Source organism: Rhipicephalus microplus, chromosome 1 (genome assembly GCF_043290135.1).
Source record: "Rhipicephalus microplus isolate Deutch F79 chromosome 1, USDA_Rmic, whole genome shotgun sequence".
NCBI classification, from domain to species: domain Eukaryota; kingdom Metazoa; phylum Arthropoda; class Arachnida; order Ixodida; family Ixodidae; genus Rhipicephalus; species Rhipicephalus microplus.
In genome coordinates this window covers 34,876,460-35,020,638 of record NC_134700.1, presented here as the reverse complement: position 1 = coordinate 35,020,638, position 144,179 = coordinate 34,876,460, and the positions used below count along the sequence as shown (strand labels likewise).

The window sequence follows — 144,179 nt, the reverse complement described above, 5'->3', positions numbered from 1 at the left end:
CTCCTTCTTTGTCACTAAAGACAAAACCTTCACCGACTGACGCGGCGGGATACCCTACGCACTCCGGCGCGAAATTCCTTCTTCTCCTGATCTCCCATCTCGGCTGCTCGATTAAATACCTTCCGCGCGAGATTCCAGAAAGTTCTCATCATTTCGTCGGCGCGATGCGCAGCGAAGGCTGGGGGAAAGGGCGAGACGATACGGGGGCCGTCTGCGACAGATGACGCAACCCGGCATCACCACGCCCCTTTCCATCAAAAAATTTCCAGGGCTTGCTCGGCCGCCGACGCGAGGGGGTTTCGTCGGCGATTCTACGCTTCCGAGGGAAAGAGACGCACGCCCGGGGAGTCTTTGGATGTTTGTTTTGTTTTTTTATCGTTGACCTCGCGGCGTCACTCCGGCGTTTCGTCGCGAGAATTTGGCGGTGCGCCCTTTTTCAAGCGCTCGTTTTGTGACAACCGAAATAAGATTGATTGATTGATGTGTAAGGTTTAACGTCCCAAAACTATCATATGAATGTGAGAGCTGTCGCAGTGGAGGGCTTCTGAAATTTCGACCACCTGAGATTCTTTAACTAGCAGCCAAATCTGAGCACATGGGCCGACAACATTCCCGCCTCCATCGGAAATGCAGCCGCCGCAGTCGGGATTCCATCGCGCGACCTGCGGGTACCGAAAGAAGATTATTTTAGTAAATTGTTGCTTCCATTGTTTAAGCAAAGGTAGAGTTGTCGATTTAGAGATACATAGAATGTTTTGGCCAGTTTTAAAGTTCGTTCGCGTCAGGAAGGTGTGTTTTTATCATGATGTGGCTGTCTCACACCGGAATTCATCGGATGTGCTTCTTGATATTGAATACTGATCCTGTCTTTGTGTTTGTTTGTTTGTGTGTGTGTGTGTGTGTGTGTGCGTGTATGTTTGTGTGTGCGTGTGTGTGTGTTTGTGTGTGTGTGGTCAGTTTTAGAATTTAGAAGTTGCTTTTCTCAAAGAATCACAGACTGTATTGTACCTGTGACTTGAGTGTTCTAAGTATTTGTGCCTCTCGCATGATTTGCAGTTCTCATGTATAATTATTTTTTTCTAAATTATGCAGGTAGCAATCAGTTCAACTCTTGCGTCATCAATGAATCTGATCGATGGTCCTTCGGGAATGGTGAAGAGTTGTTCTCGGTAGCCACGCTTTCTTCCATTGTCATCAATCGTTTTGACACATTATTACGTTTATTTTGAAGCGCTGCGCTTCAAACTTGATTGCTTTTCCTTTTATCTGATCTGTATTAGTGTGTTTTATTTTTGGTGGCTTTTTTCATGTTTATTTATTATTGTTTCTCGTTTATAAATGCTGGGTAATCATCCAGAATCGGCAGCTTATTTTGAATAAATCAAAGAATGAGTACCCAAGTGTTTCCTTGAGCTTCATCTGCTAGAGCTCTGTGGAAAAGAACACACAGTACCTCTGCAGTACTTGCATGAGAATAGGGACTTCCTTCATCTAACCAATGCGTGAAACAATCACCATCATCATCATCATCAGCCTGACTACGTTCACTGCAGGACAAAGGCCTCTCCCATTTTGCGCCAGTGAACCCGGCCCTGTGGTTGCTGCTGCCAATTTATGCCCGCCAACTTCATAATCTCATCTGCCCAATTAACCTTCTGTATCCTCCTAACCCACTTGCTTTCTCTGGGAATCCAGTTAGTTACCCTTAATAACCAGCGGTTATCCTATCTACGTGCTACATGCCCGGCCCATGTCCATTTCCTCTTCTTGATTTCAGCTATGATATCCTTAATCCCCGTTTGTTCCCTAACCCAATTGCTCTCTTCTTGTCTCTTAAGGTTACACCTACCATTTTTCTTGCCATTGCTCACCGCGTAGTCCTCAACTTGAACTGAACCCTATTTGTAAGTCTCCAGGTTTCTGCTCCGTAGCTAAAAACCCACAAGATATAGTTTTTATATACCTTCCTCTTGAGGGATAGTGGCAATCTACCTGTCATAATTTGAGAGTGCTTGCCAAATGTGCTCCACCCCATTCGTATTCTACTAGTTACTTCAATCCCGTGGTTTGGCTCCGCGGTTATTACCTGCCCTAAGTAGACATAGTCTTTTACAACTAGAAGTGCACTATTACCTATCTCGAAGCACTGTTTTCTTCTGAGGTTGTTGTACAGATTAATTTTAAGACCCACCTTTCTGCTCTCCTTGTCTAACTCAATAATCACGAGTTGCAATTTGTCCCCTGAGTTACTCCGCAATGCTATGTCATCGGCAAAGCGCGGGTTAATACGGTACTCTCCATTAACTCTTATCCCTAACTGTTCCCATTCTAGGCTTCTGAAAACCTTCTGTAAGCACGCGGTAAATTGCTTTGGGGAGATTGTGTCCCCCTGCCTTACACACTTCTTGATTGGTATTCTGTTGATTTGTTTATGAAGCACTATGGTAGCAGTTGATCCCCCGTAGATTTCTTCCAGGATGTTTATATATACTTCATCGACGCCCTGATTCCGCAGTGTCTGCATGACGGCTCATATTTCTACTGAATCAAACGCCTTCTCGTAATCTATGAAGGCTATGTATAGTGGTTGGTTATATTCTGAGCATTTCTCTATTACCTAATTGATAGTATGAATGTGGTCGATTGTTGAGTAGCCTGTTCGAAATCCTGCTTGTTACTTTGGTTGGTTGAATTATAAAGTTTTCTTTACTCTGTTAGCAATAAACTTTGTAAATAGGTTGTATAATACAGAGAGCAAGCTGATCAGACTGTAATTCTTCAAGTCCTTGTCATCTCCTTTCTTATGTATTAAGATGATGTTAGCGCTCTTCCAAGACTTTGGTACTCTTTCCGTCAGGAGACACCTTGTAAACAGGGTGGCTAGTTTTTATAACACAATCTTTCCTCCATTTTTAAGCAGATCTGATGTTACCTGATCCTCATCAGCAGGTGAAACGATCACCATACAATAAATGAACAGCGGAGAAAACACTTTAAAATTACTGGTCCACCTTACTGAAATTCTTTCCGGACAAGGTAAGTACATTCGTAAGTACCACTCCAGAGGTACCACACAAAAGGTCCCGATAGCCGAAGAGAGAAACCCGCGAAAAATTCTCCGGAGGCGCCACGTAATCAGGCCGGCTAGCCGAAGAAAAATGCCAGTAAAAAGTACTCCGGGTGCGCAACGCAGGTCTTACGGCGAGCCGGAGCAAAAATTGGCTCCAGATGTCCGAGGCAAAAATTCCTCCGAATAGGGGGGACGCTAGAGAACAAGCGTTTTACTCCGACCTCAGAGTAAATTTTTCACAGTGTACTTGTGTTTTTAAGGTATAGCAACGTACCTGCTTCTTTTCGTTGCAACAATATGATTGCGTACTACATTATCACGGTTTAATATATTAAACCGCGGAGCTACCACATCAGTATGAGATGGTTCATTAAGAAAGGGTATTAGGGCTGTGATCACAGATAAATAAAGAATTATTTTGCATAAGGCAAATAACTAAACCATGACATTGATGTACTACATAATATATATTTCAAGTACTATCTGAATTGGGCTGCAATTCAAATGAATTTTGGAGGTAGCCATACCAAATTACGTATATATTTACAGATTTCGCTGACTTCATTCTGCCCCATGTGTGCTGTGTGTAGGTGTTACTGTGTTCCGTGAATAGTGCTGAAGCCTAAATCAGGATGCTGACGGCATAGCGCCAACAGTGAACTGAGCCTAGCTGTTTTAATTAAGCACCTCACATTCCTATATGATGTCACAGATATGCGATGCAGCAATTTCCTCCAAAATTGGCCTAATGCAGTTCAACCATCAAATCCTTTCAAAAGACTTGTAGATTTCAAATAACATACTGATAGCGACACTGTTCATTGTGTCTGATCTTCTACATATGCCATGCGGCATGAGACAGATTCCAGACAGACATTTCAGCATTTTCCCCAGCCTTGAATTTTGTCACGCTTGCCTTCACAACCTACTAATCACAAGTTCATCAGGTGAGCACAGTTCACATCTGAGCTCTGTTCTCCCACACCTGAACAAGGCACATTTGTCAGCATAAGCATGTGTGCATTTGATGTCCAAAATTTCACCTATAAACTCTCATCCCTGTCATCTCAGCATCCAGTATACAGCTCTACCCAGGCAGATTTATAGGTGTTGAGAGCTTCCCATCTCAGAATACTAGATACTGATAAGCTCTAGACACTCCTTCGTCTTATTTTTGCAAACTACGTACTATACTAACATTTCGTTCTATGGTTACAGGTCATTCTACATATTCCTTTCACTTTGTGCTATTGATATACAGAAATGCTACTATACTGAGCTCCCTTAGACCACGAACTCCCATACAGACTTTTAGGGATGAAGCGATGGTTGCGCGACAGTATTTGCGTTTCCCTGAACATAAAACGAAAGTTCCATTATTCATCATCGCACGACATCTTGAATGCAACTTGTGCTAGATCACCGACTCGTCAAAGTTGCACATATAGTGTCAGTTCTCTAACATGTCCTGAAAACATATGCCCACTATCTCAGCAGCATTTCAGCATTTTTGCGTGGACACTGAAGCCAATAGATTCTAAAAAATGTCACCGAATCATGTGGTTCGGCCTGCAAACATGTCCAGCAATGTCACAGTGCAACTAAATCTTGAAGTACCGCAAAGCAATCGACTTAGGTGGTAGGTGCACCCACGTGATGCTATACTACACCTTATATTATTCGCCTGGGGAAGTCCTTGGATTTCTCGTGTGCTTGAGTGTACGTGAAAAACTCTCTATTATTGATTTATTTAATTGCGCTTACAATTGGGCATAAATAGTTAGTGCTTATGTCATTACACTATTACAAAAAAAGATTAGGTGATTTATCTGTCATGGAATATGTGAGTAAATCTCTTATCAGTCATGTTACACTCCCTCAGTTACAATCGTTGCATCCATATTGGCATGAACTGCAACAGATGTTAAAAATCTGAGACATATCATATGAGCTTTCAACATTGTCATTGATGCCATGTCACATAGCCCAAAAAACATGTGCATCTGTGCCAAAGAAATATAGACCTTAAAAAAGTGGCAACTGGTTGACATGACAACAAACTCTGCAATGGGCAAGAATTCTAAGGCTTGACGCCGCTAGACTTTCAGTGATGCAGAGTTGGTTGCCAGTAACAGGAGATATATTTGCTTGAACACATACTGTGACCCAAGAACTGGCTATTTATGCCCACTTGCAAGCACAATTAGACGTATGGCACAACTAAACTCTCTTTCACGCCCAAATACACGGCAAATTGAACCCCAGCAAAAATGCCAATAGAGAAATCTATTGATCGTATGGAGAAATCTTATTGGATCTAGACAAGCTGTATAGGGACCTTACAGGGCTTACTCAAATTCTCTTGGCGCCAATAAAACGAATTGATTTCATCTATTTGTCACCATTGAGACCTATAGGCTGTACCTATTTGTCACCTATAGAACCCACTAGGTTTTATAGGTGACAGTATTGGTGACAGTATGAAAGTATTGGAGTGATTAGTGTTCAATAGTTGACACCGTTTTGTCTCCTATAGGACCAATAAATATGTATTAGTACCTATAGGCGAAAGCTATTTGTGAGTATTGGTACCAATAGCCTGTAATAGGTGAGACATTTTTTTGCCTATAGAACCAATAAATAGCAGGTATTTGCCATCTATAAGGCCAGCAGCTATGAATTGCCACAAGAATCAACTGTGGGGTTACATGCACGGTTTTAAATGATCATCCATATGTATATCACTTAGCGAATCCAGTGGAAAGGGAGTTTTCGATTTGCTTAATATGTGAGCAAAGTGACAGCTGTTATTTTCATAAGTAAATGTTCAAAAATATTGCACCTTCAATTTCTTCATAAGTGTTCCCAAAACTATTTCACATCTGTGAGTTTGAGTAACTTCATTGTGTAACCAACAATATGATTATTACACTTGTGACATAAGACTGCAAAAATTAAGGTTTAACTTATCATAAGAGTTGAAAAAAGAGCGTTGCTGCAGCTAATATTTTTCAGCAGGGAAACTCGATGTTCGTGTAAAGGCAGCAGCATACTGCTTACTTTCGAAGAGCATGCAAATGGGGGGACGGGAGAGAATAAGCTAATAATAAATTAAGCAAAGCCAAAGTGTATAGTATAAATTGTAACAGCCTGCATAAATGTATCGTCCTTTTCAGCCGGTGGGTGGGCAAATACGGTTCTCCCGATAATAATAAAAAAACGTGAACAGTGGGTCCCCCCAGTCCGCTGGTTGCATTATTCTTATTTCCTTGTAGCCTTGGTGGTGAAACGGGGTTTATTGGCGTAAGTAGTCCTTGCACAGCAGGCCCCGCCGCGGTGGTCTGGTGGCTAAGGCACTCAGCTCCTGACCCGCAGGGCGCGGGTTCGAATCCCAGCTGCGGCGGCTGCATTTCCGATGGAGGCGGAAATGTCGTAGGCCCGTGTGCTCAGATTTGGGTGCACGTTAAACAACCCCAGGTGGTCAAAATTTCCGGAGTCCTCCACTACGGCGTCTCTCATAATCATATGCTGGCTTTGGGACGTTAAACCCCACAAATCAATCAATCCTTGCACAGCAGGTCTATTGATGCGGAAAGCGGGCGGCAGCAACCGACACAGGAATCATCACGCTCGGGTGAACAGCTCGCGCTCGGCTCCCCTCGCGAAAGGCGTGACCCACTGTGGCACATAATCTTCCTCCTCTCTACAATACCCCGGCGACGAAGACGAGCCATTCTGGCAAGTCAAGGTGACGAGATTAGGAGTGGGTCGTGATAGGGCTTGAGACGACTCACGTGGACAGTCTCACGATCAAGGCATTGCCTGTCTGTAGGTGGCGTGACCGGCTCGATCACGTATGTGACAGGAGATCGACGTTCGACGACGCGATAAGGACCGTGAAACTTGGGGCAAGCTTAGAGGACAGACCTGGGGAGTGGAACGGCAGTCGGAGCCAGACGAGCGAGCCTACGGCAAAAGTCTCGACTTGCTGTTCGTGGTCGTGGTGGGCTTTTGCGAGAGCTTGCTTGTCCAAGGTGAATGATCGGGCCAACTGACGACACTCTTCAGCGTGGTTCATAATTTCAGAAAGAGGGTTGAACTCTGAGACGTCGGAATGATACGGCAAAATGGTGTCAAGGGTAGAGCATGGCTCACGCCCATACAGAGGAAAGAAAGGCGAGAAGCCTGTGGTTGACTGTGGTTTTTTGCGCATAGGTCAGAAATGGGAGAATGACATCCCAGTTTGATTGGTCGGAATTGACATACATGGCGAGCATGTCTCCTAGCGTTCGGTTGAAGCACTCAGTTAGACTGTTGGTCTGCGCGTGGTAGGCTGTAGAGGTGCGGTGCACCGTGCGGCATGCCTGAAGGAGTTGTTGTACAACTACGAATAAAAAGACACGCCCTTGATCACTTAGTAGCTCACGTGGTGCCCCGTGATGCAGTACGAAGCGTCGCAAAACGAAATTGGCTACGTCACGTGCACCAGCCGTAGGTAATGGAGCTGTTTCAGCATACCTCGTCAGATGGTCGACGGCGACAATGATCCATCGATTTCCGGCGGCAGTGTAAGGAAGGGGACCATATAGATTGATACCAACGTGGTCGAAAGGGCGCGCCGGACACAGTAGAGGCTGTAATAATCCGGGTGAATGGACCGCTGTCTTTCGTCGTTGGCATAATGAGCAGGACCGAATGTATTTTTGTACAAAAGTGTACATACCGCGCCAGTAGCAACGCTGGCGGATCCGCTGATACGTTTTAAACACACCAGCTTGAGCATGTTGAGGGTCGGCATGAAAATACGCACAGGCATCAGATCCTATGTGGCATGGTATAACCAAGAGCCATTTACGACCATCCACGTGGTAGTTTCTGCTGTATAGTTGCACGTCCCGTACCGCGAAATGTGCGGCTTGCCGGCGAAGAACGCGTGCGTACGCAGACGTTGAAGAGTCGGAAAGAATGTTAAAGAGAGATGTTATCCATGGGTCTTTCCGCTGTTCAGACGACATGCTTGAGACGGAAATGAGAGCGATGAACAAGTTGGCGTCCGAATGCAGGTCTGCGCGGGATCTCACTGGTGATCGTGAGAGGGCGTCTGCATCAGAGTGTTTTCGTCCTGAGCGGTAGACGACACGAATGTCGAATTCTTGTAGGAGAAGAGCCCAACGTCCAAGGCTTCTTGAAGGATATTTTAGTGACGCCAACCAACAAAGTACGTGGTGATCGATCACAACGTCGAAACTCTGTCCGTACAAGTAAGGATGAAACTTTCTTAACGCCCAAACAATTGCGACGCATTCTTTTTCAGTTACTACGTAGTTCATCTCCGCTTTCGTGAGTGCAGGGCTTGCGTAGGCGATGACGTACTCTGGAATACTGGGCTTTCGTTGCACGAGTACTGCTCCCAGACCAACGCCACTGGCATCTGTGTGCACTTCAGTGCGGGCACTTGGGTCATGATGGTGTAGAAAGGGTGGGGACGTAAGCAGGCGGTGCAGTGTAAGGAAAGCTTCGTCACATGCCGGGGTCCAGTTAGAAAGATTAGCTGGACCGTTCAGTAGTTGTGTAAGTGGGGCTAATATTGATGCAAAGTTGTGGACGAAACGGCGAAAATACGAGCACAAACCAATGAAGCTCCTAAGCTCTTTGACTGAAGTCGGCTTCGGAAAGTCGGCTACGGCTCGAAGTTTGTCTGAGTCGGGGCAAATTCCATCCTTTTACACAACGTGACCAAGTATAGTAAGTTGGCGAGCCCCAGAGCGGCACTTCTTTAGGTTAAGCTGGACGTTTGCCTTAGTAAGACACTGAAGAATGGTGCGCAGATGGTCGACGTGGGTAGGGAAATCAGGAGAGAATACGACAACATCATCAAGGTAACATAAGCAAATCCGCCATTTAAGGCCGCATAAAAGGCTGCTCATCATTCGTTCAAACGTTGCAGGTGCGCTGCACAGACCGAATGGCATAACCATGAATTCGTATACGCCATCCGGCGTAACGAACGCTGTTTTGGGACGGTCACACTCTGCCATTGGAACCTGCCAGTAACCTGAGCGTAATTCCAGCGAAGAAAAGAATTCGGCACCTTGTAGGCAATCGATAGCGTCGTCGATGCGGGGAAAAGGGTATCTTTCCGCATAATTTCGTTCAGTCGCCGAGATTCGACACAAAATCTAATCGAACCGTCTTATTTATTCACTAGCACAACAGGTGAAGACCAGGGGCTAGAAGATGGTTTGATGACACCGCTCTGAAGCATATCATCCAACTGCTCTGCAATTACACTTCGTTCCTTGGGTGATACGCGGTAGGGGTGTTGCCGCAAAGAAGGGTGCATTCCAGTGTAGATTGCGTGAGCGATGGTGTTAGTTTGGCTCAGTGCCTTTTGAGGAAGGTCAAATGAATCTCGGAATTCATGCAGGAAGGTTATTAGCTGGTCCCGTTGATCCGGAGGAAGCTTGCTGTTGATAGAACGATTAAAGGTATCCGAGGAGTAGTCATCCCGCGTAAAAAGAAGAGAAAGAGCATTCAGTTAAAGTTGCTGGCCAGGGTCGTGGGACTAAATAGGCACAATAACGTTGTCATCAACACGATGAACATAGCCCAGTGTTTCGTGAGCTCTTAAGGTGAGAGGGCATGATCTAGGATTGCAAACGACAATTCCGGAAGTATCTTGGTGACATGGCAGAACGGCGTACCACAGAGACGTACCATGGCGGCGACTGAAAATGTCAGATGGGAAGAACACAACGGTAGAGCCGGACAATTCAGTACGTTTGACAGGGACAACTATGGTACTAAGAGGAGAAACATCAACGTCAGAAGCAACAAGAAGCTTGCAAAGGTGAGTGCGCTCATTGTCGGTAGTTGGTGCATCTGAAAACACAGAAAATTCCACCTGCGCGCGAGCACAGTCAACTACGGCGTGGTGGTGCGACAAAAAATCCCACCCAAGTATCACGTCGTGGGAACAAGTGACCAACACGAGAAACTCGATGTGGTACAGGATGTCCTGAATGTTTACTCTCGCCGTACATGCTCCTACTGGTCGAATTGGTTGCGCACTCGCGGTATTCAGCAAAACGTTGGAAGGCGGCGTCGTTACTTTTCGTATCGAACGGCAGAATTTCTGACTCATCACAGATACGGCGGCACCCGTATCAACAAGCGCAAGAGTTCGTAGACCTTTAACAAACACTTCCAGAACGTTTGTGGAGGATGAACGAGGACTTGTACAATGCGATGATTTCGCAGCTCGTGCTTCCGGAGCTGCGGCAGTCAGTTTTCCGTCTCTGCGAGGTTCGGTCAGCGACGCAGAGGGGACGGAAAACGGTAGCGGCATGGTGAGAATGAGCGACGGGGACCGAATAGTCGGCAGTCGGCAGCAGGGCGGTGGTCTAGTTCGGTTGGTGATGGGTCGCGTTCCACTGATTGTCGGCCGCATTGACGTGGCAGTTCTCGTTGCGCGTTGTACGGGGCCGGTAAAGAGTATTCAGGGTACCTCAGAGCTGCAGCCGGGCCCGTTACAAAGCACCGGCGACAGAAGCGCGCCACGAGACCTGGATATCCGCATGCGTAACAGATCGGGCGATTGTCAACTGTGTGCCAAGGGTTTCCGTTATAGCGCTGGAAATGGCGTAGTTGATACTCGTACAGGATGGGGAGTCGGCCCAAACGGAGGTCGTGGCGGAGTAGCCGCAACAGCAGCGTAAGTCAATGGCGCAGTGACGGGTGCTGTCTGAGAGACGGATGGCAGTGCCTCAGAGACCTGCGCCTGCATTACCTGTCTGGTGGCGGGCGTGAGACGCTCAGAAGAGGGTTCCGTTGCCGGTAGATGCGACAGGCACGAAAGTTGTCGGGCCAGCTCCTCGCGCACATATCGTTTGAATTCCGAGATGATTGTGCTGTGGTCTCCACCGAGGGTCAATGCCGCGAGAGTTCCATCGGTAGCCGCTGGCCGCCGTGTCAGAACACGTTGTTTGCGCAACTCCTCGAAGCTCTAGCAAATAGTGGCGAGTTCGGACACGGTACGTGGGCCCTTAGCCAGCAGCATCTGGAAGGCGTCGTCGTCTATTCCCTTCAAAATAAGTTTGATCTTGTCTGCCTCGATCATTGAAGGGTCAAGGCGCTTGCACAAGTCGAGCACATCCTCGATGTAGCTTGTGAAGCTTTCCCCCTGAAGCTGTGCGCGTCCCCGTAGGCGCTGTTCGGCACGAAGCTTGCCTATCTCGGGGTGACCGAACACATCGGTAATGCGTAGAATAAAGGCACTCCAAGTGGCGAATTCCGAGTGGTGGTTGTTAAACCAGAGACTCGCTACCTTATTCAGGTAGAAGGGTACATATTGCAGCTTCGAAGGATCGTCCCACTTGTTGCTTGCGCCTACCTTTTCAAATGTCGACAGCCAATCTTCTACGTCTTGCTCATCAGTACCGTCGAAAAAAGGTGGATCGCGCACGCGTAGCGCAGTGGGCACGATGATCATTGGAGGCTGGGTCCTACCTTGCTGGGTGTTTCCTTCAGCCATGTCTGGGATGGCAGGTAGTTTCCTGTTGCGGAGTTCCAGGTTGAGTTACCCCGTACCTCCACCATTCTGAAACGGGGTTTATTGGCGTTAGTAGTCCTTGCACAGCAGGTCTATTAATTTGGAAAGCGGGCGGCAGCTACCGACGCAGGAATCACCACGCTCGGGGGAACAGCTTGCACTCGGCTCCCCTCGCTAAAGGCGTGACCCACTGCGGCGCATAATCTTCTTCCTCTCTACAGTGGTAATAAAAAGACGAGCCATTCATAATGCCTAATGAATAGACTTGCGTGACCAAGCTAAGGCGCACTGAGACAAATGCGAACAGCGCGGTTCGTGTTTCTTTCTCTCGCCCCTGTACGTAGTAACGTGGACGAGCTCGCTCGAGCGCTTGGAAGGTGAACATCGATGCTTGCGTTTGCTGGCGCGGGTTCGTGTACCGCAGGAGTGCCCTATTGGGTACCACTTGCACAAATTAAACGAGAAAAAAACAACATTCAAAATACGCAGCAGTACAATACAGATAGGGTAAAGACTTGAAAAACTAATTAAAAAAGGCTATGACGACGCGTGGTGGCGCTGTATGCCTTACAATTATTTTTAGTCAAGTCGTTGAAATTTAGTATTTCTGTGTTTTTTTAATCTTCTCATGTGCGTACAGCTGTGCAAATTTGAGGAAAGCAAATATAATGCAGTAAAATTGCAAAAAAACAAAATCTTGTTTTTGTAGTTAATGCGACATGGCTATGGCAGGACTTGACGCGAGTGCTCAAGCCAACCAGCGTGCATGCAGGCCGACCACAGCCAGCCGCAGCGACAGCTCGTGTTGACCGAGTGTGTAATGCGGGCATGAGGTCGTGGGTTTGGCTTAGTCGTGTTCGAGAGCTTAGGAGTGTAATTAGAGCAAGAACGTACATGGGAATCACTACGACGATGCGACATTAGTCATGAGTGTCAAAAGAGTTAAGGGTTACAATGATAAAAGCATCTCGGACTTCAAAAGAAATGGTGCTCTGTGTGCCGACAGGATGCGCACCAGGGTGCTTTCTTCCGAGCGAATACCCTGCCGCTGTTAAGTAAGTGAACTGTTCTTGCTAGCGAGTAAAAGTTATTACCACTATGTGAGGTTTTACGTGCCAAAACCATGATATTGCCACCATTGATGAACGAGCCACTGTGGCTCATACCCGTTTTGGGCTACGAAGAAAAGGAGAACATTTTCGTTGCTCGGGTTCAGGTGAACTCCTGGCTGCAGGTCTTGTTTTTGCTCGCAACATTACTGGTGGAGACGCTGGGTACGTGTACTTCGGCTTTGTTGGCCATCGTGGAGACAGCTACATCTCCCAGAGCGAGAAGCAGCCGCTGCCTGCGTGGGTTACCCCCTGAATTTGGTCACTTGACATCGAAACCCAGAAAGATGGCAACTCCGATGACAAGCCAGGTGGTCCAAACCAGCGATGCCCATGGTTCTCTTCTCGCCCATGTTTTTCATGCGCCACAGACACCAAAGTCGTTTCATGGAGACATCTTCGAGGATGTTGATGACTGCCTCGACAACTTTGATCGCGTGGCCAGTATGAACGAATGGGACGATGTTCGCAAGCTGTGCCGAGTTTACTTTTACTTGGAGGATTCTGCGAAGACGTGGTACGAGAACCACGAGGACTCCTTTGCAACCTGGCAAGAATTTAGTCGTCAGCTCCGTGACGCCTATCGGAACACCGAGAGGAAGGAGAGGGCTGAACAAGCCATATCCCGCAGAAACCAGCGGCCGAACGAACGAGTATCCATGTTCTTCGAGGATATGCTTCGGTTCTTCAGGCGCGCGGACTCTGCCATGCCCGAAGAAAAGAAGGTGCGGCAATTGATGCGCGGAGTAAAAGAACAGCCTTTCGCTGGGCTCGTGCGCAATCCGCCGACGACAGTCGCCCAGTTCATCAGTGAGGCGACCACTATGGAACGTACGCTGCAGCAGCGGTCGTCACAATACGAACACCAGATCCCGGCCACCGCATGCTCTATCGGCTCTGACAGCGAGAGACAGGCCCTCGCAGACTTCATTTGAAGTATTGTTCGGGGCGAACTGCGACAGCTTCAGGCAGTGCGATCCCATCAACCTGTGTCAGCCCTCGCCGATGTAATCAGACAAGAAGTCCGGCAGGCCGTCACACCCCTCACCCCTATCGCACCACCGATTCCCGAGACCCCAGTCCTGACATACGCAGCGGCATTGCGATCCCCTGCGCCACCGGCTACAGATCCTGCTATACGGCCCAGGTACCAGGCTATGCAGTCATTATACGCCACTGCTTCGAGCACGCCTCTCGGCTCAAGGTTCCCGAGCACACCCACCTATCAGCCGTCTACCTCAAGACAAAGTGGTAGCAAGGCAAGCACGTGGCGCACCTCGGATAACCGTCCGCTCTGCTATCACTGCAGCGAAGCGGGTCATGTATACAGGAACTGTCAATACCGGCAACTAGGTCTCCGCGGCTTCAATCCTGGTGCTCGATGCCCGCGCTACGGTGAGCGCCCCCGCGAAATCGATGCCTATCTCACGGGCCAGCGAACACCTTCGACTGTTCAGCACCACAAGTCGAGATCACCGTCGCCTCGCCGGTCTACAACACCCAGTTTGCCTTCATCGTCTTCCGCTCCTTTCAGGAGCCGGTCACCACGTCCCCGCAGGGGAAACTAGAAACGGCGACTTCTGGGGGTGAAGTCGCGGCCCGGCGAACTGTAAAAGACCCTCATTCGACGCAACGGCCAGACGAGGACCATTCCAGTTTTGCAGTGTTCTCTGACAGCAGAAAGATCGTTTCTGCCGAAATCGCCGTCTTCGCCGACAATCATGCTGTCAACGCCCTCGTCGACACCGGTCGTATATTCTGTAATGAGCGCCACACTGGCATCTGAACTGAGGAAGGTTACCACACCATGGCAAGGACCCCAGTTGCACACGGCAGGGGGCCATCTGGTGAGGCCTACCGGTATGTGCACGGCACGCATTCGTATACGTACGTCGACATTTGCGGGCTCTTTCCTCGTAGTGCGCGTGTGCTCTCGGCCAGTCATTCTAGGAATGGACTTCCTTCGTGAATACGGCGCCGCCATCGACCTCTGTGAATTACTTGTGTCTTTCGAGGATCCTTTTTGCGCTGCAACTGACAGTACACAATTTCGCAAAAGAGCACTTCGTGTTACCGACGATTCTCTTACTCTCCCACCTCGAAGCAGCCTCTTTGTCGAAGTAGAATAGGGACAGCACGTGTCTGACGCGGTAATTGCCGAGGCCAATTTGTCTCTTCTTATTTCACGACAAATCTGTGTTGCCCGAGGAATCATTCAGCCTAGCAATAGGCATGTTCACCAGCTGGTCACGAACTTCAGCGACGAATATCGCCACCTAACCAGACACACTGCCTTTGCATAATGTGAAGAACTTGCCGATACCGATGGTTCGCCCACGTTAGCTTTATTTTCATCGAATGTCCACCTTGACGAGGCCTTCGCGCGAACTCTCGACGTAAACGAGAGACTACCTTCGGCTCAACGAGAAAGCCTTTAGCGTTTACTCGGCTCATTTCAAGACTGCTTTGCCACTACGTCAAAGGTTAAACAGACACCACTTGCTCAGCACCGTATCATCACGGAACCCACCGAGAGACCCATCCGACAACACGCCTATAGGGTGTCGCAAAAAGAGCAAGACGCTACACGTGACCAAGTCCAGCAGATGCTTCAGGACGACGTCATCCAGACATCAACCAGTACCTAGGCTTCACCAGTTGTGCTAGTAAAGAAGAAGGACGGTACGCTGCGTTTTTGCGTTGATTACCATAAACTGAACAAGGTCACCAAAAAGGACGTTTATTCTCTACCCCGGATAGATGACTCATTGGGCCGTATACGCAATGCTAAGTATTTTTCTTCCATAGATTTACGTAGCGGCTTCTGGCGAATCTCAGTGGATGAGCGCGACCACGAAAAGACGGCATTTATTACTCCCGACGGCCTGTACGAGTTTAAAGTGTTGCCTTTCGGTCTATGCTCTGCACCAGCTACTTTCTAAAGAATGATAGATACGGTGCTCACAGTGCTCAAATTCCGATCATGTCTTGTTTACCTTGATGACGTCGTGGTCTTTTCAGACAGGTTTGCACAACACGTCCAACGCCTTCATGCAGTACTTCAGGCAATCATAACAGCGGGGCTTTTTCTCAAACCCGAGAAATGTCATTTTAGATATGAAGAATTGAAGTTCCTTGGTCACGTTGTGAGCCATGCCGGCATCCGCCCAGATCCGGAGAAAACCCGTGCTGTTGCTGCCTTTCTCGTGCCCACAAATAGGCGCGACCTACGCCGATTTCTGGGGCTCTGTGCGTATTACAGGCGCTTTGTCAAAAACATTTCAGAGATTGCTGAACCGCTTAAAAAGCTTACAAAAGACGGTGTCTCGTTTGTGTGGGGTCCTGATCAGTGTCATGCATTTGACACCTTCCGAAACCTCCTCCAGGCTCCGCCTGTACTGGGTCATTTTGACGAAAGCGCTGAGACGGAATCATACACTGACGCCAGCAACGTTGGACTAGGAGCGGTATTAGTTCAGTGTGTAGAGCGCGTGATCGCTTATGCGAGCAGAACGTTATCCCCAGCGGAGAAAAACTATTCTGCAACCGAGAAGAAATGCCTCGCTGTGTTCTGGGCCATAACAAAGTTCCGCCCATGCTTGTATGGCCGCCCATTCAGGGTAGTTAGCGACCACCATTCCCTTTGTTGGCTCGAAAATCTCAAAGATCCCTCAGGTCGTCTAGCACGATGGAGCCTTCGGCTACAAGATTTCGATGTCACCATCGTCCACAAATCTGGGCGGAAACACACCGACGCCGAGTGTCTCTCACGTGCACCGGTCGAAAATTCCAACACTGACCTTGAAGACGACGACACTTTTCTTTCTGCCGTATCAGCAACCTGCTTGGCTCAGCAACAGCGTCACGACTCGGAGCTCATTCCGCTCATTGACTACCTGGAAGGACGCAATTCCCACCCTCCTCGAAGCTTTGCATGCTCGCTATTCTCCTTTTGTTTCCGCGATGGAGTGCTTTACAAAAAGAACTTTCATCCAACACAAGCTATGTATCTGCTTGTTGCGCCAAGTACGCTTCGTGGTGACATTTTACGTGCGTGTCATGATGAGCCATCGTCCAGACACCTCGGCTATACGTGCACGCTGCAACGGATTCAACGCTCCTACTAGTGGCCACGTCTCGCAAAGACTGTGAAGCACTACGTTCGCACATGTCGCGACTGTCAGTGACGTAAGGTTCCACCTTTACGACCAGCGGGACTACTGCAACCAATAGGCCCACCAAAGGCGCCCTTTCATCAGATTGGCATGGACTTGCTGGGGTCATTCCCCACGTCTTCGTCTGGAAACCGGTGGATTGTGGTCGCTACCGACTACTTAACACGCTACTGTGAAACGAAGGCGCTTCCAAAAGGAACCGCAGCAGATTTCGCCCAATTTTTCGTGAACAGCATCGTCTTCCGTCACGGTGCTCCAGCTGTCGTCATAACTGATCGTGGGACAGCTTTCACCGCAGAGATGCTGCAGGAAGTCTTGCAATTAAGTGGCACGGAACATCGTAAAACAACGGCTTACCACCCGCAAGCAAATGGGCTGACTTAATGACTCAATAAGACAATTGCAGACATGCTGTCAATGTATGTGGACATCAATCACAAGAACTGGGACGCCATACTTCCCTACGTAACTTTTGCGTATAACACTGCTGTTCAAGAAAGTACCAGTTTCACACCTTTTCGCTTAGTCCACGGTCGCGAGGTCACGATGATGCTCGACGCCGTCCTCCTGCCCGACAACTTAGGAATATATCGCACCGATGTCGCCAAATTCACACAGTGTGCAGAAGAGGCCCGTCAAATTGCTCGTCACCGTATTCAACATCACCAAACCGCAGACGCATGCCGCTACAATCCTCGTCACCGTGAAGTTATTTTCAAGCCCGGTGATGAAGTCTGGGTGTGGACCACTATCCGACAACTTGGCCATTCAGAAAAGCTTCTTCACCGCTACTTCGGCCCTAACAGGTCGTACGACGTCTCAGCGACGTCACATACGAGGTTCTCCCAGAAGGAACTTCGAGACGTTCCCGTTTCACCCCGCGAACTGAAGTCGTTAATGTTTCACGGCTCAAACTATACTTTTCGCGCTGTGAATCGCCAGTGAGTGACTGACTTTATTCGTCTCTTCCTTACATTCTTTCCTATTTTTCTTATTTTTGTTATTTCTCATTTAACTCTTCGCTCCACAACCAACTATGTTATTCCGCCTTACGCCATTCATTTTGCTTGCATGGTAATTTTCATCTCATTTTCTTTTTTTTTTGCCTTCATGTAAAGCATCGAGACGATGCTCCTTGGGAGGGGGGTAATGCCACCATTGATGAACGAGCCGCTGTGGCTCATACCCGTTTTGGGCTACGAATAAAAGGAGAACATTTTCGTTGCTCGGGTTCAGGTGAACTCCCGGCTGCTGGTCTTGTTTTTGCTCGCGACAATATGATTATAAAAACTCCATAGCGGAGGGCTCCGGTGTTGTTTATTGTGCTCTGATGAAAATGTTTGGCAGCCTCGTTTTTTCCCGGCATTTTTCCCCTCTACAGTTTAACACTCTTGAACAGAGTGTGGGCGGTTCGCATGTACAGACGCTGGCATAGATGCACATTACTGACTTGCGCATTGAAATACTAAACTATGTAATGGTCTTTGTTGAATCATAATAATACACTTCTGGCAGAGCCAATGACTTTATTGCGAACAAAAAATTTTGTGCTGCTGTCGAACCTATAATACTGAACCCCATTCAGTAGCTTACATGTTTGCAGTAGAGAGGCTCTAATTTAAGTTTTCTGTGTGACTCCTGAATTTGAGACCTTGGGATCAGTTCGTCTAGTGTCCTTTAGCCTTTCCCACAGGTGGTCACACAAGTGGCCAAGGTTTTGTTTCTGGGACACAACCATAATCGAATCTGCTGTAAAGATGTGACAAAATGTCCGTCCTTACCGTGTGAAAGCTGTTACCTACTGCCAGCCCACCGGAATCTCTTTTATGCTGATTCTACAATATGTTGTATCTGCACATTTTTAATGCGAATGCTCAATTTTTTCAATAGCACTTCCAAAAGATTTTTTTTACTTCCTGGTATTTCATATTTGCTTTTCTTTTCAGGCACTACCTTGAGAAGTGGTGCAGGTGCATACATTTAACTAGGAGGAACAGCTTGATTAGAAAGCTTGTTGCAGGGAACATTGCCACTTCGATTAAGTGATGTTTTAGTATTCATAATTATAACACATGCCTGAATTCAAATGGATGTTTTTGTTTTATAGAGGCGCTGCTATGTTGCAGTCCTCAAATGCCCAATGTTTTATTTCCAAAACCTGAAGTTCTCAGCGGAGAAATGGGCCAATAGAGTTGAAATTCACAAGTACAGTACTAATAGGCAAATAGATACCAATAGGCACGTACAAGAATAATACACCAATAGACCAATACGCAGTAGACATATATAGCACCAATAGACCAATACACTTATATATCAAAAGAGGTCCGATAGACCACATGCCCCCTATAGACCCATAGTATACCAGTAGACCAATATGTTTGATGATCCGATATGCTATTGGCATTTCTATAGGCAATTTTCGCTAGGGAAATACGTTCCCAGCCAGATAACGTAAGGTGTATCGCATCCTGTGGGCGTACGTACCACCTGTGTCGAATGCATTGCAGCCCTTCTAGAGTCAGTCACACTGTGACATTGCCGGATATGTTTGCAGGCCCAACCACTTGATTCAGCGACGTTTCTGAGGATCTTATTGTGCCATTGACTATACTGCTGCTTTGCAAAAGACAAACTTGTAGGATTGTGTTAATTGTATGATTCAGCGTTGGGTGGACTATATACTTATTCCAGACAATACTAGGTTACGCACTGTTGCTCCTGCTTTTGTAGCTTCTGGCTGCATCACTCATGTCATCCTTGGTCCCAACAGATAAAGCCAACATGGACCGACATTATTCCACGAAGCTCTACTTCTCAATGAGCCATGGAATTAATGCAACATATATGCATGACATTTAAGGCAGATATTGGTTGCAACACTGTAAAACTTGCTTTAAGCGTGACTGTTGGTATACCCAGTGACCATGATCTTTTATTCTGATCGACACGAAGCTCATCTTTTTGCCAGTTCTTACACATCTCGTCTATGTTACATATCATAACGAAGCTTCTAACTATAGCTGTGTGACAGCGCATTGAAAGGCACATATAGTAGCAGTGAACTAGAGTCCTGTACACGCATGCACAATGAAATTATAAGGGCTAACTATTCCTCGGTGTCATGCTGCCAACTTAAAAAAAACCTTTCTCTCAAACAAATTTTAATGAAGTTTTGTGAAAACAAAACAGATGATTCAATGCATGTTAACTGGTTTTCAAGTAAATCTTGATAATATAGTCTTTACCAGCATCATCTCTTCAGGTAAAATGAAAGTATTTTTTCTGTGTTTCATTCATTTGTTATATCAGAAAAAAAATTCTCTATTGAACTTGTGGCTCCTGAGTTGTGATGGCGACAAAATTATTGAAGAAAAGCTGTAATGTTTCCATTTATTTTAGTGAATCAATGCTTTGCATTTGTTAGCAACTGTGCTAGTTCTCAAGTGCCACAAATAAAAATAGAGAAAGTAATTTCAATTTTCTATTTGGCTGGTAGTTATGCTCAAGTGCTATGAAAAATGAAGTGTAACTTCATGTTTGCTGTGAGCTTGACCCCTGCAACCAGACCTCACTAAAAGAAGGTTCAGGCACAGTTTTAACTATCTGAGTTTTCAATCAGTTGGAATAAAAGCCGATGTGATCTTGCATCTTGAGCTTTGTTTTATTTGTACATCAACAAGCTTGTGGCCGTAAGTCCTGCTTATTGTCTTTCCCAACTTATTCACGTGATAAAAGCACTGAAGGTAAAGCTACATTTGCGAAAATCAAAGAATAAAATGGTGCATGTGCCCCTGAACAGCAAAAGGCTATGTTCACGTAACCAATGTGATGAATGCTGTGAACCCTGCCGTACATGAAACGGTCCTCCAAACATTTTGAGAGGTACGCTTGGTCATAACTCTTAAATATTAATAATATTATTATTACAACTATTTGAGCCAGAAAGCTTGAATAGAACTGACAGATTACGTTGGTATGAATTCATGATATTGGAACAGTACAACAAAGAAGATTAAAAACAATTGAGCCACAGAAGCACAAGCGCCGATTCATGGCTGAAGTTTATTAAAGTTACAGAACAGATATATGCATCCACATGGCCACACGCAAAATTGGCCAGCAATACCAAAAACAAAAAAACAAGTTGTACACAAGAATGAAGGATTTGTTTACCCTGCAGCGTAATTGAAAGGAAGCTGATGCATGATTGTTTTTCATTTTGACTGTACCTTCCCACTTAGCTCCCTTTTCTTTTCAAAACATCATCGCAGGGACAACTCGGGAAGCTTGTGCTCGCGCATGTGACTCAACTGTCTTTTTTTCCTTATTTATCGTGCCAGTCTAAAACCCAGAAAGCTTGCTGGATCACAAGATTACATATAGTAGTTTTTTCCCTACTTGTTTATGTGAATATCCACTAGTATGAACTCTTTTCGACTCCACTGTTGCCATAATTGTTCAGCATCTGCTACCTGATTAGTTATTTTTTGGGTTAACTCTAGGACACTGTAATATTGCTATTCAGACTCCCGGCAGCTTTAGTGCAATGAACTGAATTTGTCTCTGACAGTATGTCAATGTAGCAAATATTCCTGCAGTTGACTGATTCAAACACACATTCAAGGCAAATCAAGTCAGAAACAGCTAGTGATAGTATTTTTCATATCGAAAAAGTTGTCTGTAGCAAGGCACAGCAATATATTTTAGAAAGGCCATATAAATTGAAGAACATGTGATTCCTAACTATATACATAATTGATGAAAAAATAAACACATGAGCTGAGTCTGACAGGGGCTATGCAAGAAAGCATGTTGATCGTCATTTTCTGGTCAGCTTCAAAAACTCACTTTAGCTGAAGCAAGCCAAGCTTTGACCTCTCATTGCATGCAGAAAGATAGCAGAAACACAGTACAAATATTTCCCTATATTATACACAGTGTCATCAGAGCCACAATCTGGTTTTCTATTTCTAGCACAGTTCAATTGTTCCAGTTTAAAAGACATCTCAAGATTTTCATGCCTATCCTACTGATATTTATGTCTTTCATGCCTTTTATTATGCGCAACTACTATACTAACATGTGAACGAGAATATAACAAATGGCTCAGAAGTAAAAGGCGGCGAAATATGACCATGCAAGCTTTTGCTTATTTCTTCGAAGTACAGCTCGCATACAGCGCCTTAAGTGCCCTCTGTCTCCTTTTTTTGAATACACTCTCAGGAACAATGAAGGTGGTGAGCCTATTAAAAAGAAATTTGGGGAGACAGTTTCTATAAACCTGAAAGCAAGAGTATTTTAACCACGTAAAGATGAGTTGAGTGTGTGTATATGCGGCTCTTTCACAACAAGGCGATGGGCAGCAGGTCATCAGAACAGTTTTATCTTGTATGGGAGGTCGAGATTTCGGTTGAAGGCATTGAGTGAAGGCATTGAGCCGGTGTTCAAGTTTTCTTGCAGAATTCACTCTAGCATAAGTTCATGGTTGGTGGTTGACGTGTTCATTGTGTCGCATTGTATTCTGCCTTTATGTCTCATCGACTTCCAGTCAGCACTTTTTAGGGTATGTTCAAAAGATGTACTGAAGCCATTCTTAGGAATCCAGGTCCAAGTATCCTAAATCGGTGCATAAGAGCCGGATTGGAGTAATGGCTTTCTTCTCCATCAGTGTCTATTCCCTTTAACGTTCTTCTGCAAGAAAGGCATTGAAAGTAGGTTTTCATGGTTTTTTAGTTCTAAGCATGGACTACTGACAATACTGAAAGGCTTTTCTTTTAAAGACGATAGCCTTTCTTGGAGACCTTTGACGCAAAAGTTTTGGTTGATCTCTGTCTGTCTGTCTGTCTGTCTGTCTGTCTGTCTGTCTGTCTGTCTGTCTGTTCACTTGTATATTTATCCAGCCTAACAGTACCAGGTCCTCTAAACGACACCAGCTGATATTCGAAACGGCCGACCCCATCCGCAGTGCCCACCAGTGTTGCTCAAGTTCAGCGTTCATTCGTGTGCGATTGTCAAATGAAAAGCAATTATTGTGCATATTTGCGGCAACATAAGAACACGTATATACTCTGAATGTGCGTCTTTTACTAGAAAAGGCATAGATAAGTAACTCTAAGGACCGTAGCGTTTATCACGCTGCGCTGACCATGCAACGCTTGCACGATAAGGCGAGTATTTCCAATGCTTTGCTATGACGACACGGTTTTAACACCTACCCGTCGCCTTGCTTTCTACACCGTATCACCCCTGAGACAGGCGCGCACGCCCGTATGAGTGCCGCGCGTTTCGTTCTCCAATAAAACTGCCAAATTGCGCTCGTGTCTCACGTGTGACGTGACTTGATGCGCTCGTTCGCCTCCGCTGCACGCTCGAGGCACTCTAACACGGCGCCTCCATAATACCACTCACTGATTTTCTTGCGCAGATAATCAAATAAATGTTTTGTTCACTTTCTCTCCACACGCAAGGCTACCGTCTTTCGACGAAATTTGCATGTCAACATGCAGATATGGGGCCAATTTTTTTGTTGTGGTGTTGTCTCAGTCAGGGCCACACATCCTTCTGTTGCTTAATACTATTTCGCTTTGCAGGCTTGCTATTTGCGCGCTTCTTCAGTACTTTGTACTATTATGAAAGCAGGTACTAGCAAATGTTCATTGTGGTGCTTTTATTTGGTGTTCCACATACTTTTCGCTAGATTCATTTGCACACAAAGCAAGAGTTCAACGTATAGTGATAACGTTTGCTTTGAGTGTTCCATTGTTCTTATTGTATGATTGCCCGGGTTGGTGCCAGGATTGTTCTATACCGGCGGTGCACCCTCAATAAGCGAGGTCCTTCAGGGGGGCAGAGAGGCGGGCAACCTGGCCATTGTGTTACGACTATGTTCCCTCTTGAGAACATAGCCATAACACAACATGAAGGTCAGGCAAAAAAGGGGGGGGGGAGCCTCCAGCCTCTCTGTGCCTACCCCTGACACCACTCCCGAGTTTAGCCTGTGTCATGTGACTGCTGACAACCTCGTGTGACAGCTCTCCCTCGTGCACTTGTTTGTCAGTTACTTGCCTTATCAGTTGAAGACTGTTGATCTGATGAAGATAAACCTCTGTAGGTTTTGTTTTGTTATTCTCTGCTGACGTATTCTCAATACCTTTTCTCAGTGTACCCTTATCTTACTTGGCTGGAAGATCAGCAACATTACAACTTTTACCTCTTAACATGTGTTATGCACTGTAAAAGTAATCGCTGCTACTTTCTCCGGCATTCTGTTTTGGATGGTTGGCATTTCAGTACTTCTCTTACTGGTGAGTGTTGTGTAAGTAGGACTTGGTCTTTGCAGCCTCCTGGAACTCGATGCAGTGCTCACTCGGCCAGCCTTTTTGGCACAGCAGAAAACATAAAAAGTGTGGACTAATCACTACAGGTGTACCCTTTCCTGGTTACGGCTGGTCTATCTTTGCAGTGGTGATGTGCTGAGTATGTATTACTCGCTCGAGAAGCAAGGCATCTTTTTTTTAGTGAGCTGCAAATCAGGTGTGAGGAGTACTACTAACACATTTAGGATTATTGCCCCTTCAGGTGTGAATTATGATGCACCGTCAATTAATGTGTCAAAATCGGATAGGACAATCACAAGGTACTCAATATTACATTCCAAGGAAGAAAATGATGTGTTATTTTGTGTGAGATTCAGCAAGCCATTCCAATTTATATGAAATTGAATACTTCATCATTCTGCTGCAAGTTTTATTTAGTTTTGGTGTAAAAAGAATGAAATCATAAGCTCCTGATGTGTGTACAATTCGGGTTAATTGCATTATTTTGAGAGAAGAAAAGCAACACTTGCCGGCGATTTTGGAAAACGACATGACCGACCCACCAAAGATAACAGTTCTTCACTAGAGTTATCAGCTACGGTTGTGTGCAGCAGACTGAGGTCAAGCCAGGACATACTGATTAGGGAGAAAGATGAGTTCATTTAACAAACTATGTATTTTGGTCTATTCTGGCCACAGGTTGACACAGTTAGCATAAAGAAATTGCGTACGCAAATGTCGCCACTGCTACTAAAAGGTTCTATTTGTTTCTTTTCGTAAAACGTTCTCATTTGCAAACATAAGGTCACATAAACTTTGACAAAATGCTTGAACATCGGCACCTATAACCCGTGATCTAAGAGGAACTTTGTGGGGCGAAGAGATAGGGGGAGAAGTCATTGGTCTTGTGTGCAGGCAAGTTGAGTATGTTTTATTTGGTGCTCGGTACCCCATTGCTGAACATTTCAGGGGTGGGCCATTTACCCAGTGTTTCAATCCTCGGCTACACCACTGCATTAACTATAAAGCACCCATCCTGTACTTCTGTGCCTTCAATGGCTCTTCAATTAACCTGCCACTCAGGAGGACGTGACCATTTTAGCCATTACTAATGCAGATAACCCTTATATCTTTATCTGCATGTCAAACTAAACGTGAAAAGGGTCATTTCAGTTTGGGCACGGTGGACCAGTTTCCAGCATGTTGCCTTACAAGGCTTTCGCCCACCTTGTGCAGGTTTTTCTGTTTGGTCTCGCCCATTCATCGGAACAAACTACTGCTTTATGTGCTACTGACACGTACCTCTACTACCCGGATGCACCAACGTTATCCAGTTTGGCTTCCCCTCTCCCATCGGCCCTGCACAACACCCCAGCTGATGGACACGTGACATCGACAAGCCAGTCTTTAAAAGAACGGTTTCAGGCGTTCTTCTTCAGTAGGCACGGTGGACCAGTTTCCAGCATGTTGCCTTACAAGCCTTTCGCCTACCTTGTGCAGGTTAGTGATTACTATTGCTCTATCAAAAGTGACTATCGTGGTCTTCTGGTTTTGTCGTGCCCATGGAAGTGTCTTCACATTGCCTACGATGCATATTGGTTCTGCAAGCTACTTGTGTGCGGTGACGTTGAGATGAATCCCGGACCCTCTTCGAAGGTATCTGACAGTCTGTCCGTGAAAGATAGTACTTATGAAATGTTAAAGCAAATTTTGGAGGGCCAGAAGTTGTTGACTGCCGAAGTGGCTGCTTTACAAACTCAGCAGGATGACATGCAGAGATTATTTACGGGCTTGTCTGTGCGAATCAATCAACTAGAAAAAATGGTAGTCATGGTGGATAGTGTTGAACGAAAGGTTGACTTTCTTCAAGAAAAAATTACTGACTTGGAAGATAGAAGTAGGCGTTCAAATCTTATTGTTTTTGGCATCAAAGAAAATCCCTCGGAAACCACCGAAACTTTAGGGAAGGAGGTTTGAAATAATCATTTTGTCAATAAACTTCAAGTACCATGTCGTTCTGTCGGTCGAATTCATAATTTGGAAAGCCAGGCAGCCAACGTTTAGTTATCGTGTTCTTTCAGGAGTACAACGAGAAAGAAAAATCTTTAAAAGCGCGCACAAACTTCAAGGTTCTGACGTATCAATACAAAACGACTATTCCAAAAAGATTCTCAGAAAAAGAAAGCTTTTGTGGGAGCGCGCAAAGTCTAAAAAAAGTCAGGGCAAGAAAGTAACCCTCAATTACGACAAAACTCAATTACACCAAGATACGTACAAATGGGACGATGAAAAGAACGCTAGCGTTAAAATCACCAGCCAAAAAAGCCGCCCACCCAGTCCCTGACTCGTGACTCCTGCTGATAAAGAACAAAGAATTTTGAACTTGAACGCTCGTAGTGTTGTCAACAAGGCGCAGAAATTAAAAGCGTTAACTTTAGGCTAGAATTCACATGTGGTTGTTCTAACCGAGACTTGGTTGCGGCCTGAAATTTGCGATGAGGACGTATTTCTGCCGTCATATCGGGCATACCGACGAGATAGGGATTCTAGAGGAGGCGGTGTTGCTATCTTTGTCAGACACGACATATAATCTTTTCTATTACATCAGATTCAAGACCACAAAAGTGTCAATAAAAGTATTTCTTTTTGGGGACGATCATTCGCCGTTCTTACAGTTTATTGCGCACCCGATTCACCACCCGATTTCTTTCGGTCACTTTACGATTACATAAACACATGCAGACATGATAAGGCAATACTAACAGGCGATTTCAACTTGCCAGGAATATATTGGAGCTCTCCTTTTCTGAACACAAAAAAAAACTATAAGCATGCGTCGTACCTTTTTGATATTATGATAAGCCAAACATGCATCAAATTGTTACCCAACCAACACGGGTGCATGGAGCAAGTGCATCCTTGCTTGACTTGGTTTTTGTAACAAGATCGATTGAACATTTTTCTGTATCGGTCAACCCTGGCCTTTCGGATCACTACACGGTTTATTTTTCTTGTCACATGCAGGCTGTTTGCACTACTCACCATGCCAAATCAATCACACCGAAAGACTTTTCCCGTGCAAATGACGAAAGTGTTCTAGACCACCTCGATCTTTCCCTCAGCAGCTTTCAAGGAACTGACCCTGAAGTATTGTGGAACAAATTCAAAGAAATATGCCTACATTGTCAAGATAATTTTATTCCTAGCAAATGAAAAAAAACAAGCAAATCAAATCCTTGAACCCGCGAAATGTCTTGCACATGAAAAGGAAACTAAAGCGGCTTAAACGCAAGGGTGCTCCACGCAATATTACTCTTTCTGCCCAGGACACACTGAACGAGGCTGTGAGTATAGCTAAGTTTAGATACTTTCAGGATACTCTACCCAACTTTAATACGTCTGCCCACAAAAATTTAGCAACTTTTCGAGCAAAAAGACCAATTGTGTTGAGCAAATAACACCTGAAGGAGAAACTATTGTCGACAAGCAAACTATTGCCAATCGTATAAATATGTACTTCCCCAACGTTTTTTCAGCCTATAACGAGCCACTGCACCAATTTTCTCGAAGTAATGACGACGTTCCATATATTTTATGTTTACCCGGTATTTTGTTGCTCCTGAATTTGAAAACTAAAACTTCAACCAGACCTGATCAAATTCTCAACACTTTTTTACGACGATATGCCGAGATGCTATCAGAATTTCTTATAATCATTTTCCGCGCTTCCATCCGTTTCGGCCGCTTGCCTCGTGTATGGAAAGTGGGACGCATTGCTCCAGTGCACAAAAAGGGTGACAAAGATTTGGTGCCAAACTATCGTCCAATTTCTATAACGTCTTCGTCTTGCAAAGTGCTTGAACATATCATAGCTAAGTTTATTATAACATTTCTTAATAAAAATAACATACTTTCGGATGTTCAGCATGGTTTCAGGAAAATGTTTTCACAAAAACGCAGTTAATCTCTGATGTGCACAGTTTTTCGCAAATTTTAGATAAGGCAGGTCAAGTTGATGTCATCTTTTTGGATTTCATGAAGGCATTCGATCTTGTTCCTCATGATAAGCTTATTCAAAAACTGGAATGGATTGGCCTTCCAGAATTTGTAATTTCCTAGATTTCATCCTATTTGTCTGACCGCATTGAGTTTGTGAGCATTGCCGGTAATTGCTCTGGCCCACTCCCTGTAACTTCTGGCGTTCCCCAAGGGAGTGTACTTGTGCCTTTATTATTTTCATTTATACTAATGACATTGTTGATACTGTTTCCTCACCGGTTCAGATCAGACTGTTTGCTGATGATTGTGTGCTGTTTAATGAAATAACTTCCTACGACGACCAGGTCTTGCTAAACACTAACCTCCAAAATATCTTTGCATGGTGCGAGCAATGGAAGATGTGGTTAAACACAGACAAAACCGTCTTTGTGCGAGTAACCAACAAAAAATATTTTGCCATTTACATATCAATCCGGTACCCAGACACTATCTCAGGTTGTTGAGTATATGTACCTTGGTGCCACTCTAACCAACGACCTCAGCTGGAATAAGCACATCTCTATGATTGGCGCGTCGTCTTTCCGTAAACTTGGTGTTTTGAGACACAAACTCAAGCATGCTCCTTCTACTGTAAAAACTAACTTATTTGACTGTTATACGCCCCTAATTGAAATATGCCTCACTCGTATGGGACCCATACACACAAAAAAAAACATTGAGGCTTTCGAACTAATCCGACGTAAAGCGGTCCGTTTTATTTACTCCAAGTACCGAAGAACTGATCCCCCACAAACCTTATGAAAGTAAACAGAATACCCACACTTGAAAAACGTCGTCAAACTCACAGGCTCAAATACCTTTTTCTTTTGAATAACAACAAGTTGTCAGTAAACCGTTATTTGTATCTGAAACCGCTCACGACAAGACAAACCCGGCATCGACAAACTCATTCATTAACACCATATTTCGCCCGAACAAACATTTTCAAAAACTCGTTGTTTCCTCAAACCATAAACGACTAGAATGGCCTACCTCAATCGTTAACTGGCTCTGTAGAGGCACTTGAGCATATTTAACCATGACCTACGATATATCTTTTTGTATCTTTTGTATATAACGTATCTTTTTATTGTTCTTGCTGTTTACACCTGTGTGCGATGCTATGATATTGCCCCTCCTGCTGGGGCCCTTAAATGGGCCGGCAGTATTCTGTAAATAAATAAATAAATAAATAAATAAACAAATAGACAGTCTTGGTGAAACGCATTCATATACCACATGAATAAGAAAACCTTCATGAACTTCATGTGTGTAGAGCAGTACAAGTCACAAAGGTATAAAATACGGGAAGAGTGATATGCACGAGCTACTTCGGCCAACTGAGCTGTTCAATTACGCTTGCATTTAGTTCTGTTTGACTGTACCACAGATTAGAGGACGTGCTGAAAACACATACACCATAAAATTGCATGCAGAGTATGTGATAAATAACACAAACGAGCTAGTTATTCGCTGATCACAACAATCTTGTTTGCCCTTCTTCACTGTGTATGGAGAAAGGAAACTATATAAATATGACTGAGGTAGATTGAGAAACACCGTAGGAAAGAAATTTAAAGATTTCACATGCCAAAAAATAAAATGCACAGCTGCTGACAGCACAGGCAACAGTCTTAAGTACTACAAATTGTCAATCACTCGTAGCTTAAGATTTCCTCATAGATATTGCTTTTCGGTTTCGAAAACCAGTCCTGACACCAGCTGTCAAATGATTTATTTATTTACAGGTACCTTACAGGCCCTTGGTTAGGGCATTGAGTAAGGGGGGCTAACAAAGACATGTACAACAAGTAAAAGGGCGAAAGGTGCCAAAACGTAAGCTTGAGACATAAGTAACAAATAAACAAGAAATAAGTAAGTATAAATTGACATCATACAACGTTACCAAAAAACTAGAAAGATGCAGTTCGTGGCACGCAGCAGTTAGGAAGTGTACAATACGTGTAAGTTAAATTGGCACAGATTGTGGTATAATACACTGGGAAAATCATGAAAGCACTTGCAGGAAGTGTGAACAGTTCGTCCTAAGCAAACAAAAATAAAGCACAAAAAATAAGGGGGCAATAAGCGCATTAGAAAGAAACTTTTTGCACAGCATTATGAATGTCATATACATGCAAGAACGAAGCTGTGAACATGAAATTATCAACCAAAATGTAAGACCAATTTGTTGCGGAAAGAAACAGGGTTAGTGTCAGATACCAAGTTATCGGGAAGATCATTCCACAACGTGATGGCACGAGGCAAAGCGGATGCGTTAAAAGAGATCGTTTTGCCGTACATGCGCGAGAAACTAAGCCGGTTGTGTAGTCTAGTTGATAAATAGGAGGGTCGTTCAATTGGAAGTCTGGTCATTTTGGTGCTATTGACGTATTTATGAAAGAGGCATTAAAGAGAAATGTTGCGGCGAGTGGATAATAATTGAAGTGAATAATCCATTTTAGGTTGTGTTACGCTGCAGCAGAAATTATAATTACCAGAAATGAATCGGACTGCCCTATTTTGAACTGCCTCGATCATGTTGGTTAAGTAATTTTGGTGGGGGGACCAGATTGGTGAGGCAAATTCAAGTTGAGGTCGAACAAAAGTTTCGTAAGCTAGTTTTCGGACGTTAGCGGGGGAGGAATGTAAGTTACGGCGTAGGTATCCCAGTGATCTCGAGGCATTTGCGCAGATGTTAGTGATGTGAGAGGACCATGAAAGATTTTGTGTGAAGTGTAGGCCCAAATATTTGTATGTGGAAACATGCGAGAGCGGGTCATTATTTATACGGTATGAAAAAATGGAGGGGTCATGCTTACGGCTAAATGAGATGGTTTTGCATTTTGATGCGTTTAGAATCATTTGCCACGTCTCACACCATTTCATAATTACATCAAGGTTTTTCTGGTGTGCGTAATGATCGTTAACATTTTTGATAGGGTGGTAGATTATGCAGTCATCGGCAAATATTCGTATGAATGATGTGACGCCATCAGGCAAGTCGTTTATAAATACAAGAAATAGCAGCGGGGCGAGCACGCTGCCCTGTGGCACCCCGGAAGTTACATCGCATATTGACGACGAATCGTTATTGATGACAGTGAACTGTTTCCGGAGAGAAAGAAAATTTCGAAGCCATGATAAGGTTAGTGAGTCTAATTGAAGAGCAGATAGCTTTGAGATTAGGCGGCAGTGGGGCACACGGTCAAACGCTTTCGAAAAGTCAAGAAAAATGCAGTCTATTTGGAGGTTATTATTCATGTTCGAGTGAAGGTCAGTCGTGAATTCTAGCACTTGTGTCTCGCATGACCAACCTTTTCTAAACCCATGTTGGTTGCGGAAAAAGAACTGGTTAGACTCAAGATGGTTGTAAATGTGCGAAGCGATAATGTGTTCTAATATCTTGCAGCAAATGGATGTAAGTGAGATTGGACGGTAATTTTGGGGTAGGTGTTGGTCTGCAGACTTGAACAATGGGGTAACTTTTGCAACTTTCCAGTCGTCAGGTATCTGCCCAGACTCTAAAGATTGTTGAAAAATATAGCACAGAATGTTACTGGTAATGGAAATTGTGTTTTTTAGTACTTTTGAGTTAATATTATCAGCCCCAGCAAAGCTAGACAGCTTCAGCTTAGTTATCAGACATTCTATACCTTTAGCTGTAATTTCGATAGGTTTCATGTACTGGTAATCATAATCGGGCACGTTAGGTAATGTGGATTGGTCTTTCCGAGTAAACATTGAGGCCAAAAAAGTGTTAAAAGCAGAACAACACTGGCTGTTAGAAAGAGGTTCGTGATTCTCATCATGTAAGGTAATGTGGTTAGCATCCCGATTGCGAGATATTTCACGCCAGAATTTTTTTGGGTTAGTTTTTAGGAGGGAGCCCAGGTCTGTTGAAAAATATTTAAGTTTAGCAGAACGTATAGCTGCGCAGTAGGTGTTTAAACACTGCTTATACTTATCCCACGCACTGGCTGTGCGCAGGCATTTAGCATTTCGGTAGAGACGTTTCTTTTTATTTCTTAGTTGGTTGAGTGACTTAGCAAACCAGGCATTACACTTGTGATTAGATATCGAAATCATGGGAATGTATTTATCAATCAAGACGGTCTTTTTGTCACGGAAAAGTACCCAGTTGTCGTGGACCGAGCGATTGCTAAACAAGGTCAAGAATACCTGGTTAAAGAATATTTCAAGTTCATTGTTGATTTCGGCATAGTTAGCTTTATTATAGTCGCGAATTTTTTTGGTAGTTTTGCCGGAAAACGTTACAGGAAGATCAAGGGTTACTTCAAGAAGTCTGTGATCGCTAAGACCTTCTCGGTAGAGGACTTCCATGACTGTATCAGGGGCTGAGGTCAGTATTAAATCTAAAATATTATTTCCACGGGTGGGTTTATTGACCACCTGTACAAGATTAAAGTCAAGCGTTAGGCTGATAAACTGGGATGATGTGTTACAAGGGGAGAATAGTAGGTTCCAATCAATCTGGGGAAGGTTGAAGTCTCCAAAAAGAAAGACAGTTTTAGTATGGCACAAGTTAATGGCATCAGTAATACTTTCCCTCAATTCAGCTATGAAACAACTATTGGAATCAGGAGGGCGGTAACAGTTTCCTATCAGAACAAAATTAGTACGGCTTGTTTTGCAAGCAACCCAAATTATTTCAAGGGCCGATTTTGTGTCGACAACGTAAGAACAAATTGTTTTTCTGATGCCCAAAAGAACACCACCACCTCTTTTATCAGCGCGGTCTTTACGATAGATATTAAAGGTGTTATAATTTGGTAAAATCTCGTCATCGTTAATATCAGGTTGAAACCACGTCTCAGTAAGCACGAGGACGTCAGATTCGTTGTCGTCTAGCAGCGAACCTATTTCTTCTTTTTTAGGCAGTAAGCTACGTATGTTTGTACACGTAAAAGATAATGAAGTTTTGTTAGTAAGGGGGTTATCTTGGAGACACTCTTCCGCGCACGTGTAGCTGCGGTTTTTGATATAGCGCTTTGTAAGAGGCGGAGGATATAAGAGCTATCTTGTTGACAGTACCACTTTGTTCGTAATACTATCAACCACATACGTTTTTTTGTCCATGTGTAAAGTGTCGACGGCTAAGTAGAATCTGGTGTTCTGAGCTTTGGCAAAGTCGTACAATTTTTTCCTTATTTGCCTGGTTGTAAAAGAGAAATCTTCACTGATAGACAATCGCGTTCCTTTAAGTTTTCGCGCTGATGACAGTACTTCCTGTTTGTCCTTGAAAAATGCAAATTTTGCTATTGTGGGTCTATTTTTACCTTGTGTGTATTTCCCTAATCTATGTACGCGTTCAAAATGCGTGCTGGTTTTTCTTAACTCTAATTTGTTCGAGCACAAATTAATTATTTTTTCTTCTGATTTGGCCCAATCTTCCTCGGGATCATCATCGAGTCCAAAAAACAGCAAGTTTGACCTTCGCTGTCTATTTTCTGCGTCATTGCAACGAGACGCGATTGTCGTAACTTGATTGGAAAGTTCAAGAATTGCTTTTTCGGCTGTATCAGTATCAGCTGTACTGAGGGAGGCATAGTTTTATTCTAGTGTTACAAATTTAGCTTTCAGCGCAGAGATTTCATTAACATAAACTTCCTGTCTCTCTTTGATGCATTTAAGTTCTGCGGTGAGTGTTTCGTTTCTCTCCTCAAGCTTGTGGATAGTCTGGAGAGCTACAGAAAAAGCCTCTGCCTTGGATTTGCTCATCGGCCCGGGGTTTGACTCGACATCACCCGAGAGCATCAGTAGAAGGCCAAACAAGCAAGAGCACATATCACGCCAGAATGACACTGTTCGCTTCAGCGGATCAAACCACTCTGATGGGCACGACACCGAAATTATGCAGTAATCTCGACAAGTCACAGTTGCAGCACTTCTCAAGTAACTAACCTGCAATAACAGGGGACGTAAGCCGTGCATTGTGGCTGCGATGCCGTGCCCTTAGTGGACCGGCGCTGAGGGCCTTTTCAATCCTGCTGTTTCCGTGCGGGGCGTTGTCAATGACGTTCCGGGTTGCCAGATTGGTGGGCTCGCCGATTCCAAATTCGACGATAGGAGCAGCGAAACAGGCCAGTTGGAATGCTTGTCACATCGGATCTGCTCGCACGTGCCGGGGATTGAAGCGCAAATGATCCAGGTCACTGTAGCCTGCAATAACAGGGGACGTAAGCCGTGCATTGTGGCTGCGATGCTGTGCCCGTAGTGAACCGGCGCTGAGGGCCTTTTGAATCCTGCTGTTTCCGTGCGGGGCGTTGTCAATGACGTTCCGGGTTGCCAGATTGGTGGGCTCGCCGATTCCTAATTCGACGATAGGAGCAGCGAAACAGGCCAGTTGGAATGCTTGTCACATCGGATCTGCTCGCACGTGCCGGGGATTGAAGCGCAAGTGATCCAGGTCACTGTAGCCTGCAATAACAGGGGACGTAAGCCGTGCATTGTGGCTGCGGTGCCGTCAAATTCTCCTCATGTTCTGAAGATTACCGCGATTTCTGTCACATTTGCGGTTTGTAACGTGTACGTCCACTGATTTTTCGAAAGACAGCCAGCTGGCCTTAGCCACCCCACTAAACGGGAATTAATAGAAAAACAGGGGGTGTGAAATAAAACTGAATGCAGGAACAGCGCAACCTAGAAGTAGTTACTTCGTAACTATGGAAGCGAAAAAAAAACAAGGACAGAAAAGAGCGCTGACTTCGCTTTTTCTGTCCTTGTTTCTTTTTCGCTTCCGTGGTTACGAAGTAACTACTTCTAGGTTGCACTGTTCCTGCATTCAGTTATGTCCTACCAACTTGCCCAAGCTTCCACGCTTCATAACTTCGTGAAATAAAACTGTTTACTTGACACTTTACTTACTTTACTTGACACTTCTTACTTTCCACAGGCATAAAAAAGCAGGAGGGAGGAGGGGGAGGGGTCTGTGGTTCTGTATTTATAAAACAACACGATGCCGTAAGTGTGCGTATTTTTTTGTTTATAAACGATTTAGCCTACGCGTTATGTGGTCTATACATCAGCACATATGAACTCACGGAAATGTTTTGTTGTGCGTCCTACTGCAGGCCCGATCGAGTCGACGTACTGCTTAAGCTTGCTGATGTTTTGGATACATATTGCACTATATATATATATATAAAAGAATAACTTCGGTTGCCACAAGGTTATAAATATGAAAGTAGAGGCGCGTTCACATAACAACTGTTTATTGTGCCGACGTTTCGACGTGAACCCCGTCTTTTTCAAGGCATATGTCTTGATTGAAAAAGACGGGGTTCCCGTCGAAACGTCGGCACAATAAACAGTTGTTATGTGAAAGGGCATCTACTTTCATATATATATATATATATATATATATATATATATATCAAAATAATTACCAGAAAAACGTTCCACAACCAAATTCCATCTCACGACGACCCACGGAGGCAATTCTGCCCGACGCCCACGCACTCCACCACACTTTAGCAACCGTTCGCTGCAATGTTGTAGACAATTCGTACGGTCGTTGCGATACTGGATGCGTGCGTCAGTGCGTGTGTCAGATTACGGCAAATGCGTGTGTTGTACGATTCAATCACCGTAACGCAACTCATAACCTCCAGTTCCCACACGTCAACACTTGTTTGCCATTAACTGGTACAGCGTTGTGGACGCGAAAAAACCAAATCGGTAGTGGCAATACCATAGCAGGACACACGACATGATCCGTGAAGTCGAAAGCGATTGGCGGGGCATCGCCGGCGTGATGAGACAAAACTAACGCTGGCGCGCGCGCGCTCCGGGTCACGTCGAACTCGCGTCGCGTACGGCAGTGGCATCCGTGGTTGCTTTGTAGTGCCATCATCACCATCATCATTTCTCAATCACCGCGCCGCGCCTCTCGCGCAGCTGGTGCTAGCTCGAGCTGCGCGAGGATAAGAACGAGCTCACGCACCTGGCGCGTCGGACGGGGACAGCTACCGCGGCTCGGCTTCGGGCGTGGAATAAAGTGGCGCGATCGGCACGGCCCCGTCGGCTGCCTACGACGCCGTCTCACGTCTCTCTTCTCTCGCCGCTACATTGGTGACCCCGAGAACACGCCCTTCGCCGAGCGGCCCGCTGCCATGTTCCCGCAACTCTGCCCGTCAGTGCCGCCGTTCCAATCGACCTACCTTAAGGTATGGTTCATGCAGCTCGATGCCGTTCTGGCGTTGAATGGCGTCACGGACCAGCCGCTGATGCACGCCATTCTTCAAGACGCCCTTCCGGTAGAGTTGCGTCATCTCTCTGGCACTTCAACCTCCAGCCAGCAGCCTTACGATGACCTCTGCTCTGCGGTGCTTGCCAGCTATGGCCTCACCGACCACCCGCTGCCGTTCACCCGTGACTTACAGGTTTCGTCTGCGTCGCAGCGTGCGGTACCCTCCGGCCCGAAAGTCTTCACTGACCGGGACCTAACTTCCCCGACTACGTCTCCTACAACATCTCGTCCGGCCGCTATCAACGCGAGTTCCGCGTACGAATGCCCATCCAACGAGGTTCAGCACATTCGTGCTGCACGCGACCAGTCAGCCCCGAAATCCGACGAGCTTCTTCAATACGTTCCTGTAGCCAACGACCGGGTCGCCACGAGGTGCATTTTTTCGAAGTCCTCCGCCGATTGTCCCTCGGGCACTCTCGCCACCCGCATGTCTTCTCCGGCCTACACAGACCACGATTTCTCAGACATGTAAGACTCCACGACGGCTTCATCGCCGCATGCCCCGGAGCCTGCCAAGACTACGGATATCCTCACGCTCACTATTCGCCCCTTGGTCGCGGAGACTTCAGCGTCGACGATGTCCGAAGGCGCCTCCCCACCCACCTCGACGCTCTCTGCGTCCTGCCAGCAGCGACCATCTTCAGCCCCGCAGTCTCCCGCAGCCGAAGTTAGTCATAAGCCGTCAACCACAGCCAAACTTCCGAGAGGCTGTGACTATAACTGACGCAGCTGAGGACGACGTACCTGGCGCGCCTATGGCAGTGCAGACTACATATGCCACACATGCTGTAGAGGTTGTCATCGATCATGCAGACCTGCACACCAACCCTCATGCGCGGAGAACCGATGGTCTTTCAGGTGTGCCACCCGATCCTCCATCAAAGCTCACGTCTTCTGAGCTTCACAACTATTCCCCAGAGCATTTGGCGCCGGATGCAGTCCGCCACACAGGCTCGTTGGTAACAACAGCGACGACGTGCGGTCCAACTGCATATCTGCCGCCCTTGATAGTATGCCAACGAAATCGTCACGTTCGGCATAGTACAGAGAGGCCCTTTTTCAAGCCTCTTGCTAAACAGTCATGTGTTGCAGCCTTGGCCTTCAAGACGGCGCAAACACCTACGAGGTTTTCCCGACGCAAGGGCCAACCACTTGCCGTGCACATAACTAGCCGCAATGCACGGCGTTTCCGCATCCGTCGACTCGGCCACACGCCTCGGCATGCCGGTCGCAGTGCTACGCGGAGGCCGCTGTTTCATCGACAGAGACGTCCGCACCAGCACGACCGCGACGCTGCTCCTTGTCGACAGCATGCTCGGCACCCTGTGCGCTGTCCGAGACCCCGCTGTGGCTGTGAAACTTCAGTGCTCGGTCATCATGGGTGCGTTCTGATCCTTCACGCTATTTCGCCCACATTGCCGGCGCGAGCTCTTCAGCGCCTGTCCACAGTTCCAGCTGTGGGCACGTTTGTCAGCCGCGTCTACTCGAAACGGCGGGTGCGCATTCGAATGGTCCCGCCGCGTAATTGTGGGATGGACGTGTCTATGAACACAGCGACCCGGCACTTCCTTCTTCGTCCCTTGCGCTTCTCCCAGAGTCGCCCACCGGAGACACACTGCCTACTGATGGCCCATAAACGTTGACAACCTGGACTTGCCAAATGAACACTTTATGGATTGCCGTTCATGTATATAGCATTTGTTGCTCTCTTTCTTTTTTCATATGCCTTCAAATCGCGCAAAGCGCTAGGGGGGGAGCCCGGTAGTGCCATCATCACCATCATCATTTCTCAAGCACCGCGCCGCGCCTCTCGCGCAGCTGGTGCTAGCTCGAGCTGCGCGAGGATAAGAACGAGCTCACGCACCTGGCGCGTCGGACGGGGACAGCTACCGCGGCTCGGCTTCGGGCGTGGAATAAAGTGGCGCGATCGGCATGGCCCCGTCGGCTGCCTACGACGCCATCTCACGTCTCTCTTCTCTCGCCGCTACAGCTTCATCGCACAGATTTGCACAAATTTCATCTGGGAAAGCACCGCATCTGACGTCTGACAGGTGACAAACTCGATAAATGTTTCTAAGTAAAATAGTTTACCTTGCGCAACTTCAATCAACAATGATGCATATCAACTAGTTGTGCATGATTTATACACAAAAATATATTTCTCATATGCCCGGGCATATTACTTTCTCAAACTTTAAATTCCACGCAAGAAGAGGGACCAGAACATCACCAAAAACAGCAGACGCAAAAAGTAGCTCATAATGGTCCATTGCTATGCCAACGAAGTTGACTTTTTAGCCGACGCCGGCAATAACGTTCGAACGACGGGCCAATATTGCCAGCCTAATTGCATGACTTCGTACATATTGGCTGCTGCTTGTACAACTCGGTTCAATGTGGCCGTTCTAATACGCTTGCACGACCAATATTGGCGGAAAGTTCTGAATGCTGGTACAACATCACCGTTTCATAAGACTGGCAACGCCATTATTGGCGGAACGTTGTCAATGCTGGACCACGGCCGCTTGATGAAACAGCGCACGGCTATGGCCCGTCGCGTGCTCCAAAACAGGCGTGACAGGTCTAGTTCCCGAACCACCGCTGCGGTGCCACCAAGGGGGGGGGGGGCAGTTTCCACGAACGCCCATTGAATCGCATGCGCGGCGCGCTTGCGGTAGTTACGATTCAGCGCGTGCATCTTTGTGTCACCTGCGAAATCTTCTTTCAATATCCGTAAAGCGTGTGCTCACCAGGTAATTACCAACCTTGCTTTTAGATTCCTGCAGCCTTTCCAAATTTTTGGTATTGCCTTATTCGAGATGGAACCTTCAACACTGATAAGTTTTCGCGGAAGTAAGAAATGTGAGCACATTTTACTCGGATCCTTTAAGATCACAACTAACAGATCTGGAAGAGCTACACCTTTCTAAGGCACCTAAATTGATTATAGTAACTGTGAGGATGTCGCGTCAGAAAACGTTCCTCACTTAATTATTTTATTTAGAATCAGAAACCTCAGCAATCGTTATTGCCACTGTTCCTTAAGCACAAAATAAGATAGACTTTTCACTTCCTCCAAACACGTCTATAGTATTCATACAACACAGTATCAGATGCAACAGCCACGAAATATACAAAGCATGTTTGTGATTTTATAACGGTGGAGTCAAGGCTCTTTGAAATTTCAGTGACTGTGTATTCAATGTTGGCAATTGAGCAAGCAGTTATGAATTGAATAATATGAAAACTATTAGACGAAAAGAGTGACGAAATACTGCAAAACGCGAACACAACTGCTTGCGTTCCTGCGCTTTTGATGTTCTCTCGTTTTTTTCGCTCCCGAAGTTCTTATGATAATGCAACTAATAAACAAGTGAACACATAACCGGAACAAGATGCGTGAAAATATTTTATTTATTCTCAATTTAAGGCCGATCCTAGCATTTTTGTGTTTTGTTTACTTCTTTACATCTCTGCATAATAAAACAACTTGACGATTGCTCCAGCTTGTGCGCCCACGTTTTAGCTTTTGTGCCTATCGAGAATGAAACCATCCGTTTGGTCTTTTCACGTTACCCTCTCCACGGGCACGGGCGAATCCCAATAGCATTCCAATGCGCTTGTCTTCTAGCAGTCTACGTCATGAGGTTCTGTCATTCAGTACTGTTTATTTGTTCTACTTTCTTTGTATCGTTGACAAATTGGCACCTGTGCTCACTCAAACGTAGGCAGGTCACGTGCACTCGACTGCCCTACAGCAGCCGTAGTTTTGCGATGTGTAAACGTTATAAAAACGTGGTTGTCACTTGACCCAGCTACACACACACACACACACACACACACACACACACACACACACACACACACACACACACACACACACACACACACACACACACACACACACACACACACACACACACACACACACACACACACACACACACACACACACACACACACACACACACACACACACACACACACACACACACACACACACACACACACACACACACACACACACACACACACACACACACACACACACACACACACACACACACACACACACACACACACACACACACACACACACACACACACACACACACACACACACACACACACACACACACACACACACACACACACACACACACACACACACACACACACACACATATATATATATATATATATATATATATATATATATATATATATATATATATATATATATATGGGAAAGAAGTGTATACTGAAGGGCACGTTTTTCCGTGTTTGGACATATATATAATAAGATCTAACAGACAATAATGCCAAGGAATGTATAGCGAAAGTTATTACAACCAATATATTGTAAATAAGAAGAAATAAAAGTGGGTAAAAAAATAACTCGCCGTGAGCAGGAATCGAACCTGCGACCTTCAAAGGTCGTAGGTTTGATTTCTGCTCGCGGAAAGGTATTTGTTCAGCCACGTTTCTTCCTTTTTAATTGCACTACGTTGGTTCTAATAACTTCCTCTATACATTCCTTGGCATTATTGTCTGTTAGTTCTTTATATATATATATATATATATATATATATATATATATATATAGGTTAAATATGCCTGCCTAGTAGGCGTTATAGTATCAAGAAATTTGAATGCCACTCCAATTCTAATGATGTATAATTTCACAGCCTCTTCAATAAAAAAGTTACGAGGAGTGCGTCTCCATGCTTGTATAAACCACTTTCATCCTGCGTTTGAAGCCTAATTACTTTTCAGCACACTACCGTGTACCGGATAACATAAAAACTATTCAAGTTATGTTTCTTTGATACGCTTTTAGCATACAAAAACTATTAACGTCTATTGACAAGTGTCCAAAAAATTTTCGAGAATTCCGGCTGAGGAAACGCGAAAGTGCTGAATAAACGCCACAAAAATCGAAAGATATAAGTTTAAGACATCTTCATAAAGAAAACAACGACTTTGTCACGCATTCAGTGCCATATGATTCAGCTACATGCACTGTGGGTTTTTCTTTCAGCCTCAAAGCAAGAAGCTAACTCTGTAAAAAAAAAAAAAAACCTTCATGTGCTCGGCACGCGGAGGTGAAATCAAATGGCCTTTTAACTAGATAGCGTCTCAGAGTTTACTAAATATGTGATGTGTCTTCGCTGCGATAAATGAGATTAAAAAAACTCTGAGTAAAACAACTTAGTGGGTCACTGTTGTGACAAACACCAGCTAGTTTGCTGCAGCTGCTACCCCGAGAGAGCCGCCGCCACTTGTTTCCCTGTTCCTCTTGTCCCCGCCCCGTCGCGCTGCAACGGCCGCAACTGACCATACGGCTGACACGCACTCTACCATAGAAAGTCGCTCTACGCGGCAGGCCGTACCGTGCGCTCTTTCATCCAGCGGCCGTGGATGGACCAACATCGGCATTCTATTCAGCCATTATTGGCGGTACGTTGTCAATGCTGGACTATTCTTATGCCACGAATTGCCAATCTATCCCCACATTGGGCCAACGTTCTGTGCTGCCTGGGCAGAGAATGTTGGCATTTGACTTGACATGAGCCAGAAAATGGATGCTTCCAAAGCTGCTCACAACATGCATTTTATTAATACTATAATATATAATTTAGCGGTTGCCACTCGTGGTTTAGGCCGGAATTTCCCCAATGTATTGGCACTCACTGTATTTTCTGCCTGGCATGTGTTGAATAGGAAAATGTACTTTTATTGTAATTCGGTTTTATATTTTGTTTCTATCTCAGCGGAGTTATTTGTTCTCTCTTACCTTTTGTTTTTCAATTATTACACAATAATGCAATAAAGACAAGTAAGTTCTTATAAAGAGGCGTATGCTTAGTAAACTGATGTAGGCTAACAGTAAAAAAAGATGTGCTACAAACTGATCCTTCTTGCCAATGGACGACCAAACTCGGAACAAGTTTTGCCAAATACACCCGTTTTTACTTGAATTTCATGTCCCGAATTGGCATCACTTGTAGCCAGGTACATTTTCGTTTTTCCATTGACGTGCCTTGAGGCATCTGCGAGGGTGTGTTCAATGAGAGTGAAGTACAGCACAAAAACAAAACAAAGAGCACTCGTGATGTTTACAGATGCCAAATCACATTCACGCAAAAAGATGGTGGGTAATTGGTAGCGACAACTATACTAGGGGTGTGCAAATATTTGAATAACGAATCAAATAGCATTCGCTAGTCGAGTTAAACGGTACATATATGAAATGCCTAATATTTTAAAAATGTTCGACCCCTAAGGGACAAACCTCAAGCAGCAAAACATGGGATCAGCTGAAGGTTTCCTTTCTTGTAATCCGATAAATACCACAATAAATGCAGGCCAAGTATTGACAGTACTATTAATGCTATACCATTAACAGACAAAGCATTTTTGCTGCTAACTGCACTTTCACTCTTGCTTCTACTGTGGTGTAGCTGCATCGCAATGTTTCTTTCATGTTTTGATTGATTTGGGGGGTTTAACGCCCCAAAACCACGATATTATTATGAGAGATACCATAGTGGAGGGCTCCAGAGATTTCGACCACCTTGGGTTCTTTATCATGCACTCAAATTCAATGAGACGGGCCTACAACATTTCTGCCTCCATTGGAAACGCAGCCGCCACAGCAGGGATTTGATCCCACAACCTGCGGGTCAGCAGCCGAGTACCTTAACCACTAGACCACAGTGGCGAGGCTGCTTTCATGTTTTCATAATTGAAGTTATAGGGGCTATGATTGCATTCAGCTTTACGAACAAAAACACATGCAAGTCTTTTGTTCAGGTAAATTTTTATTACAGATACAGCTTTCACCACTTGATTAATACATGTTCTCTATGGCAGGGTATATGTTGGTAAAATTTTGCCTCTTCCAATAAATATTTAGCTGAATGCATGGTGTTTTGCTCAAAATTGTTTACATTTTATGCCACAATTTTGACTAAAAGCTGGCAACAGAGTTTTAACTTGGATAATGAAGTTGCGTACAGTTGAAAAGTATTTAGAAGGCTCTGGTCACTGCTGCATACAAGCTTGTTACAGTTTTCATAATTGTAGTAATATATGGTGACAATTCATGAACATTTATTTCAAATAAACTGTTGTGGAGTTAAGAATTCGATTCAGTTATACCGCTATTGGATTTGTATTGAATCCGCTTTGAAATTCACTACTCTCAAACCGCTTGCTTGCGCATGTCTTGTAAAATGACAGTGCTCGTGCTGTCAACGCTTCACCGCTCTATACGCATGGATCGCGGTGAAGTGAGCAAAAAAAAAAAAACACCTGCGGGGGGCGGGCTTTTAGTATGCACAACATACAGTAGATTTCAAAGTGTACTTGGCCTAGAAGGAATACGCTGTCATTCGCGTCCTTCTCTTCTTAATAATAGCGTGGCCTCCCGCTTCTTATGTCAACGAAATTGCTTCGCGTGTTTATACTGTGAGACTACGAAGCTATTCATTTGCAAGTCAATTGAGGAGCTGCTACACATATTAGCGCTTCTCATTTCGCATCACTATCATAATCAGTAGCGGTGGCATTCACTTCGAGTAGCCTAAGATATACCAGAGTGAGTGCAAGCTGAGCCGATCGAGTGACGTACGCGACGTATGCACTCGTGCTCCGAAACTGGCTCATTGAGCTGCAACAAAGGCTTACCGAGTGCAACAAAGGCTTAGCACACATGAACTCTTTACATCGTTATCTTCCATTTTTCACTGCATATCTCCACCGACTTGGATGCTTTCGGTGATCGTTGCAAACTGAGCGACGAGTCTTTCGGCAGGGTCGACACAGGCGTCCGCGTAGCATTTCTGTAGCACTTTGGTAGCACCAACTGCTTGATAGCGCTGTCTTCCCATTCATCGTAGGCGGTTTGCCAGTACACGTGCGAGCGCCAACTTTGTTCTCGCCTTTGCCGCGGCGTCTGCTTCAGCTGTGCCCGCGTCCGACACGAACCGTAATGCATCGCCATGGGCGCAGCCATGTTTTCTGGCAAAATTCCGCACGAACTAATGATCGCGCAGCTTCCGAGAGCCTCGTGAGGCCACCTGACGCATAGCATTTTGTGTGTATGGGGGGCGGCCTATCCACTCGGCTTTGTAAACTCGCACCCCGTATATATAAACACTGACTTGCAAGGTAGTAATTGATATGGGGTTTTCAACGTCCCAAAACCACTACATGTATATGAGAGACGCCGTAGTGAAGGGCTCCGGAAATTTCGACCACCTGCACCCAAATCTGAGCACACGGGCCTACAATATTTCCACCTCCATCAGAAATGCAGCAGCCGCAGCCGGGATTTGATGCCGTGACCTGTGGGTCAGCAACCAACTTGCAAGGTAGTGCCGGTGGGAGTTTTCTCCGGTGCGTCGTTGAACGACAAAAAAATGCAGCATGCTAGGTTAACTAACAGCGAAATGTGGGTCTATGTGTTCGATTGGAGTCGTCTGTCTCTCATTTCTCAATAGCAGCGATAGGCGTGTTTACTAGAAAACATCAATGCGTTCTGTGTGCCGTCCCAAGTTCCTCTCTTGCGCAACGCCGCGATGAGTGCCAGCGCCAACGCAGCCGCCAGTGTAAGTTTTAGCGCCAGCTGCTTCGCATCTACACATGGTTAAACTTAGTGGGAAATGGTGCAATTCAGTTTTCCTACAGAAGGCTGCCCAATGTACTGTTGCCAATTTTTAATTGTTTGAATTTTCTTTTTGTTTGGTGCTTTTACGCTTTGCTGGTTGCTCGTGCTATTTATAGTTGCCTGAAGTTATGCGGTATAGATTCGTACTTTCTTCCATTTTACTTTTTTAGTTGCTGCAGTCACCATTCACATTATCATATACATTATTTATTATTAGTTTTCCCCTTTGATATTGATTTACTTGATACTGTAAAAATTACATAACTCACTCTTTGCCAAGATTCTTGTAATCCCCATTTATTTTCTTAAAAGGTCCCCCCAACAGTTCTCACTTCGGGAAATCGAAATTTGTATTTATATGTCTACTTTGTATTTTTATTTAAGAACTACAGTTGACGTTGCTCCCACCTTGAAAAAAGAAGATTGTCGGGACATTCATAGGTGCATTCAGCCGTCACATTCATCCTACTGATAAAAAAGTCTTCAAATATCCCAAGTACAGTTGCTTGGATCTGAAGAGCAGGTTCATGTGAAGGACGACCTTGCGAAGCGGTCACAATGTTCTTGGTTGATGCCTGAGGCGACCGCGGACAGAACGCCATCACCACCCAGGAACCACCTGCGCCACAGTTTCACGTAAAAGTATGTTTTTCAATTATCTTGTAGGTAACGCCATATATTTTACGAACATTTTCTACTCCTAGAAACCCACATAAGCGTCAATTGCTAGAGATGGCTACAAACGCTGAGTCTTCCCCAGAAACGGCCAGAAGATAACGCTAATTTCTTATAGAAGAAACACATCATGCAAATACCGATGCAATAGAGGTGAAGTACGTGAGATAGTGTGTAAGAATGGGTGCATAATGCGTGGAATCACAACACATAAAACACACCGTCGCTGTGGTTTGGTGTCTGAGGTACTCGGCTGCTGACCACAGTGATGGTGCGTGGTCAGTAGAGTTCACTGGATCGAATTCTGGCTGCGGTGGCTGCATTTTTGATGGAGGCGATAATTCTGCAGGCCCGTTTGCTCAAATTTGGGCGCAACTTAAAGAACACCAGGTGCTGAAAATTTTCGAGGCCCTCCACTATGGCGTCTCGATTATTGATATAGTAGTTTGGGGACGTTAAAGCGCGCATATCAACACTCAAAATGAGTGGTCAGATCCACAGAACAATCTATAAAATATGCAGTTTTTTGGTCAATATGCACTAATGTTTTGAAAAAAAAAAGGGGGGGCATACCTGCTGGCCGGAAGCATGAGGTTGAGCAACGGCATGCGCACGATGGCATGCCGGAACCAGAGGCAAAGGCGGTACTTCACACAGCCTGCTTGTCGTGCATAGGGGTGTCCATTGTGCTGGCTCGCAGCCACGGTCATCATAATATCCCTAGCCGCGTGCATACCTGCGACGTCGTGAATAAAATTGCCATGTGGTGTGATGCCTAACCACAAAAAATCAAATACTGCCTGTCAAAAATGTGCCTCAAAATGAAGTAACATTCGCTGAGCAACAAAGGCGGCGGTTATATGGGCGTCGTCGGTAATGTTATTGTTGGCGAAACACGTCCCTTTACAACTTATTCATCAATATTGCAGCGTGCCCAGTGACCATGCATGCTTGCAAGTTGTGAAAGTTGAGTGAGTTGGTGTAGAACATTTTCAGAAAAACTGTGCAGCAAGACAAGGCCGTGAAAAACATAATGAAAACAGTGCTCGTTTTCGTCATTTTTATGTCGCGTTCTGCTGCGCAGTTTTTTTAAGACGCATGCCTCTATTTGTTAGAGAATCGTGAAACGTCGCGCACCGCTGCCACGAGCCCTACAGAGACAGAAATATGAAGATATTAGTAGGCACAAGCGAATGCTTGGAAGAGGCTAGAAGTGGGAGGAGTGTGTACCACAGGTTGAAAGAATAAAGATGACGACGAGGCGCAAACAATGTTTAAAACAGCGCGAGTGCACACACCATAACGCGGAGAGGCCCCTGCGCAGGTAGATCGAGCTGTGATAAACACGCAAGCTGGCACCGTCGACATGGGCTTGCCAAAGGAAGGCTGACAGGAGCGGTGGGACTTCATCTTAGAAGACTGTGACGCAGGCGTCGCGAGAGGTGGCTGGAGACCTCAACGCCGTTCAACTGGGGCTGCTGGGTATGAAGTTGTAGCCGTTCATTATCGATATTACCAGCGCGCAGTCCCTTCGAAGCGACGACGTCATCCGAGGACGACGATACAGCAGGAGCGACGACGGCGACGTTCGTCGAAAGAGCCGAAAGCACAGACAAAGACGACTTTGGACAGAAACATATCAGCTCTACCAAGTAACGTTCACCCGCACTGTCAGAATAATAATCAGCAATAAGAATAGCGTTGCTTGATTTTATTCAGGACGGGCTGTAGTACATGTACTTGTAGCGTAGTGTTGGTAGTATATTATTGGTATTTATTTTCTAAGTTTTACCATATTTTACAGAACCATGTGTGTGTGTGTGTGTGTGTGTGTGTGTGTGTGTGTGTGTGTGTGTGTGTGTGTGTGTGTGTGTGTGTGTGTGTGTGTGTGTGTGTGTGTGTGTTTAACAAATATGTTGCGCTTTTAGCCGAGTAGGGAAGGAAACCATCATCACATTTATAAACATTTTAGGACACTAAATGGAGCATATATAAGGGGGGGGCAGAGGCTACAAAGTTGAAATGAGGCATATTTGAGTATAGTTGTTTATATAAGAGAACCAATCAGCGTGACATACCATACTGAGCACGTAGGAAAAGACAATATTTCACGAGCAGTGTTCACTGATACGAAAAGTCATAGAACATAATGATCCGGAGAGCTAAAATTGTATTTAAAAGGAGCACAAAAACAAAAAAAAGACGCCCCGCCATGGTGGTCTAGTGGCTAAGGTACTCGGCTACTGACCCGCAGGGCGCGGGTTCGATTCCCGGCTGCGGCGGCTGCATTTCCGATGGAAGCGGAAATGTTGTAGGCCCGTGTACTCAGATTTGGGTGCACGTTAAAGAGCCCCAGGTGGTCAAAATTTCCGGAGCCTTCCACTACGGCCTCTCTCATAATCAAATGGTGGTTTTGGGACGTTAAACCCCACAAATCAATCAATCAAAAAAGACGTAAATAGGCAAGTTATAGTGGTGCAAAAAAAGTTTATCGCTTTTTTTTTTCTATACAATGACTTGATAATGAGAAGAAAAGAGATGGCAAGGAAAAAAAATCACTACTAAAGCAAAGAGCGCAGTTAAATACTCCTTAAAACTTACGGCATATTCACGGGGTGAATGATGATGAATGGGCGAAGCTCCGGAGGGATTCATCGGTAAACTGTGAATCTTCCGTGTAATTCGCCCAGTCGATCATCATGTAAAGACGTGAGAAACGCTGTGTGTGTATATACACAAATCAACTTTTATTTGTTCTTAGACGATGGATGGCTTGCGATGTCCCTTCATTATGACGGCTTTATGGTCTGTGAAATGAAGGGAGAGCGGTTCCTGTATGGGTTGCAGTGGGCAATTTGCAAATACTAGGTCTATGCTTGTTCCTCGGATCGTGGTAGGTTTCATATGGTCAAACTATATACGTCTGAGTGCATATCTAGAAGCCATATGTTGGATAAGCCAATTATTGTCTATGATAGCCACGTTAAAGTTTCCAAGTAGTACAAATGGTCCATTCTTGTATTTGTTGTCATAATTTCTTAACGCAGTGTCTATGAATGTCTTGATGTTCCCGGTCGATATGTGACATCATTCCTATTTTATAAGATCTCGCGTCTTTCATCAACTACAAGTACCGCTTTCTAGTTTATAACATCTTGCATCTTTTCATCATCAGCTACAAGTACCACCATCTAGTAAACACTACAAGAACTAAACGAGAGGTGGCTACATACAGGAGACGGTACCGCCATCTAGTGAACACTGCAAGAACTAAACTAGAGGTGGCTACATACAGGGGATGGTACCGCCATCTAGTGAACACTGCAAGAACTAAACTAGAGGTGGCTACATACAGGCTACAGGGGACGCACAGCCCACGCCCTAAGGAGCTTCGCCCCTAAAATTTCAGAATTTCTTTCGAGGAAAATAGCTTCTCGATGGCAATTCTAGTTCTCGATGACAGCTAGGAGAAAAGCAAAGGTTAAAAGCAAGAGTGGAATCGTGATGGCGTTGAACGCTGTTGGTATTGAACAGGCGGCGAGAAGTTCGAATGGGTGGAAGCAGCAGTGTATCATGCAGTTGGGTAAAGTTTTAATTTAGGGAATGGGATGAGTCTAGAGATTTTCAACCTTACAAATACAGAGTAAATTTCTATAAATAATGCAAAAGTGGCAACGCTGGTGCGTGAATCATAGTTTGATGCAAAAAGTTGGGCAGCACGACTCTGAACTGACTCCAGAGTCCTGATTAGCTTTTCTCAGTAGGGGCTCCAAATGAAGGAGAATATTCCTGTTTGCTTCTATTAAGGACTTTGTAGGCCGTTTTTCTAGTTCCCAGAGCGTGACAGACGTAAAGTTCTTTTCAAATAACCTAGAGTCTTGGATCAGTTACATCGTTCGAGCTGTGCTGCAACCAGGACAATTTGTTGGCAGGGAGAACGCCTAAGTATCGGTAGGAAGATGTATGTGATAAAGCAATAGAGTTCATGAAATGTATAAAAATAATTTATCACGTTAGACATTAAGATTAGCGAGACATTAAGATTACGAGTAAAGTTTTCCGGATAAAGCAATAGAGTTCATGCAATGTATAATAATTTATCACGTTAGACGTTAAGATTAGCCTTTTTTGTGAGACAACCAAGCATACGCATTTTGAGACGTTAGCCTTTATGAGCCAACGCGAGCACCGCAATTATTAGGTTTGAATCATGTTGTCAACAAGATTAGTCATTTTTGTTAGAAATTCGATGGTAGGAAACGCAATTATCCACCAAGAGGCGAATCGAGGACGTTATTCCGGATGACAAATTGTTCATGAATATACAATAAAGAGAAGCGAGTCAAGGACATGTCCCTGAGGAACGCCGGGTAATAATTGCGCGACTTTTAGAACCTTAGCGCTGATGACTCTGAACCAGAATTGGGGGGTTGAAAATTATCCATGACAAAGTAAGTGGGTCAAGGTTTTGACGAGCGAGTTTAGCCATCAGACGAAAATGTGCCACACGATCCACGCCTTTGAAAAATCAATATAAACGACGTCAGTTTGAACAGAACAATGCCAGTTGAAGTCAAGGTCTGTGGTGAATTCCAACAATTTCGTTTCACATGATAGCTCATGGCGAAAGCCATGTTGGCTGCTGAAAAAGCAAAAATAGTTATCGAAATGACTGGTGACGTCAGAGAAGACTATGTGTTGCGTTAGTTTGCATTCAAGGTAAGTCAGTGATATAAACCGACAGTTTGATGGGTCAGAGCGGTTTTCTTTTTTGCAAACTAGGGTAACTGTGGCACTCTTGCAACGCTCAGAAATGGCACCTTCTAAGAAACTGTGCGAATAATATATGCGAGATTCGACTCGTGACGTCGCTGGAAATTAAAAAAAAAGTTGCAGGAATACTGCCTGGTACCGGAGCACTAAACGTTTCCAGTTTTTGACAACACATGAGATACCTTGAGCCATGACAGCGCTTGGCGGCATCACACTAAAGTTTAGATCAAGCAGCGCTAAAACAACATCAACTGAATCAGAGGTAAAAACAGACGGTGTTCAATATTTTATTCCAAAAAGTTGACAAGGAAGTGTGGACACGAAAGGAGAGCTCGTGCCTGGGGTTCGGCGAACGAACGTTTGCCAGACGCTGGACGCGTTTGTAATCTCTCGGAGTAATTAAACCTTTCTTTTCGCTTCACTCTACCCGTGACGACACCTTTCTTCTACGTCTATGGTGCCGAGAAGCCCGGGACTCTGCTGTCCAAGTGACTCGGCGAAAGGACTTCGCAGGACGCGAAGATGGAGCGCATGAAAGGCAAGCGAATGACGCAGCAAGCTCTGCATTCGCGTTTACAAAACGAAACATGGCAACTGATTCATTCAAACCATTTAGCCTCATCGAATCTTCTTGTGGTGCCTGACAGGCTGAAGGCACGCAACGAAGGTCCCCGGGCGCTAAACTTGGAGCTGGAAGCACACCTAACCGATGACCAAGCCGCAGAATATTATGCATTCATAGCAGACTATGAGGACAACGTTGCTGCTACACAGTCGTTGCTGAGTCACTACATAGAGGAGTTCAAGGCGTCGACGTCCAGGATTTCCGACAGGCTGGCAACCAATATCGAAAACGAAGGTAATGCCGCTGCAGGGAGCCGTGTCCTTGGTGATCAGATGAGACACGGGCTCGTCGGTTCTCGTCCACCTAAACTTGAGCTGCTTCACTTCAACGGAAGCCCAACGGAGTGGCCACCTGTCTGGGGTATGTTCAGGCACGTGCTTCATGAAAACCCCAGCCTATCGAACATCAAACGGTACTACTATATGAAGAGCCTAGTGACAGCACATGCATCGAGGGCCATCGACGGCATTCAAGCCCCGGAGCAGTCGTACGAAGACGCCATCACCCTTCGGAAAGGCTGCTTCGGAAACAAGATCATTGAGCAACAATACTTGGCAAGACTGCGAACGCTCAAGTCAGTAAAGTTTTCCGGCAATGTGGCTTCGTTGCGAAACCTATTCGACACCGTCCACATCAATATCAGAGGACTTAAGGCACTCGGATGCTCGGAGCTCTCCTATAGCACCATTTTCATCGAGTTCCTCACCAAAGTGATTTCCGCAGATATCGTAATCGAGTATCTCTAGCAACAGAGTCACTAGACGATCGTCGAGGCGCTTGCAAACTCGGAGACGGAACTTCGGGAGCTAGTCGATTACGTGCGTGGTGAGGTGGAAGTTCGTGAGAGAACCGCCTTTGTGCACGCATGTGGTATTGGTGCCCGAGATCACCGACAAGACACATTTCATGAGGCTGAAATGTATGTACTATGCATTAGTGAACTGCGAACTGATTTTCAATATGACTGAGTATAGTCCACTGTTCTAGGAGTGCTCTCAGTCCGGAGGGCGGTAACATGGTATAAGTATGTTCGTACACGTTTTAACGGACAACACAGACAATTTGTAGGTGACGCAGCATGAAACTGTATTTGCACGAACAAAAACCAATACACCACCGCCTCTACCTTTAGTCCTATCGTACCTATAAATAACAAATGGGGTGGTATGCTGCAGCACTTCTTGGATCTCAATGTCCAATCTACGCCATGATTCAGTAAACATAGCAACATCATTTTCACATTTCTGAAGAGCCTCCACAATATTTTTTTTAAATAAGCGTGATTGACATGTAGGGTTTAACGTCCCAAAACGACTATATGATTATGAAAGACGCAGTAATGGAAGGCTTCGGAAAGTTCGACCACTTGGGGTCATGTGCGTGCTGGTAAATAACTATGAACATTCGAAAGCAAGACATGCATGTGTGATAATAAGTGGTTTCAAAGACAGGGGAGGCACATGCAAAGGTCGCGCATGCAAACCGTCACTCGTATTCACCCGGATTAACGGCAGCCGTCTTATTGAAGTTCTTCAAACAATTGACAGATCCAACCTTCCGGGAGAATCTATGATATTTGAAGCACGAATGAGGAAGTGTTATCATAAATCGCTTAGAAATCGGCACAACGTTACGAGGTGAACGGACGTAGTACACAGTAAACACAAGTAAAAAAGTTATGTGCATTCACGTGTGTTGATAAGATGCAAGTTTGTTGTTTATAGCCGCGTAACGACGGCACTACTAACGTTGCATGTCGTGATTCGCATGTTGGGACCTGTAGTTGATGTTCGCAATACAGTGACGTCTCTCTACATCTACAAAGGTGTATATCAACTCGCGAACTGGCAGCGAAGGCAGTACAAGCGTGGCAAGCAAATTATGTCGTACATGACTTCAATACCACGATTATCTTGTTTACGCCTGGTACTTGTGTTCGTCGTTCATACACATCACGTAATACAAAAAGTTAGTATATGTGAAGCTAGCAAAACAGCCGTGAGCGCATCATGAGCGTACCATGTAGTCTTGTTTTACATGACGCGCATGTCGTGATTATCATGTTTTGACGTGTCATTTCTCTTCGTCTTTCATTCACGTCACGTAATACCAAAGTTGGTGCATGTGAAGCTATCGAAACGACCACGAACGCAGCATGAGCGTGGCGTGTAGTCATGACTTACTCCTGTATTCACAATCCTAACTTAGCCTTATCCATATTACTTAAGCCAACCATAGCCATAAGTCCACTCTTAATGCATTTCAAGAACTTACCTTGTACTGCACACGGAACTTTGCGCGTACTTAAGTAATGCTCGGTTAAGGTAGTATGACCTACATTACACAACTTGAAGGAGGACAACAACTTTGCGAATTCTGTATATTATGTGGACCGCAAAGAAGAAATAATGAATGGCACAGCGTGCGCGTGCACGTCACCGCTGTCACGAGCCGTCAACAATAGACGAAACCTGGTTGAGACCTACGACAAGCAGTAATTTCGTGCCACCCCGATTCGCAAAAAGTGCCGTATAGAATCTGCTCGCCGTGCTGTTTCTGCAGAAAAAATCCATGGTCATGGGTTTGTTGTCCACCCTGTCATGCAGCCGCTCATCTCATCGCGCTCGCATGGAGTTGGCCTGTTTCAACTTGGAAGCGACAACCTTGTAAATGTCTCGTAGCCGACCGTGTTGAGAGTATACAAGCGAGCGGATGCCTGTTATGGTTGCAAAAAAAGTTTTTCAAATACAGGTAAAACATCTCGAAGTGTCGCAAACACTTTTCCAGTGTTTCACTCAGCCATTCAAGGCTTCACAGTGTGTCGATTGTTCAATTGTATTGCGAGCTGCTTAAACGTTTTTCGTTTAATCTGAAGGCGCACGGCGTTCCTCTCGGTACTCGTTCACAAAATTAGTCGAAACGTAGCCCTTTCGCCAGTAAATTTCACTTCAATGCATCGTTCCACGATAAAATTAACTTCTAAAAATGCTGTAAAACTGCTCCAACTATCAACAAAATGTAGTTATATTTGAAAAAAAGTAAAACAAAAACAAACAGAAAACGCTGAAGTGACCACAATAACACCACCGATGCCACCGAACACAACAAAAACATACAAGATGTCGAAATACTAAAAAAAAAACCTGCGTCGACGAGATTTACAGAAAAGTGGCCCGATGAAAAAACTTGTACTTCACGTAAAGCCTCAAACAAACACTGCTACTGTTTACGTTTAGCTGCTTCTGTGCATACTGTTGTTGGTTTCTTGCAAAAAAGCTAATTTATTGTTGCTCGAAGTAATGATTCTGTAGCAAAAACTAACCTAATCTCGCACCAAGGACCTATATTTGACGAGTGAATGACGCCTTTCATAAGGCACCCTCATAACAGGATGAGGGAGGTTCCTGAAATGCACCTTGTACTTTGCCTATACTTTTCTCGTCCTTTCATCGGTAGGCTTATCACTATAAGTTACGGTCAGTTAATTAATACCGCTGTTACATGATATTCGTGTCATGATTTCCACGTTAGGACCTGTCACATATGTTCCACATGCAGTCTTATCATTCTATACCAATGATGCATTATGTCACGTGAACAAAACCAGCGCAATGGCAGCAAGACCATGACATGTATATCAGGACATTCATGACAATCGTCTCATCATTTTTATGGTATGACTAGTCACTTATGATCGTCATAAGTCGAGTTAAGCTATACTTCTATTGGTATAGATCCTGTTATCGAAGCAGCCAGGAGAGCCAAAAGTCGTAGGCGGATAGTTAGATCGATAGATAGATGGATAGGTAGATAGATAGATAAAAGAATAGATAGATAGATAGATAGATAGATAGTTAGATAGATAGATTTCAGCCTTCAAGTCTATTTTATTCAATTTATGTGTTTCCCCCTTCTGTAAAAACTCCACCTTGGGGTTGACACTATTAATAAATAGACAAACAACCAAACAAACAAACAAACAAACAAACCAAACGGTCAATGTCACTGTTAATGAAATTTGATGTTTTGCGGTGCAAGGGCCATTTTATGGCCAAAGAGCGCCAGTTCATCTTACTAGGGATATGAACAGTGATTGCGACAAGCGGCTGTAAAAGGTCCATAAAATTCTTCGCGCTAAGGTGGGTAAAACATAGAAGCAATAAAATCATGACCATGCCGTGAAAGGTGTGTGATGTTAATGGATGACAAAAGTTTACGATAATAATAAAATTGGCCCCGTCTCAACATTTATTCTGCAAATGTCATCGAAAGACGATAGTCTTGCGTATGGAGAGAGTGAACAAAACATTTATTTGATGTTCTGCTCAAGAGAATCGGTGATTGGTATTCTAAAGGCGCTGCGTTAGAGTGCCTCGAGCGTGCAGTGGAGGCGAACGAGCGCATCAAACACGTCGCACGTGAGACATGAGCGCCATCTGGCAGTTTCTTTCAAAAACAAAGTGCGTGGCTCTGAGATGGGTGTGCGCGCCCGCCTATGAGATGATAAGGTATAGACCGCTAGGCGATGAGTAGGTGCCAACACCGCCTCGTTTTAGCAAAGCGTCGGAAACACTCGCCTTTCCGTGCAAGCGTTGGATGGTCAGCGCAGCATGATAAGAGCTACGGTCCCTAAAATTACTTATGTATGCCTTTTCTATGAAGGCGCACAAGCAGAACATATACGTGTTGTTATGGTGCCCCAGACACGCGCAATAATTGCTTTTATTCGACAATTGCAGAAGTATGAACGCTAAATATTGAGCAACATAGGTAGGCATTGCGGATTGAGTCGGCCGTTTCAAATACCCGATGCTGTTAAGAGTGCACAAACAGACAAATGTACAGACAGACAGACAGACAGACAGACAGACAGACAGACAGACCATAAGTTTTGCGTCGAAGGTCTCCAAGAAAAACTATCGTATTTAAAACGATGGTGGACACGTATGGCGTTAGCACAAGTGCCTCACTCGTTCACACCCTTGCGTCCAAGGGCCGTGAGGCAAGTGCTTTGTAGAGTATAGCCACCGCAGCGGAAGCCTCTCTGGAGAAGTCGTGCTACGGAATTCACGGGTATATAATATGAAAAAGTACGAACTTTTCTTACAAAAGCTAACAATTATTTATGTGTAAAAAGTGCTTCCATACGGACGAACATTGCAGTATGAAGTGGTATCTGTTGTCTGTAGGGTAACGGAAAGTTTTGCCTATTCAGCATGTCTGATTCTTTATAGTGGATTAGAATGTGAAGTACGGTGAATGCTTCTACACATCTATTACACAAAAGTGGATCACCATCATACAAAAGAAACGAATGTGTAGTGTATGCATGTCCTGTTCTTAACCTTGTAAGGATTACTTCTGTGTGGCGTGATTTTGATATTGGCGGCCAATGACCAAGCTGCGGCTTGATGACATGCAATTTATTACCTGTGTGTGTGTCCCATGTTCTCTGCCAATAGCCCCTGAGCCTTCGTTTTAGAAAAATTTCAAGTAGAGTGCAGGAACTGGTTTCGATGTATTGAAAGAGATTTTGTTGGCGGATCCATCTAGCTGGTCCACCAGAACGTTGCCTTGACTTTCGTGGTGTCCTGGCACCCAGCAGACTACAACATGCTTTTTAGATGAGTAGACTGTGCATAATAGCAAATAATGCGAGGCAAGGGCAGGGTTTTTGTGCTTTTTAGAAGTTTTCAGAGCTTTTACTACGCTTAGGGAATCTGTATATAGTACTGCCTTCTGTATATTTATTTCTTTAATGTGTTTGACGGCCGCAGGTATCGCATAAGCTTCGCCCGTGAAAATGCTCGAATCAGAGTGCAGAACGCACCGGCTTCTGAAAACGATGGGCTGACGCTCCGACCCTTGGCCCCTGCCAGGTACTCGGGACAAAACCACAATCGTGACCCTGGCGAACCGTCTTCCTCGCTGCCGCCCAAACCAACACCACGTTCTGTCGCCGCCCCTCGTCGTCTTCGTCTTCGTGCTAAATTTTTCACCACGCTTCTGCCCGACAAACTCGTGGGCTATATCCATGTCAGCTTTTTTACATCACACGACATACGCGCACATCTATCACACAAGTCCCACTTTTAAATGTTTAATTTTCTATAAACTAACTTCAGGTAAGTGCGCGATAAGTGTCATTACCACATGCGCAATTCAAAGGGCCAACAAAACAGACAACTAAAAAGGTTCACAGGTCAGCACCTCTTACTCGCTGTATTTCAAAACACTTTTGAGTAACCACAAAAACAAAACTATGCACACAGTCAGGAAAGTGAGTCGTGTGACCCATGTCTAGTTTTTCTCCAAGTTTAGGTGAAGCAACTTGGTAATGTTCCCTAGAAAAAGCATAAATCTGCTCATGGTAATGGTGCCAGCATTTCAATGTGCTGCCACGTTCTCTGGGGACAAAAGCTGGGTGTCTTCGATGCACTCGCACAAGTTCGAACAATTCTGAGAAGTCGCTCGTAACCCGTGGCTAATTTCAGGTCGAGTTCGCAGTTCTTTTATCAATGAAATTGGTCCACCTACGTGGTTTTTTGTTTTTTTTGGAAGCTGTTTCCTGGCAGACATTACAAGATTAAACAAACCACTTCGTTCCTGCGTACATTCCTGGCCAATAGAAAAGCTCCTGAACGCGTTTCCATGTGGCCTTTATTTTTTAATCGTCGAAAAAGGGACAGTCATGTGCAACCCTTACGACGTATCTTTGCAAGCGTTGTGGCAAATCAACTAGGGTGATATTTTAACCGTTGCGAAGCTGGCATTCTTAGTGAAGTAGTCTACTCATCACTGTCAACTCTTTTCGAGTGCCCCACTTAGTGAAGCAAATCCTATAAAATCGCTCAAAACATGAACTTAGCGATGGGCAATTTTACTGAGCTGCTCTAACGTCATCCTTTGAGCTATTAAAGTTTCTCTTCGGATCCTCACATGGGTAGCCAAATTTTCCTCGTTTCTTCATTGCAGCGCACAGAGTACTCAACACCTCACAAATAATGGGATTTTCAGCATATCTGTCTTCATCTTCTTTATACGACCAATTCAGGTCAGGTTCATTAGGTGCTCGTGCCTCCAGTACACTTCCTAAGATAACCTGGTATAGGGTCTGTGACATACTTTTCACCAACAGACGACCTGTTTAATATGCCGATGACAGCGTTACCCACGCCTCTGGAAGCTCTTGGGATCTTCCGTTCACAAAGAGTACGATGCCCCTCCTTACTGTCGGCGCGGTGTCACGGACGAGGTTTCGCAGCACAATTGCAGCGTTACTTCCATAGTCACGCAGTAGTGTTACCTTTTCCATAAACCCTTCCGAGAGATATCAGCATTAACCCATGATGAGCAGTTCCGCATTCTTTCTCTCTCTCGTCCTCCTTACACACACTGACGACCTCCTTTACGGCGCAGCTGTAAACTTTTCCTGTGTCTTCCGTTTGTTCCCGTCCGTTTGCGACCACTGCGCACTTTTGCGCACTGCGTCCGTTTGCGACCACTGCGACCACTGCGCACGAACAGTGGCTGTTTCTACAGCCACTGTTCGTTTGATGTCAGACTTCTTGACAAACATCACAAAAGGGCTTGTAGGTTTTTACTCGGCATGAAGAAACCTCGCGTGAAAAATATTTGAGAAAACTTTGACCATTCCTTTCTTGCTGGGATACCTCCTGTGACACAAGGTGTTCAGGCAACTTGCTGAAACAGTTCGAAGTATTGTTGTCGTTGGGCCTCTATAAAGTGGTTGCATGACTCGGACATCTGTCCTTGGTTCTTACAATTCCTTTCCTTTAAAAATACTGCAAGTTTGCTGCGGCATATCTTCAGAAACTGCTCTGAGACGAGGAGGTCTGGCTAGCTTTCGTACGCTTTCGGTGTTTCGCACATTTCTATCCACCGGTCAAAATAACCCAGCAGCCGGACGGCAAACTACTCGGCAGTCTTAAGATCTTCCGGCTTGCTGGAATGTAATTATCTCCTTGCACTCTTCGGCCGTAAGTCGAAACCTCTGAAATAAGCCCCATTTGCCTTTTCATTGTCAAGAGAATCTTCCAGAGACTGCCGAACAAACACTTTAAAGGCATCTGACATTAAAAGCATGCTTACAGCAGTGGCTGACTTGTCTTCTGGCCAATCTTGATTTTTCGAAACCACTTCAAATTGCCAAAAATACGCATCTAAGTCATCTCTTTTCTCGTGAAAGAGTGGTAGAAAGTTACAAAAACACATTGGCAGCTGAGGCGCGACTGGATTCATAACACTGACACTTTCACTTTTGACAGGTGCGCGCTCCTGCACAGCGTTTTGAGCTTCCAGCAGACGTATGCGAAACTGCAGATTTTTTTGCTCTCAGGAGATGCTTTTTCGCAAGCTAGCGTCAACTCAGCCTTATGCCCACGTTGCTCTAAAGTCCCTGAAAAATAAACTAAAGTAGCACCAACCGCACCCCTTCGCCTCTACCTCCTCTCCCAGCAGCCACCGCAGCGCCTCTAGAGTGTCCACCAGGAAACTACGAATGCGAAAGCACGCGGGCGAACTGGATGTGCCAGACACTTGGGCAGCTCGGGCTCTGCTGCATATAATGCTAAGTACACAGGCCCCAACATTTCCGCCTCAATCGAAAATGCAGCCGCCGCGGTCGGCATGGATCAAGCCAGAGACGCAACGTTTACACAACACTAAACGCGGCACGTGTTTCAACTGGCATGCACGTTTACCATCGATGCGGTTACTCTCTTTTTGTGATGCTCGAGCTTGACAGTACCGCAACACTGTAAACACGAATACAAGCGAAACGATAGAGTTTAGCTCGCGACAATACAGGGTCCAAGTCAGTCCTTCCGATACGCTGGAGCCACACTTCTTGCCGAGTGGCATTGTCTTTTCCTCGCGGAAGCGAAAATAGCTTCTTTCCTCTGCTGTACCTGCTTTTGCAACCGCTGGCACAGCAGGTCGGCATCCCGAAACGTGCAGGATTACCGTGCACACGCTCATGCGCGGTCGAACTCCGGCTACACAACAATACCAAGCGCACACGCCTAGCCACCAACAAACACCGCGAAAGTGGACAAACAAATAGGCGTTTGCGATACCTTCACAAAGGCTAGTGCGTCATGCTGCAGATTCTTAGCACCGCCGAGTTTATCACACAGACAGCAGTGGCGCTGCCATCGAGAGCGACACCACTGAGCGCGTCTGCATGCAAACGGTGGGCTATCGCGTTGAGTATTGCCTGCTTGCGGTGATGTCTTTTGCCACTGCATGCCACTTGCTCATATACACGTCACATCTTCGTATTTAACATTACTTTTTATATTATTTTTCCTTCTCAATCACTCTTTCGGTGCATCGCCTAGAACCGCAGTGCCCAGATGCGCTTTAACGGAAACATGAGCACAAGCTCATCTTTGCGGCCAGGAGCCATACAGCCCCTCAACTAGCGTCGTTTACTATCTGCAATGCACGCGAGGGGAGAGGAGTCTGCACATTGACACGAATGGCGCTACTTTAGTTTATTTTTCAGGGACTTTACGTTGCTCGCGCTCATGCTGCTCTCGTCGGGCTTTCTCCTCACGCTCGTGCTGTTCTAGCCGGGCTTTCCACTCGCGCTCGGGCTGCTCGCACCCTGCTCTTTCCTCACGCTCGTCCTGCTCGCGCAGCGCATCATGTTCTTCAGCACGAATAGCCCTTTCGCGTGCCTTCTGCTTTTATATCCTCGTTAGAAGCGCGTCTCCCGACAAACCAGGCTTCTCTTCACGACTAACTTGCTCCGCTAGATTCTTATTGTGGTCGTTATGTCCGTTTGGCAAGAACAGACATCAGCCTCTCCCCACGTATGGTGCCATTTTAAGGAGGTTCTTTAAAATAATAAAGATATTAGAACAGGTTGCGTTGGGGAAAGCAACATTCTAAATAAACTGGTAAGGCTGTTTTCTGATTCTTTACACTTTATGAAGACATATACAACAAAGGTTGCACCACAAAGACTTTGCTAGAAAACACAACGCGCTATAACACGGAAACAAAACTCCAGAAGCAACACGCAAGCTCAAGCGGAGTCTGAACACGAGAACGTCTCACCGGTGAGCACTTGAAACGTGTGCGGGGCACGTCTGAATAAGCGCGATGTAACTCTGCAATGCCGGCGCCGCTGGAGTTCGGTGAAGAACAGGGGAACACTACAGTATATGCGCCGATGGAACATGTGGGTGCCGAAGACCGAGGTTCACGAAGCCACGCAGAATTCTCCTCGGACGCGTGGACCCGGAACCACCAATGCTTAAGGCAAAACGAAGCAAGCCGCTCTAACCTTTGGGCCCAGCCCTGAACAAAACGACGATCGTGACACTGGTGAACCGTCTTCTTCGCTGCCACCCGAACAAACGCCACCTTGTTTCGCTGACCCTCGTCGTCTTCGTCTTCGTGCTAGTTTTACCACCTCGCTTCTGCCCGACAAATTCGTCTGCTATATCCATGTTGGCCTTTTCACGACATCACAGCGCACACGCGCGCTTTTTACATCACACACGTACAATATAAATCGATGATTTGCGAAGCAGAAATGAGGGAAGTTGAATTGTCACATTTTAATTAGCACGACGCGACGTTATGAGGGGGACACAAAGTGTGCCGTACATTGCTTCCATGTCATAGTTTTCTTGTTTGCTCCATGCATTATCACTCCTCTTGCATCCACGTTACGTAATACCAAATTTGATATATGGGAAGTTAGCAAAACGGCCGAGAGTGCGCTATGAGCGTAGCATCTAGCCATGTTTTACGTACCCGCATATGATTATTGTAATGTTTGGACGTGTAATTTATGTTCGTCGTCTTTATGCCACTGGATACCAAGTTTGGGACATTTGAAGCTAGCGAAATGGCCGCGAGCGCTTCATGAGTGTGGTATTTAGTTATTTCTTACACGACACGCATATCACGACTATCATATTTGTACCAGTCATATCTCTTCGCCATTCACTCACATCACATAATGCGAATTTTGTACATGTGAGGCTAGCGAAATCACCGCGAGCGCACATCGAGCGTAGCATGTAGTCCTGATTTACATGACACGCATGTCATGATTATCATAGTATAAGCTATCATTTACTTTCCTAATCTATTCGCGTCACATAACACCAAACTTCGTGTATGTGAAGCTAGCGAAATGGCCGCCAGCGCGCTATGTGCATGGCATGTAATCATGTTTTTAGAATACATAGATGTCATGACTATCATGTTTGCACTAGTCATACACCTTCTTCACCCATGCATGTCACGTAATACCCAATTTGGTTATATTGTTGCGGTAAGCAAAACGAGGAAGCTCGCTCAGATTGGAGAAAGGTGACAGGACTTATCATCGCCTGGCAGTATCTGCGATTACTCTCAATACTTATAATCAACAATCGCGGGTCATGGGTCTGTTTTCCCCTCGCAATAATTGGTGGAAGTGCCGGGTTACCAGGATGAAATTTCGCAGTGGACGTCATCTGCTTGCCGCCGCAGTGGCAAATCAATAGCTAATGTCTTAGCCAGCAACGATGGCAAACCAAGCGTGAACGGCCATTCCAGTGGTCTTCCTGACTCATCCACGGGACCCTGGGTCCTTTTGTGGCAGTGGTAGAACTGACGTCGATTAGTAGCTCAAACTGTATGACAAAGTGAGCGACAGCTACAGGTAGGGCCAGACCTTCATTCTAGTTACCTGCTCTACTATGTTAAGTGAACTGTTCGGCAATGGTACGAGACACGTGACGCTGGTCTCACGAGCTTGGACGCCTGTAAGCAGAAATGCGATATCTGTTTGGCAGACTGGTCAGTCGTCAGCTGGTCGCAAAAAAAAACTTACGGACCACGCTCAACCGTCAACAGAGTCGTATGTCGTCTACATACAAGATAAACTATTTCTCTGTCGTCAAGAGAACGACCGCATGGAGGAGGCTGACAAGATTGAGTACATCTGAAAAGGTATTGCCGATGATGCCTTCAACATCCTTATATGCAGAGATTGTACTACGATGGATGAAATCATAGAAGAGGGTCGGCGCTTCGAACCTACAAAAAGCTGTCGAGTCGCATAAGCGTACGAAAGATTGTCAAATACCGCCGCGACCTCATCTTTTGAAGAACAACCATGGCTTATCCAACCCATGCCAACTGAAGAAATTACGCGCCTTTTCCGCCCTGATCTTGAGGCCGTGTCTCCAGCTCCACCTGTTTTTTTTCAGACATCAGGGATAACATGCCATCCATCTCCCTCATTCAAGCGGTTGTTCGGGAAGAAATCACAAGTTCGGGCATGCCATCACTCCGCTCGTTCCGGCAAACAAACACTCACCAGGCCCCTTCAGCCCCTCGTAGCCAGACGCAGAATTACCTACTGCCCCGCCACAATCCAGCCGAGTGACGCACCATAGACGATCGTTCAATCTACTTCAATTGTTCTCGTATTGCACACACGGCCCGTCACTGCCGCAGTCACTTCACGCTGCCTCCCCGGTAGTCGTCTCCTAGTAACAACCAGCAGCTGCCGGATAGTCCTTGCTTCTCACCCTATACACCGAACTAAAGCGTCATCGCCGACAATGGACCTTTCTAGAAATCGCAGTGGTGCACCTTCTCAGGGCGGATCAGGGCTGAAGCGTTATGAGAAAGCGGCGTGCCGGGCTGGCAGAGAAGACGACGCTTTCCCGCTTTCGCCTGCTTCCATCGCTTGCCGTGAGTGATTTTGGCTGGCGTAAGGTGCTGCCCTTGTGAATAAACGGCTGCTTTTAGGTGCTCCGACTTTCATGCACGCCAACTAGGTTGTAGTGCTCGCCACATATAGCCAGAATTATCATAAAACATGCCGAAAAATAAGAAAAGCGGTAGACAAACCTGCTCTTTTCTTGGATGTCAGAAGACGCGGAAAACATCGTACGTTTCATTTCATTGCTAAGTGCTACTTTGGGACTTGATTTTTTGTGATGCTGCAGCTAAGTTTGAGATTTGTTAAGATATTTGAGTTCTCATTCACTTTGATTGTGGGGCTGGAGTTTTACAGTAGAAGTATATTCTCCTCTTCTATACATTTCCCACGTAATACGCTAATTTATAGAGGTGACACCTTTAGATGTATCCTAAAGAAATCACAGGGGCTATTGCGCATTCACCTAAACCGACAAGAAGGTGCACACCATCTTGTTTTTATTGTCAGTCGATGTTCAGATTCTACCCCACCAGTCCACGAGTGCTAGCAGGATGATGCCTTGGGTGCAAACCCGTCTTGCATCGCTGCTGGGGGAGAGCACTGGTATAGTTTGGGCGGGGCAAGTGCTGGTACGTGTACCATGAGTGGGGTAAGTGCCCCTTTTTCACCCCTTGCCGAGGCCCATGCCCATCACCATCCACACCACCTTTCGAAAAAATTGCTGCACGTAATGAGGTTTTGCATTGTCTCCATGATCAGACCACCTTGACCAATCTCAGATATCACGCAATGACGTGCCACGTGAAGTCACATGACGTTTTAATGATGTCACTATTTTTGGTGGTGTCTAACGTCATATATGTTGTCGCCACCTTGTGATGATTTTTCGGGTCACTGGACGTCGCATACGTGGGACGCAAACGGTCAAGTTTAACGTTTAATGAGACACCTATAGTTTTCGCCCAAAAAAAAAGTTTGCCGTCGGTGGCTGTGACATACTGTGGCGGTGGTGTCAACAAGAGCATCGTGAAATTGTCGCGTGATCGCGTCACCATAGGACGTCATCGTGACATCTTGGATCATAGAGTGTGTAAGGCTACACCGTTACACTCTCTGCAAATTCTAGACCTTACACATAACGTGTAAACTTACACATAACGTGTAAAGTTATCATGACGATCTAATGAGCATATAATCACACGACATCGTCGCTACGTATTGCCTGTAAGATCAGCCCATCAATCGCGGAGGCCGAGAAAAATCAGGTGAAGTACTAAATGTTTGGAATGCCTCCGCTCATAGAACGTGCGCGAAACCTCTTTTGGTGCAGGAAACCTTCGGATGGGTGTAGGACCAATAAACTGACTGAATAAAAAAAAAAGATCGCTTTCGTCTTCAAGTCGTCTTGGCTCCATTCATAAAAAAAAGAATGCAAGTTTTTTATTGCACTCTTACTTAGTGTTCATTTTGCTCTTCACTGCTTAGTTATGTTCAATCGTATCTGCTTGTTATTCACCATAAACCTAGACGCCTTCACCTAATGTGGCTTCGCGCACCTCGTTTATTTTTTTTTGGGGGGGGGGGTGGGGAGGTGAGGGGGTTACCTGTGCCAGGGAAAAGAGCGCTAATTGTAGTTTCCTTACTACGGATACAAAATTTACACTCACAGCCAGGTAAGATTGCCAACTGATGTAAGCACTGCTGCGGTATTCTATACAATTCCCAAAATGAATGAGGCTTCTACTATTGCTCTTAAAGCCAAAGTCCCACCGTTAGCAGCCTTGAACAACTTTACTTATTAAGGTTTTTTTGGTTGAACATACTGTGCCCAGGCACTGAGTGCTTATTACGACCATAAAAATGCTCTACTCTGCGGAAGTTTTCCTTCCTAAAACGTCTGAAATGAGTCCTTCATATGTTCTGTCCATGGCCGTTTTGGCAAAGGTGACAAGAACGGCTGTATGTTTTTGCAAGAGTCGTCTGTATCGAAACAACAAATGACTAAATCAGCATAAGCATAAACTGTAATAAACAAGCGATCACAGGAGCTGAAACAGTAAAATAAAAATGTAAACACGAACGCTCATTTTGTGGCATATTTCTTCCCATTGTTAACTTTCGCACAATCAGGTCAAAAATTTTTAGGTTCTTAACAGGAACCACACAGAGACAGCCTGTTTTACGCTGTTTCACAAGAATCCTGTGAAGTCAAATGTGCAGGATATCTTCGATTTATGAAGTACGACACGGCGCTGTAATAACTATGTAATGTTCACACCCGACAGTACTCACTGTCTATGGGAGTGCTGGTAGCTGGTTTTTAGTATACTCTCAGTGTCCCGAGAGCAAAGGTTCTTGGGCACAACTTTTAAAACAGGCAATCAGAATTCCGATTCACCAGCATAGTGGGACACAAACCCATTTATCAATGTCAGATTTTCACATTGATTATCATTCACGAAGTGCCACGGTCTCGCACCGCGTATCGTGTGGAAACATATATGAGCGACAGTGTCTAACATAAAGTACTAATAGTAAAGCTGCACGGTCATGCTGAAAATAAATCAAAATAAAAAAGCTTCCGATACATGGAAATACAACCAATGTAGCGCACGCCCTCGCCGCGAAAGCCGAGTAATGTTTCCAATTCAATGGGCTCTGTCACGTGCAGGCTAGCATTTTCCCGGATTTCCCGGTCAGATTTTCCCGGTCAAGCATACGTACCGTTTGCTGTTTATATGTTGCTCTGCGTTGTGCCTCTTCTGTGAGTGCAAATTGAAGCAGGGTCCTGGCACAAGTAACCTCCTCACCCCCCCCCAAAAAAAATAAAAAAAATAAACGAGGTTCGCGAAGCCACAATAGGTGAAGGCCTCTAGGTTTATGGTGAATAACAAACAGATACGATTGAACATAACTAAGCAGTGAAGAGCAAAATGAACACTATGTAAGAGTGCAATAAAAAACTTGCATTGTTTTTTTATGAATGGAGCCAAGACAACTTGAAGACGAAAGCCGTCTTTTTTTTATTCAGTCAGTTTATTGGTCCTTCCTACACCCATTCGAAAGTTTTCTGCACCAAAAGAGGTTTCGCGCACGTTACATGAGCGAAGGCATTCCAAACATTTACTACCTCACCTGATTTTTCTCGGCCTCCGCGATTCATGGCCTGATCTTACAGGCAATACGTAGCGACGATGTCGTGTGATTATATGATCATTAGATTGTCATGATAACTTTACACGTTATGTGTAAGGTCCAGAATTTGCAGAGAGTGTCACAGTGTGGCCTTACACACTCTATGATCCAAGATGTCACGATGACGTCCTATGGTGACGCGATCACGCGACAATTTCACGATGCTCTTGTTGACACCACCGCCACAGGATGTCACAGCCACCGACGGCAAACTTTTGTTTTTAGGCGAAAACTGTAGGTGTCTCATCAAACGTTAAACTTTACCGTTTGTGTCCCACGTATGCGACGTCGAGTGACCCGAAAAATCATCACAAGGTGGCGACAACATATATGACGTTAGACACCACCAAAAATAGTCACAACACTAAAACGTCATGTGACTTCACGTGACACGTCATTGCGTGATATTCGAGATTATCATATGTGATATTTTCGCAAGGACGCGTTCGTACGCCCTCTCGCTGCGGGAAATGAGATGAGCCAACGCTTCCGCGAGCAGACGACACTCCACCGGCGCTCCGATTTCCCATAGTGCTTTGCGGCCAGCCTAGGTGGCGCGCGCCAATTTCTAGAAAAGTTCATTTTCTGACAATGTCCAGCCGCTACGTTTCTACGCAACGTCATCGGACACGTTCACCGCTCACGCACCGCTCTTCGTCCCCATCCACAACCGGCCACTTCTCTTGAGGAAACTAGACGGTGCAGCTCTGGGAGGTGACGCTGCAACTTCGACCCGCCTTCATACCCTCTGTCGAGCCTGCCTACATGTGGAAACCCTTGTTGACGTCGAAGTTGATTGTGTTCATGTCAGATCTCTTGTGGAAACGGAGACGCAGCTACCGGTTATGAGCGCTGCTTTCCGCCGAAGGCTACGAAAGGTTCTCACACCCGCCGCAATGAGAACAGTAAGAGTCATCGATGCACCTGTTGTCTAAAAGTGTACAGCCTGTGTCACCTTTGTCAGCCGATGTGCTATATTTTTATTCAATTAGCTCGAACAGTGTCCACAACAGCCAATAGGATTGGGCGTGTTGGTATAACATGATAAAGAGTGCTTACCAGCGCAAACGACAGGACATGAGGGGACAGGAGAAGAGACGAAACAGCGCGCTCTGTCTTGTGTCTTCTCCTGACCCCTCTTTCTTTGTTGTTTGCGCTGATAAGCACTTTTTATGGGATCCAGAATACTTAATTTAGGGCATAGACTTTGTTGCACAGCACGCCGCGGAGATTTTCTGCTCCGATGGAATTGTACAGCCTGATCTTCCCTTCCCTGCCGACGCCCTAACTTGTGCAACATCCTGTTTGCGTACCGCGAACTTCACTCGTCAGTCCCCACAGGCTGCGATAGTTCTTATCCTGATGCCCTCTCCACCGTCTTTGACGGTGACTAAGTTGTGTCGCCGCTCGAAGACATGGTTCTGACACAAAATATTGCCCTGCCCAGTGCCAATGTCCAATTAGACTAGAATCAGACTTGCAAACAAGTCGCCCACTTTGACTTTTCTACGCACGTACTTCCCCAGGGCATCGCCAATGCAAATCTCTCTCCTATGAAAGAATATAATATTTCTTCTTTGGCCACTGCATCTCGCTTCGATGGCAGCACACGTTTGTCGCCGATTGCATCGTTCTCGTTGACTGCGGACAAGATATTTAAGATGATTGCCCCTTAGCTTCATGAAGAACACACAACAGCTCTTCGTCACCTGCTGTCATCTTATCGCAATATTGTCACGGTTATTAGCCGTAAACACAAAAGGGCAAAAAAGCGAGCATCACGAGCGGCAGTCTCTGGCATTTTTCGAGGAAGACGACGTTGCGCTTGTGCTCTTGCGCTTTGTTTTTGTATGTGAATAAAGCCTTGGTGTTAACGTCGAAAGGAAGCTTTGTGTCCTGTTCTTTGCACGTTGTGACACTGGTGGAGGTGCTGGGCTTCTACGACTGATGTTAGGGACTCCTCTGCGATCCGGCACTTCAGGTCTGACACCGGAACCCGTTCCTTCAGTGGATACCCCTGTCCACCGCTACAGTCGCCGACAGCAAGGCCTTAGTTCTGAGGCGATTCCCCTGAAACTTTCGCAGCAAAGCACTCCGCCTGGAGAAATGGCAACTACAGGTGCTTCCCAGCTGACTTTTGAGCAGCCTCAGATTCCGGAGACATTTTATGGTGAGGCGTATGAAGACGTTGAGGACTGGTTAGCCCAGTATGAGCTAGTCGCTAAGGCAAACTGACCGAGCTAAAGCTTTCACGCGCCTACTTTGCTTTAGCAGACAGCGCTCGTACGTGGTATGAGAACCACGAGACTACGCTGTCTTCATGGGATAAATTTAGACAGCAAATTATCAGCACCTTCGCAAAAAACGACCGCTGTGACTTTGCTCAGCAACTCATCGAGTCTCGGGTCAAGAAACCAAATGAGAGTGTCTCCATGTTTGCGGAGGACATGACGCACCTATTTGGGTGGGCTGACCCTGATATGCCTGAAGCCAAGAAACTCCGTCATTTGATGCGAGGCGTCAAAGAACAGCTTTTTGCCGGCCTTCCCCGCAATCCGCTGACGACCGTTGCGGAATTCGTCAAAGAGGCTACAGCTATGAAGCGCGCACTGCAGCAACGGTGTTGCTATTTCGACCGAGTAAACGGTGCCTCAATCAGTATCTCTGCTCTGACGGCCAGCCGTGACGGTTCTCTGCGTGAACGTATTCGCGAGGTTGTTCGTTAGGAGATCCGCCGCTTCCTTGTGACTCCACAAGAACGGGCGATGGCTTCAGTTGGAGAAGTTGTGCGGCCGGAAATCAAGCATTTTTGCAGCCCGATCACCAGCCCAGTGATCTATTGACTATGCGGCAGCCGCCCGTCGTCCATCGCCAGTGCGGCACAACTCGTCTGCACTGGCTCATTCTTACAACGCCCCGACGGCACCAGTCTACAACCCACCGACGCCACTGCCACCACCAACGACAATGACTTCGCAATATAACGCACCTAAAAAAATTCAGTTTTAACCCCCTTTCTACCCTCCGCCGACACCTGAAACTTGGTCGCCGAAAGTGCCTACCAGTCGACCATTCGTTCGCAAGACGAATATGTGGCGCACCCTCGACCACCGTTCACTGTGTTTCGATTGCGGAGAAGCTGAACATGTTTACCGCATCTGTCCATATCGTGAACAAAGATAGCCGACTTATGCGTCGAGTTTTTCACGGCCTCATTTTGACACCCGACGTGACAGCGCGCACCCGCAAGGACAGCCATCCGCTCTGTATCATCGATCCCGCTCTCCGTCACCCTCGCCGAGCTCTTCGCCGAACCGTCGTAGTTAGGCCGACGCTGCTCGGGGAAGGTCCCCAAGCCCTCATCGGGAAACTAACAGCTGCGACCTTTGGAGAGAAGGTTGCCACTCGTCGAGATTCTGCAATACCTCCAGTACCAGTACAACGATACGACGATACGACGATACAACGATACGACGAACGATGCAATGCCGCCGACCCCGCAGGAAATCGTAAGCGCCGACCTAGCTGTTTACATAGACGGACGCCCTGTGTCAGCGCTAGTAGACACTGGCGCAGATTTATCTATCATGAGGAGAAAGCTTGCCGATGGGCTTAAAAAAGTTAAAACGCCGTGTACGGGGCCTAACATAAGAACGGCGGGGGGCCAACTGATGACGCCGACTGGAAAGTGCACTGCCAGAATTAGTATCGGTGATTCAGCTTTCGTTACCACGTTCGTGATTTTGTCCGAGTGCTGCAAAGGCCTGATCTTGGGGATGGACTTTCTTTGTGAATACGGCGTTGTCATAGACATTCCAGACAGGTCGGTTACATTTTTGATAGCCCCAGATTAAGTTTCAGACATGAGTTGTAATGACCAGCGGCATGAACATCTGCGCGTCTTCGAAGATAACGTGACCTTTCCACCCTGTTTAAGTGCTCTCGTAGCTGTAACAACCGACCACCCAGGCAACTTCGACCACATCGCTGAAAAAATTCCAGCATTGCGATTTAGCCATGGCCTATCTGTTGCAAGAGCCGTCGTAAGCCTCAATAGCGGACACACGCACGTTATGGTTACGAATTTTAGCACTGAGTGACGACATCTTGCGAGAGGTATGGCAGTCGCGTACGTCGATCAGCTCATTGAGGTTGCAGGCTGCTTGACTGTGGAGAAAGCCGATGTCAACGGGTCAGCATTGACGTTGGCCTAATGTTTACTGCCCCCGCAGAAGGAAAGCCTTCTGAAGCTTTTAATGAATTTGAGGACTATTTTTCTTCGACGTCCAGGGTTCGCCAAATGCCATTGACGAAACATCGCATAATTACGGATGAAACGACCAGACCCATACAGCAGAAACCATACCGAGTAGCTGCGCGGGAACGTGAGGCCATAGAAAGTCAGGTGCGAAAGATGCTTCAGGATGACGTTATTCAGCCGCCAAAAAGTCGTTGGGAATCACCGGTAGTACTGGTAAAGAAAAAAGATAGCACCTCACGTTTCTTCGTTCATTACCGCAAGCTCAATCAGGTTACGAAAAAGGACGTTTACCCGCTGCCTCGTATAGACGATTCTCTTGATCGACTATACGCCATGCACGGTATTTCACATCGGTGGATTTACGGAGCGGATATTGGCAAATAGAAGTTGACGAAGGAGATTAAGAAAAAACAGCATTTGTGACACCCGATGGTCTTTATGAGTTTAAAGTTCTCCCGTTCGGCTTGTGCTCAGCGCTGGCAGTGTTTCAGTGGCTCATGGACACAGTCCTTTCAGGCCTAAAGTGGCAAACGTGCCTGGTATATTTGGACGATGTAATTGTATTTTCAGCGACATTTGACGAGCACTTGAAGCAACTACACACGTTATTTCAAGCGATACGATCGGCCGGACTAACACTCAAGCCAGAAAACTGTCACTTTGGCTTTGAAGAGCTTCTTTTCTTGGGACACCTCGTCAGCAGTGAAGGTGTACGGCCTGTGTCAGATAAAGTAGCCGATGTTGCAAGTTTTCTTACGTCATCAGACAAGAAGGCAATGCGGCAATTTTTAGGCCTGTGCGCCTATTACCGACGCTTCATTAAGATTCGCGTATTGCATCACTTTTAACACAACTCGCCCAAGAATACGTCACGTTTGTGTGGCGTGAAGAACAGCAGGAAGCGTTCAATGAGCTGCCACAACATCTTCAAAGCCCGCCAGTTTTCAGACTCTTCGATGATGACGCTCCGACAGCGGTTCACACCGACGCCAGCAATGTCGGCTTAGGAGCGGTGCTCGTTCAGTGGCAAGATGGCACCAAACGAGTAATTGCTTATGCAAGTCGGACTCTCTCCCGTACAGAGAAGAATTACTCTACCACTGAAAAAGAGTGTCTTGCGGTGGTGTGGGTGGTCATGAAGTTTCGTCCATATTTGCATGGCCGATCGTTTAAAGTCATCACCCACCACTACTCGCTTTGCTGGTTGACGAACATAAAGGACTCGTCAGGGCGATTGGCGTGCTGGAGCCTCAAACTTCAAGAATTCGATATGGCTATAGTTCATGGATCCGTAAAGTGACATACAGACGCCTATTGCCTTTCTTGCACCTCATTAGAAGACGCAAATGCTCAAGATAATGACGGTGTGGCGATTGTAGACGTGTAAGCAACACGTCTACAATTGCAGAGCAGCAACGCGACGATACCGAGTTGCAACCCCTTATTGATTTCTTAGACGGACGCACATCTTCTATACCAAAGCTCTTCGCAAGAGGGGTAGCATCGTTTTGTTTGCGCAACGAGGTCCTCTATAAGGTGAACTTTTCTACGAGCGGCAACACCTACTCACTTGTCGTCGCAACACCACTCAGGAAAGAAGTAGTAGAGGCGTGCCATGACGAACTGACATCCGGTCATTTAGGCAACACATGAACGCTTTGCCGAGTGAGACAGAATTATTACTGGCCGAAACTGACGGCAACCGTTCAGCAGCACGTTCGGACTTGTCTTGAGTTCCAACATAGGAAAGTGCCAGCCGTCAAACCAGCAGGACTCATCCATCCAATCGATGTACCGAAAACTCCATTCGCTCAAGTCGGCATGGATCTTCTAGGACTTCTGCTGCTGGTCTCAAATGAACATTTGTGGCTACAGACTACCTTACTTGCTACGCCGAAACAAAGGCTTTGGATCGGGGCACAGCAATTGAAGCAGCCCGGTTTTTCATTGAGAATATAATCCTTAGGCATGGCGCTCCATCTGTAGTAATAACTGACAGAGGAAAAGCGTTCACAGCCAAGCTATTACACACAGTTTTAAGTACAAGTGGAACATCTCACCAGCGAACAGCGGCATACCATCCAAAAACAAATGGTCTGACGGAACGGCTGAACAAAGCACTTGCGGATATGCTTTGCATGTACGTCGATGTGGAACATAAAAACTGCGACGAGATACTGCCTTACGTCACTTTCGCCTACAATACGGCGCAGCAAGACACAACACGCATGACACCATTGCTTCGTCTCTATGGCCGTGACGTCACAACAATGCTCGACGCTATGTTGCTGCATGAAAGTGATGGCGTTGACAGAAGTGCAGACTACATAACTCAGCTTGCTGAAGAAGCCCGCTAACTTGCCCGCGTACGTATTCGTCGGCACCAGGACAAATATACAAGGCGCTATAATCTTCGTCACCGACCTGTCTCTTACGAACCAGGACAGAAAGTTTGGATCTGGACCTCAGTTCGCCATCGTGGACTCTCGGAGAAGCTCTTGAGACGGTACTTTGGGCCGTATAATGTCCTCCATCGTCTCAGTGATGTTAACTATGAGGTCATTCCCGACAGTCCACATTGTTCAAGATGTCAAAGACATGCACCAGAAGTTGTGCACGTGGTTCGGATGAAACCTTATTTGTCCGAATGAACCCGTGGTCTGCCAATGACTACAAACCCTTCCGCCATGATGATGAAGCATCGGGACGATGCCTTCTTGAGAGTGAGGCTAATGTCACGGCTATTAGCCGTAAACACAAAAGGACGAAAAAGCCAGCATCACGATTGGCAGTCTCTGGAGTTTTTCGAGGAATACGACATTGCGGGTCTGCTCTTGCGCTTTGTTTTTGTATGTGAATAGAGCCTTGCTGTTAACGTTGAAAAGAATTGTGTCGAGTTCTTTGCGCGTTGCGACAATATCTTTGACTTGAGCGAGTGGCCTCTGGAACAGACATCCGTTTTCACCCGTCGAATCAACACCGGTGACGTGAGCCCCATTTGTAGGAGGCCCTGTCGTGTCTACGCTGCAGAAAGGACCACCATACGAAAAGATGTCGACAAGATGCCCGACAAAGAAATAGCTGAACCATCGAGTAGCCTGTGGGCACCCCCGGTGGCCTTGGTAGAAAAAATGACAACTCGTGGCGCTTCTGCGTCGAATACCTTCACATGAACAGAATACCCAAAAAAGATGTGTATCCACTGTCCCGCATAGATGATGCCCTTGACTGCCTTCACCGATCAAACTATTTATCTTCAACTGATCTCCATTCAGGCTATTGGCAGATCAACGTTGATGAGATGAACAGCGAAAAACCGCATTCATAACACGAGATGAATTATACCAGTTCAAAGTCATATGCCTTTTATACTGTGCAATGCGCCCGCAACATTCTAGCGCATGATGGACTCCCTTTTGCGTGGCCTAAACTGGTCAACGTGCCTCTGTTACCTAGACGCCGTGACAATGTTTTTGGCGACTTTTGAAAGCCGTCTGCACAGCCTAAGATATATCCTCTCGGTGTGTGGCTCTGCTGACCTCCAGCTGAATTCCTGGCACTTACAGGCACTTGCCGACTAGCTGCGCTACAGATTTTGCGGACTTTCTACACCAACACGTCTACCTGCACCACGGCACCTCTCATCAGTTTCGAACGAATCGTGGCCGTTACTTTTTTTCGGAGGTCGTCGATGACCTGCTCCGCTCCTGTGCTACTGAACAAAAGATTGCTACTGGGTACCACCCTCAAATGAACGGGCTCATCGAGTGACTTAACCACACTCTCACATACATGCTTGCCATGCACGCTTCCGACGATTACCACAGCTGGGACGCCGCTTCACCAGACTTAGTTTTTGCTAAAAATTCGTCCCGTCACGAAACCACAAGATTTTTTTCATTTATATTTCATATAGCCGCAACTTTGTCGTGCCGTTTGACACATTGTTACCATCTGGTGCCAAATTCTCAACGATCGATTGCACCCGCAACGCAATTGCTTTTGCCTCCCATACCCAAGAGGTCACTCGTCAACGCTTCACAACATCGCAGAATTCTCGAAAGCGACGCTATGATTGTCAGGCCCGAGATATACAATTTCTTTCCGCTTCTCTTGTTCTCCTTTGGACGCCCTAATACCGTGTCAGCTTGGCTGAAAAAATCCTCCGTCGCTACTCTGGTCCGTAAAAGACCTTACGCCACTTGTCTGACGGGACCTATAGGATTGGACCAGCCAACTTGTCTTTGCTACCTCTCGTCAACAGCGACGTTGTTGACGTCACCAGGCTAAGGCTGTATATCCCCGCCTTAACTGATGGTCTATGATTCGCATCGGGACGGAGCCCACCGGAAAGGTGATGTTGCGGGAAAGAGAAAGATGAAGCTTGCTCAAGTCAGAGGAAGCTGATGGGGCTTACCACCGCCTGGACAACCTATGAGATTACTGTCAATACACCAACTCTGATATTGTGGGTCACTTTTCCTCTAGCAACACTATGAAGCTTGCGTAACGAACTTGAGCCCATCATGATAGCGGCATGTAGTCGTGTTTTTACATGACACGCATGTCAAGATTATCGTGTTTCACCAGTCATATATCTTTAACTTCAATTCACGTCACGTAATACAAAATTCGGTATATGTGAGGCTAGCCAAACGACTGGTAGCGCATCATCAGCGTGACATGTAGTCGTAATATTACATGACACACATGTCATGATTTTCGCGCAAGGGCCTGTCTCTTATGCTTGCCATGCAGTCATGCAATACCATACAAAATTTGCGTTATGTCATGTGAATTAAAGCACCGCAGGAGCAGCAAGACCGACACATGTAAACTATGATATTCCTGACATGAATGTTCTAATTTTCATGTTATTACTAGTTTTTTATGCTCGTCATACAGTCATAATATGCCAAAATAAATTTGGTATAGATCCCGTCCCGGTATCCAAACAACCAGGAGACCTAAAGTCGTTGATGGATAGACATATAGATTAATAGATAGGTAGATAGATAAATAGATAGATACATAGATACATAGATAGAAAGGTGGCTAGATAGATAGAGAGATATATCGATAGATAGAAAGATAGAAAGAAAAATTGATAAATAAATAGATAGATAGACAGATAGATGAATAGATAGATAGATGGATAGAGAGATGGATAGATAGATAGATAGATAGATTGACAGATAGATAGATAGATAGATAGATAGATAGAGTCAAACTGAGCGAAGTTTGCTATGAAGTGCTTCTCAATTAAAAGCGAGGAATAGGGGCGTGTTTTTGTCCCACAAAAATAATCGTCATCTAGGTTGCTGGCAGGCGGTGATAAATGTATTCCGTAAAAGTAACGCAAGATAGATGGCGATTACTGTTGTAGGACAAAACGACGAGTTTTTTACACTATCTTCTCGGAGAGTGCACTCCTTTAGAGCTACGCCACGGGCCACTCTCACGAAGCACGAAGCTCCGGCACTAGGAAGCGACGGTGCCATGAACTCGGCGTTGGCAACCTAATGCGTACCACGCGGGCGATGCGCGGGTGCTCATAGGACCTTTGAACTTTCCAATTCCTTAATGTGACACTTCGTCTGAAGATGAACATAGCAGATTTGATATAAGCGGATTTTTGCTTGTAAATGTAACTTGTAGATTGCAGCTTTGCGAAATTTGTGCGGAAAATACACGTCATTTTTATATATCTATTCCAGTATTTCACGTTTCGTTCGATTCGCTTACGTTTTTTCTTTACCTGTGATAGATGTTCAACGCTATCGAACTCCGAAAGTCTCAGGAGTGCGAGCAGAACCTGAATAGCTAAGTTATGTAGCGTATCTGTAGCGTGAACAAACCTGAGTGGTCACGCTCAAAACAGAATGCATGATGTATAAAAGAAAGCACGTTCAATCAAGCCATGATCTAATTTATTCTTGGCTGATGGCTTGTCACACCGCAATAAATGTGCTACATCTATGCTCTTACAATTCACTTTTAATTTCTTATGGGTAAACTTTGCCCAAATAAAAATTCTGTAAGCTTGAGTCCCACGAGAGCCTTCCTTGGCGCCAGGTCCACGTTGCAATTACAGAGTGAAGACGGAGCCTAGGACAAGGTGTGTCGACACTGCCTCGATCATCACAATCCCCCCTGAGGAAAAGGCCAAGCTGGTTTCAGAACGTCTGGTTTTTTCCGATATTCTGGCTGGAGGTGAATACTGTTCCCTAAGTACGCACGACTACTCATAAAGAGTTTGACCCTTTTTTCTGCTTTCTTCTCTCAAAGAATGTCTGGCCACTTCCCTGGAAACGAGATAGGCACGTGGCTTAACAGGTATAAAAACAAGTCAAGTATTTAGCGCGAACAATGAGCCGCCTTAAACCACTACTTCGTTTTTGTGCTTCTACCGACGTCGGTATGCATTTTATGCCACTTGTGGAGAACTTTGGCAGTGTGTTTACTTGATTGAACCGTGGTGAACTTGTACCACACCACCGCTAGCCGCAATATTCTTCGATGCAAAGTCGTTGCTTGTGTGACTTGTTTTTGAACTGCCAAGACTGGTGTTGTGCAAACGATTTCTTTTGCATTGTTGGGCTGCTGAATTGAAATCGGATGAAGCCCTTTTTGCAAGCATTTACCTTGAAGACGCCACTCTAGGACGTCAGTGCGCCACTACAAACTTGGTGTAGGCCCTAAATTCAAAAACTCCACATCCGATGACAACAAGACCCAATTATGAATTTTAAACTATTTTCTCACAGAAAAATTTGGAGGGTGCCCTCCGACAAAAAGCTGTCAAAGACAGCCTCGAGGAATTCGAGGTACCTTACCGGCAGCAGTGAATAAGTACTTACGTAAGAAATTCATATAAAAAACTAGATAAAGAACATAGCTGAAAATACAGAAGAAATAATGTAACAAAAACACGAATACCACTTGGTGCACAACAAATTCGTCAGCATACACAATCAAAGTAAAACGAAGTGATATAAAAATGCACATTCAGGTAATCTGAATGCACGTCACTAAACTCTCATGAGAAATTGAGCAATGCAATAACAATGGTGTAGTGATAAAAGTGAGCTGATGTTGTAACGGCTGTAGATTATTATTTACGTGGAGAAGTCTTGGTTGTTTTTTCAATTTAGGAAGTAGATCTTCAAAGTTGATATTGCATGACAAACTATTTATTATGGCAGCTATCTGATAACCTACAATCAACATTACATAATTTGTTCGCGTTTGTGGTATTGATATGTCTTTTACGTAGGATTGATTTATTGATTGATATGTGGGGTTTAACGTCCCAAAACCACCATACGATTATGAGAGACGCCGTAGAGAAGAGCTCCGAAAATTTCGACCACCTGGGGTTCTTTAACGTGCACCCAAATCTGAGCACACAGGCCTACAACATTTCCGCTTCTGAAATGCAGCCGCCACAGCCGGGATTCAAACCCGCGCCCTGCGGGTCAGCAGCCAAGTACATTACCCACTAGGCCACCGCGGCGGGGCTTTTACGTAGGGGGACATCGTATAATTTTCTTGTGTGTCACATTTGACAGATTATAAATATGTACGTGTAGGAAAACGTTGTGGTCAATTACTCGTCTTGAGCAAAATATATTCAGTAAATAAAGGATCTGTGAGTAACACTTTTGGTAGTGACAAGCGATAGCAGACAGCTCTCGGTGCGTGTCTCGCGCCTTTGCGCGAGGAAAACGAAGTAGATCGGCACCGAGCTCGCGGGCGCTCGAGGAACATGAAATGAAAAATGGGTGTGGCAGTCCTTTCCTGATCTTGAAAGAGTGTGGACGTCCTTCTTAGGCCGCCTCAGAACCCAGTATATCCGACTGCCACAACCACACGTCACAATTGGCGCCCAACGGTTCCAGGTGAACTAAGAAGGCGTTATCATCTATGTGGGGACGTTGCTCCCCGCGCGCTCCTTTGACTCTACCACTGATGTTTGAACAGCGCCGGCTCCGTGATCCCAAGATGTCGACGGCCCCGTGTCCTGTCGACGTGTTCGAGCAGCTGGATGACGCCGCCCGGTAGGAGGCCTACCGGTCAGCTGTGACCGAAGCCGATGTTCTAAGGACCATAGTTCTTCGGAGCGAATTGGAGGAACTGAAACTCTTAATTTTTAAAGAACACGCCGCCGCCAAAGACTACGACGCCATCAAAGACCACGACGAACAGAAACCTTCTCTTGACTCGTAGATGAAGGCAAGTCACGACCTCTTGTGTAACTTACTTGCTTCACTAGTAGAGCGCATCGAGCGTCTGGAGTTGAAAACGCATAAAACCTCTGACGCCGAATCAAGCACAAGTGCAGAAGAAAGAAGTGCGTCGATAATTCTCAAACGCGGCTCGAGAAAGCAACAAAGACAAGCCAGAAGCAATGCTGATGTGTGCATCTCTAACAATGAGGACGCTCGCCACCGACTTTCGAGTTTCGCGGCGAGCTCCTTACCGCATCTCGGGAAAGATTTAAGCGCCTGGTTTCACCTAGTTGATTATTGGTTTAAAACCTTCAGCGTTCCCGACGAGGTCACCGTACCATTCATTATTTAAAGGCTCCCAGCTAAAGACTTTACATGGATGCGTCTCAAACGTAGGTGGCTAGTATCAGTAGTTGGGCTGACATGAAGGCAGCGTTCCACCGTCGTTATAACATGGACTTTGATGTAACATCGAAGCAAGGAATGTTCGGCGCAACGCGATGCGCAGACAAGTCATGTACAGACTTCATATAATGAAAGCTGGACCTGATGGAGCAATGTAATTATCCTGTACTACAACAGAAAAAGTGCCAAGCCACTCCTGCTTGACCCTTTGCTAGTCTGTACTTTTATGAATGAATGCCCCAATACTACCCCCTTTATGCTGCGTTATGTTCTATTATAATATTTCCACGCGTAGTCCGGACTGTAAGGAAGTGGTTCTATGTCCCTGAGATCTGTTTCTATAAAAGCGTATACCATCGGCCTCTTTTCTCTTAGCTGTTCTTCTATATCTTCCCACTTCAGCCTGTTCCTACCACCCTGCATGTTAACATACCCTATGTCTGAACTGGCTTGGCGCTCGTGGCTACGTCTATTTCTGCCCGGACTCTATCTCTCTTAGATACTGGTGCAACCTGAGGAGAAGTGGCGCGCATGTCATCGATGTCTTTCGCCAGTGTGGTTGCTAGTACTGCTGTATCTTCATTTAGGACATCGTTTAAACCGTCTGAAATGATCACGAGGTTTTGTCTATCAAGTGTAGTTTTGAGTTTTGCGCTCGCTTGCCTCATGACTGCTTCCAGGTTGCGTCCTGAGAACGCCCCTACTGCAACCCTCTTGTCACCTCTTACCCTCTCTTTGATGGCTTCTGTGCCTCAATTTAAATTCGAGTCCCCGGTGATTATCACATGCTGTGACTTTTCAGCTGGAGCGTCCTGTACCTGGGGTTTACTTGTACCTGTGACGCCGGCTGCTTTGTCCTCTCCCAGCCCCACCACTACTTCGCTGAAGCTGGGCCTTGCGACAATTGAACCAGCTGAACCTGTTTTTTCTAAACTTGCTTGCTCTTTCTTTTCCACCGTTCTGGTTGCTAGTTCCCTACTGTTCTCTCCGAAGGCTGCTCCTTTGTTCACTTTGGCTAGTCTTTTCTCGGCGGACTTCAGCCTTTCTCCCATTGCCCTCGTTTTCTCTTGGTCTGTCGCCAACACAGTCTTAAGCTCGGTGATTCTCATCAGCAGGTCACTCTGGGCAACAAATAATTTCATCATTTTTTCCTCGACCTCACATTGCCTACACTTCGCGTCAGCCTCTTCTCCATCCGCTTCTACACTTAGGTCCACTTTCAAACCCACCCCACATTCTGAACACTCTACAGTTTTTGAACCATATCTTTTCGATACCAGTTGTCCCTATAAGTTGTCTCACTCAATAATTATAAAGTTGGAGCGCTGGCCTACGAAAAAAGAAAAGTCATAGCTCTACTACAAAAATTTCAGTGTACGTGCACCTCCCCCACGGGGTGGCAAAAGAAAAACAACAACAGAAAACAAAAAATCAAACACACACACGAACCAACTAATAAATATCTGGTGACTGACCCCCGAAAAAGCCATATAATAAAATAAGTGCTACGAGGGTTTTAACTGCTGCCTCATAATTCTAAAGACAACTTTAAAACATGCAAGACCACTTATCTGCACAGTTGGTTGGGAGCGCTCGAAAAACACGTTTATCCACCATGACAGTCTGAACCGAACCCCGGTGCTTCGGTGCGGGGGCGCCATCTAGTTTTGTATAAAGTAGATGCGGAAAACGGTCTACGAAGACAGGGCCTTGAATCCGTGCAACATGCGTAGAAGCAGTGTGCTTGATTCGACCAGCTAATGAAGCCGACCACTGACGAGGCAAGTGACCACCAAGTTTAGATCCCTCATCCTTTTCGAGAGGAGTATCGCTGCTAAGACGACACAAGCAGGCTGAATGAAAAAAAAATAAACGGTTTATTATGAGGCTATGTGCGCTCTACCACCAAACTGAAGACAGCGTCGATGGATTGTCGGTATATAAAGACAGGGTCTGGAATACACGGGACATGCAGAGGAGAAGTGCACTTGACTCGACCAGCTGATGCAGCCGACTGCTGATCAGGCCAGTGACCACCAAGTGCGATCCTTCTTCCTTTCCGAGGTCAGCATAGGGGTTAGCCACCACAATCAAGCTGCTTGAAAAAATACAATGGTACAAGGCGACGCGATGTTGCCCAATGTCACCAAACAGAGGATCAACTTCACTGACGGTATGTTTTTAAGGCAGGTTCGGGAATCCGGAGGACATGCACAGGAGCAATGTACTTGATTCGACCAGATGATGCAACCGACTGTTGATCAGGCCAGTGACCACCAAATCCAATCCTTTTCTTGGGGTCAGTGTCGCTGCTAGACACCATGAGCAGGCTGCATGAAAAAATGCAATGGTACAAGACGATGCGATGTTGCCCACTGCCGCCAAACTGAAGATTACGTGGATGGACGGCCTGTTCGCTAAGGCAGGGTCTGGATAATGATGATATGTGCAGTTTAACGTCCCAAAGCCACCATATGATTATGAGAGATGCCGTAGTGGAGGACTCCTGAAATTTCGACCACCTGGGGTTCTTTAACTAACACCCAAATCTGAGCCCACGGGCCTGTAACATTTCCGCCTCCAGCGGAAATGTAGCCGCCGCAGCCGGGATTCAAACCCGCGACCTGCGGTTCAGCACCCGAGTACCTTACCCACTAGACCACCACGGCGGGGCAAGGCAGGGTCTGGAATCCAGCGGACATGACCAAGAGCAGTGTGCTTGGTTTGACTAGCTGATGCAGCCGACTGCTGATCAGGCCAGTGACCACCAAATACAATCCTTTTTTTAGGTCAGTGTCGCTGCTAGACACCACGAGCAGGCTGCGTGAAAAAGAATACAATGGTACAAGGCGGTACGTTGTTGCCCACTGGCACCAAGCTGAAGATCACGTCGATTGGCAGTCTGTTTTTAGGGCAGGTCTGAAATACACTGGACATGCACCAGGGCAGTGTACTTTATTAGACCAGCCTATGCAGCCGACAGCTCATGAGGCCAGCGACCACCAAGTCCGATCCTACTTCCTTTCTCAGGGTGGTATCACTGCTAAGACAACATAAACAGGCTGCGTGAGAAAGAATACACGGTGTAAGGCGGGACGGTGCCGTTTCGCACAGCCTCCATACTGAAGATCACGTCGATGGATGGTGCGTTTATTAAGGCAGGGAGAGGAATTGGTGGGACATGCACAGTAGAAGTGAACCTGATTTGACCAGCTGATGCAGCTGATAGCTGATGAGGACAGGGACCGCGAAGTGTGATCATTCTTCCTTTCCGAGGGTAGTATCACTGCTAAGACAGCACAAGTAAGCTGCGCGAAAAAAAATGTAACGGTATAAGGCGATGCGATGTCGTGGCGCACTCGTACCATACTGCAGATCTAGTCGATGGGCTGTCTATTCATTAAGGCAGGTCGGCAATCAGCTGAACGTGAACAGGATTAGTGTACTTTATTCGACCAGCCGATGCAGCCGACAGCTGATGAGACCAACGACCACCAAGTCCGATCGTTCTTTCTGTTTAGGGCGGTATCACTGCTAAGAAACCACAAGCAGGCTGCGTGAGAAAGAATACACGGTGTAAGGCAATACAGTGCCGTTTCGCACAGCCCCCATACTAAAATTCACATCTACGAACGGTATGTTTAAGAAGGCCGGGTCTGGAAGGCGTGTAACATGCACAGGAGTGGTGTACTTCATTCGACCAGCTGATGCACCTGATAGCTGATGAGGGCACCAACCACCAAGTCCGATCCTTATTTCTTTCCGAGGTGAGTATCGCAGCTAAGACACCACAAGCAAGCTGCCGGAAAAAATACAACGTTAAGGCGTTTATTAGTCGGCAACCAGCGAGCATACACAATGGCGACAGTCACGACCAAGCACGGACTCTCAGCGCGAGCGGCGTCTTTGTTGAGTAGCCCCACTAGGAGGTTCTCAAGAGGTCGATCCATTTCAGAGTTCGGAGGCTTCACTACAATTACTCCGTGGTCGAAGAGGGAGCCGCCTGGCGACCTAACAGCTTGTTACTATGAGCAGGTCATAATAAGTGTTCAGGCGCTCCACGTTGACGATGTTGCTCTCACGGCGGCGCATGTCGGAAGATTGTTCAACGGGTTCGATCAGATAGTTGACGGGAGAGGTGCGCTCGATGACATGGTAGGGGCCTTGGTATTTGAGAAGTAGTAAGACGGTTCGAGTTAACTGGTGTTGGTTAACTGGCTTGGTTTTTCTGGTGTTGCGCTGTAAGTAAATTCACAATTTGGGAAATAGTTTGGAAGAGAGGCCAGCTACAGAGGTCAGGATCGAGAGCCGTACAAGCGCACCAGGAAGGAACGTAGGCTCGGAAGTGGTGAAGCCTTCACGAATACTCTTCTGCCGCTCTTGCGCATGTGTCGTAAATGTCTTGGCAAGCTCGCGACACTCTTCAGCAAGCCTAGCTGTCTCAGAAATGGGTGCACACTCAGATGAATCCGGCGTGTAGTGGAGTATCGTGTCCGTGGTTTGCGACGGGTGCCTTCCGTACAGCAAGTAGAAAGGTGAAAAACCAGTCATGCTCTGAGGGTCGGTGTTGTAGGCATAGGCGACGAAGGGCAGCATAATATCCCAATTCTTTTGGTTGGCAGCGACGTACATCGAAAGCATGTCGCCGAGGGTGCGGTTAAAGCGTTCGGTGAGGCCATTCGTCTGCGGGTGGTAAGCAGTAGTTTTGCGATGGACAGAATGCAACTCCGTCAGAATGGCTTCGAGGACTTCTGACAAGAAGACACGGCCTCGATCGCTGAGAAGCTCTTGGGGTGGTCTGTGGCGCAGTATGAATCGATGCAGCAGAAAGGACGCAACATCGCGCGCAGTAGCCGCAGGGAGAGCAATGGTTTCGGCGTTTCGCGTTAAATGTTCTACGGCAACGATGACCCAGCAGTCACCAGCCAATGTCAGAGGAAGTGGTCTATACAAATCGGTACCTACGCGCCCAAAGAGACGGTCAGGGCAAGGTAACGGCTGCAGACCGGCGTGCGACATGTGTGCTGATGGTTTGAGGCGTTGGCAAGTGAGGCAAGAGCGAACGAACTGCTGCACGTAGCAGTACATCCCGCACCAGAAGTAGCGTTGTCAAATGCGGTGGTAAGTTTTGGATACCCCAGAGTGCGCACATTGCGGGTCAAAATGAAACAATTCACATATCTCCAACCGCAGACAGTGGGGTATGACGAGAACCACTGCCGGCCATCGGAGTCATAATTGCGTCGATGTAGGAGGTCGTCATGGATAGCGAAATGGTTAGCTCGACGACGCAAGGCACGCGTAAATGGTGTTGCGGACGGATCAGAGAGCAAGTCGATCAGCGCGGCGATCCAATTATCTTTCCGCTGTTCGGTAGCGAGAATGTCAACATCGATGGCAGATACAGCAATGAAGGTTACTGAGCAGGGCACGTCGTCTTGAGGTAGAGGGGAGCATAAGAGGGCATCGGCGTCAGCATGCTGGCGTCCGTTGCGGTACAGCACGCGGATGTCGCAGTCTTGTAAGCGAAGAGCCCAACGAGCGAGACGGCCTGAGGGATCCTTCAATGATGAAAGCCAGCATAGTGCATGAGGGCTGGTGACGATATCGAATGGGTGACCATACAAATAAGGTCGAAACTTTGTAAGAGCCCGGACGATTACCAGGTACTTTTTCTCCATGACGGTGTAGTTTGTCTCGGCTCTCGTGAGTGTACGGCTGGCATATGCTACGGCATATGCAGGGAATCCGGGTTTGCGCTTCGCCAGGACAGCGCCGAGGCCTACACCACTGGCGTCCGTGTACGCCTCCGTTGGGGCTCTAGGATCGTAGTGGCCTAGAATGGGAGGCGAAGTCGACAAATGTCGGAGCTTCGCGAACGCGTTGTCATACTCGGATGACCACGAATTGAGGGGCCTGTTATTTCCAAGGCGCTTCGTCAGCGGTGATATGATCGTGACAAAGTTTCGTATGAAGCGTCGAAAGTATGAGCACAGGCCCAGAAAACTACGCAGTTCTTTGACAGATGCAGGTTCGGGGAATCCGACCATGGCCTGAAGCTTGGCAAGATCAGGAAGAATGCCGTCTTTGGACACGTCGTCCCCTAGGATGTTGAGTTGCCGTGCTGCAAAGTGGCACTTTTTCAGATTTAGTTGCAAGCCGGCATTTCTCACACGTGTGGAAACTTCTTTCAGACGTTGGAGATGCGTGGAGAAATCCAGAGCGAAGACAATGACATCGTCGAGGTAACACAAGCACGTGTATAATTTCAAGTTGCGCAGAACGGTGTTCATCATGCGCTCAAAGGTCGCAGGTGCATTACATAGACCAAACGGCATGACTTTGAACTCGTACAAGCCGTTTGGCGTGACGAAGGCGGTCTGCGGTCGAGCGTCATCACCCATGGGTACTTGCCAGTACCCCGAGCACACATCGAGAGAAGGAAAAAAATCCGTTCCATGAAGGCGGTCGATCGCGTCATTGATGCGTGGCAGTGGATAAACATCCTTGCGAGTGATCTTATTGAGCCGTATGTATTCCACGCAGAACCGCACAGAACCGTCTTTCTTCGCAACAAGAACAACAGGAGACGCCCATGGACTGTCCGAGGGCCGTATAACGTCGCTTCGGAGCATATCGTCCACCTGATCATTAATTACCCGACGTTCAGTAGGCGACACGTGATATGGACGTTGCCGTAAAAGTGGATGGGCACGAGTGTCGATGTGATGCGTAACAACAGACGTGCGACAGAGGGAACTTCACCTGACATCGAAAGAAGAACAATATTCTTACAACAGGTCCAGAAGCTGGGAACGCTGTACCGCCGTAAGGTTGTCAGCGATGGAGGGGCCAAATACATCAGCAGTTGACGGATCAGAAGTGGAAACAGCATTGATGGTACGCGACATGAGACAACGCGTGTCATCGGGTACGTCCAAGACTTGTGCGTCGTCGACTGGTTCCACTCTGGCGAGACATTCCCCTCGAAGCAAAGTAACAGTGTACGTGGACGGGTTGGTTACAAAAATAGCGGTGTTCCCCTGGTTGATCTGAACGGTCGCAAAAAGTACTAGCAACCCTTTGTTGCTACAAGCGTGGTCGGATGGCGAGACAAGTGCAATTGTGTTGGAGAGACCGGCGCAGTAGACAGACACAACCGTCGTCAAGTTTGGAGGGACTGTTGTATCGTCTTTCATTAGAATCTTGCTCAGTGTCGAGGGACTTTCTTCTGGCGTGAAATGCGAGAAGGGTGAGAGTTTAATTTCGGCGGTGGCACAATAGATGGCGGCGTCATGGCGGGAGAGAAAGTCCTATCCCCGGATGACTTCATTAGAGCATGCCAGAATGATGATGAACTGGGTGACATACAGAACATGCTGAATGTGACAGCGCGAGCTGTGCAGCCTGCCGTTGGATGAATACGATGCAAACTAGCAGTACGGAGGGACAACGCAGAAAGTGGCGTTGCCACTTTTCGAAGTAAGTGGCAGAGTGTTTCGTCCATAACTGATACGGCCGCTCCAGTGTCAATAAGAGCCGATGCACAAACACCGTCCACAAGCATTTCAATGACATTCGAGGGGCTGCTCTGAGGACTCTCACATTGCGAATGTGAGGACTCTCACATTGCCCCGGGGACTGCGACGACTAGTTTTCCTGCTCATGAGCAGCCGAACACTGCCGCATGGGGGACAGGGAACGACGTCGTGGAGACGGCGATCTTCGAGATGGACCTAGGCGAGACCGAGATGGCATAGACGGCGGTTCTTCGTGATAAGGACGGCTGAGTTGGCCAGCAACGAGTTAGGAAGTTGGAGCCAGCTGTACGCGATGACAATAACGGTATACGTGACCGGCGTAACCGCAGGCAAAGCAGATGGGCCGGTTGTCGGGTGTGCGCCATCTGTTCACCGAGGTAGGTCTCATCCATGCCGCAATGGCCGATAGACGGAACGGTGGCTTATGGTGGACTGAAGCTGAGGGGTTACTTCAACATACGTAGCGGGCATATCAGCTACAAACGACGGATGTCGAGCGGGAGCTTCGGCGTTGGTCAGAGGGGCGGGTTCTGGAACGACTTGGGGCGGCCTGGCGACCACTTGCGCGTAACTCAGGAGCGTAGGAGCCGGAGGCTATGGGGGGCGGTACGCAGGCATCACCTCCGCTATTTCCTGCTCAATCACTAGACGGCTGGGAGGGATAAGGGTAGTAGGCGATTGTTGAACAGCCGGTTGGTGGGCAAAGGGCAGGAGCGAGAACTTACGCGCGATTTCCTCACGGATGAAAGACTTTAGGTCTGCCAATACTGCCACTTGGTCACAACTGGCCTCCAAGCTACCAAGCGTTGGAGCTCGTGGTGGGAAGCGACGGGTCATGGAACGCTGCCGGCGGAGCTCCTCGTAGCTTTGGCACAGTGTGATGACCTCAGCCACTGTGCCGCAGTTTTTGGCGAGCAGCATTGTGAAGGCTTCATTGTCAGTGCCTTTCATGATGATTCAGATCTTGTCAGACTCGGACATGGTGTGATTGAAATTGTTGCATAGGTCCAAGACATCTTCAATATAGCTGGTGTATGACTCACCAGCCTCCTGAGTGCGTTCACGTAAGCGCTGCTCGGCTTGCAGCTTGCGAACAGCAGGGCGGCCGAAAACGTTCATAATTGCGGTCTTAAATCAGACCAGGTAGCAAAAACGGACGCGTGGTTGTTGTAACACAAACTGGCAACACCCGCAAGGTAGAACATCAAGTTGGTCAGCTTGCCCTCATCGTGCCATTTGTTGGGGACGCTCGTGCACTCGTAAATGGTGAGCCAGTCCCCTACGTCAGTGCCATCAGCGCCAGTGAAAACAGGTGGATCGCGGATTCTGGGGACAGAGGGACAAGAGGGTGGCATTGGAGGAGGCGCTTGCTGAGAGGCGTCGCGGGACATGGTTGATGGCAGGGTACGTGATCGCAGCTTCAAGGGCGTCAAATGGGATCGCAGCATTCTCCACCAATTTGTTAAGGCGTTTATTAGCCGACAACCAGAGAGCATGCACAATGGCGACAGTCACGGCCAAGTACGGACTCTCAGCGCGAGCGGCGTCCTTGTTGGATAGCCCCACTAGGAGGTACTCAAGAGTTCGACCCATGTCAAAGTTTGGAGGCTTCGCTACAACAACAATATAAGGTGACGCGACGTTGCGTACAGCCGCCAAACCGAAGATCACGTTGATCGATGACCTGTTTATTTAGGCAGAGACTAGAATTCACGGGGCATGCACAGAAGTGTACTTGATTCAACCACCTAAGACAGTTGACAACTGATGAGGGCATTGACCACCGAGTACGATGACTCTTCCTTTCCGAGGGCAGTGTAACTGCTAAGACACGACAAGCAGGCTGCGTGAAAAAGAGTACAATGGTATGGCGATGCGATGTCGTGGTGCCCTGCCACCAAACTGAAGATCTAGTCATTAGACTGTTCGTTAATTAGGGCAGGTTTGCAATTAGCTGGACATGCCCAGGATTAGTGCACTTGATTCGACCAGCTGATGCAGCAGACAGCTGATGACGTCAGCGACCACCAAGCCCGATCCTTCTTCTTTTGCGATGGCAATATCGCTGCTCAGACGCTGCGAGCAGGCTGTGGGAAAAAAAAAGTTATAAGGCGATGCGACGTCGCTGGGCACTGCCACCAAACTGAAGAACACGCCGATGAACGGTTGGTTTATAAAAGCAAGGAGCACAGTACCTTTACAAAAGCAAGGAGCACAGTTCGATGGACGGTCGGTTTATAAACAGGAGCACAGTACCTGATTTGACCAGCTGACGCAGTGGACAGCGTTTCTTGCCAGACACCATGAAGTCCGATTCTTGTTCATTTTCGTGGGAATCGCTGCTAAGACACCATACAAGCAGAATGCGTGAAAAAAAAAGACATGATATAGGGCGATACGATACCGTTGCACGCTACCGCCCAACTCCAATTCATTTAACTTCTAGTTCGCGGTGTAGATTACAGATGTGCCCCGACCGCGATTTCAAAGCTCGGCCCGGGATTAATGCTTGCTGGAGGCGCGTGGGCCCAGCTCGATGATGAATAGAGTACGATCCACCCAGGCCTGACGCGCTGTGCCATAATCAAGACCCGGCCCGGCATAGTAGGAGACGATAGACTGTGGGGTTTAATGTTGAACATAAGGTAATATGTAACATAAGATATTATGTTACGTTCCCGATGTGTTGGAATCGCTGAGAATTTCAAATGTTTGGGTGTTACCTTTTCCGGCAGCATGTCATGGGATAATGATGGTAATTACGTTATAAATAAAGCAAGCATCACTTGTCTTGTAGGTCACTTACGCTATATTTGCCCTCATGTATTGCACTTTACTACATGATTCACTTTTTCAATCCTATTTAAACTATTTTCAAATAGCTTGGGGTCACACAACACACTTCAGTTTAAAATGTCTTTTTCTCTTACAAAAGAAGCATCTGCGCCACACATACAACACTTCTTACACAGCTTGGACAACATCTGTAACAATTCGGGCGTGGTTCCTGCACATAATTTTTCCCAGTATCGTTTGATGCACATTTAAAATAAGGTCACTATCAGAGTAAAAACAACTTATATAATCATGCCCAACTTCAAAGAAAACTTCCAAGTTATAGTGCCAGACACTTGGAGGTGTCGTTAGTTACAACACGGCATTCAAACTACAAAACATAAATGACTCAATACACAACCTACCCTAATAAACAGCTATATGTCGATAGAGTATGATCTTTTTACAGCTTTGGTCAAAGAACTTGAAAGAATGTGTGTTGTTGCTCCATAGATTGATGTTGAAATGTTTACACATCTTCGATTTTATTGCCTTTTAAGATAAAATTATGTGTTGAGTTATGTTGAAGCACTTGTATGACTCCGTATGCATATGGGAGCGTGTGTGAGTAGCGGCTTTTTCTTTATACAATTATGTACACGTTTAGGAGTTATACCAGTATTTATATATAATATTGCCTCACTACCAAATACAAAAGGTTGTAGGCTACTCAAGCTCTCTAGGGACAGCTTTTTTCTGTAATGTCCCCATCTGTATTGGACAAAGACAGCAAATAAACCTCTCGGTATTATTATTAGAACACCATATAATAATGAAAGACGCCGTAGAGGAGGGCTCTGGAAATTTCGACCACATGGGAATCTTTAACGTGTACCCGAATATGAGCACACGGGCCTGCAGCATTTTCGCCTTCTTCGAAAATGCAGCCGCCACAGCAGGGATTCGATTCCGCGACCTGTGCGTCAGCAGCCGAGTACCTTATCCACTAGACCACCGAGGCGGGGCCCGGTCCGACTTCATCAACAATGCACTAAAGCACTTTGCAACAAAAAATGAGCACGTAAGTAAAAAAAACATGCTGTCCTTCACTTTAGGTTCTGTTTTTTTAATTGTCGGTAAATGTTGAGAACGGCAGAGTGTAAAACCATTCACAAATAATTGTGCAGAAACAAAAGGTTGACTATGGATTTGAACTTCGATCGAGTACGTCGTTTCCGGATTATGTATCCTCGAGCGCTCAACTTGCGCTGACTGCTGGCGCTTGTAAGAGGCTTCGCCAATATCTATCTTGCATGTTTGATAGGTTTCGGGTAGTTTTTCTTTCCAAAACTCAAAATTGTTTTATTCGGAGCAATGATTAGTGATTAAGCACACACGTACTCGCTATCTTGATCCCACTTGTGCACGTCGCCCCCGATGTCGCATTTCTTTTTCCACAAGAAATATAGTCCTACCCTCAAAAGGACTCATTTCGAACCGATGTCATCTTTCTCAATTTTTCTAAGGCATTCTATCGCGTTCCTCATGAAAGACGTATGCTTAAACCTTCCTCGCTTAACCTAGACCCGCTCATACTGTCATGGATACAAGCCTTCCTCACAAATCAATCCCAACACACAGTCATCGGAGGTCACAGTGTCTCGACTACAAATGTAATATCCGGCGTACCTCAAGGTTTCATCCTTGGCCCTCTCCTCTTCCTAATTTTTATTATTGGCCTTGCCTGAAGTGTTACATCTCCGATACGTCTCTTTGCTGACGTTGTTGTCGTTTACCGCCGTATATGTGATGGCTCTGATCAATTTGCCCTCCAAAATAATTTAAATGTAATTAAAAGTTGGTGTTTTTTGGATGATGCAACCTAATATTTCTAAGTGTAAATCTATGCAATTTTCCCGTAAGCGTTTAAGCCTAAATTTTACTTATTTCCTGCAGTCTCACCACTTCGCTCTACCAAAATCGTTCCAATACCTGTGTGTTCTCATCAACGACAAACTAACATGAACTGACCATGTCACACAGCTTACTGCCGATGCATCTAAAAAATTAGGTTTCATTGGATGATCCTTGTCCTGCTCACCGGCCTCAGTTCGTAAACACGCCTACGAAACCTACGTACGTAGTAAACTCGAGTGTGCCTCTTCAACTTGGAAACCACACCAGTCTTATTTAATAGACACCCTTGAAATCATTCAAAATCGCGCAGCTCGTTTTATAACCTCCCAATACAATTTCCGCACAAGTGTTACTACTATAAAATCATCACTGTCTCTCACCTCTCTGGATCTTAGACGAAAAAAGCACGCCTTTGTTTATTTCACAAACTATATTTCAAATATTCTTACTTACATTGCTCCCTGCTTCTCCCACGAATTCGAACTTCGTGCCGTCTCTTCAATTCTTTGAGTGTCCAAAATTTAAAAGGTTCAACCAACGCTTTCAACAAATCTTTTCTCCCGTTAACAAATCAGGTTTGCAATCGGCTTCGAAATGCAATAGCCAACGAATGCCACACTCTGAAGCTTAAAAAATTACTCGAAGCTCATTTTACAACCGCACTATCGTAATTTGTTTGTGTAGCCAGTTGCTTTTCTCTCATTTTTATGCCACTTTGAATCAAGCTATTAGTTGTATAACGAGTTTTGTTATTATTGTTGCCCTGTAATTCCAATTCTTGAATTGTATCCTGCTTTATGCGCTGGGTCTGTAATTGCCTTTGTGTATCCTTGTTCGACCCCCGACCTTATGTAATACTCCGTCAGGGGCCCTTAGGGGAAAATGATGATGATGATGATGATGATGATGATGATGAACAAGAAGAAATCTGGCACATCATTTTCACTTCTGGCTTGTTTGTTTCAACAGGGCCGAGCCCGGCCCGGTAAATAAAAAAGCCCAAGCCACGCCCGGGCCTGAGGTCGGAAAGACGTCGGGCTGCTTGAACCCGGCCGGGCTCTGGCTTTTTGGCTACCCCGAGCCCATGCACACTTCCAAGGTGAGTGCGCTGTCGAATGAACCAAGATTACTATTTAAAGGGCAAGTAGATTACCTGGATGTCCAAGACCTTTTTTTAGAAAAGTATTAGCGCATTTATGCAATGTTAACATGCTGCCGCAAGAACAGGCTTTGAAACGATCAGATTTTCATTATTTATTTATTTATTTACAAAATACTGTCAACCCTCCTTGAGGGTTATTACAGGAGCGGAAAAGATACAAGAATTTTACAAGAAAGGCAATGCAGTGGTAATACGCGATGAATACATAAGAAACGCACACAATAGTATTGACATCATGACATGCAAGCGTCGGGATCATGGTAATAACTAATGTATACTGATGCATGTCTACATGTGGACAAAAACGATGATGGCGAGGATTTAGCGGACACCAGATAGTGGGCCTCTGGCTTGACTGGAGAACGAAGAAGAAAATCTTGCGGCTCAGCTGTTGAGAACACGCTGCTTTCGCTGCCTCAAGGTGTACTTGTGCTTTGTTCACGTTGTACTGCGACACTAGTGGAGGTGCTGGCCCGAAACCCCGCCTGATGCTCCACACTCCCACGGGGAGCAGTTAATCCAGCCCATAAGCACTTGTCGACACTCCCGTGCATCGATTCAGTCGTCGCTTGTGAGGTCGCCTTCTAGAGTTCACTCTCTCACAGGAACACCCTACAAGGCACCGCTCACACCTACCAATGAACACCACCAGTCCCCGACAGTTACTACGAGACAGTAGTTTGCCAACCCAATCTCAGGTAACCCTTTTTTCACCGCTGGTGCCTGATCGCTTTGGTGGTGGCGCACATGAAGACGTCGAAGACTGGCTTGATCATTATGAACGTGTCGCCAACACCAACCAGTGGTCTCTTGAACAAAGGCTTTCCCGCGCCTATTTTTATCTCGAAGATAGCGCTCGATAGTGTTACGAGAACAGAGAAGGCAGTTTGTCAACATGGAGTGACTTTAAAAGAGGGATGATTGACACATTTGCCGATGTCGACCGGCGCGAACGTGCGCAGCATTTACTCGAGCTACGGGTTCCGAAACCCAATGAAATGGTCCCAATGTTCGCTGAGGACATGGCCCGTCTCTTCCGTAAAGCTGACCCGAACATGACCGACGACAAAAAGTTGCGCTACCTCATGCGCGGCGTAAAAGAGCAATTGTTCGCTGGACTTATGCGGAACCCGCCAAGCACCGTGACAGACTTCATCAAAGAAGCTACGGCTATCGAGTGGGCGCTTCACTTACGATGCCGACAATACGATCGCTTGTCCGGCAGCGCCCACATTCAAGTCGCCGCTACGACATCTCACAAACAAAGCTCGTTGCACGATTTAATAAGGGAGATTGTCCGCGAAGAGCTGCTGAAGCTGCGGAATCTGGTCACGGAACCACCCACGGCGTCTGTCGCTGAAGTCGTCCGCGAAGAAATACGCCAAGCGTTTTCAACAGCTGATCCTACTGGCGATCAGCGACCTATGAGCTACGCAGCCACGCTTCGCCACCCACCGCCCGTTGCGCCGTCGTACCGCAAGCCATCGGCAGCCGTTCCTTGGTCACCACTGCAAGAACAGACACCGCGGCGCCCTGCCGTCGTGCCGCCGTATGAAATGTCGTCGTACCAAGAGCCGTCTCCCAACGAGACACGGAATTTGCCACATTACGAGTCGTTGCGGCGTCCACAGCTTCGTAAAACAGACGCCTGGCACACTGTAGATAGGCGTCCGCTTTGTTTTACCTGCGGAGGTGTGGGCCACATTTCCCGCCATTGCTGGCACTGTGTAGATATGTTTCGACCTCTTCGGCAATGGTCTGACAATCGACGCGCCAACGACGGCTACGCACCACGCCGCGACTCTCATTTTCAAGGACCCCCTTGTATCAGTCTCATTTTGACAACCGCCGTGCCAATAATGACGACAGTGTGCCTGATTACCAGCCAGGTTTGGGCTGTCGGCCACGCTCTCCGTCTCCGGCTTATTCGCCTTCGTCGCGCCACCGAACTACAGCCGACGTGACTGGAAGGAGGTCACTGAGTCCACGCCGGGGGAACTGAAAGCAGCGACCTCCGGGCTGAGGTTGCAGGCCGTCAAGGCGACGAAAAAAAGCCCCCGTTACTTGTACCACAGGATGCCGTAAAGCCGAGAAGTTGTAACACCGACGAAACTGTTACCACAGATCTTACCATTTCGGTAGACGGACAGCAAGTAACAGCCTTAGTTGACATCGGCGCCGACTTGTCTATCATAAGTGAAAACCGTGCCGCACGCCTCAAAAAAGTAGACTACGTGGACGGGACCTCACCTGAGGACAGCAGGCGGCCAGCTGTTGATGCCTGTCGGAAGGTGTACAGCAAAACTCGACATTGGTGGCTCTTCTTTCGTGGCAACGTTCGTCATCCTCACCTCATATTGCAAGGACTTGATCACAGGGATGGACTTCTTAAGGGCATATGGTGCCGTCATCAACATCCTGGACAGTTCAATTACTTTCCGCAACATCCCTGGTTTAGTTGACTGTTCAGACGAATGCATAACACTTTACATATAATTGATGATGATGTGGTCGTCCCGCCCCGGTCATGCACTTTTGTTTCGGTGGAAGGCCACGAAGCGTTTGATGGCGAAGGCATTGCTGACCAAATTGGCTCGCTGCTATTTAGTCAAGGCATTTCGGTCGCACCAGGTATCGTTCGCCTCACTGGTGGACGCACGAATTTACTTCTTCCAAACTTTAGTGCTGAGCGCCGGCACTTTCCGAAGGGCACAGCTGTCGCTTCGTACGGCAATATTGTAGAAATGCGAGGCAGTTTATGTTTGTCGGTATTGGACGAAGCGCCTAATGAAGAACCAGAACCCGTTCTCAACGTTGGCACCACCCTGTCAAAGGACGAGCGACAGAAACTTCTTCAGCTGCTAGCCGAATTATTGACTGCTTTTCAACGACATCACGAGTTGGTCGAACACCTTTGACAAAGCACCGAATAATCACCGAGGACACGGTGAGACCTATCCACCAGAACCCTTATCGTGTAGCTTCAAAGGAACGAGAAGCCATACAACAACAAGTCACGAATATGCTTGCAGATGACGTCATTCAACCGTCACAGAGCCCCTGAGCATCGCCTGTAGTGCTAGTAAAGAAAAAGGATCGCACCCTGCGTTTTCGCCTGGACTACAGGAAGCTGAATCAGGTGACCAAGAAAGATGTGTACCCGCTCCTACGTATTGATGACTCCCTTGACAGACTTCGGCACGCTCGCTACTATTCTTCCATGGACTTGAGGAGTGGATACTGGCAGATCGAGGTAGACCCAAGAGACCGAGAGAAAACCACTTTTGTGACGCCAGATGGTTTATACGAATTTAAAGTCTTGCCTTTCGGTTTGTGCTCCGCGCCCGCGACTTTTCAAAGGCCTATGGACATGGTACTTTCGGGATTGAAGTGGAAGACGTGCCTAGTCTATCTGGACGACGTTACAGTGTTTTCAACAACTTTTGACGAGCATCTCAAAAGGATGGAAGTTGTTTTACGTGCCATACGGTCCGCGGGCCTAACAATGAAACCAGAAAAGTGTCATTTCTGTTTTCACAAACTTCAGTTTCTCAGTTACGTCGTCAGTAACGCAGGCGTCCTGCCTGATTCTGAAAAAATTGCTGCTGTCGCACAGTTCCCAGTACCCTCCAATAAAAAGGCTGTCAGATGCTTCCTGGGCCTTTGTGCCTGCTATCGCCGGTTTATCGCAGACTTCGCCCGCATCGCGTCGCCACTAACTCGTCTCACAAGAGACGATGTTGCCTTTGAGTGGAAAGAAGAACAGGAGGCTGCCTTTAATGACCTGCGTCAACGTCTTCAAACGCCCCCGGTGCTTGCCCACTTCGACGAAGAAGCCCCGACGATGCTTCACACAGACACTAGCAATGTAGGTCTTGGGGCTGTGCTTGTGCATTGTCAAGAGGACACAGAAACAGTGATCGCCTACGCAAGCTGAACGCTAACACGCGCAGAGGCTAACTATTCAACAACAGAGAAAGAATGCCTCGCCGTAGTATGGGCAGTAATGAAATTTCGCCCGTACTTGTATGGCCGGCACTTCAAAGTTATTAGTGACCATCACTCCCTTTGCTGGTTAACTAATCTAAAAGATCCCACCGGCCGATTAGCGTGTTGGAGCCTAAAACTGCAAGAGTTTGACATACCGGTCATGCACAAGTCAGGCAAGCGACATATGGACGCTGACTGTCTGTCCCGTTCACCTATTGAGTCGGCAACCCTACCTGAGGAGGAGGAAACGGCATTTCTCGGTGTCTTCGACACGACCGCCATTGCACAGCAACAACGTGACGACACTGATTTGCTTGGCTTAATTAACTACTTGGAAGGCAGAACTCAGAAGGCGCCAAGAGTTTTCGCAAGAGTGTTGTCATCATTTTGTTTACGGGGCGGAGTACTCTACAAAAGAAACTTTTCGTCGACAGGATCCGCCTATCTGCTCGTCATACCAGCAGCCCTTCGTACCGAAGTACTCAAAGCATGCCACAACGAGGTGACCTCTGGCTATTTGGGTTACATGAAAACGTTGGCCATGGTACAACAAAGGCATTACTGGCCGAGACTAACCACAGCCGTGAAACACCACGCTCGCACCTGTCTCGACTGCCAGCGACGCAAGTAACCACCGACTAAACCAGCTGGCCTCCTGCAGCCTGTGCAGGTCCCAATAGCTCCATTCTACCAGATAGGGATGGACATTTTGGGCCCACGACCTACTTCTACTGCAGGGAACCGCTGGGTTATCGTCGCGACGGATTATCTGACCCGTTATGCCAAGACAAAGGCTATCCAGAGACGTATAGCAGCGGAGGTGGCAAGATTTTTCATCGAAAATATTGTACTGAGGCATGGTGCACCAACCGTCGTGATCCCAGACAGAGGAACCGCATTTACGGCAGCTCATTTGGATCACGTCCTGATGCTGAGTGGAACAACGCTTCGTAAGACCACCGCCTACCACCCACAAACAAACGGGCTGACGGAGCGTCTGAACGAAACCATTGAAGACATGCTTTCGATGTACGTAGACATTGAACACAAAAACTGGGATGAAATCCTGCCATACATAACGTTTGCGTACAACACGGCCAAGCAAGAAACGACCCGCATGAGCCCGTTCAGCCTCGTTCATGGACGAGAAGTACGAACTATGTTAGATGCGATGCTGCCGCACGAAAGTGACGACTTCGACCCAGACGCCAACACGTTTACGGAACGCGTGGAAGAAGCTTGACAACAGGCACGTTTACGGATCCGCCAGCAGCAAGAGTACGATGCAGGCCGCTACAATGCTCACCGCAAAGCAGTGGTCTATCAAACTGGCGACAAAGTATGAGTTAGGACACCCGTACAGAAACGAGGACTATCAAAAAAGCTCTTAAGAAGATACTTTGGGCCATAACAAGTGCTGCGACAACTGAGTGACGTCACTTACGAAGTCGTTCCCGACAATTCGTGTAGTAGCAAGCGTCGCCAGCACCATCCTGAACTCATTCACGTAGTGCGCATGAAGCCTTACGTCAGCGAGTGATTGCGTGAGATTTTCTGTAAAAAAACTGCATTATTGACTTTGCATCGGGTCGATGCTCTTTGAGAGGGAGGCAAATGACCCGTGTCTACATGTGGAAAAAAACGATGATGGGGGGATTCAGCGGACACGAGATATTGGGCCTCTGGCTTGACTGGAGAACGAAGAAGAAAATCTTGCGGCTCAGCTGTTGAGAACACGCTGCTTTCGCTGCCTCAAGGTGTACTAGTGCTTTGTTCGCGTTGTACTGCGACAATACATCATACAGGCATAGCAACACATTGCTTACAACCAAATGATGAAGAAAATAAAATGTTAGAGTGTGGATGCTTTCACCCGTATGCAATTAACTTAGGACATAGAACTTGCGAGCACCGACATGAGATTTCCAACTCTTTCTAGAAATTTTTGAAGTGTTGGCTGTGCTATACAGTAGCTGAATCAAGCGCATTCCATTTTTTTATTACTCAAAAGAAAAATTAAAACCTGAAGGTATTGTTACGGCAGAAATATTCTTTGAAGATCAGGTCGTGCTTTTGGTGCACATTCCCTTTTGCTTAGCTTTAAAGTGGCCGCCCCGCCGTGGTGGTCTAATGGCTAGGGTACTCGACTGCTGACCCGCGGGTCACAGGTTCGAATCCTGGCTGCAGTGGTTGCATTTCCGATGGAGGCAGAGATGTTGTAGGCCCGTGTGCTCAGATTTGGGTGCACGTTACAGAACCCCAGGTGGTCGAAATTTCCGAAGCCCTCCATTACGGCGTCTCTCATAATTATACGGTGGTTTTGGGACGTTAAACCGCACATATAAATCAATGACCACGCTTCGTGAGATATGGCACCATCTGCCAGCAATCTGAAGAATGCTTTTTCGCTCATAAAGCCGCAGTGACGGCGTAGCGCAATGGTGACTGCAGTCTCTAGAATTATGTATCTATGGATTTCTAAATAAAAAGCCACGCTGCCGGATACTCACGCATTGATAGTATATCTAAAATGGGCGTACTATTTGCGTTCTAAAGTGGCCGTTCAACAGTTGGTAAAAGAACTCCAACCGATGTATTTTTGCTCTAACGCGGAGCGTAGGTATATCTGCTCGGAGCAGAAGCTCGGAATGGGAATCCGTTCGGTTGTAGCGGTTGAAGATAAATCTTACCTCCTTGTGCTGCACGCTCTCGAGCAAAGCTATGTCGGTATTTGTTGAAGGAAACCACACTATATTCGCAAATTCTAGCATAGGTCTTATGAAGTTAATGTAAGATAAGCGCTTCTTATATGTTGTAGTGTAGCGTAGGGTTCGTTGTAGAAAAAAACGGCTTGTTCATTGCCTTTTTCGTCACCTGTTGTACATGCGCAGTCCATTTAAGGTCAGATGATATTAGAAGCCCTAAATATTTATACTGAGTTGCTGTGCGAAGGGTCACATCATTAAGCTAGAATAGAAATAATAGTTTGCTTTTCTTTCTGCTCACGTTCATCACGACCGTTTTTCCAGAAATAACCACCTGGCAATCTTGGCACCACTGGGTTATGTTGCTTAGGGATTTGTTAAGGGCAACCTGATCGTTAATGTGTTTGATTTCACTATAAATCAAGCAGTCATCTGCAAACAGTCTAACTTGAATGTTTTCTGATTCAACAATGTCATCAATGAATAATAGGAACAAGAGCGGAGCGAGAACAGATCCCTGCGGAACGCCTGAAATGACTTTAACAGCGTCTGAATTCTGTCGATTATAGTGCACAAACTGGCAGTGGCCTGAAAGGTAATTCCTAATCCATTCAACTATCGGGCAATCGCCTACTTTTTATACGAATTCAGTGATGAGTTTAGAGTGTAACACGCAATCGAAGGCCTTGGAGAAATTTAAAAAAGTTACATTGATTTGCGATTGTTCGTTTATTGCCAGCCCGAGGTCATGTATAGCCTCTGCGAGTTGATTGACAGTTGATAGCCCACTTCTGAACCAGTGCTGAGAAAGAGAGATGAGGTTGTTTTCTCCTACATACTTGGTTATTAACTCTAAGATAACGTGCTCGAGAATTTTGCAACTAGTACAAGTTAAATAAATTCGCCGGCAGTTCGATGGAATAGAAGTATTACTAGATTTGTGCACTGGCACAACTTTCTCTTTTTTCCACTCCACCGGAAGACGGCAATCGCTAGTTGACTTTGTAGATATGAAATGGAGGTACTTGCTAATGGGTTCAGCATAACGTTTATGGAAGGCGTTTGGTATTTTGTCAGGACCACTACTTTTCTTTTCATGATGGTCTAATAGCAGTGAAAGAGTGCCAGGTGCTGTCATAATTAACGACAGACATGATCTGCCTTGGTCAACCCGACGGGAAGCCGATGCCATCTTTCGGAGGTTATCAGTGGTAAAGACAGAGTGAAAGTGTGAATTGAAATTATTTGCCTTTACCTTGCCCTCTTCTGTTGGAAACACTGATAATGTCGACCGTTTTACGCCTATGTAGCACGAGAATTTATCGGGTGCGCTTCTGATAAACTTTTGTAGGGTGTTTCCATAAAAATGATGTTTTGCGTCTCGTATCTTTCTTTTTAAGGTCGATGTTAGCATTGCCATTCGTGAGCTAGCGCTTCCTAGCGTTTTTTTTGCCTTCTTTAAACGCCTGATTTTGCGCTTAAGGTGAATTATGTTGCGGGTAACCCATGGGTTGTGCTTTCTTGTAACCAGTTTTCGTTTGGTAATAATGTTAGAAATACAATGCATGATATGATGCTTAAACTGTGTCCACAGTTTATCTATGCTCACGTTATTATCTGCACATAGCTCAGCGAACTCTGGATACTCGTTGAATAGGTAGATCATTATTGCCGCATCATCAGGTTTATTCAAGGATGGCACATATTTTACTGGGCCAGATTGCCGTATTGGAGTTGCTAAAGGCAAAGTACACAGAACTATTTTATGATGCGATATGCCATCAATTGTTTCAACACTTGCATTGTCGCTGGAAAAGTGATCACTTGAAAATACAAGGTCTAACTGAGTGCGACTGTCCTTGCGTTCATGTATTTTCAACAAGCCGAGTTATAATTGAAAGCAAATAAGAAGTCAATGACTATATTATTCGACAGGGGGCCGGGATTTATTGAGGACCAATTGACATCAGGTAGGTTTAAGTCACCCGCCACGATAATCCTGCCACCGAGCGTGTACAAATTCATATAATCCAGAAGGGGGTCTAGGTACGTCGCATCGGCATTCGGGGGCCTGTAAACGGCGCCAACATACACGTAGCCGTCGTTCATGAGAAGCTTACACCAAACCACTTCGACACTGTTCGCCTCGGGCATGACCGTATAAGCGATTCCCTGCCGTAAAACAATTGGTAGTCCGCCACCTCTAGTGTCCCTATCTTTGCGGACAATTGTGTAGCTCGGTGTCACAACTTCATGGTTATGTATATTTGAATGTAGCCACGTTTCACTCACAGTAACAGTATCAGGTTTTTGGGCCAATAAAACAGCTTCGAATTGTTCTGCCTTGTTCGCAAGACCTCACGCGTTAACATTCAGAAGGGTTATGGGCGTTGTCGTCGAGAAGACTGCGTCGTTGATAGTTGCTCTTCGTTTTTTTTATTTACTTCTGCAACATTTTTACTATATTCATCCCAAGTAAAAAGACGACCGTTTATCTGAACTCTGTCAAAAATAAGCCTTACCCTTTCTCCTCTATCGCGGTTTTCTTTCGTGACTTTCCACAGTTTTCTTCTGATTTCACTCACGCCAATCGAGTAATCCTCGTATATTGAATAACCACTCGCTTTCAGTTTGGAACAAGACTGGAGTATTTTAACTATGTCGCGATAATCGAGCAACTTGAGAAGTATTGGCCTGTTTTTCGGATCGCCTTCTCTAGTTCTACCAAGTCGGTGGATACGTTGAATGCCTGTAGTCTTTACGTCTAGTGTATCTTCGAATATTTAGTTGCATTCCAATATACCATTAAGAACGCTTATCTTAAAAAGGCTACACGAGTGAAATATCTTGGTGTCACGCTTACAAGCAAATTAAATAGAAAAACTCGTATAGATAACATCTCTAGCAATGCGCGAAAGAAGTTAGCAGTTTTAAAACGTAAACTGCGTCGCACTTGACCCTATATAAAACTAACAGCTTACAAAGCACTTATCAGGCCTAAATTAGAATATGCAGACCTGGTCTGGCGCCGTATAAAAAATACCAAATTAAAAAATATAGAGAGGATCCAAAACCTGGCTTTGAGGTTCATTTATTCTAGCTACTTTCGTTTTGCAAGCGTACCTGCCCTTCGCGAGAAGGCAAATCAGAAAACACTCGCTCATCGTAGAATAGTTTCTTGAATGAAATTCATATATCAATTGTATCATGGTCACTTCAAAGTTCCACCCAATCGCTACATAACCGACCCGTCCGTGCGCTTTGATCGTATTCATTGTAATAAAACAGACAACCATTCTAACATCTGAACGTTCATCAGTATTATTTATTCCCTCATGCTCTTTCATTATGGAACACGTTACCTCAGGAGGTCGTTAAAGCGGACATGACACAATCGTTCGCCCATCTCGTCAATGACCTAACACTTAATTGGTAATATGCAATATACTATGTTCCTCATTAGTGCAGAGACTTTTTGTATTTCTGTATGAATGCCATTATTGCTATGTATTATTTATATTTTCCCTGATGTTCAGAGTTTTCTTATTTTCGTATCTAGTATTGCATTTTCTTATACTTTTATATTCTGTTTTGCCACTGACACTTGTTACCCACCCCTGCTTAGGCCCGAACAGCGAACAGGGCCTGCAGTATTTGTAAATAAATAAATAAATAAATCAATAAAGAAATAAATAAATTTTCGTTGATACGAGGTTATGAAGCTCTTGAAAGGACTCGTTTTGTTGTTCCTTAACTCCATACACAGTCAGGTTCGACCTCCGACTTCTGTTCTCTAGTTCTTCGATTTTCCTGTTCATGCCTTTGATGTTGTTTTCTAGTTCCACAATTTGCTTTACGCAATCAGAAACCTGCTGTCCCAGTCGACCAATGTTTTCAAGTTTCATATCAATTGCAGTTAGTTTCCGAATTGTGACGGATTTTTCTTTCTTTATTCCCTTTATGTCGTCCGCGATTGCCTTTAGTTGCTTTGACCAATCGCCCTCGGCAGGCCCTGGATTAGTTTCTACGTCGCCACCAAGTAAGAACAGGTAGCGAAGAGAATTAGTCATGTTAGTAAGCATTTCACACATTGACCATGGGCATGGCAGAAAGAATAAGCAAACGTTATTGCTACGGTAACACTTTCTCTGTCGTTTGCTCACCAGTACAAAAAACATGATCGGGTTTAAAGACCGTATCATGGCATCGCCGCAATGCCCACTGTAAGGTGCCACGCTGAAGAGCCGTTTTATAGTCCCGTTCACAGATGCATCCTTTAGCGCCCCTGGTGGATCCAATAACATCATCTTTGCTCCTCTGGGAACGATGTTTAGCCGACGAAAGACCACGGGCATCAGCTTCTCTTGATTGGTGACCAAGAACATAGCTGGCGATTATGGGGCGTTGTTCATCGGTGATAGCCATGCTGGGACAAACAGCAATCGAAGCAAAACCTGTAAGAAAAGCGTGACCGGGTTTGAAGACCGTATCATGGTATGACTGCCATGCCCACTGTTAGGTGCCGCGTTGAAGAGCCATTTTATAGTCCCGTTGACAGATGCATCTGTTAGCGCCCCTGGTGGATCCAATGACGTCATCTTTGCTCCCCCGGGAACGATGTTTAGCCGAAAAAAAACCACGGGCATCGGCTTCTCTTGATCGGTGACTAAGAACATAGCTGGCGATGAAGGGGCGTTGTTCATCGGTGATAGCCACACTGGGACAAACAGCAATTCAAGCAAAACCTGTACGAAAAACATGATCGGGTTTGAAGACCGTATCATGGTATCGCCGCCATGCCCACTGTCAGGTGCCGCGCATAAGAGCCATTTTATAGTCCCGTTGACAGATGCATCCGTTAGCGCCCCTGGTGGATCCAAAGACGTCATATTTGCTCCTCCGGGAACGATGTTTAGCCAATGAAAAACCACGAGCATCGGCTTCTCTTGATCGGTGACCAAGAACACAGCTGGCAATGAAGGGACGTTGTTCATCAGTGAGAGCCACGCTGAAACAAGCAGCAATTCAAGCAAAACCTGTACGAAAACATGACCGGGTTTGAAAACCGTATTATAGCATCAACGCTATGCCCACTGTTTCGCTTGTTATTGTTTCTCGCGTTTACTTCCCAAAAGCAGAAAAATTAGGTGTAGTATTGGTCGTGACTACGCCCACTCCTTCAACGTTACGAGACGTCAGAGACCACGTGATCGGCACGCCGCCACGTCATGTCATGGCAGCGCAGGTAGGGTGTAAAGAGGCATTGGGCAGAAATGTCGCCTTTTCCTGACGGTAAAATAGCGAGACGCCTCTTCATATCTGATCGTTCTGGTGATATTGTGTCTAGGCATTATCAGTTTCTACGAAACGGCAGTACGCAACAGAAGAAAATAAAAACTATCTTCATCAACGAAATTCCATCACCATTTGGCCAGGTGCTGTTTCCGATTGCAGAGAACCAATAGGTGACTAGTAAAAGAGCGAGAGATTGTGGAATGCACCGTCTGCTACCAGCTTCCGGTTCGAGAAGAGTAGACGACGGTGAACCGCTTCGCCGCAAGCCTCTGATTATTCGGGATTCACGCGCGGTCACCCGTATATCTTGGTCCTGATAAACCGTGGTCGGTAATTCCGCCGTTGAATGCTCCAACTGAAGCGTGAAAAGCAAACGCATTGATTTGATTTGTGTGGTTTAACGTCCCAAAACCACTATTTGATTATGAGAGGCGCCGTAGTGGAGGGCTCCGGAAATTTTGACCACATGGGGTTCTTTAACGTGCACCCAAATCTGAGTACACGGGCCTACAACAACAAACGCATGCATCGATTGCCATGAAACGAAGATAGAAAATTGAGGTGGGCCACGGATAAGAAGAGAGCCACAGTGACAGGTAGTCTTCGAATACGGAACGGTCAAGCCAGAGTGTGCGAAAACCATTTTATCACAGGTACGTGTGTATCCCACAGTAACAAAGCTTACGCATAAATTTGCTGCGAATAATACATTGAGAAATAAATTGTTGCGCTGACGTGCCTAGCAAAAAAACTATGAGAACGCGCGGGTGCAATCTACCTGCCACACGAGATGAGCGTTGGCCATTGCTACCATATATATGACAAAAAAAGGAAAAAGCTTCACTCAAGAGCAAGTTTACACAAAGCGCTGGACGAGTGCATTTGCGTTTATCTTGGTCAAAGTGTGCGCTAAAACGGCACCCAAAGGAAGAAGTGCGTTACAAGCGCAGGGTTTAGATTATTCGGCGCCACCTATGTAGCAATGCTATAGCAGCAATCCCGAAATGAACTCTTAGCACACTGCTACAGTCATCGCCACCCCTCAAGATCTTCAAAATCGTAATTTTTTATCTGCAGTAACGTATCATACAATGAAAACTGTTTTCTGTATCTACTGATCTGCTAGCCAAACTGACATTACCCCCCCCCCCCCCTCCCCCGTGCAGCATTGCAGATCATTTTAGTGCGACAGAATGTTTCCTTAGAGTTCATGGCTTTCGAAGCTTGTCATTGTCACAGTCTCGGTTATCAAAAAATAAACAAAAAACAACTTCTAAATCTCTGACCTCTCACGGAGAGGTGTTTTTTATCAACGAAGCGGTACAAAAATGCGCACGTGCCACTGCTCACCCGCGTGGTGCGTCGAACCGGAAGCCGTCCCATCCCACAGTTCCCTGCGATTGCCCATATTACCGGTCACCTATTGACAAGAGCAGCGGTATTTTTACGCGAGCATCCACCTCGAATAAATATTCCTAAATTATTCGGGACTGAGTAGGCCTAAATATTCATTATCACGTAGTGAGATGGTGCACTACATGATGGCGGTGCCGCCAGGCATTACTACTTTTCGTGCCATTTCTAAGTTCGCAGGTGTCAGTTTTATTTAAACGTAACACCAACAAGGCAACGTTATTTCACATTTTTACGACAATTCAACTTCAACAGGTTACGTCACAAGGATCTTTTCTATAATTCAACCTTGTTAAAAAATTGGCACATCCCCCATACAGTGGGAATCCACGTAATGGGAAGCACGAATGAGGAAGGTTGATATGTACTTGACTTCTATGTCGTGATTATCATGTTTTTTGCGTCCACGCACGTCACGTAGTACCAAAATTGGTATCTGTAAAACTAGCAAAACGGCCGCGAGCGTACAATGACCTTGGCATGTAGTTATTTAGTAGATGACAGGCATGTCCTAAGATTATCTTGTTTGAACATATCATTTACCTTTGTCGTCTATTCACGCAATCCTGAATTCAGTACGTGTGCAGCTAGCGAAATGGCCACCAGCGCTCTGTAAGCGTAGCATGTGATGATGGCTTATTAAACGCATGCCATGATTAACATATTTAGGCATGTCATTTACTTTCGTCGTCTATTCACGCCACGTAATAGCAAATTTGGTATATGGGAAGCTAGCCACAAGGCCAGCATGGCAGGGTGTTTCGCACCCTGCCATGCTGGCCTTGTGGCTAAGCTACTCGAATGCTGACTCGCAGGTCGCGGGATCGAATCCATGCTATAGCGACTGCATTTTTGATGGAGGCGGAAATGCTGTAGGCCTGTGTGCTTAGATTTGGGTGCACGTTAAAGAACCCCACGTGTTTGAAATTTCCGGAGATCTTCAGTAGGGCGTCTTTCATTATCATTTAGTGATTCAGAGACGTTAAAGCACACATATCATCATGCTTGAGAAACGGCCAAGAGTGCACAATGAGCGAAGCATGTAGTCATGTTTTACATGACATGCACAGTATGATTCTCATGTTTAGACGTTTGATTTACTGCGCCGCCCATGCAGGTCAAGTAATACTAAATTTGGTATATGTAGAGCTAGCAAACGGCCGTGAGTGCATTATAAGAGCGGTATGTGCACTCGAAAAAAGAAAGAGAGCGAGAATAGAGAAACGGCCTCCGTTTCTCCTTCGGCACAGTGACTTTCTCCCTTTCGCGTGCCTTACCCGTCATGCCCTCTCAAGGCAAGGACCAAAGGTTCAACGTTTTTTCGGTGTTCAAGTTTTTCTTCAACCACAGGGGTCTTGCACGCACGCATGCGCACGCCGAGCCTAGCCAGTAAAGGACAGTCGCGAGCGATTACTTTACCTACGCTTGATGCAAGCAATGCAGCAGTGACGTTTATACTATTGTTTTAGTGGTGTAGAGTAAAAGAATTTTTTTTATTGACAGACGCTTGCACGATGCTCCCCCCCTTTCTACGTGTGTCCCGTGTTGTTTCATACTTCCAATTTGTCAAGAATACAAAAAGCTCTGCTTCACTAAACAGTCTTGCTTTATTGATTACCTTAGAGTGTACAGAAATAATGGATATTTTTTGGTGTCAACTTATTTGGTAACCATACGCATTTTTAGTTTCACACGACACCAATATCAGTTCAGCGAAGCGCAGAAAAAAGCATCACAGTTAATCTCCCATTATTCTAGGAAATTCAATACCACTGCACAGTCCATGCGTGAAAGCACGACCATATACAATTTCTGGAGTCAAACGTGCCCGCACCATCTTATGATTACCAGTCACGACGACGTGGGGGCCTGTGGATGAATTTTGACTCACTGAAGTTTTTTGCCTTGCATTCAAGAATAGGCACATGGGTGTTCTCTGCATTTTCCCCCATACAAATACGGCCGCCGTGGCAGGGGGTTGAACCTGCACCCTCCAGCATAGTCACACGACAAAAATGAGGCTATGCTACCACGGCAGGTAAAAGCACAAAGGGAAACAGGCTGCAAAGTTTCACTGAGCGTTCACTTGTCAGAATTGGTTTCAACCGTCAGAAACGTTTCAACTTCACCATAGCTACACGTTTCTGAAAAGTAAACGATTGGCTTCTGTCAGTTACGCCAAATTCTCAATCGCGCACGTTTTGAATTGTCCATGTCAGCACTGATAGTTGGGACGGAATTGTGCATGCGTGCAGTATGTCTTTCTCGTCTGAATTAGTCCCCTTTGTCATGAGAAACTCAACACAAAGTGCACTTCTAGTAATAGCTGTGCACAACAGATAAGTACTAACACAATCAATCACCTTTGTGAAAAGAGTATTCTAAATACAGAGTAAACGTAACCATCACCGCCACAGCGCTAACAACACAATTGTGGCACGCACAACGACCGCAAGTTGACAGGCGAGGCCAATTGCGAGACACATCTGTAGCAGAGAAGTATGTATGGCACAGCATGCTATATTGTTATACTAAATTTGCGCACTGTAGCGCTAGTTCCTCCACTCAAGTAATCAAGCTGCCTAACGCCAACAGCCTATGCCATCGCTCACGAAAGAACACCGTCGGGAGCGAGGTCATTTCTTATTTTTCTCGCGCGACCCACGTTGTAGCGTACGTGTACACCACTGAGACGGTGGTTACCTCATCAAAAAGATTATCATTGAAAGGTTAGCGGTGTACTGTATCTATGGCTAACAGTCAAACTTGTGGTGAACACGTGGAAAGAGTATAAGCAAACTTTAACACAGAACAACTAAATGAAGTCGACGTTACCACAAAACACCTACTACGACGGAGACCAAGTCTGACCCGCATGCTCCAGCCTCTCCGAGTAACAAGTGGAAGAATAAAAAAGACTTGATCTCCGAAATAGCAAATGCGCGGCAAGCGTTTGCCTTCTCGGAGGCTTCAAGCGAAAAACAAATTCTGTGGCAGTGGTCGAGAGATGGCACAGCCTTCAGAATGCCGTTGGTAATCTGTGCATGGCTTACGGCAGCGCCTCCTCTATTTTTTTTCAGTGTCTAAGCAAACGCTCTTTTCAGGCCGTCGAGCACGCACTCTGCCTCCCCTCGCCGATGTCACATGGTGGCGCTGCGCGAGTCGACTAGACTCAAACTGCACAAAACAGTTGGCCAGTTTCTTCTTCAACATGTTGGATGGCGAGGAGATACCCAAAGAATGGCTACCAGGCAGAGTAGTGCGGATCCTCAAGAAAAGAGGCATTACAAGTCATCTAAGCGACAACAGACCACTGACAGTCACCTATACAGAGCCTTCAAGCAGGTGATAAAAGACTGGGTCTCTGGGTGGGCGGAGTCCAAAGGTCTCTTCACAGAACTACAGTATGTTTTCCAAAAGGGCAGACGGTTAGAAGACAACCTCTTTGTGATTACGCACTGTGCCAAGACTGCCAAAAAAGAATACCGTGGACTGCTTTGCTGCTTCTTGGATGTAAAGAAAGAATATGAAATTGTTCTGCATGCCAGTCTGCATGCCAACTGCCTGGGAGACCTGGGAGTCCCGGAAACATTACTGACAACAATTAAGCAGTTGTACAGCGGTAACACAGTTACGACGTTCTTTGCTGGGGTCACGACAGAATCTGTGGAGGTTTCAAGGAGTCTCCACCAGGACTGCCCACTATCACCTATAATATACCTATTGTATGTGTCCGGACTTGGGAAAGCGATAGATAGGTCTTCTCTTGGCTTCAGTGTCAAATACAGTATTACCGGTATTGACTAACTCGCAAGATACCAGGACTAGCGTCTGCAGATGACATCGTTTTAATGGAAAAAAATCATTGAGACATGCAGGTACAACAACTGTGAGCGAAAGTCAAAAAGTTGGGGCTTCGCTCTAAGACCAAGAAGACTACTGTAGTACAGCTGGGGGGTGTGACACTAGGGCAACGAAACCCTGACACTGTCTGGCCAGGCGCTAGGGGTTGCCTCATCATACAGGCACCTCGGAGTGACGCTGTGTGCAGGAGGCGCCATTTATAGGGAAAACGTGGAAATAGTCAGACGGATGACCCTGCGAGCACAGTGTGTTCTCCGGTGCAGAAGCATATGGGGATTCAACAGATATCTCCCGGTTGGCGTCATGCCGAAGCTTGTGCATGTGCCGTCATTGACCTTCTGCAACGCCGTTGTGTGCCTGTCTTATGTCACCTGGGAATGGCTGGAACTACGGCAGCAAGAGGTCGGCTGCACTGCTTTGGGATCGCATTGGGCAGTAGCTATTGAGGCTGTTCAAGGAGACCTCAGGTGGTCCATTTTCGGGACACGGAAGGCGGCAAGCTAACTGACCTACCGTAGCAGCTTGCCTTTTATGCGGAAAGAGTGTCTCACCCGACAGGTCTTTGAGTACCTCTCAGCGACGTGTATGCGCACCAACTGGAAAAACTGCATATACCACCTTGAGAAGGAATATCGCTTCTTCACGGCACCTACACAGCGGTGGACACATGGCAGAAATATGTGAAGGATGTGCGTGATCGTGTCCAGGAAAAAGAAGAGGAGCTGTGGCGGCAGGGGACGGGGGCACGAGTGCGAGCGCGGGCCCCTGTCCCGTGCAGTCACAACCACAGCCACAACTGCAAGGCCCCAACTCACGCTTCGAAGAGGCGGGAGCTGTGGCTCTGCGCACCTTGGAGCGCCAGCGGACTATACATAGTGATCGGCGGGATGTATTGTGTAGAGTATGTGAGTGTGCGGACGAAACAATCGAACACAATGTGGTACAGTTCAAGGAAATCAAACCCCAATGTAGAGAAGACGCTCCGTTACATGTCGCACAGTGGATTTCAAGGGTGAACGTGGGGAGATGAACAGAGGAGTGGTGGAGCGCACTAGGCGGCGCTGAGAAAGATGGAGAATGTTATATTTTGAGAGGATCGTGAAGTGAACAAATTAATCTCCTCCTCTTCTTTCTTCTTTTTATACTCTCACATTTCTCTCTTTTTTTCTTGTCCTCTTGACCAGGGGTTTTCATACTTTTTTATATCTAAGCCGCCACACACGTGGCGACCCGTTATAAAGCGAACGGTACCACCTCATCATCATTATCATCATCATCATCATCAACGAGAGGCTGGTGCTTAGCGGCTGCTCGTATTATGAAGCTCGCGAATTCGTGTTTTCATGTGGGTTAATTTGCAATCGTGCTTCTCGCCTACATTTACGGGTGCATGGGGGTGAAAAGTGACATGAACATAGCGGAGCTCTGTTTTCACCGCACTCGGTCAGGCCTTGCTCCCGGTTCAATATGTGCGTTCGAGTTTTATAGCATTCATGTTTCATTTTCTCTAAACCATCGCAACCTCATCGTTTGGATGCCTCAGTATATGATACTGCTGCGTACACTTTGCATATCTGACGGAAAGAAACTCAGATTGTTTTTTTCTTTCATTTCTCATTATCTAAAAGAAAAAAAAACTTACCGGTCCTCTTATGAATTCTTCTGAGACGACTGAAAGGCAAGAACTATCCTCGTTTTCTTTTGATCCAATGCACTGAATGTTTCCTACTTCTTTCTGGGATATTTCTACGCCCAACATAGTTTTCTTACTGCCTCAAGGATTGGAGACAAAGCTAGCTTTCTGCCCCTCAGCTGGTTATGACTTTCCCTCATGATCCCATTTCAACCAAGCGAAGATGTTATATGATGTCGTCAAGTTATGCGACCTTCCCATACGTTCCAAACATTTGCGATATGTCACGTCATATGATGTATTTACGTAATGATAATTTCTCGCATCACTTGTGTTCATGCCGCCAACGCAAGAAGACACCAGACGCCACTGTCGATGAATTTTCGCTTTTGAAGATGCATTGAATCTTTTCGCCTTAATGCACTGAACGGCTCTACCTCCGCGAAATTCGAGCTTTCGCTGCTGTTCGGGGGAGCGTGGTTGCAGTAATCAGGCAGAACAATAGGTCTCGTAATGATTATTTGTACTACACCTTTATGTAGCCGTCATTCAAAACCCGATTATTTTATAGATTATAGGAAGTAGTAGCTGAAGACTACCCGTCGCTTTTGGGAACATCGCAACTGGTATCGCATAACGGGAGTGGGCGTGCGCTGCTTCCAAACAGTTAACAAATGAAGTTATCAGTATAGCAACCCTGACTCGCGGTCACTTCCGTGTGCAACGCTTACATTACGTCCTGAAAGTGAATGGGAGCCCATGGGCATCAAACCATCATTCGGCCTCTACTCTGCTCGCTACAGACTTAAGAGGCCAGAATGAAGAACAAACGGAGCTGAGCAGGCGGATATTAAGGCTACAGCCATCCGTCCACGAATACACAGACAAACTCAAATAACTGACCAAAGGCCGCATTTTTCACGCCTGTCACATTGTCTCAAGTTGAGAGTCGGCATTAGACTTTAGACTTTAAAAGCACCTTTTCGAAACAGAGGCCACGATTGCGCAAATTGCGCCACATATGGAGATATTATCTTTTTATTTCACGATGATCTCGTGAGGCTCTCAAATGGTGAAATCACCTGCTGAAATCCTTGTTTTCCGACACTTGCTTTTTCCCGATGGCAAAACATGTAATGCTTTGCGAAGGAAACGGATAATAACCTATATCCCTGGAAGTGGTCTAGTGGCATTTTGTGCTATTTAGGGCATGAGCTGCCGGCTTGCTCATAATTTTATACGCCATTAGAGTAGCAAGCATAGGGAAACATTAGGCACCCAAGCTTTTAAGATTAGCTCCTGGCAAAGGCTGCTCTCAAAATCGACTTTCAGTTAGTCAAAAAAGCAACTCCCAGTCAAGCGAACGCTATGGTGACAAAACGATCTCCCGCGGATTACCGACATGAGCTATCTGGTATCGGCGTAGCAGACGACGCGTGAGCACCTCGATCAAGTAGTCGCGAACGACGCATGCCTTTGAAATGAGCTAGGTGTCCAGAGCAAGAAGTGCTTCACAATTATCGTTTCCAAATTTTTATGACACCCTAAACAATTGCAATACAGCCGAAAACCGAGCCGTATGCAGCCGCGGCATTTGTTTGCGTGAGAGACGACACGGCAGCATGTCTACTCCAGTTGCGGCACGTGGCAGCTAAACGACGCACTAGCATTAATGGCCGCTTCCCTTTAAAAAGCGCTCCTTCACCCGGACACTGAAAAAAGTAGAGGAGGCGCTGCTTAAAGTCAATATTTTCCCGGAAACCTCATCATGTCTAGTAGTTTTTGCTTTTATCATTCTACAACCGTTAATAAACTTCTGATTATCTAAAAATCAGATACAATATATTTATGTGTGCACTTTTTGTGGTACGACCACGAACGTAAAGAAAACAGTTGACCAAAGCTTACTTGTAACTTGTGCCACTATGGTCAATCAAAATTCATTGCTATATAAGCTTGTGCGCTTTTGTAGTGTGGTGTGAGTAAACACGTCATGGTGTGTGCCGATGTGGCGAATTTTTTACTGTACTCCTGTTCATTAACTTCCCTTTTTGTGTATAGGCACTATGTGTCCTTCTGTGCATGTGTAGATATATGCATTGCATCAGTACATATTAGGCGCCTCACGGAGTGAGTAATCAACGAGAGGGCTGACTCGCCAACTATATGCTATAGAAAGTCGTACGTGTATGTCAAGGTACATCGCCGCAAGCAACTTTTTTAGTATCGATCAGTCCCTCTAGATGGCGCCAGCTACCACCTATTTCAGTTTGGACTTGCACGGTGGATGAACGTTTTTTTTTTTGAGCGCCTCCGATCTACTGTGCAGATAAGTGGTTTTGCATGTTTTGAGCTTGGCCTTATAATTAACTAGGCAGAAGTTAAAATCTTTGTAGCACTTATTACATTGTACGGCCTTTCTGGGGGTCAGTCATCAGGTATTTACTAGTTTGTGCGTGTGTGTGTTCGTTTCTTTGTGTTTTTTTCTTTTATCACCACGTGGGGGAGGTGCACATACATTGAACATGCTAATTTTTGTAGTAGAGTTTAGACTTTCCCTTTTTCGTAGGGCAGGGATCGTGTTTCGTAATTATCGAGTGAGACAAGTCTTGAGGACAATTGGTGTCATAAAGACATGGTTAAAAAGACTGCGAAGTGTTCAGGATGCGGGGTGAGTTTGAAAATCAACCAAGTGCCGAAGGAAATGGAGAGGAGGCTGATGCGAAATGTAGGCAATGTGAGGTCGAGGAAAAAATTGAGAAAACGATGACTTCCCAGAGTGAACTGCTGTTAAGAATCACCGAGCTGGAGACTGCGTTGGCGGCAGGCAAGAAAAAACAAGGGCAATGGGACAAAGGCTGAAGTCCGCCGAGGAAGCACTGGCCAAGTTGAACAAAGGAGCGGCCGACGGAGAGAACAGTAGAGCACCGGCAACCAGAACAGCGGAGAAGAAAGAGCAAGCAAGTTTGGAGAAAAACGGGTTCAGCCTGTCCAATTGCCGCAAGGCCCAGCTTCAGCGAAGTAATGGTGGGGCTTGGAGGAGACAAAGCAGCCGGCGTGACAGGTGCAAGTAACCCCCAGGTGCCGGACGCTCCAGCTGAAAATCGCATCATGTGATTATCACTAGGGAGCCTAGTTTAAATTTATGCGCAGAAGAAATCAAAGATAGGGTAAGAGGTGACAAGAAGGTTGATTAGGGACGTTCCCAGGACGCAAGCTGGAAGCAGTCGTGAGGCAAGCGAACGCAAAACTCAAAACTACCCCTGATAGACGAAACCTCGTGATATATTCAGGTGGTTTAAATGATGTCCCAAATGAAGATGCGGAAGGACTAGTGACCACACTGGCGAAAGGGGTCGATGACATGCGCGCCACTTCTCCTCAGGTACAGGTAGTGATACGCAAGATACCCGAGCTACCAGTGCGTGACGACAACCTACAAAGAGCGGTTGTCAATGCAAATGGAGAAATATGGCGGATGAGTCGAGAGGAAGGCTTTGAGGAGCTGGAAAAAAACAGAGAGGTGCATAGGTGGGGTGGTTTTCAACGAGACAGAATCCACTTCGATGGGCAGCTAGGTCATGAGGTGGGTTGGAGACTTGCAGGACGCGCAGTAGCTTTTTTGGAGGGCATGCGGGCCCTTCGAGGTGCAGAATAGCTAGTAACGAGGAAAACAACCAAAGAGACTCTTTTACAGGTGGTATGAACAGATACGATTCCAAAGTGGCACCAGTATCTAAGATAGGTAGAGTCCGGGGCAGAAATAGACGTAGCCACGAGCGCGGCGCCAATTCAGACATAGGGTATATTAACATATAGGGTGCCAGGAACAGGCTGAATTGGGTAGAGATAGAAAAACAGCTAAGGGAGGAGAGGTGGATGGTATACCATTTTGTAGAAACACATCTTAGGGACATGGAACAACCTCCTAACAATCCGGACTGCGCGTGGGAATATTGTACTAGAATAGAAGGCAGCAGAAAGGGGTGTGGTATTGGGGCATTCATTCATAAAAGTACAGACTGCCAAAGGGTGAAGCAAGAGAGCAAGGAACATTTATGGCTAAAAGGGAAAGTGGCAGCGCAAATGACACTCCTTGGTTTAGTGTACTTGTGGACGGGAGCAAAGACCAGATAGGAAAACCAGGCAATGGTAGAGTATATATCAAATGACATTGAGGAGTTAGGAGGAGAGTGCGAGACAATTATACTAGGAGATATGAATGCGCACATAGAAGATATAGAAGGGTATACAATCCAACAGGCAAAATGATCATGGATATGTGTGAAAGACATGATTTGGTCATTTGAAACAGTACCGAGAAGTGTGAAGGGCAAATAACAAGGGAGGTAGGAAGGCTGCAGTCAACAATATATTACGAACTGATGTCACGTAGGATGTATTATAAGCTCAGGGGAATGCACATAGATGAAGGTGGCTCCAGAAGTCTGGGTAGTGATCACAAAAGTATCAAGCCAAGTTTTGGAAGAACAGGGAAAGTAGGAAGGAGACAAAATGAGCAACTACAGGAAAATTTTTATTCAGAAAGGCAAATAAAAATAGTTACTAAACAAATTGAGAAAGTAATCACCGAGTATAATAAGGTAGTGTGGACATACACGAATCTAATTGGACTATTTGAGCTAGAGCTTGCTAAGACACAAGTCACCCCAGAAAAGAAGACACAAACCCAAAAGTTGGTGGGATGAGGAAGTTAAGAAAGCCATAGCAATACGTCAGGAAGCCTCTAGGGAACACAGACATGCTAAGCAGCGGGTTGAACCGACAGATTATGTTCAAAGAAAATGGGAAAACTTTTTGAGCTGTAGAAAGGATGCATTCCTTCTGACCAATGAAAATATTAGAAGAAAGGAAGCTCAGTGTCTGGCAGAAGTACATAAAAAGATAGAAAGGCAGCTGCGAAACTTAGGAACTGTAGTGAAGAAGAGGAGCTTCAGCGGCATTTCTCGGCGCCTCAGGGGCATCGCCATCAGCATAAGCTTGTGCTTGCTGCGCTTGGCCGGACGCTGCTGACTGCTTCGCTTTCTGCGTTCTGCTCTGCAAATAAACCCCGTTAAAAGTGGTGGAGTCTGCTAGGTTTCGATCACCCTGGAGCTTCCAAATCGCATTTTACCATCCATTATGCCTAACAACGCAAGCGCCACTCCAACTCCTCCACCGGTACCGCCTACTGTTCTCCGCGCCGGTTCTCTGCGTCTGCGAGATCCCCCTGTTTTCTGAGGCACAGAAGACAAGGACGTTGAAGACTGGATTTCAATGTAGGAGCGAGTGAGTACTCACCACAGATGGGATGACACCACCAAGGCGGCGTACGTCTCCTTCTACTTGTCGGACGTGGCCAAGCTGTGGCTTTTAAACCACGAAGCGGAACTCCCTACATGGTCAGTCTTCAAAACGAGCCTCACACAAGTTTTCGGGCGGCCTGAGGTACGCAAACGCATTGCCGAACAACGCTTACATACTTGGTCCCAGCAGCTTGGTGAGAATTTCACAAGCTATATTGAGGACGTTCTTGACCTTTGCAAGCTAGTCAACGAGTCGATGTCTGAAGAGCTTAAGATCAAGCACATCATGAAGGGCATTGAGGACGACGCTTTCCAAATGTTGCTTTCTAAAAGTCCTCGCACTGTCCTAGAACTGACCGAGTTATGCCACAGTTTTGACGAGTTGCGCAGGCAACGTCTTTACACCCGACGTCCCTCTGTGCTCAACGACTCTTTGTCCAGCCTTTCCACCCTTGGCTTAGGAGAAGACCATGCCCCTCTTCTCTCCAAGATCCAAGAGTTCATCCGCGCTGAGGTCGCTCGTCAGCTGTCTTTGATGTCCTGCGTACCAGATCAACCAGGCAGATTGACGTCTACACTCTGCGACTTCATTCAAGACCAGGTCGCACAAGTTTTTCCTCCCGCCCGTGAACCGCCCCCAGTCGCCGCTCCTCTCACGTACGCCGAGCCGTTGCTCGACCTCGACAGCCTGCGTTCCAGCCAGCACCTATGTATTCGCCGCCGCCCTTTTCGCCACCGACCTATTCACCGCTGCCTATGCCGATACCACCTCGGCCGCAGTTTTCTGCCCCCCAGCCGCAAGTCGGAGTCTACTCCGACCAATGGCGGACTTACGACAACCGTCCCATATGCTTCGATGTGGCGGTGTTGGCCACGTGGCACGTTAATGCCGTCGTCGCCAGGCTGCTCAGAACATTCGACGAATGCCCTCTTTCGACCCTCAGTTTTCTTCTACGCCTTCAAGCCCTCTTTCCTCACCGAAGCCCTCCACTACGGCGTCTCTCATAATCATATGATGGTTTTGAGACCTTAAACCCCACAAATCAATCTTCAATCAAATCAAAGCCTTCCTTCCTCTTCCTTTCCTTCTGATCGTCCACACGGCCCGACCCGCCGCTTCCAATCTCCACGTCGACGTTCGCTTTCCCCTATGCGTCTCCGTTCCGGACCCACCAACCAAGAAAACTAACGGCAGCAGTTCCCGAGGCACGAACTGCGTCTCCGTCGCCATGCACAAGTCCTCGCCCCTGTCCAGCTAACGTCATTGAAGTGTCAGCCGATGGTATCGTCGTCATGGCGCTTGTTGACACCAGAGCCGCTCTATCCGTCCTTTCCATCAACCTGTGCGGCAAACTCCGCAATGTTCTGACGCCATTATCCAGCCTCTCTCTTAGAACGGCTAACACACAATATGTGACGCCTCTCGCAGCCTGTACCACACGAGTCGTCATCGAAGGGATTGTGTATATCGTCGAATTCGTAGTGGTGCCCTCGTATTCCCATGACATGATACTCGGCTGGGACTTCCTTGCGAATAATAATGCCGTCTTTGGCTGCTGTCGTGCTGAACTTGAGCTATCTGCACTTCCTTATGTTGACGCTGTCGAAGCCTCCCTGCCATGTTATAAACTGTTTGTTTCTGACGACACCACCGTACTACCGCGCTCTTCTCTGCTGGTGACTGTGTCATGTGACGCTCTTTCCGATGGTGATGTTTTATTTGCGCCCTCTGCCCTGTTCATTTAACGCAAATGTTCTCCACTGCCCATTGCTCTCCTTACTCTCCACCATGGCGTCACGAAAACTCTCGTGTACAATACGCTAGAAGGGCCTTTACCTTTATTCTACGGTGAATGTCTCGGTCACGTGCATCCGATCGACGCCCGTTACATTTTTGACGCTCCATCTAGTTTACTTTCTACGTTTCTACGGACCTCAGCGCACTCATTTCTTACTCTGTTGTTGACCAGTCACTCCTTGACGCTTTCCACCGCTCCATCGATGTCGCAACGTCTTCTTCAGAACGAAGCCAGTTAGTGAACCTGCTGCAAAAGTTTCGTACTTCTTTTGACAGCCACGCTTCTGGCCTCAGTCGCACATCGAACATATCTCACAAGATTGACACAGGAAGCCATACGCCGCTACGGCAGCGCCCCTACCAAGTCTCAGAGTCGGAGCGCCGGGTTATTGACGGTCAGGTTGCTGACATGCTCCAGTGGGGTATTGCACAGCCTTCTAACAGTCCCTGGGCGTCACCGGTCGTTCTTGTTAAGAAGAACGATGGCTTCATTCGGTTCTGTGTGGACTATTGACGTTTAAACAAGATCCCTCGTATGGCCGTTTACCCGTTACCGCGAATAGACGACGCCCTTGACTGTTTGCAGGGAGCAGAATACTTCTCTTCGCTGGATTTACGGTCTGGATACTGGCAAGTTCCTATGGAAGCATCTCACCGACCGAAAATAGCATTTGTCACACCTGATGAATTATACGAATTTACCGTTATGCCTTTCGGCCTTTGTAACGCTCCAGCCACTTTTGAAAGAATGATGGAAACTATTTTACGAGGCCTCAAGTGAAACACATGTTTATGCTACCTCGATGACGTAGTTGTCTTTTTCACCAATTTCGACACCCATTTAAATCGTCTCGAGCCCGTCCTCACACGCCTCACCGACGCCAGCCTTCAACTCAACCTCAAGAAGTGTCATTTTGGTGCCCGGCAGCTCACCATTCTTGGCCACGTCGTATCGCGGGACGGCATACTTTCCGACCCCGCCAAGCTTCGAGCAGTCGCCCATTTTCCGAAGCCAAAGAACTTGAAGGAACTTAGAAGTTTTATCGGAATGTCGTCATACTTCCGACGCTTTATTAGAAATTTTGCTTCCGTATGTGCGCCCCTTACGGACCTTCTTAGCGGCGACAAGGACCTCTCCACCTGGTCACCAGCATGCGACGATGCATTCACCAAGTTACGCCACCTCTTAACTTCACCACCCATCTTTCACCACTACGATCCTGCCGCTCCCACGGAGGTTCATACTGATGCCAGCGGTGTTGGACTTGGCACTGTGCTCGCGCAACGAAAGGCAGGGTTTGATGAATATGTCGTCGCCTACGCAAGCCAAACTTTGACGAAAGCCGAGGCTAACTACTCCGTGACCGAGAAAGAGTGTTTAGCTAATATTTGAACCCTTCGAAAAGTTCCCCCTACCTGGATGGTCATGCATTCGATGTCGTCACTGACCATCACACCCTTTGTTGGCTATCCACACTTGAAGACCATTCCGAACGACTTGCTCGCTGGGCGCTCAAACTTCAGGAATACGTCATCCACGTTATTTACAGATGCGATCATAAGCCCACGGACGCCGACGCCCTTTCTCGCTCACCCATATTGGATGAAGGTGTTTACCTCTCTTCCCTCGAGCCTGCACTTGCGTCATCCGCCTTGCGCAACATGATGGTGGAACAACGAAAGGATCCCTGGATCAGTGGCCTCATAAGCATTCTTTCTGATCCTCTCACTCCTTCACCGTCTCGCGCTCTCTGCCGCAAGGCTTGCAATGTTTGCCTAAGGGATGATCTTCTTTATCGACGCTACTACCTTTCTGACGGTCGCAAGTGTCTCTTTGTGACACCCCGCAATCTTCGAGCTGCTATCTGCGAAGCTTTTCACGCGGACCCACAGTGCGCCCACGCAGGCCTCTTCAAGACATACGCTAGGCTTCGACTCAGATTTTATTGGCGTGGCATGTAGAACAACGTGCAAAAATTCATTCGCTCGTCTGCTCAGTACCAACGACAAAAGTTACCTCCCGGGCAAGTCTACCCGTCACAACCTCTTTCTTGTCCTAGTCAACCTTTTGATCGCGTCGGCATTGACATTTACGGACCACTACCATCAACTCTAGCTGGTAATTGCTGGATTATTGTTGCGATAGACCATCTGACACGCTATGCCGAAACAGCCACGCTGCCGACTGCCACAGCCTGTCACGTTGGAACGTTTCTGTTGCAACGTTTCATACTGCGTCATGGTGCCCCTCGCGAGCTCCTAAGTGACAGAGGCCGTGCCTTCCTTTCTGACGCCTTGAAGGCATTACTCAACAAATGCCGAATCGTGCACCGCACAAGTACAGCGTACCACCCTCAAACGAATGGCATGACAGAGCGCTTCAACCGTACTCTTGGCAATATGCTGTCGATGTACGTCGCCTCTGATCATTCAAATTGGGACCAAGTTCTCCTGTTCGTCACCTACGCGTATAATACTGCCGTACAAGCTACTACTGGGTTTTCGCCATACTTTCTTCTGTACGGACGAGAACCTTCAAATACAGTAGACATTATTCTTCTATATAAACCTTATGAGTCCCAAAGTACAACTCTGTCCGAAGCTGCCCGACATGCTGAAGAATGCCGCCAGCTTGCCCGCTCTTTTTCTACCGAGGACCAGTGGCAGCAGTCCCGTCAGTCTGGGGACCATTCGGCTCCAAACTTTCCACGTGGTTCATTGGTATGGCTTCGGGCACCTGCTACCGCACCTGGCCGCTCCGCAAAATTTCTTCCCAAATACATCTGGCCATACCGCGTTGTAGAGGAAACGTCACTCGTCAACTATATCGTGGAGCCCATCATCCCATCCACAGACCTACGCTACCATGGTCACGACACTCTCCACGTCTCTCGCCTCAAGCCATATTATGACCCATTAGTCGTTTCTTCTCCCTAATCCGCCAGTATGGCATCTTTTTGGGCGGAGGGCGATTGTAGTGAAGAAGAGGAGCTTCAGCGGCATTTCTCGGCACCTCAGGGGCATCGCCATCAGCATAAGCTCGTGCTTGCGGCGCTTGGCCGGACGCTGCTGACTGCTTCACTTTCTGCGTTCTGCTCTGCAAATAAACCCCGTTACAGAACCATGTTAACTCCCTAAGAAATGAGACGAGCCTAGAGCAGAGGTTTATAACTACAGATCAAGGTGCTAGGCTAGAAGGGGACGAGGCAAATAACTATATAAGAACAAAGGTGACATACAAATTTCAAGAAAGAAGTGCTTTATGCACAACAATAGACAAGGATGAATCAAGTGGTGCAATGGCTCTATTCTCACAACGAGAGTGGGAAAGGGCTCAGAAGAGGGTTCCTAGTAGTACATCAACAGGCCCAGATGGCATTCCAATTATACTGATTAAGATATTAGGTCTGAAGTCTAAGCAGGCTTTGAGGGAGGCAATGAGCAAAACAATAATCGATGGTGAAGTCCCTGATGAATGGAAACTCAGCAGGATGAGCATTATTTATAAAGGAAAGGGGGACAAAGCTGACATAAACAACTACCGTCTTATAATAGTGACATCAGTGGTCTACAGGCTGGTAATGCAGATTATAAAGGAAAGACTGCAGGCATGGATAGAGGATGAGGGGGTGTAGAGGCAACTGCAGATTGGGTTTCGAAAACACAGGAGGTTGGAAGACAATGTGTTCTCACTTACGCAGTGCATCGAAATAGCAGAAAAGGAACACATGCCTCTGTGGCTAGCATTTTTTGATATCAAGGGAGCGTACGATAGCGTGGTTGAGAGGACTTGTGAGGAATACTGGAAACAATAGGTGTGGAAGATGGAGTTACTAATCTTCTAAACAGAATCTTTAAAGATGGTAATAAGGTAGTTATAAAGTGAGAAAAACAGGTATCCAAGCCATCTGAGGTGAAACGTTGGCTTAGGCAGGGCTGTCCTCTGTCACCCCTGCTATTCATGACATACAAAGATTAGAGGCCAAATTAGAGAGAAGTGGACTTGGCTTCAACCTCTCTTTTGTCAAACAAGGAAAACTCATTGTTCAGGCACAACCATCATTAATGTACGCAGATGATATAGTGCTAATGGCCGACAACAAGGAAGATTTGAACAGATTGATGAATATCTGCAGTAATGAAGGAGATTGGTTAGATTTAGATTCAGTAAGGACAACTCTGCAGTCATGATTTTTACTGATAATGAAGGTTATGAGCTTAACATACAGAAAGTCAGGCTAGAGTTAACAGATAAATACAAATATCTGGGCGTATAAATAAGCAATGCGACCGAGTACCTAAGGGAACACGAAATATACGTGATGACTAAAGTTAACAGGAATGCAGCAGTGATGAAAAATAGGGCACTGTGGAATTACAATAGGTATGATGTTGTGAGAGGAATATGGATAGCGGTCATGGTTCCTGGTCTGACCTTAGGCAATGCAGTCTTGTGCATGAGATCAGAAGTTCAAGCAAGATTAAAAATTAAGCAACGTGGAATATGTAGGCTTGCTTTAGGAGCTCACGGGAATACACCAAATCAGATAGTAAAAGGTGATATGGGATGGACATCATTTGAAGGCAGGGAAGCTAGCAGCAAGACAAAGTTTGAGAAGCGATTGAGAGAAATCGGGGAGGAGCGTTGGGCTTGGAAGGCTTTCAGCTGTACATGAAGAATGCCAATGCAAACTGAAGGAAGTGAACCAGAATATTGACTGGTAAATACATGGAATATAGCAGGTGGCCAAACCAAAAAGAATTATCGGTTAAGAAGAAGGTGAAGGAAGCTGAGACCGATATGTGGAGAATTGGCATGATTAAGAAGTCCGCCCTAGAGATCTGTCGAACTTTTAAGCAGGAAATTGCCAAGGAGAGGATCTATGATAATACTCGGGGTATTTCTCTACTGTTTGAGGCCAGGACGGGAGTATTGTGAACCAAGACATATCGGGCGAAATACGAAGGAGTAGATACGGTATGCAGTGTATGTAGAGGGAAGGAGGAAACTGCCGAACACTTAATAATGGTCTGTAAAGGGCTTCACCCTATAGTTCAGGATGATGGCGCAGAGTTTTTCAAAGCGCTTGGTTTTAGGGACAGGAAGGCAAAATAGACTTCAAGCGGGTAGAGTTAACTAGAAGAAGATTATCTGATTGGTGGCTAAAGTCAAGGTGCGAGTGAAAATTAAACCATTCACTGCAAAGTAACAGTCCTGAATATCACTATTTAAAGGAAAAAAAGATAACTCTAATGGTTAGTTCACTAAGTATTACGGCTAGGTGGCGTTAGCCGCCGCCCGATCAAAAGGGCACATCTATCTATCCATCCATCCATCCATCTATCCATCCATACACCCAACCCACCCACTCACCCACCCACCCACCCACCCACCCATCCATCCGTCCGTCCGTCCGTCCGTCCGTTCGTCCGTCCGTCCGTCCATCCATCCATCCATCCATCCATCCATCCGTCCATTCGTCCGTCCGTCCGTCCATCCATCCATCCATCCATCCACCCATCCATCCATCCATCACGGCTGTGACACTGTCACACTTCCAGCTACTTATATGACGTTGAAAATCTCTCTATCAAAACTGCACTGCTCAGCCGGAATGGTTTTGCTGCGATCGAGTCTATGGTTTGGAGGGACATCTCGTGGTCTGCGGCCCTGTACACACGTGGATAAGATCGCTACATTATGTGAATCGGCGAGAAATAAATACAGCAAGCCTAGCATGTACTCTCCAGGTGACTACTTCTCAGTATTTGTGGGTTTTAAAGTGAACGTCGTCTCGCTGGCCAAACAAAACCTACTAGCTCCAACATTCTGTTTCGAGAAGCTTTCATCACTACAGGCTTGTCTGTTTGTTTTTATAATCAATTAGTTAAATATCAAGCTCAGCAAGACCATTTTTTTGTAATTGTCACTGCCGTGTACTCCTTATCATTCGATAATGAATACATTCGAAAAGCCTTCTCACTTCGCTAACCGGGGTTCAGCCATCTTTATGCTGATGGGGAGAAACACTTTCCCTGTGGCAACAAGGAGCGACGTTTCTCCATTGAAAGACGAACATTGAGGACATCGCCGTTTCTCCCTACGTGGAGGTTAGTCATGTTCTTACATAACCCACATGCCTTGATTTTTCCACACGGCTTCTAATTCACGTACGCTAAGCAGTGATGACATATCACACAAGTTTTCCAATATTTCATGTGAACGAAACCACCGCAAGAGCTGAAAAACCATGACATGCGAACCTTAATATTCAGACACACATGTGATGATTTCAATGATATGACTTGTCACTTATGCTCGTCATGAAGTCATGTTATGCCTTACCGCTTTTAATACAGATCCCATTATCGAAACAGTCAGGAGAGCTAAAAGCCGTATGCAGTTAGACAGAAAGATAGACAAATCCACAGATAATTCAAAGTCACCGAAGTTTGTTGAAAAATTCGAATTAAAAAAACATTGTTTGAAAACTCAACACGCAATGCCTAGCGAGCAATAAATTTCTTTGCGCATTTCAATATAGACCAAGTCACTTGTTCGAAACTTCAAAAGGGATTCCTGGTTTCTTCTTGCGTAGATTTTGCTTTCATGATAACCTCATTCAGGCCTACACTGGCGCAGTGTTGTGGGGCTAGTTGGTTGCTTTAGAAAAAACAATGACAGATTCCTTTACAGTGGGAATCAATGATATGCGAAGCACGACTTAGGAAGGTTGACATGTCACTTCAATATTAGCGCAACGTTACGAGGCAAACGTAAACTATGCCGTCTTTGAAATCCATGTCATGATTATCGTGTTTGCGCCTGGCATTTGTGTTCGTATTTCATTCACGTCACGTATTAACAAACTTGGTATTTGTGGAGCTAGCGAACGGCCTCGAGTGCGCCATGAGCGCACACGAAGTCGGTCACGAAGTCATACAAGCATGTCATGATTATCACGTTTAGACGTGTCATTGACCTTCACCTTCAATTCACGTCACATAATACTAACTTAATTATATGTGGAGCCAGCAAAACTGCTGCGAGCACGCTATGAGCATACACGTAGTCATGCTTTACATGACACGCATGTCATGATTATCAAGCTTGAACCTGTAACTTACCTACGCCATCCATTGATGTCACCTGACATCAAATTTGGTAAATTTGGAAATAGCGAAACGGCTGCGATCATGCTATGAGCGTAGCATTTAGCCATTCTTCACACGACAGAAATATCAGGATTATCATGTTTGGACGTGTCATTTACCTTTGTCGTCTATTCACGTCACGTGATAACGAACTTGCCATATGTGAAGCCAGCGAAACGGCCGCGAGTGAATCATGAGCGTGGTAGGTTGTCATGTTCTTACATGGCACGCATGTCATGATTACACTTTCGCACCAGTCATATATCTTCATCATCTATTCACGTCACGAAACACCAAGTTTGGTATAGGTGAAGCTAGCGGTTTGGCCACGGGCGCAATACGAGCATAGCTTTTAGTCTTGTTTTGCGTGACATGCATGCCATGATTTCAATGTTAGGATGTCCCTTACGCTCACCGTTAAGTCATGTTCTATCATACTAGTTTTGCAATATGTCATGTGAATGGAACCACCACAAGAACAGAAAGGGCAGGAAATGTAAATGGTGACATTTACGATATACATATTGTGATTTTATTGTTATTACTAGTCCGTTTTACCCAAAGCCTTGTTCTGCCATACAAGTTTTGGTATAGGTCCCATTATCGAAATCGTCAGGAGAGCTCGAAGTCGTAGGTGGCAAAATAGATAGATAGATAGATAGATAGATAGATAGATAGATAGACAGACACAGACAGACAGACAGACAGACAGACAGACAGACAGACAGACAGATAGACAGATAGATAGACAGATAGATAGACAGATAGATAGACAGATAGATAGATAGGTGTGGTTCATTGATTGATTGATTTGTGGGGTTTAACGTCCCAAAACCACTGTTTGATTATGAGAGACGCCGTAGTGGAGGGCTCCGGAAATTTCGACCACCTGGGGTTCTTTAACGTGCACCCATATCTGAGTACACAGGCCTACAACATTTCCGCCTCCATCGGAAATGCAGCCGCCACAGCCGGGATTTGATCCCGCGACCTGCGAGTCAGCAGCCGAGTACCTTAGTTACTAGACCACCGTGGCGGGGCTAGATAGGGGTGGTAATGTCACCGAACGTTGCAAGAAATGCTTCGCGCTTAACCCATACATGCCCAAACTTAGGAAAACTAACAGAACTAATTTATTCCCCCAAAATGATTGCTTGTACGACCTCAGAAAAAAAAAACTTTCCAACAATGGTTTTGGAGCCCTCCTACATGTAGGACACCAATGTTTCCTACACCTCGAACAAAATTTTTAGCGCCTATCGGTGTCATACGAAAGTTACTGCACACCCAATAACTGACGAACAATCGACAAAAATATTAGCAGCATCGAGAAGAATTGGACTCTTTATGACATATATTTTTTCTCAGTATGGGGCTCAGCTGCACGCACGTAAAATAGCTATTTTGGTACTGAAACACGTGACTATTTGTAGCCCAGCAATCACCTAGACATGCATGTGATGAGGACAGGGCTTTGGGAACACACCTTAAGTGGCGCTACCTTTTTTACAGGTGTAACATTCGAGTTTCACTCAAAAGTTTCAGTGTCCTACTTGTAGAATACTGGGCATATGTGGGTTAAAAATAATCACTTCGCGAACATCCGACCCATACACAAAAGCACACACCCAGACTCCCAGACACCGAACACGTTGAGCACTGCACTTAAGTTTTTCATGCCTGGGTGTGTGTGCATGCGCATGTATGATTGTGCCATGCGTTCGCTCTCCTACTGTTTTAAATGTGAAGCATTTTTTTGGGCGAAGCTCCTTTTCATCTCGCTTTGTCCTGCGTAATGGGCAGTATCAGACAGGCAGAGAGACAGACAAATGGACGCATGAATGGATGGACTAAATTGCATATTTGGGCCAGTTGGTACATGATCAACGAAGCGAAAAACAGCGCGTAACACAGGACAGCTTGGTAAGAAGCATTGCGGCAGGAGCCTCTGTGGAAAAAAAGAGACAGGTGCATTCAAGAAGGTGTGGATCGTTTGTTGCCGATGAGGCGAACCGGAACATCCCGCCAACGTTTCGTCATTTAGTCGCTACGCACTGCAGATCTCAGGCTGCTTCAGGCGGTCAAAGAAGGTGGATTTTTTTTTTGCCCCGACAGCCGTAAGCAAAGAAGAGGCGGATGCTGTCACAAACACCTTCCAGGTGACGAATGTCAAACCTTCCAAGGTCAATGCAGCAGCTAGCAAACTTTGTGAAGAAGCTGGACTTCAAAAACTGGCGTGGCCAGTGAATACAGTGAAGAGTGTGATCCTTTCAGTGTTCTTTTCGGCAAAGATGCACAGCCGGAAGTCCCCTTCCGCGTCATTGTTTCGGAAGAGGGCACTTGACAGCGCCTGGTGGGAAGGCACTTGCAACGTTCGTCGTCTGACCTTCCTGTGCAAGACCCTTGTCTCATCAGGAAGCCACAAATTGTGTCTGACTTTCTTCAAAAAGGGTGCCCTTCAGAAGAGAGCTTCTTTTCTGTGAATTGCAAGGACCTATTCTATTCCTCACCGTTTGACCAGGTATGCGCTGAGGTGAGCGACTGCATAAACCGCTATGGGAACGTCAGGTTTCAGGACTGGTGAGAAATTAGTGTCAGAAAATTTCTAGAAATGTTGACCTTTTATTTATGCTCTACATATATAAAACACGATGACAAACTTTTTATTCAAAAAGGAGATGTCTGCGTAGGTTCGTGTCCCGCCCCGATCCTAAGTGATGTTCTTTTAGTCCAATATGACAGATCCCTCATTGAATGCCTGCAACACACGAGCGCAGTTAAAGTGTTTAGATTTGTTGATGACATCTTGATATTGTACAGCTCTAACCACTCTGCATCTGAACAATGTGCTGATAAAATTGTTGATATGTTTCGCGCTTGCATGAGCTCACTGAAGCTAACCACTGAATTCCCCATTGCCAACAAGGTCCAGTTCCTTGATCTTGGATTTTTTTTATCCGACCACGTGGGCTGGCAGTATGTGCCCTGCTCTAAGAAAAGTTTGCTATCCTACACTCTTGCGCATTCAAAACTTGTCAAGTGAGCGATTGCAAAATCTTGTCTAGGGGTTACCTTGACGTGATTTTACCATCACACATTGTGTGCTAGCTTTGAGTCACAGGTGCGCAGACTGTGCAAGGCCAGCTACCCGAATAACGTACCGTGTTCCATAACCGAAGGTATCTCAAAAGACTTGAAACAGCTAACCGAACCGACTAGTGTTCAAGAAAAGAGCTCATTTTCAAAAATGGTGGTCATTTCTTATTTGCAGAAGGTGGCACATTGTTTGAAAAAGGTAGCACAAAAAGTTGGCATCAGAGTTTTTTTTTTTCGGCAAAAATTAAGTTCTCCAGTATGTGCCATAAGGTGAACAGAGACGACAGAGCGCCTCGAATGTGTGATAAGAAAACACGCAATCAAGTTTGTTAAATGTTTTCTTATGTGCGGTATATGAAATTCCCCTCTCATGCGGCTGCTGTTACATTGGAGAATCTGGCCGCTGTATAAATGACCACCTCAGGGAACACCGCAATCTAACGCGGGGTTGTGTTGGCAGCCACTTAGCTGCTCGTTGCTTGCTTTGAAATGTCATGCATTGTTTGACCAATGCAAGATACTCCGGCGCTAGAGAAATCAACGAGCATGTCAGATTTATGAGGCGTTCTGCATTACCAAGAAATGTGATTTGTGTGTCAGTGCACCTTCAATAACGCTCTTCACCAGGAAATTTGCATATTTGACAAGTGAGAAACTGCGTAAACAGAGTTTTTTTCAGACGCATACAAATATAACAATAGTTACTCTTCCATGTCACTGTTATCTTCTCCCTCCTCTTGAAGTTTCGTGTGCTATCTATATAGCCCCATGTATGAAATAGACCTTGGTTGCAAGTTCAGCGCTTCGTTCATCTCGGTCACTGTTTTGTGTTACGCACTGCTTTTCGCTTTATTGATGGATGGATGGATGGATGGATGGATGGATGGATGGATGGATGGATGGATGGATGGATGGATGGATGGATGGACGGAAGCATGGATGGAAGCATGAACGGACGCACATACAGACGCACAGACGGACTCACAGATGGGTGGACGGACTGATGCACGAACGAATCATAGACGAAGGCCCGGACGGACGGATCTTGATCACCTTCTAACGAAAACGATTGAATCATAGGTGAACATGAAGGAGGTCTTATTGGGAAAGTAACAAAAATAAACACCTTTATACTTAGTGCACACCCTGGCCTGGTTCAAGATGTGGAAATGGTAGAAAAGCTACAATGCAGTGACCCAATGTGGAGTGATTTTGCCTATTTTTTTATTAATAGGACTTTGGCTTCCCACGGAACAGAATGTAAGTGCACAGCGATGTTTTCTTAAGCAAAAGTTCTGTCGCGATCTTTTGATCAGGCAGAGAGCGCGATTACAGAATGTTCTTTTATGCATATCAGTGAAGGAAGCGTAAGCACATTTTCGATGGCTCTTTTTGAGAAGAAAATTGGTTTTTTCCTTTTTTTTCATTTACTTACGACAAGGGCCTAACATGGACATTACATAGGGGAAGATATACTCTTCATATGAAAATTTAAAAAGTGTGTAGGAAAAAATTAGGGTAAAAAAGAAAACAAGACGAAAATTACAAACTTATTGTAGGATACCACTTCTCAACTGACATACGTGCTGCAATTTTTTTGTTATACAAGAAATAAACGTACATTACTTGTTTTGCATATACAGGTATCGTGACAGCAACGTTAGGATAGAAATGGTCTGTGTAAGAATAATTGCCGGTACTTACAGGCCTACATTTTACTTCCTCAAGCACCCCATTTAAAGCGTTTTTTTAACTACTGCGTGGTCAGTTATTTCAGCTATGCTACATGGGTGACGATTCCATTTTGAAATGGCTAGATGTAGGCATAAAAAGTGTAACAGGTTAGTGCGTGCAAAAGGTTGTAGAACTAAAAATTGTGTATAATACATGAAAAAATCTTTTCGAGGGTAAGATGGGTGCTTTTGACAATGTACTTGGTTGGGAAAAAAAGCTGATAAAAAAAGCCAACCGGCATCTTGTTCTAGTCAACAAGGGGGTGAGACCTACGTCATACGTTATTTTTGTGATGCTTGATTGCTGTGAATAATTACCAGTGATAAAACGCACTGCCTTGTTTTGAAAAAATTCTAGTTTGGGAATAATATGTGTGTGGTGTGGGTTCCATACAAATGAGACATTCTCAAGTATCGGGCAGGGTGTGGTAGTGTATGCAAGAAGTTTTGTACTACTGTCAGCTTGACGAAGCGTATAACGCAAGAAGCCAAATGATTTTTATGCCGCAGAAACAACTATATCCACATAATTTTGCTATGAGCAATTTTTGAAGATCCTAATATGAGAATATTTAAATAATGCTGTGCTGTCTAAGGCTTCGAATTTAAATTTACTCTATAGTTTGGCTGGAGGTGGTAAATATCATAAGCTTGGTTATAGTAGTATTAGCACTCATTTGTCATTGTGAACACCACCTTTCAATTGTATGCATATCTTCTTCTGACTTAGCACAGTCATCCTTACGTCCTATTGGTGTGTACAAAACCCTCTCGAGAAAAACCATATCGCTGCACATGTAACTCTTGACACATTTTAACGACATTGTTTGGCAACCGGATGAATAATGAGGACAGGGGTTTAGCATCCTAAATCCACCATAGGGTTATGAGAGACACCGTAGTGGAGATCTTCTGAAATTTCGACCCCCTGGGGTTTCTGAACGTGCATTCAAATACGAGCACAGGGGCCTACAGCAATTTCGCCTTTATGGAAAATGCAGCCGCCGCATCCGGGATTCAATCCCGTAACCTGCGGGTCAGCGGCCGAGTACCATCGCCACTAGACCACCGCTGCGGGTTGCGACACCCAGATGTGGTTTGTTTTTCGTATTGTATTTTTTATCACTGAACTTCCCTGCCCTCTTTTGTATCTTTTTTTCATACATAAGGCTGCTCACGATCAAAACACACTAGTTGTTAGTTTGTGCATCACGTACCAACTATCTTTTACATTGACGCATTGTTGGCGTTATAAAGAGTTGGCCGCCTAATAATAAAATGGTTATTTGGCAAAAAACAGGGTTTGCACTGATTTAAGGTGCAAAACTGATGTTAGTGAGAGACGCTCACCGAAAGCCACCAAGAGAACCACGGCAATGGTGCCCACCAGAATAGTCAGAAGTAGGCAGTGAACTGGGGCCATAGATGATGACCCTTGCGGCGCAAGTGACAACAGCGTTGCATTCGACGCGGGTGGGGCGCCTCCCGTTTCAGGGTCGCTTTCGCGAAACAAGCGATGGTGGGTGGTACGAAGGAGGCGCTTCATCATTGTGATGACAAATGGGGTCTACCCACTATATACTTGAGTAGGAAAGAATAGATATACGAAAGAAAGAACTAGCAAGTGGATGGCTGTGTAGATGCGAAATTCTCATTCTATCTAATTACATGTGGCTTTACCCATAGCGATATTGTGACAAAAGCATATCTGACTAGTGGCATAGAAATTGCGTGCTTTAAATGGGCCCTGAAACACTTTTTTGAAGCGCCCGCATCAATGTGTAGTCATCATTATTATCCACAGCCTCACTGCGCCGACTTCAGGACAAAAGCCTTTCTCATGTCGCATCGAATGACCTGGTCCAGTGGTTTTTACTGCCACATCCTACGTGCTAATTCCTTAATCTCGTTTATCCACCTTATTTTCTTTCTTGCTCTGACGCGTTCGCCTTCAGCACGTAGTAGCACTCGTCAAAGCTTTTACCATACAAAATGAGGCAGTAGAGAACAGGCCTATGATTGGAAAAACATAGCGTTATGGTGACTGTCAATCATGGTGGTGTAGGCTTGTTTTGGTGCCATTGTGTCCTAAAAGTTGATGTATCCTCTTTTATATCGCACCGACGACTCGATGGCTACAGAGTGTGAGAACAAAAAAATCGCAGCATGCCCACGAAGTGAATGGTCATGAGTTGGGTGAAGTACGGATGAAGGAATGGACAGACAGAGCGTAGTAGAGAAAAGAGAAAAAAGGAGGAAGCGCATGCACAATGGCGTTGTTAACGCCGTTAGAAAGGATGCCTGAGGAGAGAGAGGGGGGAGCACATAGAGTTCGCTAAAATAACTAGAGGAGACTCTGGCGCCTCGATCGTACAGCGATCATGGGAGTTATAGGTAGAACAGGAATATGCCTAGTCTTCGTGCTTTCGGGCGACAAATCACACTTATCACTTCATTTATTGTTGTGTTTCGGTTTCGTTTCAAAGGAAAGAACTAACCCTTTTGCACTTTGTGACCCGATTTGAAATGATAAGCCTAAAAGTATAAAGTGATGAAGCTCAACTGCTGAACAATTGCAGGCTGTTGTTTCATGATAAAACAGCTTCAAGCCACGCGAATTCAGAAAGAACGTAAAGCGAAGACTAGGCAATTCTGTATACTACCCGTAATTCCTATGCTCGCTGAAACTTCAGTTGCAGCTCCCATAGACACTGCACCAGAGTTCTCTCTAGTGTATATGTATACGAAACTCTGTGGGTGGAGCGAGCGCAAGTAGTTGGTAGAAGCGGAGAGCAGAATGCACGGTTCTTGGAGAGAGAAAAAGAGGAGGGTGGCGCAGGCCTAGTGTGAGTCCGGACACCACCAACGCCGCAAGACATGGGTCCGAGCAAGAGATACTTTGCATCCAAAAGGAACTATCACTGACTTTTGGTTTTCTTCGGACAACGCTCTTCCGACTGTTTCAGTTTGGAAACTGCAGTGCAGGGCAAAGAATATATCGAACGTCGGGGCGCCGAATGAAACATGACAGCGACGCTTCAGGTGCCACATTCAAAAGGAACTCAGCTACCATAATTTGAGAGTGTTTATGTAGACGCCGTTGCAACCTGATAAAAAATTGGCCACTTATCGGCATGTAATCTGCAAATGTCGTCGAAAGACGATAGTCTTGCGTGTGGAGAGAGAGAGAGAACAAAACATTTATTTGATGTTCTGCGCAAGAAAATTGGTGACTGGTATTCGGGAGGCTCTGCGTTAGGGTGTCTCGAGCGTGCAGCGGAGGCGAGCGAGCGCATCAAGTCTCGTCACACGTGAGACGTGAGCGCCATCCGGCAGTTTTTTATTGGAAAACAAAGCGCGTGGCTCTGAGACAGGCGTGCACGCCCGTCTCAGAGGTGATAAGGCGTAGAACGCAAGGCCACCACCGTGTCACCGGTAGGGGCCACCATCGTGTATTCTTAGCAAAGCTTTGGAAACACTCGCCTTTCCGTGCAAGCGTTGCATGGTCAGGGCAGGGTGATAAGCGCTACAGTCCTTAGAATTACTTATGTATGCCTGTTCTAGTAAAAAGTGGACATGCAGAATATATACGTGTTGTTAAGGTGCCTAAGATATGCGCAATATTTGCTTTTTATTTGAAAATCACACACGTATGAACGCCGATCCTTGAGCAACATTGGTGGCGCTGTGGATGGGGTCGGCCGTTCGGGGTATCGGCTGATGCTGTTTAGAGAACCCGGTTCGCAGTAACGGTGGACAAACAGAAAACGTACAGACAGACAGACATACCGAAGTTTTTGCGTCGAACATCCCCAAGAAAGACTATGGTCTTTATTAAAACTTGAGGCCTTCGCGAACTGCCCCGTTCTCAATCGCCCCGCTGGGATGTATGCGCAAGTAGGCGCTGTGGGGTGTGTCACCACTGACAGAGGCAACCAGGGTGTTTTGAGCCCCTCTCTCGTCTTGCTGTGCGTGGCTTTGTTGTGCCCGGGGGAAAGGACATCCCGGTGGTAAAACGAGCGTTACGACTTTTAGGGCCTACGCGGCAGTATAAACACACGCCTGTGTCCCTGGTCGCATGTAGAACATAAACCTTGGCTGACCCACGCAGGAAAAAACCAGAAATCACCTTTTCTCGTCTCTCTGTTTCTTTTTCTACATATTCATCTTGCTGTTTCTTATCTCAACACGTAGTTTGCCTATTGCATATTGTGAATGCGCGTGGGCGCCCGACGAAGGGAATAAAGGTCGCTTGCGTCTCGAGCAATCGCAAAGTTAGAGTACGTATAGACACCAAGTCAATTTGTTACAAAATGTATATGCGCCTAATATTAGAATTCAAAAGTGTCTTGTTTTCAGGAGTACCTGCGCACAAAACTGAGCTATTGGTTCTCTTGCAGTGGGAAGCTCTGCGCATGTGTCTGGGGCTCTCTAGGTTTACAGCAATTAGTTTTGTTTACCAGGAAGTGCAGCTGCCTACATTGCTCTGTCGATTCCGATTGTTAAAAGTACAGACATTTCTAAAATTTTACAGCTTACCAGTGAGAAGAACTGAATACGTTTTCGTCAGTGACCTAGATTCGTTCTCTCTCATTCATTAGCCTTGTTTTCATACAACGCAGATAATCTATGTACAAGTGAACTAACAAACATAAATGTCAACATTTGTGAGGTAACTACATCAAAAATCTCAAAGCATATTCTTAATGTCGAATATGATAAAATATTTCGTCCACAACCTAAATTTCGATCCGGTAAATTCTTAGAGAACAGGCTAGCAGATTTTCTGCAGCATATACAGACACGTAACATAATAGTCACAGATGCTTCCGTTAATGAGAAAAGGGCAGGCGTAGGAATAGTCTCCTAATCACTTGCTTGGTCATTTGTCGTGAGGCTACCCGATTTCACTCCTGTTTTTGAGGTGGAGCTAATGACAGTCATCAAGGCACTGCGAAAATTTTCGTGGAATGAGAACAGGGCAGTAATTATTGCTGAATCGCTCTCAGTATGCACAGCTCTTACAAATTCTCATACCTCTCGCGCCATCACGACGTTACGATCTTTAGTTTCGTCTCAGCTGAAGTACCTGAATTTAGTATAAGTACCAGGTCACTGTGGGTTAACAATAAATGAAATGGCCAATGCTTTAGCCCGCTGCTCGCTAGATCTCCCAATTATTCAGGTTTATCCGGTGGGAGAACACTTCACCGCAATCAGGTTTAGAAGAGCAGATATTCATAGAGATAGAATGAAAGCAATAACCACGTGGGCAGAATATATACACCTAAAATATCCATGGAAATCGCAGTGGAGCCATTCTCGACAATCAGAAGTGATGATGACCAGCTTTTATTTTATTTTATTTATTTTTATTTCAACATTCGGGATGCTGAGGGCCGTGGTCAAAAAGCCTCTAATGGGCTTGACTGGGACCACGACCCCTTACAAATGGGCAGCATAGGCAACACTTTTATTGCAGTGACAATGTACAAAAATTTGAGCAAGCATAAAGCATAAAGTATAATAAGCATAAGCATAATAAAGCATGAAGATTGAAAAGTAATAAACTCAAAGAAATGACCGTAATTATTTCCTTACACATACGATATCAATATGAGAGTGTAACGATGCAAGAAAAGAAGATCGCAAGATTAGCACCAAAGTAAAAAAAATATATATGGGGCATGTGCCCATACGCTTACTACACTTACAATCAGAACAGTCACTCAAATGGAAGACGATATGGCATTCAAGTGAAATGGCAGAAGGAAGCGCAGCATTTCTTTGCCGTAGTTAGTGCGCGTGCTCGGGATAAGCCATGTGTGATTGAAACGCGTGTTATAAAGAACTTTGCGGTGGTTTAGGTTGGCAATGGTTCCTAAAAGGTTGTCGCCTTTTAATCCTGCCTGGTAGCCTTTCAGAAGCATTGCGCGGTAGTATTCAGGTAGAGGTAGCAGCTTCATGTCGTGAAATATGGGAGTGGTGTGACTGTGATATGGAGCATTTGCAACGGCACGAACAGCCCTTTTCTGTATGACGTGCAGTTTGCGGATATTTGTTAGAGTTGGCCTACCCCAAACCAGATGACAGTAGTTGACGTGAGATAAAAACAGGGATTTATAGATGAGAAGTTTAACTGCCTTAGGTAGCGAGAAATGCACCCGGGATAATATGCCCGAAATCCTTGATATACATAGTTTTTCAGTGTGTGCGTTCCAAGACATGTGTTGATCGAAAATTATTTCCAGACACTTATACGCTGTACTATCTCAAGTTCTGAACGCCAAGTTTTAATGGAACACGACAAGGGGTTTGTTTATTTTTCGGCCTGAAATATACAGGTTTTGTTTTTGATGTGTTAAGTTTTAAACAGTTAACGCATGTCCACGTGGCCAACTTCGCCAGTACCTCATTTGCGTCATTAATTAAGTTTGTATAATTTTCAGCAGTAAGAAGCAAGGTTGTATCATCAGCGTATATAATACATTTTACAGACGTGTCAATTTTTACATTATCATTTATGTATATACAAAAAAGCAGAGGCCCTAATATGCCACCTTGTGGTACACCCGCTGAAATTTATAGTAAATTGGAGGTACAATTGCCGACGACTACTTCCTGCTGCCGATACATTAGGTATGATTCAATGAGTTGTAAGAAAACACCTCGAAATCCATAGTGCGCACATTTCTTTAGCAGCGTAATGTGATTTATTGTGTCGAACGCCTTTGAATAGTCTACGAAGATGCCTAAAGTGTGTAGTTCGCGTTCAAAAGCATTTAGTATAAATTCTTTCTGTTCTAAAAGAGCATGTTCAGTCGTACGGCCTTTGATAAAACCAAACTGCGAAGGAGTGATGATGTGGTGCTTATCTAGGAAAGAAACCATCTGCTTTTGAATTAGTTTTTCCAGACCTTTTGAAATTACTGGAAGTATAGATATCGGTCGGTAATTGTTTAGTGCATTTTTATCTCCGTCTTTGTACAGCACAGCCACTTTTGCAACTTGTAACTTTTGTGGGAAAATTCCGGTGGAAAAAGCAAGATTAAAGATATGCTTTAATAATTCAGCAATGATATCTAATACGTGTTTGATGGGCTTAATCTGTATGTCATATGCGTCACAACACGTGCTGTTTTTCACAGACGAAAAAGCACGTGAAAGTTCACCAGCTATTGTTGGCGCCAAAAACGCGCTCTCAGAGATACTGTCAGACAAATATGTGGTACAAGCTGAATTGTACTGTTCCTTTGCTAGAGATACAAAATAGTCATTGAATAAGTTTGCTAAATCATCCTTACAAATAACGTCACCGTCTATCACAAGCTCAGTAGGCCTGAAGTCATCATTGTTACGGTCAAGAAATTTGTTTAGTCTAGACCAAGCCAAGTCTTGTTTATTCATTACATCTTTGTTGAAGATGCTGTTTAAGTACGTTCTCTTTTTGTAACGCAACAGGCTGTTTACTTTATTTCGCTGGGCTTTGAAACGTTTAAGCGTTTCTTCGTTCTTGTTTTTCAAGAAGTTTTCGAACAATTTATTTTTACGATTTATTTCATTAAGACAACTTTTAGTCAGCCACGGTTTTTTGGCTTTGCGCGTATGCTTGAGCTGTTTGTACGGAAAGCATTTCTTGTACACCCTTGTCAGTTTGTCATGGAAAATATTATAGGCGGCTTCAGGTTCTTGCTCGCAATACACGCCTGACCAATCGGTTAACAATATCTCCTTGCGAAATGCAGCCAGTGTATATACATTAATATCTTGAATAACTATCGGTTCTCTGAGTTGGGCTGGCGCACAGTTTACGGTTTCGTTTATCAGCATAAAGATAGGAAGGTGGTCACTGATGGGTGCGCTTAGTACGCCGGACAAACATTTTGAAGCTTCTGTGTTAGTAATGAACATATCTATTAATGTCGCAGTGTTTTTGTCAATGCGGGTTGGGTTGCTTTCGATGTCGTGTCCTCTCATTAAACTTTTACCGGTACAGGGCTGGTCTGACAATATCCCCTTTCTGCCAATTCTGCGGAGAACTGAAAAAAAAATCGCACATTACATTTGTCATGTCCAAGATATTCTCATATCAGAACTCTGATTACTCCTGTTACAAAAATAGGCTTGATCTTATCGGAGGTTAATGTTATAAGCTTTTTGTGCCTCAGGTTTGGGATACTGCCACAAGGATGCCTTTGATACCGTGTGTGATTTCGTTATAACTACACAACGAGTACCAATTTAGTCTTGTATTTAAAATTCGTCGTCATTCCACAAAAGGTTAAACCTCAGTTTTCAAAATTACTCCCGTCAGGTTAATACGGCAGTCTGGAATACAGACTCAAAAGCATATTACTTGTAGATAAATTGAACATTTTACGTCCTATTGCCATTTCATTTCTTTATTTTTGGTTTTAAATTTTATAGCTCATCTAAAATAACATTCAACAGTCTCTACGTTGCTTTCTTGGCCAATCCCCCAATATGAATATGTGCCATGTATCTAGGGAGGCAAAACAAAGCAAAGCTCGAGCTTGGAGCCACACTAGCCAGTGCTGCAACCGCTCTTTTAAATATATTTTGCAAATATACTTGCAATATATTGATTTGTTACTCATGAAACATATTTCTGGAGGTGGAATGTTCTTCTTCCTAACCAAGCAGCTCCGCAGTGGCCAAATGCTCCAAAATTTCGCCATGGCTTCCAGTAATGACCCGTCCCCTTCTCCATCTGCGGCTTATCCGACAACCTTTGTCGCTGTACCCACAACCCGTAGTTCCGGGACATTTTCTGCGCAACCTAGCCTCGATGTCTATCTACTACTGGCTTCACCTGTATGAACAAGTCAGTTAATCTCACCGTTGGGGCCCTACCATGATGCTCGCTAATGTTCTCTTCTACTTGGACGGAGCCCCGCGTGTCTGGTCCGAAACAAATGAGTCCAAACTCACCAGCTGGAACATGTTCAAGTAGAAGCTACGTGGCATCTTTGGGGGCCCGACCGGTAGCCACGCAGCTGTACGACAGGAGCTGGCTACCTGTGTCCAGTCTCCAACTGAATTGTATGTGTCTTACACACAAGTTCTCGTTCTTTGCGGAAAATAGAGGGGGCAAATTCCGAAGCTGACAAGTTTGGTCACGTTTTGAAGGGAATTGCAGACGATGCTTTCTGTTTGCTGGTCCACACTAACGTCTAGACTATAGACCGCATCAGTCAAAAATGGCGCCGTTTCGAAACAGCAAAGAGCAGTGGCGAGCACCCTCCTCTTTCTCGTTTGCCAAACACTGCGGCTACGTCCACCTGCTCTGATTACACGTCCACACAACCATTTAAGCAGAGTGTCACGCGTATTGTTCGACGGGAACTTGAAGCAGCCAGCCCAGCGCCACTTCAACCCCATAATTTCGAACATGCCACGATACCAACAACCCCCGCAGTCTTTGTTAAGCAGGCAGTCATAGGACAAGAATTCGCCAACCTCCGGTTCCCTGTAGCCTGCCCCATCTCTCTCCCTTCGTCCAGACAAATGCCCATCAATGCATCTCGAGGTGACCCATTCGTTCCTTTACGATATCGCTGATATCACGATATCATTCCTTCACGATACGACAGAACAGCTGACTCCGGACGACGAACTGATATGCTTCCGGTGGCACCATGTCTGAAATGTCTCCCGCTACTGCCGTGCCTCCTGGACACCGCCAAATGGGAACCTGTCTTTCGCACCTGATCGCCCATTAAGATCTTCGCTGACATTAGCCCAGCCACGCGGATTCTGCTTTCGACACACCTAACAGCCGCCTTCGTGATCGTTATTCGTCCCCTCAATGCCGTCGCTCCCCGTCGCCCCAGCCACGCCGCCACTCTCGCCGCCCAACTCTGCATCGTACTCCACCGAAAACTAGACCATGCAGCTCCCGGAGGTAGTGCTTGATCACCTCCGTCTGATCCAAAACCTCTATTGACGCTTCCTACGAACAAGAACTTTATTGATATACACGTGGGCGGTATTTTTTGACGGAACTAGTTGATAGTGGCGCTAACGTGTTTATAATCAGTGTTCATCTTTGTCGCCACTTAAGAAAAGTACTCACGCCTCTTGCTACAGAAGCTGTACGTGTCGCCGATAGCGGAACTCTTCCTGTAATTGGGATGTGTACGGCTTGCATAAGCATCGCCGACCGCTACGTTCCTGTCCTACTCACGGTGGTTCATAACTGTCCTCTTGACCTTATCTTAGGAATGAACTTCCTGTTCACCCATTCTGCTCTGATAGACTGTTCTGCTGGTACTCTTTGCTTAGACCTTCCTCTTCAGTCAGATATTCAACGTGACCTTCAACGTGGCCTCTGTGCCACACATTTTCTCCGCTTGCCACCTAAAGCCCTCACATTCGCTGAATTTGCCGCGACCTCACCAGTGTTGGATAGTGATTACATCGTCACGCTGACTCCTGATGTCCTACTTGCACGTGACGTCACCATACCTCACTGCGTCATAACTGTAACCGCCAAGCGGATACATCTACGTGTCATAAATTTGAGCTTCAAGAAGCAAGTCCTCCCTAAAGGCATCTTAATCGCCACGATGCGGTCCTTAGCCGATGACCACGTCACCACTTTCACAGCCGACGGGGCACCTTCTTTTTCCTTTTCGCCCACCCGATGCACACGCTTCGACAGTCAATACGTCCAATAATCGCTCGTGCCCCCCCCCCCCCTCGCGCATTGAGGCGCCCTCATCCACCTTTTAGCTTCTTACCACGAGATTTTCGACCTTGACGATCGACCACTCAGCCAAACTTCGCTCGTCCAGCACCGCATTACCACAGGCGATGCTGCTTCCATTCACCATCGACCGTATCCTGTGTCCGAATTGGAGTGCCACATTATTCAAGCCAAAGTGAAGAAAATATTGACTAAAAGCATTATTGAGCTCTCATCAAGCCCATGGGCGTCACCCGTCATCCTGGTTAAAAAGAAGGACAACACACGGCGTTTCCGCATTGATTACCGGCATATAAATTGAATTACGAAAAAGGGCGTGTATCCTTTGCCCCTTATTGATGACGCTCTCGATTGTCTCCTTGGCGGACGCTACTTTTCAACCCCCGACCTTCACTCTATTTATTCGCAGATTGCCGTAGACGATAAAGATAAAGAAAAGACCGTCTTCAACACTCTCGATGGCCTGTACCTATTCAAGGTTATGCCCTTCGATCCATGGAACGACCCAGCCACGTTCGAACGTATGATGGACTCTCTGCTACACGGGTTCGAATGGTCAACATGCTTGTGTTACCTAGACGACGTCCTTATGTAGTTACCTACATTTGAGACCCACCTTGTATGTCTGTCGGTCAATCTCGACGTGTTCCGGAATGCTGGTCTCTGGTTCAACTCCTCAAAACGTCACTTCGGTCACCGACAGATAACCGTGTTGGGCCACCTTGTCCATGCTTCTGGTGTGTGGCCGGACCCTGAGAAAATTCGTGCCGTCACGAGTTTCCCAGTATCCCTATTCACCAAAGATGTCTAGAGCTTTGTGGGAATCTGTTCCTTCTTCAGGCGGTTCGTGAACCACATTGCAGCAATCGCCCTACCACTTACCAATCTTCTAAATAAAACCGTCCAATTTTTCGTGGGCGTTCACTCCTGCTGCCGCCTGCTCTCCCTCATCACACACTTTAGATGACGCCCCTATCCTGGCCTACTTTGACTCATCCGCGCAAACTGAGGTCCAAACGGATGCCTGTGGTCGTGGTATCGGAGCCGTTCTCACCCAACGCTAACAGGGACACGACCTCGTTGTAGCCTATGCTAGCTGCTTCCTTAAAACTACAGAGCGCAACTATTCAATGATGGTACGCGAATTCCTTGTTTTTGTCTGGGAGGGATCAAAGTTCCGTCTACATTTATATGGCACTCACTTCTCCGCCGTCACCGACCGCCACGCATTCTGCTAACTTTCATCCTTGAGAGATCCCACAGGTAGACTTGGTGGCAGGGCTCTGCGACTGCAAGAATACACCTTTGCTGTGGCATACAAGTCTGGACGCCTGCATCAGGATGCCGATTGCCTTTCTAGCTATCCAGTTGGGGAATCGGTCATCGTACCTGACAACGACGCTTGTGTGTGTTCCGTTTCCCAACTGACCCACATAGCCGACGAGCAACGCCGTGATGCAGCCTTAGAGGCTATCATCGAGTGCATCGACTCCTCTTAATTGAACTGGTTCTATCACTCGTTCGTACTCCAGAATGGTGCATTACACCGGTATAACTGCCATCCAGACGGCCCATGTCTGCTGCATGCTATACCCAAACACTTCCGCTCGGCTGTACTCTACCAAATACACGACGTTGCTACTGCCGGTCAGCTCAGCGTATGCCGCACATACGACCAGACTCGCCACCGCTTCTAATGGCCAGGTCTCGCATGCTCCGTCAGAAGATACGTCACCGCATGTGAGAAATGTCAGCGCCGCAAAACAGCATCGACGCTTCCGGCTGCGCGCCTTCAACCACTCGACATTCCTTGTCAATCTTTCTTTCGCGTCGGCTTGAACTTACTCGGCCCTTTTCACATATCTTCTGCTGGCATGAGGTGGATAGCTGTGGCCACTGATTACGCACCATGCTTCGCCATCACACGCGCCCTTCTAAAAAGTTGTGCCACTGACGTCACCAATTTTCTTCTACTCGACGTGCTCTTGCGACAT

At 46.1% G+C, this 144,179-nt stretch overlaps 1 protein-coding gene across 1 annotated transcript; it reads right to left on the bottom strand.

Moving 5' to 3' along the window:
- Positions 1–45,509: 45,509 nt before the first annotated feature.
- On the bottom strand, positions 45,510–132,995 carry LOC142767756 (uncharacterized). The gene is made up of 3 exons (XM_075869989.1): positions 132,807–132,995; positions 46,457–46,619; positions 45,510–45,827 (listed from the first exon to the last, which is right to left on the bottom strand). Exons 1-3 carry the CDS (start codon positions 132,877–132,879, stop codon positions 45,734–45,736), a joined length of 330 nt encoding a protein of 109 aa, XP_075726104.1. The 5' UTR covers positions 132,880–132,995; the 3' UTR covers positions 45,510–45,733.
- Positions 132,996–144,179: the final 11,184 nt, after the last annotated feature.

Bases quoted from the DNA above. Each gene is read 5' to 3' on its own strand.
- LOC142767756 (XM_075869989.1), bottom strand. From the start codon at position 132,879: ATGGCCCCAGTTCACTGCCTACTTCTGACTATTCTGGTGGGCACCATT. The intron at 46,620-132,806 runs GTGAGCGTCTCT...ACGACGTCGCAG, and splicing joins GGTTCTCTTGGTGGCTTTCG to GTATGCACGCGGCTAGGGAT. The intron at 45,828-46,456 runs GTATGCCCCCCC...ACTGTGGCGCAG, and splicing joins CTCATGCTTCCGGCCAGCAG to GTGGTTCCTGGGTGGTGATG.